Genomic DNA, 141468 nt, shown 5'->3' on the forward strand with positions numbered 1-141468 from the left:
GTCGAAGGGTTCTCGTGTGAGGAGTCATGATAGAATACATGATATATTTTAGGGCCTTAATCATTTGATTAATCTTTTGTTTGAATAAGTCTCTTGACATAATATTAGAAGCCAACGTGATAGATTGATTACAAACTCACAAGTTTAAATCTCAACCACCCCTCATTTTATGTAGAATATTTAGCACCATTTATATAGAGGACATGTGTTGTATTCATATTCCTAGTTGAAACATGAGAAAACGTAATAAATTATATAACATATATTAGAGCTTTAATTAGGGTAAGCTTTTTAAATATATTACTTTTAACACAAAAAATGTGACAATGCAATAATAAGTGTATTGGAAAGAAAACAAATTCTAGAACTGTCTATGGTACTCCATGGTGAATCTTGATGAATCCATGAAAGGCCCACCCTTTTACGCCGACAATAAACAGTTAAAAAAACTACAAATGTTAAATAATAGAATAGAGATGGCTATGTTGCTCTATGGTTGGATGGTTTGATAACATAATCAATTAATTCTTTTTTATATAAAATAAATTCTAAAAGAAGAACAATTATGATTCAGTAGAAAGTGACACTTATCACTTACAAATCACGTTTAAGCCTTTTGTTAATTAGATGGCCCATAATTAGGCTGCAACTAATTTAGTACTTTTGTATACTAGTATTAGATTGCAAGATTAATGGTATTTATGGCACATTAAACTAAACATATTGTACAATGTTTCAATCACTTTATAAGAGATTCAAGATTATTTTTCTAACCTAAAAAAAATTACTCAAAATTAAATCTTATCTTAGTGTATTATTTTTTTCATCAGCGACCAGAGTTCGATCAATTTTCACAAATCACTCCTGTTTTCTTAGTCGCGATCAAAAAAACCTTACTAGTATGATATTAGTTCATTTATTTACTTAGCTTTATCAATTACGTCCCAAGCTAATCTTGATTCAAAAATAAGAAGAGAGAAAAAGAGATTAAGAGAGACAAATTTAGGGTTTTAATTACTGTGTATTTTCATTGCTTGAATGACTAATACATATATATAAGGATTACACTAAGTAAATAAGGAAAGAATACTAAACAGAATAATTACAAAATCAATCACATTATTTTCTCCTCTAATTACGTTATTTTGTTTCATAAATCTGACCGAAAATTCTTACCTTAACTTACCCCAAAACTGACATTAATAGACTGATCATAAAAAATTTTAGGAAAAAGTTGATCTAGAGGACCCCAAAAAATTGCTACACGATGAGGTCCTATATTAAAAGATCACATTATTTTGGTTGAGAAAACATCCCTTTCACTTCAAATTCTTAATGAGACAAAACATACACAGATATTATCTCCATTCTCCTTTTTCAAGTAGTGAACTTCATAGTCATATTATTATCAAGAATTTAAATTAAATAAAATTTACAATATTTAAGTTAGTTCTGAAAATTATAACATAAAAAACAAAAATATGTAAGAAAAAGTGTAATTTACAGTATAATTATGTGTTCTGAATTTGTAGTATTTTTTATTTAAATTTGTCTAAATAAATATATTTCATTTTGATTTCTTGATATGAATACCCGCTTTTATTTTATATATTCTCTCTTAACTTTATAATTTATAAATCCAACTTTTTAATGGTGAGTAATTAATATACCCTCCTCCATAATTAAGAACCTTAGAAAAGGGTCAAATCAAGCAGTATAAACATGGTATTGGTAGTACCCTTCCAATAATAATATTCATAAGAAAGCAACAAATTTGTCAACATAGGCTTAAATTGAATTTAACACAAGTCTCCATCACCCATCCAAGTTAAAGAAATGTCCCAATCATCTTGGGTTGTAGTTTAGACAATAAACAACATTGCAACTTGCTTTCTTATTCTTATATCTTCACATGCAATTATGCAAAACAACTATGAATTCTCTAATTATTATACTCTCTTCGAACCAATTTAGTTGTCCCATTTGCTTGGACACGGTTATTAAGGATGGTGTGAGATTTATTAAAAAGGGTAAATAGTGAAGAGTAAGTAGTGAAGGGTAAGTGGTGAAGGGTAATTGGGTAAATAAGGTATATAGGGGTATATTCGTATTTACGTGTGTGAACTAAGGATATTTAGGTAAAAAAGGATTGACAAAAATAGAAATGTGACAACTAAAATGACTTTGTCAAATAAGGAAATGAGACAACTAAAATGGTTTTAAGGGAATACTACTTAAAATTCATATTGAATTTCTTATATGTTCTATTAAATTTACTACGTTTATTAGAAAATATTATCTCATTATTTATTAAATATTAGTTAATTTACATTCAATAATATCTTTTTATCTCATTTACAAACTACTATATGAAAATGTTAAAAAGTTTCTCTTTACTATAATTTTATAAAGATAATGCAAATGATTTATTATATAGCAATATTTGTAGAAAAGAGAGGAATAAATTACTTGAGTAGTACTCTACAAACAGTCTAAGGAGCAAATACATTTGTGTACCAATTATGACTTACAACTAACAACTACATGATAACATAACAAATGGAAACTATCATGTACTTCTAATTCTAAGTTGCCAAACTTGAAAATGTATAACTCTGAGAAGTACAACTAAAGCAAACATCATCTACTTACCTCTAATAGAAGGTAGAAAATCTATAAAGCCAAACATCATCTCATCCAATCAATTTTCCATAATATAAAAATTAAAATTATATTTTAAATTAAAAATAAAGTAAATTCACTAGAATCGTTAAGATCAAAAATTAGACAAATTTAAAAGAACAAAGAGCAAATATTTAAGGTTAGATAATTTTCATAACGATAAAGATCATAATCAAATTGGATCATTTTTTAGAATACCAATGTATACCCATATGCACCATGATTTTATGACATCAATATGAACAATGGAGCATGGACCATAAAAAATTAAAAACATATGCAATTATGAACTTAATTTTCAAAATAAGTACTTTTTGCCCAGAGCACTACAGGTTCAGTTTTATGCAAACAAAAAGTTTGGTCAAAAATGTTAAGGTTTTTGTTCGCTGTTAGTAACGGCAAACAAAGATTTTGACCATTTTTTACCAAGCTTTTTTGTTCTCTGTTAGTAACAGGGAACAATTACTTGCTTATTCCAATTTAAATTGCTATTTTCTAGGCTAATTAATTGCTTGTTTCAATTTTAATTGCTATTTTCTTGGGCCATGTCAATTCTACAAGACGGCTTATTTGTAGGCTTTTAATTATTAAAAATAATCATAGCTTCTTAATAGTAGGAAAGTCAATTTTAGGCCCTTAATCCCATGCTTATCAGCTTTCCTAATTTTTAGGAAATAAAGTAGGAGGGTTAACTTTAGTTTTTTAATTAAAATAGTTATTAAAAAGCTACGTTTACCTGCCAATTATTTTTACTTATTATACTTTACTATACTTAGTATACTCAAACCTTTTATACCTTTTTACTCTAATTATCCAACAACTAACCCATATATTCTCATTCAAATTAACAATTAAACACTACAGATAAGCAATTAGATTATATAGGATATAAAATATAATTGGGTAACATTTAAATTTCTTCGTTTGTAGCAGGATTGCCTCTAAATTACAAACTGCATATTTCTCGATTTATTAAAAGTGGATACATTAAATCATTATTACAATAATAAAGCAAGTTCAATTTGGCATAATTTTCAAAAAAAAAAAAAACAAAATAAAATAAGAAGAACGAACACAAAAGTGAACTTATTGTCAGTAAAAATAAAAATTACAAATTAATAAATTATGTTTACATAACACAAATGCGTTATTTAACAGTAAAAAATATAAACTCCCAATTTGTAATAACCGATTGATCTCTTTCTAGAGATATTAATATCAATCGACATAGAAATTAGCACAAACCATAATCACGCCTAGCAAGCCTTCAAAGAACTCATACCTACAATATCGAGTTTACATTTTGCTAGCTATTTGAATTTGAAATAAGGGAAAAAATGAGCATAATATATATATATATATATATATATATATATATATATATATATATATATATATATATAATACACGAGCACCTATTGTTACATTCTGCCAACGTATTTGGACGATTGGCATCACAAAAATGACCGACTCTCCCTAACGAAGGAAACAACAAAAATGAGTGAAACAAGAAATACATTAGAACTTTCTAGTTTCAACCTATCCTAACCTTCTTTGCCCACATACCAGCTGCAATTTCTAACTCAGATGGATTTAGAAGTGCTCATATTTGGACCTCTACAAAGAAGAGAATATTGGACAAGTTTCGGGAATTTCCCATGTGCCATATAAACTGAAAACAAAATGATCAGAAATGACGGGGTTACTAGCAATTATATTTCGGACCTTTTGATGATAGAGGAAATGTCACCACCAATATGTACCTTCAATCTATACATTCTTTCACGAGTTCAGCTTCTACACATTCCTCAAATAATCATGGACTCTGTAGCCAACAAGAAGCACAAGCATCCCGATGAAAACATATAGTAAGCAATAGATCGGCACAAAGAAGAAATGACAACAAAGTTGTATAGCTAAAGATAAATAGTCAATTTTGTCAAGACTCTCAATGCATTCCAGGCCCTGTGTGGCTTGATGTCTTTCTAAGCCAGCATTGGGTGCATAGTGCACTAACCAAATAGAATAGTTCAACGCAAATCGCCTGAACTCTATAGCCCCTGAGCAACAAAGCTTGCCTTCGACAATTTACTGATCAATCAAAAAGTAACCAAGTCTTTGTTCCAGTCTGCGAAGTTGGCGATAAGTTTTTTAGATTGAATGAAGAGTCTAGGATAACAAAATATCAGTTCTACTGCACAGACTTGCAAATTTGCTAACCCTCCCTAATTTGCAAAGTAGTTAAAGCAAAGCACTATTTAACCTTTGAAACAATTAGGTGCCTTAGGTGAACATGAGTTTTCTAGTTTGTATAAATACAAACCCGATCCAGTTAGCATTAAGCTCTAAGTAATCATTGTCATAAGTGTATCCTAAAAAAATGACAGATTCCTTCATCCTAGAAGAGCAAGCCTTAGTTTTGTTAGCATAGCATCGCCAAATTCAAAGTCCATGAATTCACTACCCTTTCCTACTGTTCTCCCCTCCTTCCCCCCCCCCCCCCCCCCCCCCCCCTCTTTCATCTTGTTTAATGTTTATATCAAATCCATCGACGAAATTAAGCAAAGAACATTGGATTGACTAAAGTGGATTTCATTCCCCTTCCTTGTAAACCTATTATAATAGAAGGTGAATAAAAAAAGCATTGCAGCACCCGAACTCAAATCATAACGGATAACAAGGTTTATACCACTTCGGGAAAAACGTTTATGCCACTAATAGCATGCACATCTAATTTTAGAAATTTCGAATGTCCAAAAAAATAAGAAACATAGCCTGAATCATACAATACAAAATTATCTGAATGGAATAAAAAATTACCTCAAATAATTGCATAGAAGATGTTGACTTCTTGAATCCCAATACTGAGATAAAAATTGAACAAAATACCAGCAAACGTCTCACCCAGCAACCTTTATTACACCCATCTCATCTAATTTTGAGCTCTTGTGCTGCGAAAAATTCAGTCAAAAACCAATAGGCTCAATACATGAGCATTAGATAACGGGTTTCAGATTCAATAACAGTATCCAAAATTCCAAATTCAGAAAAGGATTCCAATTGACCAAGCACTAAATTAGCACCATAAATATTACCTTACTCTTTTTATGCCTATGAATGTCATTAACATCTTCATCACCATCATGCTTCCTCTTCTGCAATTGAGGTAAGAATAAGTAAGAAAATCAGAGTACAAACGGAAACTAACTTACACTCTTCAGTTTTCAGTCAAAGTTACAAGCTTTTACAGTAACTGTAAATATTTAATAAGATACTCCCTCCGCCCTATTATAGTTGTCATATTGTGGAAATGGAAAAAATCATTGCTGCCAATTCTTTGAGAAGAGAGAAACGAACACAGACCTTATCATGATGCTTCTTTGAATGTTCACCACCAGAATCCAGAAGCCCACTTTTATCCTTCTTCTTGTCCTTGTCCTTTTCCTTGTCTTTATGACGGTGTTTGTGCTTCTTATGGTCTTTGTCCTTCTCTTTGTCCCTGTCCTTATGCTTTTTGTGCTTTTTATCCTTGTCTTTTGAATCAGTTTTAGATTTTCCTGCAATTGTTGGGATCCCCTTCTCTGCCTAAGTGAACATGAGATGCAATGATAATTAGAAAAACCAAATGATAATTTGCAACCTTAAGAGCTGCATATAAGCACTGAGAAGTGGAAATCAGCAGCAATGCCAAATCCTCAATCCCAATACTATGAGGTCAATTACATTAACCAAAACAAATAGGCAAGAAAAATCATTGCCAACAACAATTATATGGTCCTATCTAATGCCGCTAATAACATCAATACTAATCTACAACTAACAAAATCAATTCCAATGACCATTATTCATTCCATCCATTATCATATGCTACTGCAAATCTTGTTTCTTCATGTCATTTTTAACTCCTATCCTCTAGGTCATCTTAAGAGAAACTCTTCCTCTTCTAAACTCCTCAAAGTTCCAACCTTCCATTCTTCTAGCTGATGCATTATTCGGTCTACTTTGAACATGACCAGACCAACATAGACTGTTTTCTCTCATTTTGCTCGCAATATCTGCAACGCCAAGACCATATCTTATGTTTTCATTTCAAACTCTATCCTTTAGGATAATGTCCACTCATCTTTTTAACATAGTATCTCAGTTGCCCCCGTCTTTTGACCCATATAGTAGCGTTGATCTATATCACGTATGTTGAAAGTGCTAAGATGCAGCCGTTCATAACCCTTAAAAAGCACACAACAATTTTGTTGTTACATTATACTATTATAGTCATCAAGATGAAAAGCAGAATAGAAAGAGATGTTTACAAGGTAAGCCAGCTACCATAGAAGCTTCTCCCAGAAGAAAAAAAGAAAAATCTTTCGAAAAATTCAGTTTTGATAGATTTTTCTCTAAAACGAGCAGAACAAAGGTTCAATGACATTTTCAAAGTCACATTTGCCACTGAAAATGATCTATCACAAGTTTCACTTGGAAAATAGGTCTAGCAATTGCTATTTTCCAAAAAAAAAGGAGTCCTAATTTATCTTAAACAAACGAAAACAATATGCAAGCTCTAAATTAAGATCAGATACATAAATATGGAAATGAAACCTATGACATGTAGTAAAAAAGTTCCCCAAAATATTAACCAGAGTTGCATTTATCCATTCCTCTAGCATTCTTTTTCTAGGTATATAGAGAGGGTGTGACAGAAAAAAGTACTCACAGAAGGTAACTCAACAGGGGTTGCTTCCCGTAGATGAAAGGCTTCTCTTAGAGAATCTAAATCAAAAGGTCGTATACGTGTATTTCCATCTACTGTATAAGATGAATTTTGTATTAATTGATCCAACTGCATTCCTTCTCCCTTCCTAATTTCTGTGTCCCCAACTACATTGTGAAGGTAGTGTGTGTCTGCAATTGACACAGGAAGAGACTTCTTGCAAAATAATTCGTAAAGTGCTAACAGTTTATAATGAGTAATCAGATCAACAGCACCTGTAAGCTCTCTTGGACCTGGACCTAAAAATTAAACAAATAAAACATAAGGCAAAAAAAATATAATCACCATGTAAATTAAACATTGGATTGGGTTATAGTATTAACTTTTTTTTTTTGGAAGGGGAGGGGGGGGAGGGAGAAAGTGGGATGAATAAGCATGTGAAAAACCCCAAAATATAGAGTTTACCTCTTCCAAACTTCCTTCCTTCTGAGTCCATTAGTCAACATCTCAGGGGGTGGTGGACCATCCCCTTCAAATGGTACACACAAAAAACCATACCACAATATCAAAAAAAAATCCAATTTAGGGAATTACAAACGCCAATGATAAAAAGTGGAAAGCCAACCTTAGCAAACACTCAATCTAAGGTAGGACACCCTATTCTAAAACTTCATACATCCTATCAAGTGTAGTAAGGAAAATTTTGTAGCATTATTAAGAACTTCACATGTTAATAGAATAACTCTTTAAAATACAACCTGCATCACAATTCTATGGTCCAAGCATAAAAACTTCATGCTCTCATAAAGCCCTTGGTCCTAATAACATAAGTTTCAATTTTTTTTCTTCACACCTTTCATAAATTAATTTTCTCTAGCTCTCTTAATTTTTGCTCCTTATCTGATGGTGGAAAACAAGCATGTGAAAATTAATTAAACAGAACACAGGTCATAGAATACTAAATTCAGTAGGACCATGTACTAATCGTTTACAATATAAGACGATTAAACATTCAATTCACGACCTGGTCCGAAAATTAGTTGAACAGACCATCAATAAAAGACTCTTTAGTGCATTATCTAGTCTCACAAAAGATTTTCTCAACCAACTTAATATTTTGATTCAACAGTAAACCTGTGAGTCAGAAGTGCATTATCTTTGTCTTAAACAAGTAATGTCTCAGCCAACTCCATGATTCAATTCAATTAGGAAAGAAAGGACAAATAGCCCAATCCAAGATAACTATGAATACAACATCTAAACCTTAATATTTCACACCTAGAGGATGAATTAGACTACAGTGACCACGAAGTCACCCTTATGAGTCGCTCAAATGAATCGTTCTTCTCCAAACACCCCTATTAAGTTTGCAGTGTCAATGATCTTTCACACCCACTAATTCATGTCCTCTTTTCCCTTCCATCCAAGTCATCTTTTGTCTACCCATCACGTTTTAAAATTTCTTTGTAAACAAGTATCTCTTCGAGTTGTCATGTATTTGTCCAAAATACCACATTATAATTTCTATAATTTAGTGCTCAATAATTTATCATGATTCTATGAGTACTGTCAATACCACACATTCTTTGCTACGTTCATCTCCCAATCTTGAGCTTTCTTGAGCTTAAAAGTTAAACATCCCAAGACTCCCACCCATATACCAAATAACAAAGTTGAACCATCACAAGTCTTATGAAATTTTCTCTTCAAATTCAGACATATATTGGGGTCACAAATTACTCAAATCCATTTGAGTCATCCAAATTTGATCATGCATTTACATAGTAAATACTTCCATTCTTATAAATGATAAACCCCATAAGTATCCACTGAAAAATTTTCATTTTCTCTAGATTCAGATCAAATAAACAAAACATTCCTTGTATAATTTACGTTATAGACACTCTTAATGTTTATTGACACATTCCTACATATTCTTCATCAAAGTCCATAGGTGCCTAGTCATGAATCGTCTTGGCATTCAAAAAAACCCATAACTATTTTTCTTTACAAGATATTTCTACAATGGTTGTCTCTATAATGGATGGGAGATTCGTTAACCCACTTTCAAAGTTCAAAATATTCACAATCGCCCTTTTCCATACCTATAACTCTTAAATACTTGATATAATATAGCATGTATTCAAAGACATTTGCATTTTACTCTTGGAATGTTAAATAAAAAAATTTCTATCAAAAACAATGATGCAGAAATAATTTTTCCTACATGCTACATCTCCTCTGTTCTCCTATTTCTGTCTTCATTTTTACTGCCACAATTATCCACCTCGTTCATAATTTGAGGATAAAAAACATTTTGAACGAACAAAATGTAGTTTTTGTATCCAGTTGCACCAATTTCAAAATGACCGTCTACATATCTTCTGATCAAGGTCAAACCAAACGTACATCCAACCAAAGCGGTGTGTGTAAGCAAGTTTCACATTGCTTGGAATGATAGAGATTATCCCAAGGTAGGAATTACATGGATAAAAATCGCACTAGGATTTTCAATTCAAACGATGAAAATGATCACCCAAAATGCACATTAAATGATTAAATTAAATCAAAAACCCAGATAATAAAATCCTCCCCATTAGGTTAAACCCTTAAAAGTTAAAACAACAATTATAACTCAAAAATCACCTTACCAAGATAATATCATTGAAATCCTAGCAATTTCATATGCTTCTACCTTGCAATTTATCGAGATATTTGTGATCTATACTAAAAAATAAAATTTAAACAATCTATTTAAATTTAAATTTAAGGCGCCTAATTTTACAAAAAAAAAAAAAAATTAAACACTTAGAAAAGGGGAAGAAAAAGACCCGAGCTTCAACCACTACAGCAACGGATTTCACCATATAAACATCAGCAATTCAATCAAAAGCTAAAAATAGCAAACCACAATTCGAAGGATAAAAAAACTAAAACCTAAAACAACAATTTTAACCCAAAAAACTACGTTAGCTAGATTACACGTACGCAAAACTCCTAACAAATTCCATATACCCAGCAACTAAATATCAAGAAGTTCATGATCTCAAATAAATAATTAAAGCACAAAAATAGTCAACCCAATTTCAAATATAAGGCGCCGAATTTGTACCAAAATAAACTTTTAAAAAAGGGAGAAAAAGAAGTACCTGATTTCTGTTAATCTGTTATTCCGAGGATTGATTTTATTCAGAAATTGGATAATATTAGCTTGAAATTTGAGCTTGAAGGCAGTCTAGAACTCTAGAGAGATGGGAATCGAGTTTTGTGAAGAACGAGTATATGAAGTAGAATGTGTTAGCGTTGTTCCTCTTTGAATGAAAGCAAACAAAAGAAATATACAAAGAGATGCAAAGAGATATACTCCAATAAACAATGGGCAAAGAAAATTTCAAATCCCATAATTATAGATAAAATCTTACTTTTTTAAATAGAGTTAAATATAAAATCTTATTTAGTATCAATTCAGTAGTTTGAATTGATTTTTTTTAATATAAAGAAGTTTTAAAAAATTTATATTGAATATTGTTAAAGTATATTAAATAAAGTCGAAGAATCTTTACACTAAAAAATGATAGATCATCAAAATTCATGTTGAATATTATTAAAACATATTTGAATGTGTTAAATATAGCAACAATGTTATATATATATATATATATATATATATATATATATATATATATATATATATATATATATATATATATATATATATAACAGTATTATATGTAAATTTTTTGCGGCAAATGTATATTTGGATATTTCATTAATAATTCACCCTATTACTTATACATGAAAAATGAATTTGTCTTTTGATTATTTATATATAATCTCATCTATAGGGTTGCCCGCTAAAAATGGACATCAATAATCTTAATAAGTTAGATTTTCATGAATAATCTATAAAAACCAATTTATTTTTCTCGGAGAAGTAATCTATTGAATTATTGATGTCGAATTTTCCTTATTTTTATTATGAACATTTTGAATGCAACTCTTAAAAAATAGAGGAACTATTCATATAAACAGATATGAGCTGTCGTCTTTCTTTCCTCTTCAAATCCCGACTATAGTTTTCTATGAGTAGGATACATTGGTTATAATGATGTTTGATGTGTGAACTATAATCAGTGTTATACAAGTTGGTTTAGTTGGTTTGAATAAGATTTGTAATGTAGATTTCATGAAATTTACAATGTTTCAAAAGTGATGAAATGTTGATAAAAATACTTTTTTTTTTCATAATTTTTTACTACTATTTTTTTCAAAGGATTATGCTTTAAAATTTTTTTGTAAAAACAATAAAATAATTGAAGTAAAACCAACATAACCATTAAACTAATATATATAAAAATTATTTTACCTGAATTATACTAATTTTTCATTAACATTCGAATATTTGATAACCGAGCGGGTGTATTATCAATTTGTCATTGTCTATATTATAATTTCACAAAAGTCTATAATAAATTTAGATTACAAATGTACCAAACTACCCCTATTGCTAACAAAGCTAGAAAGGGTAGAAAGTAAACATCAAAAAGGTATCAACTACCAAAGAAGAATATCCTTTTTTTTAATTAATTTAATCATCCAAAATTTAACTACCTACTTCTACAATATAAACACCTAAAATTATCGTTTCTTGTGAAATCACAATTATTTTTAGACTTCAATGGCTTTCTTTCCAATTGCGATTCTCTCTAATATCCTAATAATTTCCTTACTTGCTTCAAGTGTTAGCTTTAATGGCGTTGATGGGGGACTATTAAGTAGAAAGTACAGAGAATTCGATTACTTTGTCTTAGCTCTTCAATGGCCTGGAACTTACTGTCGTAACACTCACAAGTGTTGCCAAAAGAATGGTTGTTGTAGAAGGTAATTCATTCGATTCTTTCCGATTTTATGATTTTTTTTTTTGTTTTTGTTTACTGGTTTTACTTGTTGATTGAATTGGAATCTTTTATGCATCTGCTTTTTATTACTGGATCATTTTGATTTAAGTATCCGAGATTAGTGAACAATGGTAAAATTTTGTTTTTGATTATAAAAAGGTGTGTATGTTCATCTTAATTGTTTTTCTGTGAGAATTTGTGAAGTTATTGGAAGTAAATTAAACTAGGGCATTCCTTGAAATGTTTCTATTAAGCGAATAGAATTGAATTGATGGCATTTGTTTTTGTTTATTTGGGATTTATTAGCAAAGTAAGCGCTTTTATTTAGTTTCTTTGATCGTATTTAAAACAGGATATTTGGGCAAGATATTGTAGGCCACCATGAGTATTAGGAAGTAAAAACTGGATAGAGAATATCATTTAAAGCTTCTCACTTTAGGATCTGCTTTCCCCAACTTATTTTAAGTTGGATTCATTTATGTATAAATTTAATTCAATTGTGTTCGAGTTAATCAAAAGCTTAAACTTTTGGGTGCTTTGATTTGTTGACATGGTATAATAAACCTAACCTAACCGAAGGTTACAAATTTGAATCTCATTTACATCCACCATTCATTTCAAGTGGAATTTTTAATGTTAGGCATAAAGAGGCTCTGTGTTGCAGCCTGCATCCACATTTCTAGGCTTCTATCGCAAGGTATCTCGTGTGAGGAGGCATGATATAGTATATAAAATATCCTAGGCCACAATCAATAGCATAAGCTTTTGGTTGAGTTGGTTACTTAACAATAAGTTTGGTTTAGTTCTAATAAATGTTGAAACATGAAAACATGCCCTTAATATGACTAGTTGATTTTCTATGAAATTTTGAATTAGTTTAATAGATGGTTAATGTGAGAGTATGATTGTGTATGGGAGATTTCAGAATTGTGAATTTGAGATTAATGTTTTCTTCCCGTACGTCCCTTTTCAATAGAGCCCATAGTTCATAGTTCTTTTATTTGGATTATAATGGATTATATTGAACGACTCATTAAATCATGTGCACTTCATACTTATGTGAAGTTGAGTATGATGCTTGCTACTAAGGGTCAATCGAAATCATCTTCTTTATCATTAACAAGGGTAAGATTGCATACATATGCCCCCTAAACCCATGAAAGTCATGTAATTACATTGGGTAATGAAATCTTTCTTTCCTATCTGTGTGAAGTTTACTTACAAAAACTCATGATCTGTTTTTGTCTTCCTTTTTTTTCAGCAATGGTCCTCCTAAGCACTTCACTATCCGTAAGTACACTACATTTATTATAACAGCAAGGGTTTATATAGAAGTATATATCTACTTTTGTGGCTAAATGTGAAATATGTTTGAATCATTGCCAACCCTGTAGATGGCCTTTGGCCTGACTACAATGATGGAAGCTGGCCGTCATGTTGCACTAAGTCGAATTTTGACATGAACGAGGTAAATTGTTCGCAAATATGTCAATCAAATCCTAGTGCTTTTGATGAGCTTCTTATTTCTTGTGTTTATCAGAGTTTTCTCATCATTTGATGGTAGACTTGACCTAGCAATCTTTTTTTTCTCTTCGAGTTTTCTGTCATCATATGCTGTCTTTCTTCCTTTTCTTAACTTTTCACTTGAAGTTTGTGCAGGGAATTGCTGAACTAGTAAAGAATTGTGGTACAGAGTTATTCTTATTTACTCGTGAATATGTGCACAGTTATTCTAAGTGAAAAAGGACCAGGAAAGTTTAAAAAGTATAAATTGCAATTTGACCCATGCTTACTCCTTAGAGCCGTAGAGTAAAAATGCGGTAATTGTCGTGATCGTGGTAACGGAATGCTGATGCGGTAACGAGAGTGATGCGGTTGTCATATCGGCTAAATATCGGTTGAAACCATAAGATATCACTTGGTGCGCCCCAAAATACCGTTTTTTACACCTTTACAACGCGGGAAAAACTAGTTCGTTTGTTTTGAAAACCTTTACAACGCCACTGATGCGATGCGATGCAGCCTTGTTTTTACTCTATACTTAGAGCAAACCGATTGCTCGTCTGAGCAAGTTAAAATAAGCTTTTAGTGCTCAACATGAATCATTCCGTAAAAAGCTTGTCACAGTCTAACATTGTGTGATTGTAATAATCTTCCGTTGCGTGGTTTATGCCTTGTGCGATATATGTAAAACAAAAAATAATTGTGATGTTTTATGACTTTGCTGTTTCTTCTGGTTTCTAGATTTCAACATTGCGGAATGCACTAGATGAGTATTGGCCATCCCTAAGTTGTGGATCACCTTCAACATGTCATGGACACAAAGGATCTTTTTGGGCACACGAGGTAGGTTGCCACATACCAAGCATAAACCTTTCTGATATCTTTTTACCTAATAATGTTTCTGATTGTGCTTTTTTTTTTTTTTTTTTTTTTTTTTTTTTGGGGTGCCTGATTGCAACTGTCTACAATTTCAGTGGGGTAAGTATCTTTGGCTTTCCTCTATTTTTAAGCTCTTATCATTCAAGAAAAACCTAAATTTTTAATTACATTTTTTTCATTCGAACACTACATCTTGCAGTTAGGTATACTTGTTACTGACCCATTTTTATTGTGAATTTAATAAATATGCTATTACCAATCACTCGCCTTTAAATATCGGCTTTGTAAACAATTTTCTCACCAACCATGGTGCATTGGTGCTGATATATATTATCAGTTTTAATGAATATATCTCTGTGTACATGTGTTAAAAGTAAAGGGAGCTGAAGATTTAGTAAGCTATTTGATTTCATTTACAATAGTTTTCCAAAGCATGGTTTCGTCTCAAACGGATCCTGTTTTTATGCTGGATCCTAATAGAGACTAACGCCTGGGCATTTAGTAAACCGAATAAACTGAATGAATAAAGTTTTCAGCTTGTTTTGTTGGTTTATGAATCCCCTTGCTATCTACTATTCTTATCATTTTTCCTCAACTTTGTGATGCAACACATCACGCAGAAAAGCATGGGACTTGTGCTTCTCCAGTGATACGAGATGAGTATCAATTTTTCCTGACAACACTCAACGTCTACTTCAAATATAATGTCACAGTGAGTGTTTTGGAGGATATATTTACAGATCGTGAAATTTTCTAATTTACTCTTTCATGCAATTGGTTTTTTCACTTCTGGAATTTGATGTAAATTTGTAGGAAGTTCTGAATGAAGCTGGATATGTTCCATCAAACTCTGAAAAGTATCCTCTTGGCGGCATAAAAACTGCTATTGAGAATGCTTTTCATCAATCACCTATGATTATTTGTTCGGGTGATGCTATTGAAGAAGTTCATTTCTGTTTCTACAAAACTTTTGAGGTCAGATCAGATCTTATTAATATTTTCCTGCTCTTACCCTTTTCCAGTTTTACAATATCGAAGTGCGTCATCATGTCAAAGTTGTGTTCATGCATCTCGTCCAAATATAGAATCTATATCCTGAACAATAGAACACTTGGAACATAATGTTTGTTATTTATATTGGGTGTAGTTTGTATTGGATGAACTGTCTCATTTAATCCTTCCGTGCAGATCTAACCTCAAATTTTGATTATATACAGCCTCGAGAATGTGCTAATTATGGCAGCATCAAAGAACAGGTGGATTTGTCAAAACCCTCCTGTCCAAATTATGTTAGCTTGCCAGTTTACAATTCCTTAGGTAAGTTCTTCATCGACATTGGTGTATATAACGAATCTCATTTTATATTAGTATGCAATGAATATATCGTTATGTGCTTTTCATTGAAATTACTTCACGGACATGGTCAACTATTACTGAATGACATAAGATGTCAATTTTAGTGCTTTGCAATTTTATGACGTCACTGCTTCCTCAATGCCAAAACCTCAATTCCGACAATATGAGGTTCAAACGATATGATGTCACAACTTCCACATGGTTAAAGTTTTTGATTAGAAAGACTTGTCGTATTGTCAAATGTGTAACTCGAGTGAACTAAGTTGACTCTCCATGTCACGTCTGCATTCTATTTTAATTGGTTTATCAATTTTCGGCTTTAACTGAAGAGCTTGTTATGCCACAACATGCAGGTCTAAAAAATGTTGAAGCTTTCAAGCCGATTACGATTTGATATCAGAAGCTTAGGCAGATGCCCTGGGTTGCCGCTGAATTGCTGGGACTAACCCCTCCGCGCCTAGAATCTGAAGTATTCAGCTAAATCCTGTGAACCGTAAAAATAAAATCATTGATCATATGATCGTATTGTTCTATCAGAAGTTCATTCGCAGAACGAGATATTTATGATTAAAGCCGTTGGCAGCCCTGCTAGACTGTTTGCATATGCAGTGACTCATTGTTGATAACGAATCCTACTTCTTTATCTGCTCATATTTGTTGTAATTTGAGAAAGATAGCACAATTGATGCAGAAAATAAACAGATAGTCTGATACTCTTCAGATTAATAACCTAAGCAGCAGATCCACAATTGATGGAACACCATTAGAGTTCTGTTTTTGTATTCTACAGTGATTTCCTTTTAACACTATTCATACTATCATATACTCTCTCCTTCCACTCATTTTACTATTTTCTTATTCAAAATCTGTCACATTCAATGAAAATGTAACAAAATTTGTGCAATTTACTCACTCCGTTGATCTCAATTTATATCAATTTCTATTTTGAATTATCAAACGGATTAAGCAAAAGATATTCACCAACTACTTAATAATATTATAATGAAATTTACTTGCTCCTATCTGAAATACTAGCACTCGATTGTAAGCTATTGTGTGGAAACGTCACTATCAGTAGCAAGTATAATAGAACGGAGGAAGTATATAGCGGCACCGCATGCATGTGGTTCTAAGAAGTTGTTTGGTAAATGACTTTTTTATTAACTTTTTGTTTTACTTTTGCCTTATTAATTGGTAAAAAAAACATATTTGGATAGCTTAACAAAACAAATTGCTGCAGCCAGGATTTGAACCTGGATTTTTTAATCGACCAATTACAATTAGCTCCAGTATGCTACTGCAGCTTCTCGTGAAGTGTTTCCTAAATGCTTAACATAACTTGTTGCTTTTCCATCTTCTTCCTATTTTCGCGATCAACGGCGCCTTTCAAAACCCCGACAATCGGCCGAGCTACTGTCGATAATTCATTTGGTACTTTCAATTATTCGTTCTTGTTTTTTTTGATTGCAAATTCTATAATTTTGCTTATTTTCTTGTGGGTGTTTGCCTGAAATATTGTGGTAATTGATTCAAAAAAAAATAAAATATGGTAATTGTTTTCAAGTTAGGGTTTAATGCTTTTTCTGTATTTGTTCATTACGGGTTTATTAATTGATGTAAACTTTATGATTATATTGGTTGGTTGTAAAAATTTAGGGTGAATTTATGTTAATATGAGATTATTTAGGGTTTATGGATTAGTGTAGATTAATCGGTGGAAAATTATCAAAGCTTGAGATGATTTCATTGGTTCTTCTTGATAATTGCCTTGTGTTCATATTTTTTATTTAGGGCTAGAGAATCACTATTCACTACAGTCGAGGAGAGAGGGAATTACCTTCTAGTTCACAAATGTAAAAGGAAAAACCCTATATTCAGAATGGGAATAGAAATTACTGCAGTTTGATTGCTGATTTATCCGTTTCAAGAATACTGTCGTAAGATCCTATCAAAGGATTGGTGCATATGAATTGCATAATGTTGAATTGCATAGTGTTGACTTGTTTCCGAAACTGAGCTACTGGATTTGAGTCTTAACTCTTAAGTTATGATATGTCTTGGTTGAAGTTTAAAAACCCTTCATTTGGATTGTTGTTTAGAGATCAATGAAAAAAGGGTGTTTCATTTGTAGAAAGTGATTGCCTGTTTTTGAACTGTTGATGAGGATGTTACCACATTACTGATGTAAGTTTAGAGAACCAAGTCTTGTTTGATTCGGAATATATTAATCTTACACATTATAGGTTTTTCACTGAATACTGATCATTGCAAAAATGTCGTCATCATCATCTTACTCAGTGTATCCTGCTCATAGAATCTATGATCAGGGTATGAGGAGGGAAGGAATGCGGCAACTCATACCCGTAAAAGAGAGTGCGCCAAAGAGTCCCGCATGGAAAAAAAATGTATTGTTCAAATTTGTGTTCATTTTTATGGGGGTATAATTCATAAAGGGAGTTGGGTTATCTGGCTGTTCTCGAACTTGGGCTTATTTGGAAGTTGATATTGTAGGTTTGAGTCCAAAGGGGTTACAAATATAGCTAATACAAGAGGTTTGAGTATTTAAACATCTAGAAGCTTAGATGATCAATTGGTGGAGATATGACATAGATGAGTGTTGACATAAATTCGAAGGGCTGCCCTTCATTGTCGGAGCGGAGTTTGGTATAGTGTCATAAGATTAGAGTTGATGGGTGGCCGTAAATTAGTGGTTATGGTTATGGCCTATAAAGGTCAATAACTTATGTCCTGCTGATTCTGTCGACGAACTTTCATCATACGTGACAAGATTGTAAATTTACTGCTCGCGCAGAAGTCAGAAGCTTTCTTTTTTCTGGACTGATAGCAAGGCTCGCTTTTCCTTTGTTCCTATGAAGATGTACATTCCTTAACTTGTAACATTCTTTATTTATTTTTTACGTTCATTTAAAAACTGATTATTTGGTTGTGTTTCAGCCAGAAGGCCAATGCTGGACCGCTTACTAATTTTGAAGTGCTCTACTTACTACGATCTAGAGGGGCTTCAAGGGACCCTACTCGAGCTATGTCTTTGATAACGCCATCTGAATTCAAGGTAACTCTTCTGATAGCCATGTCCTTTTCTTTAAAGCTGTTACCGTATTTTTGTTTGTGCAACATGGAAAAGGTTTACCCTAAGATTCCTGTTTTACAATTTCTCGTTCAGGTTTACGATTATTTGGTTGAGAGTGCTGCTTGTAATCAGACTAGAGAACGTGTCAAAAACTTTCTAGAGAAATCAAAAGAATATCAACTAGCAAAAGCTGAGGTGATAAACATCATCAACATCCGGCCAACTTCTGCTGTTGAACTGGTTCCGGTATTCATCTTTTAAATGCTCGTTTTTTAATATCATCCTTTATCAAACTGAAGGCTCGTGTGGGTTTATCTTGGTGTAGGCCTCATCTTAACAAGACAAATTGTTATCGATTATCTTAGCTTTCAATTTTCTCGATGTTTTCTTTATCGGATCTGGTGTCAGATATCTTCTGTCCTCGACAGTGTTTTCTTTCATGGGACTTATTCTCACCTTCCCATTGTCGTTGAAGGCTAGCATAGGCAACCATTTGATGGCTAAAAGCAACCTTTTACAGGTTTCTATGTAGGACCGTAGGTTCAGTGTGTTTACTTAAGGTTTTCCCTTGTAACTATGCAGATCATAGAAGAGCTGGATGAGCGCAAACTGGAAGAGGACTTGGACAAGATGGTGGATATAGTAGTTCAAGTATTTCCACCCCATCCAAATGAGCAAAACGTGGATGAGGAAGCTCCCGAGGGTGGTTCTCCAGAAATGCCTGTCGATGCCAATGCAAAAGAACAAAAAGCTGGCTGATTTTCCCTGATGCCCTGTGCAGATTATTTTGAGGAGTTAGCTTTACGTTTTTCTGAGTTGAAATTAGCTCAAAATAGTGAATGTACGAATTGAAATTAGCTCAAAATATCGTTGAATTTGAGCAAATTCGGTGTGTCTTGTTTTGTTATGTTTCATATTTGTAGCAAATGACTCTGAATATATAAATTTTGATAAAAACCAACTAAAATTTGCTTATATATAACTAACCATAAATTATATCAAATATCAAACTTAATTAACGCATGTTTTCTTTAAACTACTGTAGTAGGCTTTTAAAATCAACCTTAAAAAGAATTTATATTTGCATCTGCATATTCTAGTCTACCTCTTGAACAAGGTTCGATTCTTATTAAATAAAATACAATACTGCTGCAAAAAAATCGGCCCGTTTTTTTGGGTCCCTGCATTAATACTCAAATCGTACAACAAATTTGTACAGAATGTCAGTAAACTTTTCTACTCTCACATTAATCGACACAAATTAATCCTTGCCGGATTCGCCAACGTACAGCATAGCCAGTCCTATCTAGTCTCTTCTGCATTATTCTTCATCATGGAAATATATTTCATACACTTCAGCAAGACTACAGCAGGACTATCATACACTTCTGTTTTTGGAGGACAATATGCCAAATAGCTGTAACTCCAGATGAAATTACATTTCATCAGCAGCAGATATCTTTATACAATGTCAACATACGAGTACGTGTCAGGCAAATACATGAAATACCACACTCCATATGTAAAATATCATGTCACTTCTATGGTAGCAGTTGAAACTCCAAAGTACGCAACTTGATGGATGATTAGCTGAGAAGAGTACCACAACAGTATCAAAACGTATCAACAGCTTAAACATTCAAGATATCATATAGAAAGGGGCAAAGAAGAGAACGGAAAGAAAACAGCAGGGGAGGAGGAAAAGAACAGAGTTCTCTAAGGCGATTAAGAATAAGCTAGATCGGAATGAACAAAGTAAGTAGTTACTATTGAAGGTCAGCCTCTACATAGATCAGAATGTTTTGAAAGAGTCAGCACACTGAGCCGAGCTAAAAATGCCTGCATTCCAGTGTACAAATATAAATAGATTGGAGCAAATACATAATGATGCTTAACTACAAATGACTACTGACTAGTACCTTTCATTCTCGAATATGAGTATTATGTGACATGGTCACAATGACTAAGCCTTGCAGATCATCAAAAATAGGAAAAACATCCGTAAAATGGATTACATAGCATCACTAAAAGTATGCTTCATCCATTCTCTCCAGCAATGCTTTGATAAATGCTCAGGCAGATCAGCCTGAAAAACCACCAGACCAATCCGTTATCATGCCTAGGCTAAAGGCAAAAGGAATAAACAAAAAAGGGCATAAACCATACCAAGCTCCATGGAGTAGAATAACCATCAGTTGAAAGCAGCCACGTCCTTGAACTAGAGTTGAGACTGAATTTATCCGAATCATCAAGGTCGAACAAGTTCTCATCACTGCATTCATCATAATCTTGATCCCTTCTCCTTTTCTTTCTACTCCGTTTCTTGTTTTTGCGTTTAGCTCTAGCTATTGCCCTATCACCAAAGTCCAATTCACTCTCATCTAAAATTCGATCATTTTCTACAAGACCATATACATCAGATTTGCGAAAGCCAATGTTATTGCTAACGAAGAGTTCTTCCCATGATTCAGAAGTATGGCATTCCTCAGACAACCTGTAAAGAAGGCTCCACGAAAGAAGACCATACCATTTCATTGTGTCTAAGGTCTTTGATTTCAACTGGTCTTTGGAAATTAGGGCCAAACTCTTGGCTACTTTTGTACTTGTACAGATCCCTAATGTTAAATCACTAATTTTCACCTTCTCCTCAATTTCCTCACCATTATTAACCATCTGTAGAAGTAGCCTTCCTTTATTAAGCAGTGCATTCAAAAGATATAGTTGGTCCATCGATACTTGATCACCACACTCACAAATCAGAATTTTCAGCCAATAAGATGTATTATCAAACTTCAAAGATTTCTTTCGCTTAGTGAGGAAATCTTGAATCATTTGCACTACAAAATGTAGGTCCCGCTCGTCAAGAATGATTAAAAGGCGTTGGCATAGGTAAGAAAAAGTTTCATCCATAAAATACTGACCGAGAACCTCCCATACTTCTTTGAAGCTATCCTCGTACATTAACTTGAGAAAGAAATCTATGAAGAATTTATTATCAATTGACAAGATCTCACCATCTTTCAGAGACTCTGCAAATTCCTCAGATGACCAGAACTCAGGTATATTCTCTAGGAAATTCTCCACTGTGCGTTGAACATCTAAATCAAGAAAATAATGAGGCTTTGTTGCAACAACTGCTGGCGATTGTCCGTGTTTTCCTTTCCATTCAAGCTCTTCCCAGCATATGTCTCGGTTCACGAAGGCAAACTGAGCCAGTGACTTCGCACCCTTTCCATGTGCCGAATCACCCGCAATAGAAAAGGTTGAAAACCATTGCATGATGCGTGCTGGATGTTCTGCAGTGTTCAAATATTAAGTAGGAATCATAGGCTCATAGCTTTTTAAGTATTAATAATAGCAAAAATATCCAAAAGAACCTCCGTCCTCCATGTCATTTGAATAGTCAAATTACAGCACTGTTAATAGTAAGAGATTGCAGAACTATAACTGCAACAATGAATCATCTAAACGAAAATTCCAACATTAAAGCGGGAAAAAAATCTTTAAGAAGTATAACCCACAAAGCTAACTTACCATCAAAGAACTTTTCAAGCCTGTGACTCTTTTTAGACAATATTAAACCAGCTTGCTGCGGTCTCCTCTCAAAGAACATTTGAAGGACTTGAGCAGCAATATCCAATTTAACAGGCTTAGACCTCAACAACTTCATGAAAAGGTCCTGCCGTTCATGAGAAGTGACTGAACTTAAGCTTGAAATAGACTCACAAAGCCACAATCTAGCCTCTGACCGTCCTTCAGAGGTGATGATTCTCCATATTGTTTTTTCTAACTTGTCGTAAACAGGCATTGTTTGTTCAGCCGAATCAGAATTATCATCACCCCATATAGGTTTCGATAAAAATAATTCAATCATGATTCATGCAAAATGGAAGCAGCCAATGATTTTGATATCTAAGAACTTAATAATACTTCTTCACTAAAATGACAAACGTTGATTATCTGCAACAAAAAATGCACATATTTTTCATATTTTCAGAAGTGATAACCTCTAATATTTCATTATAAAGAATACCATGATACCAAATAATTCTTACATTCTAAAGTCATTCATAGCTCAACTACCATAGAACAAGTTTGAGATGTTTTCCTTTTACAAACAAGAACAGCAAGGAATGCCCCGAAAGCCGAAAGATACCGAAAAAATTTCACGAATCCACGAACACTCTAAAGCTTCCAAGTTCTACCCTTACATACAACAACAAACTCATGGAAAAGCACACCTAACAAGAACTGTACCAAAACAAAATATGAGATTAAAAGGTGCCGTATATATCTGAAACGCCAAACGTTGCGCCGAACGACGTACCGGAACGATCGTATCAGAACGGTACGGAAACAAGAATCAGATCTATAGAAATGAGTGAAAAGCAGAACATGAATTAAAATTTAAAAATGTTTCAACTAGGGCAAATAATAGTGAAGCAGAAATAAGGAAACTTTGAATAATGAAAAATCGAAGGAGTACCTGCTAACTGAAGTTGCTATTGTTTCCAGAAGCAGCAGGGAGAGCACACAGAAAGGGAGACAGAGAAAGAGAAAGCGCAACTGCGCAAGGAGAAAGTCCGACAGACTCCGAGAGCTAGAGGTTCGTTGTTCTCGACTCTTCTCTTAGCTTTTTTTTCTTTAAATTTTAAAAAGTAAAAAGAATCAATGAATTTATTTTTTGATTTTAATTTTATATTTTTAATATTTTTGATTTATTTTATTTTATTTTTTTGTGTGGCAATTAATCTTAAAAATTGGTCATCAATTGGTCAATAATGTTCTTGAGTAAATGATCTTAAAATTCGAATTATTTATGATTAATCAAAAAATTAAAAATATTATAAAAAAATCAATAAAAATTAGATTATTCTTAGTAATTTTTTCAAATAATAATAATAATTAAATGAAGATACCTATAAGTGTTTTAATTATAAATTTTTCAATTCTTTTATAATTTTATTTTGTATTTCTTAAAAAAAACATATATATACACACTATTGTCAAAAAAATTAATTTATTTATTTGTCAAAAAGAAATTTAAAACCCTAGAGCCATTAGGTGTTAAGTTAATCCAAACCAAATGAAAGCACGGTTGGTTGCGTCCACGCAAATTCATAGATTGAACAAGTGGTTGAAGCTTATGATAGGATATGCATTTTTATCCTATAAGAAATTCAATTCGCCTTCTTCCTCTTGTCTTTGAAGATTTTTCCTATTCCGAAACCAAAAGATTAACTATATAGTCTTCGAGTACATTATAATGCAAATAATATCTCATTCTTTTTTACCTTGATAAGGATCAAGGAGAAAGATATGGCTATAGAAATTCCTTTATATACATAGAATCTAAAATTAACCAAAAAGAGTGTTAAAGCATTAATAAATCGATAAATGTAGCAACTTAAAATTTAGTAATCAGAAAATATCAAAACCATAGAGCAAAAACTAAAGATTCCGACAAAAATTAAGATGAAACTCGTCTAAAATAATTTAAACTAATCAAAACAAAGATGTCCTCATTCGTCATCTTCATCTTCTTCATCATCACTGGCTCCAGTTGCAGAGTTGAGAGCATTAAGCCTCTCTATCAACTTGTTTTTCCTCTCCTCATACGTTAATTTCTTCGCATTGAACCTATCAATGGAAACAAATAGAAAATATTCAGAAAATAGGGGATAATGCATTAGACAGCTCTCAATGATGACATAATCTTGAAGAGAATACAGAAGGCTTTATGTTGTCACCTCTTGTGCGTTTTAGGAGCCTCCTTCTCAGTCTTCTTTGCAGTAGGGTCAGCCCGTATAGCCGCATGTACTTTCTTGTACAATGCCTCGAGGCCTTCTGCGTCAATTCCTTTCTTCACAAATTCACTAAAGTGAGACTGGTACTTTTCAGGCTCATCTTCCATCAATGTCTGTCGTAATAAACCAGTGTTGAATTATGAATATAAAAATTTACAACATGACTTCACATGTATATCAGTCATATACAACAACAATGTCACAACCTTAATCCCATTAGTTCTAGTGGCTGTGCACAAGGATAATGTGTAATAAATAAGGCACAAAATACAAACAGATCATTCACCTTCATGTAACCGGCAACATGTCCACCATAGATATATCTGCGGTGAACATCAGCATCAAGTTGCTTGCCGTCCTTGCTGAATCCAGCAAAACGCTTCTCACTGTGAGGGATGTCAAGTCCACCATCCAGAGCACCCTATAGATAAGGCCAGATATATAATTATTAAAATTAAGAACCAACAATATAAATATTGTCATGGAAAAATTTAAATTGGTATGAGGTAATAGACTCATTACATGCTCATTAATACCGGAATCAAGACAAATTAACAAGTTTCTTTAAAAGTATGTGTTCTGTAATTGGACTTGCTTCAAGCATCATGAATAGATATGATAACAGATCAAATGTTGTTTTGATGTATGCATGAGCATCCAAGGGAGCCTACTAGATGCAGGTAATCAACATACCTTCAATGCACCAAAAACACGGTTTCCGGTAGTAGTTCTTACTAGGCCTACATCAAGCAGAGCACGAAAAGGTCTCCTTGTCTCTGCAGGTTCAACAGAGAAGTCTTCTCCAGTTGCCTGCAATAGAAAATCATAAATGACGCAAACTTATTTTGTGATCACATAAATTAAAGTTGTGCATGGTTAATATTTTAAGAATTAAGGGTAAATGCACCACAAAAATTCCAAGCACATATTCATTTTAACAGTTGTGTACAAAGGTGACAGCATTTACATCATTGAAAAAATTATACCTCGACATTTCCTTCATAATCATCATCCATTGAAAGCATTTTCAAGACCCTCCGAGCCAAAAGAAGCCCGGTACAGTAAGCTACACACAGAAAATAAAGGTTACACTAAACCTACAAATATGTCAACGATGATAAGCAGACGAATATATGATACTAACCAGCAGCATAGTTTGTGAGACCCACTTCAAGTCCATAGCGAGGAAGTTCATGGGCATAAGCAGAGGCAAGAACTGAATCACCAGCGATGCTAGCGAATATAATTTGTGCAATTATATCTTTGTTGGTCTAAGAACAGAGTTAAGGACCTTCTGATGAACCAATAAGAGAAACAACACAAACAAAAAGGCACAGTAATGCAATAAATATAGCCAAACATCAATTAAACATGAACATTTGACATATCTACAATCAAGAATCATATCATATGAAATACTCTACAACAGAATGAAATTTCACTAAACACGAATCTCATGAAGAACTCAACCCCAGACACAGAATCATCTTTCACGGAAAAAAGTGAAAACCAAGAAGTTAAGTATTATATGGAGACAGCAATAATTTCTACAACACCACCCCTCCTCCACATCAAATCTTCAAAAACGATTTGATCAATAAAATGTATGAAAATTGTAAACGCAATATTATTATGCAATAAACCATCAATTCAAACAACTTCAAACAATAATTAGAATCCAACAATTCAAAACAATAATGAGTAAAGCAAAACAATTCAAAACCATTTCGATTTGGATTATGTATCAAAAGCAAAGTAAACAACTGATAAGCATAACACACCCAAAAACCAGTGAATGCGAGTAGGAGACCAATGTTCCAGCTCATGATAACGCATAAAATATTACATAAAGAGACCAATGCACTAAAAGCAAACTATAATCACCTAAGAAGCACACTAGCGACAATTCAAAACAAGCAATCAGAATCCAAAAACTCAAATAATAAGATACGAATCGCACAACAAACCGATATTTCGGAGTATTGTACTTGTTCTTGTCCTGATTAATCAGGCGATTCCTGGCCCTGTAGTCAGTCTTACCATCTGCAAACAGCACATTGACATAACACAATTCAATCACTTAATCACAAGATATAAAATCAATAGCTCAAATTTTTTTAAAAAGATTTACTCATAAACAGAAAAATAAAACATACCACGCCTTCTCTTGAACTTAACTTGGAATCTCTTAAAGTAAGCTCTTGTTTTTTGAGCTTTCACGAAAGGCTGTACAAATTAACAATCACCCAACTTGAATCATAGTATTACCATTTAGCTTTTTCCTTATCAAAAGAGATCAAGTAAAATGTATTTAAACAAACAAGATTGTCTCATGATCATAAAAAAAAATACATTTTATCATCAACAGTATAAATTTCGTTATTGATCATAACAAATTCATCAAATTTTCCCGAAATAATAAAACAACATAAAAATTGCACCAATTTTGTTTAATTACACAATGCAATTGACTTTTTCACCACGTCCACATCAACGCAGAAAAGAACATTTTTGTTCAGAACGGTGTAGAAAATTCATCACATTTGTTCCTCAATTGACAAAAATAAAATACAAATTATACAATTTTTTAATATACCCAAAATTAAACTACGGCATTAACTTTTTCACCATGTCCACTTCGATCCAAAAAAACCAAAAATGAGTTTCTTCCCAACCAATAGTTTGAAAACCCGACAATCATAAATCGATTGACCTAACAATTATGAAGAAATATTTGTAGAAACTGTAAAGTGAATGATGAAAAAATGTAATTCAGAAGTAATTTCACACCATTAGCAATTAAATTTAGAATTAAAACAATATTCAATTCAGTCATTAGAAAAATAAATAGGGAAATAGAGCACCTAAAATGCGAAGAGAAGTAGATTTACCATTGTTGGGCGCTTGGAAATGGCAGAGAATAGAGGGAGAGAAAGAGTGAAGCCGAAATTACGGATGTTTTCAAGTACCAAAATTTATAAAACCCTAAGCATTATCATTTGGGCCAATTGGTATGATAGCCCGGCTCTAACGACCGGTTTTGGAAAACCGGGATGGAAAAATTGAAATCAATAACATAAATTATATAAAAAAAATGCACGAAATAAAATAAGTTTTAATTTATTTTAAACATAAGCGTGTAATTCTTAAATTTGTGGTTTGGGTTGTTTGCAGTTACAGATGGAAGAAGCAAAAGAACTGTTCACAGTTAGAACAAGTGTTGACTTATTTGACCTTGTTTGCAGTTTCGCAGTTATTAACTGCGAATATCTACTTTGACTTTTTTTGACCAGCTACTTTTCCTAATTATTGAGTTGATTTTATTTAATATATATGCAATAGAGACATCATCATAAGTTATTACAAGTCAATGTATGTTTCAAGCGGGATGATTCGTCGTCAAAAGTCCGAGCATTCGTAAGTCAAAGCTTGGAGATTATGATAAACTAAATAAACATATATATACAACTAAATATATACAAATGTTTCAAATATATAACTAAATAAACATATATATATATATATATATATATATATATATATATATATATATATATATATATATATATATATATATATATATATATATATATATATTTATATAAACATAGTCAATCCAAATAAAACATATATGTATTTTTGGAAATTACACATAGTTTAACCACAGGTTTGGGAATTACACGCTTATTTTTGGAAATAAGTTGAAAGTTATCTTATTTCGTGCATTTTTTTGATAATTTATCTTATTGATTTCAATTTTTCACCGGGATGTGCCTTTCACTCGGTTAGTCTTATATGAGATGAGCCCATACAATTAGTCAAATTTTCTAGTTAATCACTTTATAATTATAAGTGATTATTCTAGAGTTACAAGTGATCGCTCTGAGACTATAATAAGTGATCATTTCAAAACAGCAACAAATGTACATTAGTTCAGTTCAATAAAGATAATTTCAATGTGAAATAGTCTCATACTCTTGTGGCCCTTCTCTTTGTAAATCTTCATTTAAGAAGGCTTTACTATGATGCTATCATTGTAAGAGATCGTCTCTCGGTAAAAACGGTCTTAAATTAAGAAGCTCATATGTCAATAATTTATATTAGTTAGATTATTCAATCTATCTGTATGAAGCGTTCACAATGATACTATTTCAAACAAAAATTTGTGTTCACTATAAGACGGTCCAAAATTAATTTTAAAAACATCAACTTTCATACTAAAAAATATTTTTAATTGTTTATTGTTTTATATGTCAGTTTAAATATTAAAATTGAGGATATTCCGCATCAACATGTCTCACCATCTCAATTCTCATATAAGAATTGCTCCTCTATATAACAATTTATTATTTAATCTAATAATTATATTTAAAAGTAGTAATAATTGTATAATATTCTTGTATGACATTGATTTATTATTACATTGAGATAAAATATTTTTAAAAGCTATTATCATATAACGAGGAATATTTTGTTTATAAAATATTCCCTTCAAGTCGACTTATTTTGCACGAATACAAAATGTACTTATATTAGTGGAAAAAAGCTATATACCACGAAACATACGCTATGGTTCAATTTATAACGTAGCATTAAAGTATTAGGCAAAATTAGAAAAAAGTACTCTACATGCGCTAATATATTTTGAAATATAAAAAGTTAATATTAATAATCTTATCATGGACACGAAGCAAGTAAGAACCCATTTGTTTATATAAACTTATAAATTAAGATAAAAAAATAAATTAAGAGTGATTGGTTGTAACAACCCGACTTACCGGTTGACTAAATAAAATAGATCATCACAAGGTTTACTTACCCAATGAACTCAAATCTTAATTCATAACTCGTAAAAAGGGTCACGAGGTCTAAAACATCTCTATAGCAATTAATCTTAAACCCAAACATTTATACCAAAGTCTAAAATAATCATACAACTGATGCAAAACCAGGGCTGATTAAGGCCTTGATTATGCAAGGGTTAATGTTTAGCGGAAGCCTTGATTCATTACACACACACAAACAACAAACGATGATGAACAATACACTTAACACACAGGAACAGAGCCAAGAAATCCTTTCTTGGTTTTCTGATGATGATGCCCAGCGTCTGGATCAACGTTCTTATACCTACGATAGATGTACAATGCCTTCGAGGAATTGTACTTACGGTTTCCTTGCAGTGCCAATGATTGTTCCACAATCCTTGAACCCGCAAAGATCAAAGGATACTCGTATACCTTTGATGAAGTCACCGTCAACTTCAAAGAAGGAAAACAGAAACAAGTTTTCTGAAATACCTCTACTTGTATTGAATCAAATGAAATCAAAATGCTTGAACGTTTATTACATGGGGTGAGGCCCTCCTTATATAGAGCACTCAACTACCTTAACGGCTAAAACTAATCACACGCTTAATTAAAGAACACGTGCTAAATACAAAGGCTTACAAGGCGCTCAAACAGAAAACAGAAATAAAAATACTTAGACAAATTTTGACTCAGCAAAACTGTCGAGCAACCCTCCTTCCACTTAGTCTCTAGGATTCTTCGTGGGTTAGAGAGGTCCTGGACCTTTGATGGCTTGGTCCATGTGTAAGGATGACGTCCCAAGTTTGCTCAGGGTCTAGATGGGTCAGGCTTGCACTCAACAGACTCAGCAAGGTATGCTGTTCCCATTTCCAAGTGTATGCTGTTGTTCCTTGTTATTGTCTTGGTTTCCTTGTTCCCAATATAATGTCTTGACATCATGTTTGGTCTTTGGAAAGCATCCTTGACCTGGTTCCGCCCTTCATGTACAATTGGCGTAAATGACAAGTCAGAAACACTGTCTTGTACCTGTAGGTTGTTTGCAAGGTCTTGAACATTTGATACACTTGGCACATTTGTATCAACAACGAACTATAAAAGTCCACAACAGTCAACATAACCAAATCTACTACACACTTACTAAACACACAACACAGACACTAAAACTTATATACATGCTCAAATTCAAAGTATCTTCTAAGAATACTATATTCACCTCTGCAATCCCATCGTTCCTGGCTGATAATGATCTGTAAGCAATCTAAAAGATGAAAACAATAGGAAGTCATATTTAACTGAATGAGTGGAAGCAATCCAAAACAAACTGAAACATGTTAAATCAAATAGAAGGTTTAAAAGCAATATCAGTCTTAGATTTTTGTGTGCACAAGATTGGGAGGAACCCCATAGCTCTACGATTATGTCTCTCTCGGGATGACGGGGACTCAAGGTGAAGTGAGCGTGAAGAGACTTTTATGATTGAGTTTTGAGATATTCTATGTAATAGACTTGTAGAATTTTGTAGAACTAGGTGTTAATACCAAAAATACAAATGAGACAAATAATTGAAATTAAAGAGTATATAATTTAGAATTTATAAGAATTATCAAATTGATAAAAGTTGTAAATAACCAGTAATAAAAATTCCTATAATTTTAACTCCGTTGAAACAAGATAGTAACAAGTTGCTAATTTAGCATTCAAGATTATAATATTAATATAAACCGTTTAAATATTAATTAAGTTTTATTTTATTATTTATATAAAAAGTTATATATATGTTTTTCAGTAAATATTATTTTTTTTAAGAATATAACTATTATAAACGGTTTACATTAAATTTATTATATTATATTATATTTTATAAAAATTATTATAATTTGATAATGATAATCTAATTAGATGCATATATACTAGTATTTGTATATTAGTACAATAAGATCGTGGACAACAAATCTGCCCTCTTTTTTGATGACGTGAATAGTCGTAACTCTTGATTGTTCACAGGCAGATAGCTGCTCATATCCTACACTCAATCTTCAATATGGTAATCCCTTATTCCTTGACAATTACCACTGCATTTTTACTTCCAGTTTTCAATTTTATCCTGCTTATTATCTCATCAATATAGATTTATTTTTGTAAAAGATTTTGTTATTTATTTCATTTTGATGGGTTTGATCCAAAATTTGATTATTAAATTCTTGTTGCAAGAAAAATCACTACATTCTTCATATTATATAGTTATTTTATTAACAATTCAAGCTGAACACTCTCAGTTTTCATTTACGTTCCTCTTTTTCTGAATTAAATTCTTGTTCATCTTTATTATCAATCAAATTGTAGAAATATGATAGTTATTGGCTGAATTCCCTCTTTTTATCTGACTGCTTTAGGTGCATTTGGGTTGGTGATAAATATTGTGGTAATTGATTTAAAGTTTGGGGTTATATATTTTTTATGGATTTGTTTGATTGTTGGTTACTTACAGTTATCTTAATATGAAGTTTGCTGGTAAAGAATCATAGGAAGCAATGTCAACAAACGGAAATGCTAAATGTTAATTCACAATTTTAATCGGTTGTAGCCTTGTAGGTTGAAAATTTCTTCCTTAGAAGAGTAACCTAGAGTTTGGGGAACGAAGTTTTTGAAACGTGAATCTAGAGTTTGAGGAACAAATTTTTCGAAACATTAATCCAGAGTTTTGGGGACGAGTTTTCGAACTAGATTTTGTGGAAGTTTCCGGTTTCTGGTAGCTAGGGTTTTAAGTATAACTGAATGGAGGATTATAACATGGATAGTTTCACCACCATAATGGATCTTCCTGATGATTGCCTTGTATTCATCTTCAAACGGCTTATTAATGAATGTGATCGTGAAGCCTTTGGACTAACCTGTAGTAGGTGGCTAGATATTCGGAACCAAAATCAACTGTCATTGCGTTTTGATTGTTCACTCACCTGTTTCAAAAACCCGCTTTCAAGAGCTCCTCATAGGATCGGTACATATGAATTACATAGAGTATTGAAGCGTTTCCAAAACATACGGTCATTGTCCTTATCTGGGTGCACTGAGCTGCCTGATTCGAGTCTAAAGCTATTAGAATGCCTTGGTTCAAGGCTACGAGCTCTTTATTTGGATTGTTGTTGGCAGATCACTGATGAGGGTCTTAGATTTGTAGCAAGTGGTTGTCAGTTGTTGAAGTTTATCAGCCTCTATCGTTGTGACATTACTGATGTGGGTTTGGAAATCTTGGCTAAGTCTTGTTTGGATTTGGAAGATGTAAATCTTACTCATTGTATGCATATAACTGATCATGGCATAAAGTGCCTTGTTCAAAACTGTATTCATCTTTATGGCATTAGAATCAGTAATTGTGGAGGCATAATGGGAGTGGGATTTCGTGGATGTTCTCAAACGTTTGCTTATTTGGAAGCCGAATCTTGTAGGTTTGAGTCCGAAGGGATTAAAGGTATGGTAAGCGGGGGAGGTCTCGAGTATCTGAACATCTCGAATCTTAATTGGTCGATTCGTGGACATGGGTTATCAACGATTGGTGAAGGGTATGCAAAAAATCTCCGGGTTCTCAACATGAGATTGTGTAGGATGGTTAGGGATGAGAGTATTGCAGTAATAGCAACAGGATGTCCTTCGTTGGTGGAGTGGCATTTGGCATTGTGTCCTGAGATTAGAGTTAACGGATGGGAGTCGATTGCGATGAATTGTCACAATTTGGAAAGACTTCATGTGAATCGATGTCGAAATTTATGCGAGCGTGGATTGTTGGCTCTGAAGAATGGTTGCAGGAAACTCTCTGTATTGTATATAAGTGGATGTCCTCAAATTAGTATCATAGCTCTTGAACTCTTTAGGCTAGCAAGAGGTGATATTATCAAAGAAGAGGAAAGTTTTGAAATTGGTCCCCATTGGGAATGTAGATGGAACCAAAGAATTTTCTTGGAGTAATTAATTAATTATTATGAATTCAATTATGTATTTTTGTATTTCTCCATACCAATAAGACGAGTTTGTCACAATTTCGGTAATCGCCTATTCGGTTACTTCGTTCGTGGAGTGTTCTTGGCTTATGACACACACTAATCATGATTTGGATTTTTACTTGATCAGTAAATAATTTCATTTCATTTTATTGTCCAAATGTTAGACTCTCATTGAAGTTTGAAAGTATGAATGTACACAGCCTTACCCTTATAAAAAAAATTGGTTCTGGTAGAACTTTGATTACAATCATGTGCACTTCTAAAACATTATTTGTAACTTCTTATGAATAAGTACACATAATTTAACCACTTTGTATTGCTTTACTATCCTTAGAATGCTTGACTAGGTATCCTTCAAACAAATGAACCAAAATGTACTCATTCCAAAAAACATAATTGTATTTCACTATTACAGATCAAAACATAATGTAAAGTTGGGTGAATTCCAATTGCATATAATTCATGTTAAGTATAAAGACTTCGAATCTTCAATAATGAGAACATAGAGTCGAGTGTTGTCAACAGACAAAAGGTTGAGCTCGGGTGAACACAAAAACCCCTCCACCTCCAACTGCACGTCCTAATAGCATGTTGTCATCTAAGTAGGAAATATAATACAGTCCCCCAACAGACTGCCTGAAATTACATCAAATCAAGTGCGTAAGTGAAATTTTAAAGAAAATGAAAGGAAGATAATATTTTGAACGTATCAAATGAAGAACCTCTGAGGGCTCGTGCTTGTTACAGGAATCTGCGCTTTGAAGGAACGGATGAACTGTAGAATCTGCAAACAGCCATTCCCCGACATTCAGTAGTATGCTTTGACTATAATGAAATATAGTAAAATAACTCATTGAATCATGTTCACTTATTGATGCAAATTCGGAACAATGGTCTATGAGTGTCTCTGGATTACCTGTAGGCTTAAATATGTTCGTGGTAGCAAGGCAGGAGCTATGACGGCTTGTACCTGCTCGCTTATGGCAATGTCTTGAAAAGTGATCTGCCAAATAAAATCCCGTTTCAGACATCAATAATGGAAGACTAAACTATTTACTGTTGACTTTGGGAAGATATGCGGAACTAGTATACATTACTTCATATTATAAAGTTGAGACTCGAGAACTAACCTCCTTAAACTGAAGGTAGATATTGCGTTTTGAAACCATTGAAAATTTCGCAGAAACTAGCAGGGTAGCACCTTCATTTTCCTAACAGCCAAATTTATGGATTAGTATTTGCTGATATGCGACCGATCTAATAAATATAACAGTTGAAATGAAACTAACTGCTTTGAATACTTCAATTTGAGATCATAATCTAAGTTGCAGAACGTCGTGAAAATGTAAACTAGAAGCAAGTAAAATTCACCTCTAGTAGGTTTCGGATGCTCCATCTGATAATATTCCGAACAACACCACCATCAGGTTGATTACGACATTCAAATTTCTGGAAAATCTGACCCACCTAGCATCACACCAACAGATAACTACCACTGAAAAACAAGAATATGCAAGACAAAAATGTCAATGGTATGACAGTTCAATCGAGGGAAGCTGGAAAATACAAATACAAAAGCCAAAGCTCATGCAATATCTGCGGTGTTGGTACTTGAAGAATTGGAAGTCTATTAGCAGCTTCGAAAAGGACTACGACATCAGGGGCAGAAGTGTACTGAAGACGCCATGTCCCGTCTAGCTTTTCCAAATTAATTGGCTCACCAGCATCATACTTCTCTACAGTTACCTGAATAAGAAATGTTATGATATATTGAATACCCGTCAAACTGACTTGCCAAAGTGACTAATTACTTCAACATCAATCACATAACCAAAATAATTACTAATGAATAACATTCAAAATTATCTCATTTCGAAAAGGAAATACATACCAGTGCCTCTTCAATGGATGATCGTTGGTCGGGAGTTGTTTTGAGTCCCCTTTCAGTTTCTTGAACTGCTCTTAACAAATCATGTTTTTTAGTCTCCGCCTCAAAATACTAGAAACCGAAAAGAATGTAACGAAAATGGAATTAGGCCATACGATCAAGCAAGAAAACAAACATAGACTAATTGCGCGTGTAGAGGAAAACTTTACGAACCAAAGAAGTATAAGTAGCGTTATCCGAGCATTTGCACGATGTTCTCTTAGTGAGGTTTCTTGCAACATTAGGAAATGCAACAATAGGATGTCCTCCATTACGAAATCTCTTTAGAAAGGGACCATAATTTAAAGGTGCTGTAACAAACGCCATACTGCACACCGAAAGATAGATTTTCTCATACAACATAGTACGACAGAACAACTTGAATCAATAAGTACGTAAGGAATATTTTGCTAAATATTCCCCCCGTGTCCCCTCACAACATATCAATATGGTGCCATATTCATAACAATGTGAAAGCCTTATTTCCAACAATACAAAGTCGGTTGATGATCCAAACTAAATCAATATGAGAAATCTTCGCTAACAAAATTTTTGCAGCAATGATCCATGACAAGATAAACATCCAAAAAGGGATAATCCCAATATTCAAACAATAGCCCTTGTAACTAAATTATATTTCACCCATGATCTTGATTAAGTAACTTCTTTATTGAAATTGGATGCCTTGGCACCTTGCTTAATAAGCATTATTAAATTCCTCGTTTTGAATCATGGGTTTTCCCGGTGCTAGGGTTCGATTCTCACTGCCTAAACGAGTCAGAAAAGATTAATTCCCACTCCCCTTGCCCGTAAGGATTTGCTAGCCTACCCTCGAATAAAAAAGACTTCCCTGCTTGATTAAGAAATCTCTTAATAAGCCCAATTTAAGTATTAATTAACTTCCCTACTTGATTAAAAAGTTGCTTAATAAGCATAATTAATGCTAGACTAAGAAGTTGGTAATTGTTAAATCCACCATTATCTGAATGATAAAATACCCACGAACCCAATTGCTTTTTCCTGTTATCCACCATTTAAAGACTTAAAACTTTTGTAATTTCTACACGATAAAACAATTAGCATCTTCATTTATATCTGAAACTGATTCCAATTACCATAATATCAAATGTTTTAAGGAAGCAAAAAGGCAAAGAAAAAAATAGCATGCTGAACAAACAAAATATCCAATATATGTATTAAAGAAACAACAATAAAGGAAATGAAATACAAGAATAGTTCAGAATAACCTTGAGAATGGGATGTTGAAGAACAACCAGTTAGATGAGAATACTCAGAAAATCAGCAACAAACCGGTAATTGTTGAAATTGAGTGGACAAAGAAACAGGAAGGGTGGAAAGGAGTAGAACGAGAGGGGGGAGATAGAGACAAATTGGAGTGGTTGAGACGATAAAAAATATCAATTATTTTTTTATTTGAAAAAATTACATTAATAATTCAATTTTTTATTTAATTATTTTTTATAATTTAACAATATTTCTTCGTAACATATTATATTAGTATCTTGCTAATAATAAATAATAGTAGAATATGCTACGCTAAACTAACATAAAAATTAAATTATAAATACAAACTAAGTATAAATATTAAATTATTATAAAATAATCAACTAAAAATAAATATTAAATTATTTAAAAATAATTTAAATCTTATATTATTCGGATAGAAAAAAATTAAATTATTAATATCAATTTTTCGAATTTATTTTAATTTGTACAAACCAAAAATTAAAACATAGGAGCATAATTTTGAAAAAGCTCAAGTTTAAAGAGTTTTTCAAGAGATGATGAAAATTGGAAGTACCTTGAAAAAATAGCGACACCTCAAAGCCCACAATACCACCATTGACGACGGTTAGTTTTCTTCATCCTCCTCTATTGATTTTGCTTGTGCTTTTTGTTAGGGTTCTAGTTCCTTATACTGCATCTTTTCTTATTCTCATCACCAATTTAAAAGGGATGAAAAGGTTCTGATTTTTGAAATCGGAACGTTGCCGCCGGAGATCTGGTTCTCATTTCTGTACCTTTCAGGTACGAACGTTCCGGAACGCCGTTTGGTGCAGCGTTTGGCGTTTCAGGTAACTATGTATGGGACAAATTAGAAAAAATGTCGTTTCAAACTGCTTATTTTCTTTTTCATATCCAGCCATCTCTATATTTTGTGCATTAAACAAAGTAGTAGACCATGATGCTTAGATGAAATACCCCAATTCTTGGTCTACTTTTTTACTATGTTACTCGGATACAGTTTTGTGTTTAGTTGTCTTCACAACACGGAATTGTGTCCAAGTTATAGTCTTTACCATTTAATATTTTCCATGATTTTGATAGAAAGAATTTTTTTCATGAAATTTGAAGGTGCCCTAATCAAATTTGAATGTTGATTATCCTACATAGGGTAATTGGGTAAGAGATAAGCCAAGCTTTACCAATTTTTTGTTTTTTTTTTTATGGCAATTGCAAAAATAATATTAGTTTGTTGACATCCTTAATCATATCTGGATGATTTGAGTAAAAGGGTATGTTGAACTTGAAAATCATGGAGATGCCATAGATAAGTCCATTTGGAACTTTGATTTTTTAGCTTCTGGCTGAACCTTGATGTTGTTACTTGTAGGGATTAGAACAATATGGATGATCAAAGTGGTATCCCATATTCAACCTCAATCTCTGACCAATCCTTAGATTCATCTATTCAAAAAAAGCACGAAGCAATGATTGCACGCCTATCAAACCGCCACCAAGCTCGTTTTCGTAGTAAAGAGACAGATACTTCTCCGGCCTTTGAGTCGACTGATGCATTCCTTGCTCGCTTCTCTGACCTCAAGCAATCAATTAACACACAAATTGCTGAAATTGATCAAACCCCGGAGTCATTTACCAAAGCAGACCTTGATAATGTCACTGCTTTAATTAGTGACCTCGAGAAGCTGCTTGCAGAAAATTCTTACCACTTGCCTTCCTATGATGTTCGTGCTTCACTCAAGACTATTTCTGACTTGAAAGAGTCCCTTGATCAGGTGTCACTAAAGCTGGTTCCTAGAAAGAAGTTCTCTTTTAAAAGTAAAGCTGTGAAGCAGAACCAGCCAGTTGCCGTAGAAAAGGTCAATGTTGAGAAGTCACAAGTGGTTCCTAGTGATAAACCTCGTATTTTATTGGATACCCCAGGGTTCAAAAACAGAGAGGGTGAGGTTCTGGTGGAGAATTTGAAGGGAAAGGACATGGGGGAATTTACATTGTCTGACCTCGGTTCATGTGAGGTTAGGTTGATAGGGAGGTCGAGGGCACTTTTTATTCATAAATTAAGGAATTGCAAAGTTTATGCGGGGCCTGCTTTGGGTTCGGTGCTGATAGATGATGTTGAAGGTTGCGTTTTTGTGCTGGCATCACATCAGATTAGGATTCACAACGCCAGGAGATGTGATTTTTACTTGAGGGTGCGGAGTCATCCTATAATTGAGGACAGTAGCGAAATGAGGTTTGCTCCCTATTGTTTTCAATACAAGGGGATCGAGGAAGATTTAAGGGAGTCAAGACTTGATGAAGAGACTGGGTATTGGGCAAACGTTGATGATTTTAAGTGGTTGCGTGCTGTTCAGTCTCCTAATTGGTCTGTCATTCCAGAAAATGAACGAATTAGCTTGTTTCATGTTTCAAGTTCTAATAGCTGAGGTTGCTATGATATACTTTATTGTATTTAAAGTTTTTGAGTATTGTATTTTTTTGAGCATGATTTTAATGCTATGTGGAACTAGATTATTGTACTGGCCAGCATTTTGTTTATTAGAACAAAAATTAAAAAATTCCCCTGGTGTCTTTTCTTTGGTCAGTCCTACTACTTCAGTTAACTTGGTTTGCAGATTCTGCTGCAATTTCTTTGCAGATACTGCGTTGATGCAACCGTGTTGGCTGCTGCTGTCAGTCAGGGCTAACTGGCTTGAATTTCAATCGGTTAGTAGTCCTATGCTCTTATCTCTTTTTATTAGTTGTCAGTAATATGTTTCTTAAGTTTTCATGTTCACCCCAGTGATTTGGCAATGAAATCAAGTAAACATTAAGTATTCACTTTTTTGGTTTTGTAACCTTTTTAGAGGAACTAACATTTATGGGTTGCATTCCTTGTTGATTGTGATTATCTTAGAAGTGTGGAGCATGTTGCATTGCTTTTTACCGAACCTGTTTGCTTTGGCATTAAGTCACATTTTCTCCATGTAGATGCTGCTTGGGTTTGTGCATTTTCTATCTGAGTGTCATCCTCATTTAAAATTAAGAGGTCTTGATTGGAAATTATCATTATATAAAGCCAAGAAATATATGTAGAAAACATGCAATACATTCTCAAAACAAATGTTAGGTACAAGTGATCTTTGAGTGCCAAATAAATACTTCCTATCTCAGCACACTAATCTGTAAACCCATAGAACACAATACAGAATTTGCACTGCAACTTCTAGTTTTAAGCCTTACAAAACTATCTTTGTCTACATAATCTGATTTCCAGAACAATAGCTACGATAAGCATGAGTGCAAGAATCACTGCATAGGTACCGTACCAACTGGAACCCTCCATACCCAAACGAATACCATAGAATATGTTTGAGATTGCAAAAATGACCATGATCCTCCCAGCATTATGGTGGTACCAATTCCAGTATTTACGTGGCTTTGATCCTTTTTTTGGTCTAATCAAGACAGCCATTACCTGCAGAAAGTCAAGCATATATACATTTTGGATTCTCATATATTTGTTTGTCCCATAAATTCAACCTTTAAAGATAGATGTACATCTAGATGAAACTTACCTGAAGGCAACCAAGTATGAGAATAAGGATACCAATATTCTTGTGGTGTGTCACTTCAGCTTTTATAAATCCCTCCACCACGAATCCTAAGATGAAGCCAACTAGTCCAAACAGAAAAGCAAAGATCTGGATTGTAGCATGTGAGTAAAACCAAATTGGGTCCCACTGCCTAAAGTATCTAGCAACTATGGCTCCAATTGGCATCAAGATTCCCCATCCGATCATGTTTAGAGCTCCATGGGTCCTTCGTATTCCAGTGTATGGGCTGCTTATTGTGTTACTTCTCCCTAATATAAATAAAAGAACTAAATGATTTCGCGAAATACTTTTATCACTTCATCATTTAAAGATATATAAGATGCTTAGGAAAGAATTTATTACAGGCAATCAGATTGTAGTTGGACTCAGAAGTTCAAGATTGGTCATTTTTCACCTTTTATGTAATAAAAAAAGTCTCTTTTTTTTTTGCCATTTTTCATTTCCCATTTCTGTTTGCTATCGAAGTTGTGGTGATTGGTGAGTTTAATTCATGTTCTTTGGAATACGTGTAGCAAACAGTCCTTTCCCTTTGCTAGAATGGAATTTCTTTTCTGGTCAAGATTGGTATCACTTATCTCATAGGCAGAGTATTCATCTACGGTTACTGTATGTGGGTCAATGCTTTTGTTTGAAGATGCTTATGTGAAGCTTTTCATTGACAAATAAAAAATTGGAGATCATGTTTTAATAAAGAACTGGCTTTTGACATTTTCCAATTTAGATGATGGTTAATTCATTGCTGGCGTCAGTAGATATGCTAGTTAGAGTTGATGGGGAAATCATGTATTTCATAATGCAACTGGAAATGGCTGGGAAAATTATGCTGTACTCTATGAACGTGGCTTCCACCTAATGATCATTATTTTTATTCCTTTCTTTTTCTTTCTGTCTGTCTGCTGTCTGTGTCAGTTTCTGTTTTCATATTTCATTTTCAGGTATTTTTTTGGTATTATTCCCATTCCATTGTTATCTCATTTATCAGTCTCATTCTATATTCAGTTTTTATTTTGTGTGGCGCGATGTGTCATACTGATATGGTACCTGAAGGAACTAAATATTTATCAAGTACAGGAGCTTTAGTGCTCAACAGATAACTAATATGAATGAACTTTACCGGTAGTATAATCCAATGAGGCGCTGTCTTTGTCTCGGTGCTCTTTCAACCTTAACTCATCCTTGGCTGTTGGCAGTTGGCCGTAGGGTCCCACAGCATAAAGAAGCGATTTTTGAGGTTGCTTTGTGTTAAGCTGGAAAGCCAGATATATGCGGTTTGACCGGGTGTACACCGTTGTTGAGTTCAACTTCACATTGAGCTCACCTGCATCTGGTGTCACCTTTTCTGGATTTTTATCTTGCAAATAGTACTGCTTGACCATTGCAGTCCCATTTTGATAGATCCAACCAACCATTGCACTAGACCCAATCATCAGCCCATTGCTTGAGAAACCGAGTGCCAGCCATGAGTTTGTGTTTGGGGCTGACAGTAGGAAACTCCAAAGCTCTGTTCCTGCTTGGACATACTAGAGAATCAGAGAGAAAAATCATGAGACCTTAGCCCAAAGATGACCTTTCTAAGATTTACCACTTGCACAGAATTAAACAGAACACAAAACTATCGTAGCAAACTAAATGTATAAAACCTGGTAAAAACAGGATTGAACCCAAAATTTGATTTTGAAACATTGAGTTTCTAAGTGAAATTATGACCTATGACTGAAATTGCCTGACCTGAAGTCCACATGTTAGACAGTAAGGTAAACCTATGAGACACACAATATAGCAAGTTACTAGGCTGCTGCCATGTTTGTTTTCTTATTGGCAGTTTATGAATTTCAATCCCGGTTCTCGGTCATATTCACCTCCACCCTGAATCTCCCATCTCTAAACTACATTGAAAATTCCAGAAATCTATTCTCAAAGAAATGTGTATTGTTCACTCCACATCATCTGTGGGGTGTTGGGACCGATTGATGAATTAAATACCACCTACGGAGAAGCTAGTTAGCATGGAAACACTAAAGTTTCCTAAACAGATCAGAAACGAGAAACGTAAACTTCAAAATTTGGAAACAGGGAAACGCCTTACCATATTACAAGACTTTAAAATTTTCGTGTTTTCTACCCTTCTTTCTTTATCTTTTCCTACCTGTATTCATCTTCTCTTTATATTCTTCATCGTTAGTTTGTTAATTGTTCTTCCCCTCTTCATATACAAAATTTAAACTTCATAGTTTTCTATTGTTAAGATTGAAAAGTCTAAACTGGTTGGAAATGGGAGTTTGAATTTCAGGAGTATCCGAAAAAACCATTTCTGCAAGGGAAACCGGCACATCCCAGACTTTTCCCATGTCCGTGCTTCCTTGCTGAAAAGCAGGGAAGGATTCCATTCAATAGGAGAGGGGTGTTAAAGTTTAGAAACTTACCCGAAGAACGTAATCTTTGTCCCCCCAGACAGTTTGGCAAAACATGGCAGTGGTGTCAAACTGGACATTATCGTTGAAGTTGATGTTGCTGTTGCATTCTTCTGCATTTTGCGACAGCACCAGCAAACAATGATCTCGAAGGAGGAATATAGCAAAAAAGACGAAAGCTACCCGGTTCATCTCTCTTTCTCTCGCTTTCGCTTTCTCTCTCTTCCCTTGTTATCTAGGAGAAACTTTCTGGTATGTTCTTCCTGTAGATTTGGTTACTTAGAATGAAGGCAATGTGGTAGGTAACTGATAACCCATCACCACAATAGAGACTTGTAAGCGGTTGACTATGTTTGTTGTCGCCCAGTTTATGGTTGTAATGACTTTGTTATAAAATATATCAGCATAATAATATATTTTTGAGAATTGCTAATGATGAAGTAGTGATTAATTATAGTATTAGTCATGCTCTGATACTTAGCATTTAGATATTGATATTCTAATTACCTGTCTTTTTCTGTGTATTTTGCTACACCTACGCGTAATCTTTGTTTTTGTTTAACTCTAATTGACTTTCTCAGTTGCTAAAAAGTTGAGACACGAGACTGGTTCTTATGCTTTCTAAATGGTTGCAGGTTTACAGTTAATGTGATCTTCATTTCAACTGAAGACGGTTGTCTTCATGGAACACTGGAACCATCATCCATAGTCGCCTTATTTTCTACAGAACAGCAGCTACGCAAACCAAAATAGATTAACACCACGTCGTAATTTAATGAATATGGTTCGAGTCATTTATGAGATGGGTCGTTTCTTATTTCGGTTAGTCTGGGTCGAATCATGGTAAAGAAGCAATTTTCTTATCACTAAAAGTTCTTTAAAAAACAATTTATTTTGTTTTTGTAAATACAAAATATAAAGGCTTGAACTAGGCGGAGTTAAGGAATGGTTGAAGTGTGCAACCTTAATCTCATAAATGTTAAAAGTTATTATTAATTTTTGATAGCAAAGACTTACAAATTCGTTGCCTATCATTTAATTAGTCAATTTACTTTAATCTAATCGTAAATTAAAATAATTATAAATCTTCAATTCTATCGAAAACAAATATATATATATGTAATAAAAAAAATTGTTAAACTTTTTTTTTGTATAATTTGCTTTACTTCCAAGATAAATTTTTGACCACAGAAAAGGGCAGCCTTGCATAATGTCTAGAGTACTATATTTTTTATTAAGAGCTTATTACTTTTATCCCAAAAATGTGAGATTTTAGTTTATTCGTATTTTTGTAATATTTTTTACAATTTAATTGTGTATAACTCTAAACATAAACGATACCACAAACGCGTATGTTTGGATTCAATTAAAACAAAACAAGGAAAATATTATATTATAAATGCCAAATCCCTAGAAAATTTCATAATCCAATTGAATGATTCCACCGATATTAAAAGATAAGGTCAAAAGATTCAAATCATGTGAGCATTTAGAGAAAATCTTGGATGTTGGATGACATCATGACATCGAGCAAAGGCAAAGGTAAAGTTAATTCTTAGATCTCATTTTGAGACATTGATTAGGTAAAACTTAAAAGCACTAAGATTCACCATTTTATTATTGGATAAAGAAATTACAGTTGTAAGTTGCAAAAGAATCAGACTTATAATACAATCTCAAATGTGTTACAATGCTGGCATTTAATGTACAACGCGGTTAGATCAAATACAGTCTCGATACAGAACTCGGGTTTTAATCTGCAGCCTCGATCGAGGTGTTCTTCGTGAGCTTCTGCTAGTCTATCTCTTAACAAACTCAAATTAACCTGTCACGCAGAAAACGGGTGGTAAATGAATATGATCCATATCCAAACATGTCATAGTGATACATGAGCTAGATATACATAGAAGTTGCACTATCAAACTTGCAGTCTAGCACAACGTTGAGGAACTTGCCTATTTATAAAAGATAAATCTATTTATTAGTAATTCCGAAAAACCAAAAAGGATTTCTTTCGATCAGGATTACCAAAAAAACAAGGATCCCAAGGTTCATCGACATTACGACCATTAAATTATGTGCCTCCATTGATTGAAAGTATGGTTAGGTCTCAAGGACGCTCTTTTAAGAGAAGCATAATAACCATCTACCTACCTCTCCCCTTTCTTAGAGGGGAGAGGTGCATCCGTGCATGGTTAATTGACCCATTATCGCATGATTCACCATTCTTGTAGCCAGTCATTTATTGAAAAAAAAAAGAATTATTGTCGATTTTAGGCTATTTTAATCGACTTGCAAATTCAAAAGGCGAATTAGTTGACGAATTATGTTATACTAGACTTTGATCATACACATTAACATGGCCTTAGAATTTTGAACTGCCACAGCAAAGCAACATAGATCAAAATACAATATGCTCTACTAGATATGACTAACGGACAAAGCCCTGAAGATGCAAGGGATCTAGACTTGGTTAGATTAAGGCATAGGGGACGACGATCGCGTTATTATTGACAACTACTGAAAGTTGTTTTGACCACCTAAAGGAGAACTATAGTGTGCAGGATGAAACAAGATAAAGACTAAAGACAGAGATGTTTTTGCAAGACCTGATCTCCTCTGTTTAGCTTAAGCTGACAAGAGTTACAAAATATAAGATGGTCATTCTCTTGTAACTCTCCTTTCTTGCAGATTGGGCACCACGTTTTCTCCTTCCATGCCTACAACAAAAGCACAGCAAGGCAAAATAAGGATGAGTAAAAAAGCAACAATTTCATATTGCAAGCATTTTTGTTGATATTTATCTTACATAGAACGACTAAATCATTCAATATTCAAAGGTTCATAAAAGACACACTCCCTCCTATCCCTACTATTTGTTCCATTCAGAATTATACGTTTGTCAATACACTAATTCAATCCTAAATATCTCTAACGACCAATTTGGTATTCAATATTAAATGGTGGGAATATTAAAGGAAATTTAGTGTAATTTTAGTTGGAAAATCACTTAACAAGTTTAAAGGTCATGCTTACTGTACTTCAATCATTTCATTTTCTTCAGAAAATTCATTCCAATGCCTTACCAATTGAAAAGGCGATATTAGATGGTAATGAAAAACTTTTTTATAATCAACTTTTTATTACCATGAGAATAACATAGTATATTTTACACCACAAATCATTCGCAATACCACCAGTATAAAAAAATTTGTAGCATGTCACATAATATACAGATAAAGACTGATAATTGGAATAAGTATGTTTGCATTACGTAGCATGTTGACATGGCTAGCACACAATCTAATAGCATTGAAGTTACGACAAGAAAAAAGAGCAACATTTATTCACTATCAGGGTATCAGACAGTTAAGCACACAACATGCAAAGAATCAATGCCAGACATGCTTCCATATGAGTAGAATCAAGACTCGAGACTGGTAACAAGATGAAAACATTTCCACGGTAAATGAAACGAAGAACATTCCAAGAAGAATTGTTACAAATTATCAACCTTTTTCTCATTTCTTAACTGCAATGATACATGACATGAGCTAACTGAAAGAACTATACTGAAACTAGGGCCATTACAGACCTCAAGAATGATGATTCACTTAACTAATCAATGTCATACCTTCTCATCATTCAACTGCATATACTGAGAAACTGCAAAAGCCAAGTACTCATCTTCTTCATCCTCCAAAACAAAGGATTTCTCTGCTTCTAGAAAAGCCAAACCCAATGTCAGAAACACTAGTAAACCATTTCAATTCAGCTTCCAGAATTATTTTCCCATCTTTATTTTGGGTGCAAAACGAGAGAGGCGAGGGAGAGGGGGAGACAGGTGAAATACAATGATGCCAAAAATGTTCGAAAGCTAGCAATTACTTGCTCCTATTCCTATTGAGACGGGTGGAACTTACCCTTTTTACTCAGCTCTAATCGCATATCCTCGTAAAAGATCCTTTGCATTTCGAGCAAAATTTCTTCACATTCTTCTTCATCAGCAGTGGGTTGGCCATCATATTCCCACAAAATATCATCTTCTCCAGACAAACAGCTTGAAACTTCAGGATTACCAGAACGTTGGGTTTTTATCTTTTTAAATTCATCCCTATAAATATCCTTGAATACTGATTTAATGTATTCCTGAACACAGTTCATGGAACAAAATATGAGTGCATTATATATCTTCTTACCAAGCAATTTTAAGTGAAATTCAGCTAGTACAACTGGAAAATTAAAAGAATCTCTGTAACTATATGTCATATACTCCATTAAAATAAAAAAGCCCTTTTCATGATCTCAGAAACTGTACATAAATGCAAGAATCTCATAAACTGTATGCACAACAAGTCATCAAGTACCACATAAACTCCATTGTATGATTGCCGATTAATTCAAGCATACAAAACTGCAAAAACAAAATCATATAAAAACAATAAACAACCCAATTAATGAACAAACCTTTTGTCCAGAAGATTGATGAATAGCTGATCTAGAATTCCATAGAAGCCGATTTCTATCTTCCTTTACCCTCCTATAACAGCTTTCCTTCAACTATTTTCAATCCAAACAACAAATTCAATAAATGAAAATGGACCTAATCATAAATTATGAATGAAAAAAGGCAGATATTACATTAATCACAATAAATAAAGAAACCCATAATAGAATAAGAGCTAAAATTGAAGGAATTTAATTCACCTTCTGTTTCCAACTACTATGATTAAGGGCATGAATGGTTTTAAGGGGTTGTCTTTCTTGCTTTAATTGCTTCCTTTCCCCCTCCATTTCCAACAAAAGCTACCGCCTTTTTTTCTTCAATAGAATTGTTTAAATCCCAGAATTGATTATTAGTAAGAAATTGGTTAAACAATGACCAAGGTATAACAATGGCGAAACCGGAGGAGTTGATTTAGCGCGGCAGTGTCGGGCAGTCACCCTAGCTTCTTTTGTCGCTTTAATCGCTTATGCTCAAAACGCAGCGTTTGGTTTGAGCATTTTAAAGCTATCAGAGATTAACCGTCATATACTTGTACGAGGTAAGTGGTAACTTGCTTGGAGTCTATCCAATTGATATTACAATTCATAATATTTCTTTCTAAAACATTCTCTTATAAATATGTAATATAGTAATTTTAATACAACAAAGAATTTATAAAAATAAAAAACATATTTTTGATGCAATTAAAATCCATGTAGTTTAAAGTTTACTAATATTATGTCAAACTTTATTAGTATCATATGGGTTTTTGGTGTTGGGACTTATGATATAATATTATTGTTTTGTAATTGGATGTTGATTTATACTATGTTGTATAGTTGTATTCTACTTCATTTAAATGTAGGTTATTTATGCAAAAGAAAATTAATCATTTAAAGTGGAGATTATTTACTATCCACTACTGATAGAGTACTAAAAGTATATTTTGATGTCAATAAGTTGGATAATTTATCCATCGACTAAATACAACAATAATTCATCGTCATTTTAACTATTCAATAAATTCGGTTAAGTTGAAAATACCATATTTTGGTCCTAGCTTTCACTTTTTGAGTAACATATTTCCTCCATCTCACCAAATTTGCTCCATAAGTGTAGCTAGTTGTTAACAAAAACTATACAAAGGCACAATAGAAACTATGAATTTGGATTGTTCATATTTTTTTATTTTTCACAAAGATGGTCATTAAAAACTAAATAAAGACGATTTTGTGGATTAGTTGGAGTGCGATAACCAACTATCTACGGTAAAGGGGCAGTAAACTACAAGTAAATTCCCTTTTGTCATATATCAAAAAAAATTTATATAATTAATGCAACTCACGACTTGTTACGTGACCTTGTGATTGAACTAACATTCATGTATTTCAGTTTGTAGACGAGATACCCTAAAATCGTGAATGATGGGCATCATAACCAAAAAAACCAGTATGATATTGATTTTGAGGTGTCGATAATCAATAAGTTAAAGAAATAAAGTATATAATCCAGTGCTTATAACTCTACGTATAATTATGCAGCTGCGGGCATCCTTAATGTCCTACAACACTCCTTTCTATCAGACTGTATAACCAATTTGCTTCTTTTCCTACAACCAAAGCCAAAATAAAGCACATTTCAGAAACATCAAACTAAGGATCTAACCCACGGAAATGGAGGAAATTCTAGTTCTCCAAGTCACGATGTACTCTCGACTTTTCTACACAGTAGAACTTGGCAAGTGTATTTTCTATTTGCGTTTCACAAAACTTGCCCCGAGTAGAGAGAATTGTAATCTGCGTGTGAATCAGAGTTATGAACAATAACGTGCATAAAGGCACAGTAATCATTCTACATTCATATGTAGATTACTAGGATTGAAACCGGTGCAATACACGGATTTTTAAATACGTTAATATTTTAATGAAATTTTAGATTGCAAACCATACTTCATATTTTTCCTAAAATTCAAAATTGTAATTATGGTAGTCTAACAATATAAATGACTGATTTTAATGATCAATTAATTGAATTTTATGTCATTTTAGTTTTAATAATAATAAATGAAAAAAGGGGCTATTATGCACTTCAAGTAATTTCCTAATTTACATTTATTCCGTAGTATAATTTTTTATGTGGTGTAATTCTAGAATTTTATCAGACACTATATAATGTTCTACACAGTACATTATATATTTCCCATTATAATTTTTAAACAATGCATTTATTTATATAACTGTGTAATTGAAATAATTGTGATTTATTGCATCCATTGATGTATGAGTTTTTTCGAAAATATAAATTTGTAAGTATGGTAAGTGTAAAAAATGCAAATCAGTCAAATTCCCTTAATACTAACCAATGAAAAAAAGACAAATGATATGCTCACAATTAAACTTACTTTTTGCTATTATACAGTAAAATTAATAGAATGTATTTATTCCGTAGTATAATTTTCTACGTGGTGTAATTCTAAAATTTTATCAGACGCTATCTAATGTTCTACATAGTACATTATATATTTTCCATTATAATTTTTGAACAGTACATTTATATACAACTGTGCAATTGGGATAATTGTGATTTATTGCATCAATGTACCAGTTTTTCCAAAACTATAAAATTGTAAATATGATAAGTGTTAAAAATGCAAATCAATCAAATTCCATTAATACTAATCAATGAAAAAAAGACAAATAACATGCTCACAATTAAACTTCCTTTTTGATATTATACAGTAAAATTAATAGAATGTATGATGATTGACAAAGAAATTTATAAGACTATGAATTTGGATTAGATTGAACATTGAAAAACATCAAATTAATTCTTTTCCCACACAGGGATGATCCCTTGAGCCGCCAATCGCTTCTCGACCCAAAAGACAACATGTTTTGGGGTGATTTTTTTCTCATCAATAAGAAATGGTTCCACTGTGCTCACTTCTGAACCATAAGAGGAAATAGAGAATCCCTTTGGACCTGTTCATAACATAACTTGGGTGAGAATTTCACTAATGCTTTAAATTATGTAAAAATGTGCAAATGCTAGGTACTATGGAGTATGGACCTTATTACTCCTCGGATAATCTAGGTTCGAGTCAGTCTAGATTATGGCTTGAGATATTTAATTAAAAATCCTATTAATATTAAATTGTGCAATATATAATGCCAAATTAATAGCCAAATTGGCTCAACATCTTAAGTTCACCTTAAATTATTGTGAATGTCGGCATATAAACGTGGAAACACGAGGTGTACATGTTTCATTAGTGAAAGAGATAACATCCTAAAACCATATGACAATGGGAGAAAGGGCTCCAATGACAACCCCTGTTAAGTTCAGACCTACCATGTTTTAATTATTGAGCCAACAGCTTTAACACCATGCTAAGTTTAGATGGACTTATTATGAATGTCAAAATGTAAACGGGGAAACACAAGGTGCACATGCTTAATAAGTCAAGGAAATACCATTCCAAAATTATATGATACTCCATTGACTTACAAAGTGTGCACTTTATCTTTAATTTATCGATGTGTGATAAACTATCCAACACAACATACTAGGCATCTACAGAGTACTTCAAAAGAATGATGAGTACATAAAGAAACTGAATACAAAACTACCTGTAAGAACTCCATCAGGAAAAAAAGCCCAAAAGAAGTAGGGTTTGCCCTTCTGCATGAATGAACCTTCCAACTGGCCATCAAAAACCCGAAAATTAGAAAGAGTAATTTCACATTTAGCTTCTTAAATCCGGAATTTTGCAATCACGTATAGGATGTAGAAGTTAGACGACTTACTTTATTATCGTTAAACACCAATTCAAGATCGGTAATATCATCTTGAGCTTCGAGAGTTGATTTGAGGGCAGGAATGACATCTTCTTCCATCATCTGAGGTAATGCTTTAGCAGGAGCTTTTGCTGCCGGTTTTGGCTTTGCAGCGGCTGGTTTCGCTTCCGCCTTTTCACTCTTTGTTTTTCCTGCTGCTGGTTTCACATCTGGTTTCGCTTCCGCCTTTTCACTCTTTGTTTTTGCTGCTGCTGGTTTCACATCTGGTTTCGGTTCAGTCTTTTCATCGGTTGCCTCAGGAGAAACTAAAGGAAACGGAGAATTTAATTCAAAATTAAAGTAGCTCAATGAGTTGATTCAGGGAAGATTGAAATGATTACCTGCAGGAGAGGATGATTCTTGAACAGCTGAACAGGCTATAAGTTTACGCGGAGCGCCTGATTTGAGAATCGCAAGCTAAATTAAACCAGTTGCACAATGTCAATTTCTTGCATAATTTAACAATGTTAATGAATTCTCAGAAAACCATTTTCAAATATCCAAATGATGAAGCATTCTGTAACATACTGATTACTGAACAAGACACCAGAAGACAACATGACAATGTCTCCTAATTTTCACAATAAAACTAAATAAGGCATCGGACATGAGATGTAGAGCGTGTTTGGCATAGCTGTTTAGGCTAAAACACTACATTAGAAAAAAATATCGCGCTTTGGTAAGGTATCATTTTAGCAATTTAGTTAGCCTTTAATGGTGTAAATAGTTATCGTCATAACTTTTTAGCATTTTAAAATTAAAAGTAGAGTTAAATTTTCTATATTTGCTTAAATTATATTAAACAGTTATCATAACCACAATTTTTACCGAAGAGTAAAAATTTATAAAACTAATTAGCCAGTTGAATATATCTAACAACTACAATTATACAACTGTAGCCTAAAACTAACTAATTATAACAGCTATTTAGACGGCTAACAACCACCCCACAGCTAGCTTGCGCAGAACAATAAGTTGATAAAGAAAAGGACATGTACCCGAGTAGCATCGGTTGTGCGAGGATTCAGTGAGCAACTACTTGAAACCCAGTTGTTTCCATTAAAATCATAAGAAGCAACTTTGAAAAAAGATATCCTGCAATCTCATCCATTCATAGAACCAAAATATAACTATATCAATAACTTGAAAACTGGAAATTAGAAGTACAAATTAATATACACAAATGAAGAATAATGAACCTTGAAACTCCAACTGGTGCTAATGCCATCTGCACTTGACTTTTTTTTTAGTATGCAGTTCCAAATAAATTTGCTCTTATTAATCACACATAATATTTATTCTCTTTACCAATAAATTATGAATTTTAAGCTTAGACTAATGAATATTCAGTATCAACTGAATAGAGTTATTGAATGGGTATTGAATACAGACTACAGACCAAAAGGCTGATATCCACAGAAACTTTGGTAAATATATGCCACTGAAATTTAAATATAATTTTTGATTAAAATAAATAGAATTTGTCTGTTTTAATCCTCCTTTGAGGATAGAAATAGACCCCACAAATGAGGTCCTAAGTCCTACTCCTATGAGTTATACTTTCTGACTTTTACTACAAGTATAAAAACCAAGATAAGAAAAAAAAAGTTACGTGAAAAGATAAGACAAATATGTGGATATGATAAAAAGATAAGTTAAATATATGGATAAAAAATAAAAAAAATTATCATAACTCGTAAAACTACTAAAAAAGAAAATATAGCAAAACCCGTTCCCTAGGTCTATTTCAAATGGTTCCCCCACATAGGCCACATCTGTTCTTTTGCTGTATTTTGCTTTCAGCAAATGGCTTCTTCCGGCTGAAGGTGACTTGATGAATAGCGCATTTATTAAAAATGTATAAAAACAAATTGCCCAACCATAAGACTTGAACTAGTGACTCTGTGCAATTTTAAGGCTTCTTTAACCGTTAAAACACCAACTTTCCAATAAAATCGAGCCAAACTAAAAAAGGGTCGTGATGGAGAGGGCCAACCGCTTATAGTACACTCTGAAAAAAGAAGTATAATTCTTACTAAGTATGCAAAAACTTTACATCAAAGCTTCTAGTTCACTAGTAAAAACCATGAACCATCCCATCTAATGCCCTCGACTCCTGACAAAGCTTGTTCTCTGGGAAGTTACGACCCACGAGCAAAGCTCAACAGAGCGTAAATTGCTTTAGAATCTCTGTCCCAATGAGGAGATTATACAAAATGTGCTACAAGTTCTAATGCAGCAAAGTAGGGAGTACATTTTATTCAGCTTCTCTTTCTCGATCTTGTTGGCTTAGTGTCTCGAGTTGCAGCACTCGAGCCTTTTTCCTTCAACTCCTGAACCATAGTGTAAACCTACAGCCAAGAAAGGAATAGATCAATGCTTAACCAGGGCCTTTCGGCATATCCACAGAAGAAAAAAGGACAGAGTATTACCTTCCGGACACCAGACGTTAGACCCATGCTTGAAATTTCCTCGAAATTTACACATTTCCAGACGATATTTCCATCATCTGACACACTTCGCAAGAAATTCATCCCACCTACTCGCCAATAGAAATTTCCGGAAGCAGTTAGAAAACGAGCTCCCAAGTATGATAATACAAATAGCCAAACAAAGATGACATAACTCGTACCTTTTACGTGTATTCTCAAGTATTCAATATACATCTTCAGCCGTATGTGACTGAAGATATGGACATACTCTCCAACGTCCTCTCTCACGATCACTTTGCACGTTTTCCCTACATCAAGATTAAAAGATGTTTTTAAGTATTCATCGATTGCTTTCCTTCTAATTTCTGTTTCAAACTCCTGTCCTAATAGCACAGATGGGAATTCCCAAAGCCCAGCTAGTAGGCCTTCATCGGGCCTCTTCACAAGAAGGTAATGACTAGTTCCCTCGCTGCCTTCAACCAAATCCTGGGTTTCTGATAACTCCACAACACAAACCGCGGAAAATTCCTTCCTCTGCTTAGCCTTTACAACTTTTAGTGGATAATCAGTAACAGAGCCGCCTTGGCGAGACAATGATAACGCGTGACATTGAACAGCCACTGGACATTCAGAACAGCTAGGGCTTGTCGGTGTGCATATAACTGCACCAAGCTCCATTAACGCCTGATTGAATTCTCCAGGCCTAGAAGGATCCACTAGTTGACCAGCTAAGCTCCTGGAAAAAAACACTTATATTAGCAGTTAGAGCAAATCTAATGAAAATGGGTTTATCCCGATTCCTTCATAACAAAACTGCCCTACTAATCTAGATAATGAATTGGAGATCAAAAAAACGAATTAGGTAACACTGCAAGAATTCGATAAATCTAGTGAACTACAGCATCAATGTCCTTGTTAATTCATGTTCCGACCACCAGAACTGATATGTTGGTTCATGAACTTCATGTAGCCGAACCAAATCTTTTGGTATAAAGGCTTTGACATTGTTGTTAATGTTCTAGTACACGTGGTTACGACAAACACAAACAATCAAGACGAACATTTTCCAAATCATCACGAGTTATTAAAATGGGATACATCCTCACCAAAATCTCTTTACGGTTGCTGAGTCCTTTGGATTTGCAGATATAGCCTTCAGTCTAGCAAGCACCCTAACCACATTGCCATCTACAACAGGGACAACCTGACATAACAAGCTCAGGTAGTTGAGATAAAAATGAAAACCAATTTCACAAGAGATCGTACACAATCAACTATGTCTGAGTCACAGACCTCATTGAATGCAATAGAGGCTATAGCACCAGCGGTATAATCTCCAATGCCACGGATCTTCCTCAGAGAAGACACTGTTCGAGGGAAACTGCCCCCTTCATTGATCTGTTTCGCTCCCTATGGGTAAAGTTTATTAATAGATTCAAAATATAAACGAAATAGAAGACAGACTTTAACAGTGGAAAAGAACATTGAATGCCGAGTTCACCTCTAACAAAAACCTTGCTCGTCTGTAATATCCCAAGCCAGCCCACATTTCATTCACTTCCTGCAAAAAAGTACTACTTTGTAATATCTGAATGAGGCCTAGCAAACACCAACTTCATGATAGAGTGTAGAACATATCCTGGGCATCAACCATCAACTTAAGCTTTTAGTTGAGTTGGTTTCTTGACAAGGAACCAACTGAACCAAAAAGTTTAAGCTGATGGTTGAGGCCCCAGGATATGTTCTATACTCTTAACACTCCACCCGAACTTGTCAACAGTTTGCACATGAAAAAACTTGCCACATTGCCTCCACCCCAAAATTTAAAATACAACATGATTTTACCAAAATGATCTTAAAAATTTGTCAATCCCAAAATTCGCAAAAGATCTTCGATTTTAAATAGTAACGAAATATATGTTACAGACTCATTAAATTATGTGCAATTCTTATTTATGTGCAGTTGCAAAGGATATTTTCTACAAAGGATCAATCTACAACAAGTTCTTTATCATCATTAATAATGGTAAGATTGCGCATATCCACCCAAATATCGCCTAGGTGTGATCTGAACCATATTGGAATGGTTCAAGGATGACTAGTACAAGAAGCATGGATGAGGAACAAGTTTTTGAGTCATATGCAAGCTTGGGCACTGATTCAACAAGAGAAGAAGGATATACAAAGCCAAAAACAACAGGTCAGCAAACTGTCGAGCAGCCAACCTTGAAGGCCTTGTACAGCTCAGCCAAGAATGATTCTAAGGGTGTAGAAGGTCATTTTGGAATCTTGGCATATAGACCTTCATGTCTTGGCCCAATAACAGTACTACACATCATGGATAACCCACTGAAAGTAGCTGTGAAGGTCACCCACTCAACAGGTACTGCCCAGCAGCCTTTGATCTTGAATGACAACCAGCAGACCTTGCACGAGTTTATTAGAGCAAGCCTATGCACCTTGGGAAGCATGGAAGATGATAATGGAATCTCTACATATGGATCTTCATGTTGTAATCCAAGAGTTCTTTTATCAGACATGAGATGACCTCAAGAAGTAGAGCTGAAGGTCTTTCACTCAACAGCATATGCACAGCAGTATCAGGATGAAGCTGCTGACCAGCAGACCTAGCAAGCTTTGGCTAGATCGTATCTTCCAATCATTTGGGCCTCCAAGGGTAGAAATGGAATCTTTGTACTAGAAACTTGCTACCTCGAACAATCATGGCCATCAACAACCATTTAAAGAGCACAAGAAGATACGTGGAAGGTCACCTGCTCAGCAACCTTTGGTCAGAATGTCAGAGTGTTCTGTTTAGCATGTTTCTCTTGTTTTTAATGTGCACATGTTTTGCACGTGTCTTTTAATGGCCGTTATAATTAGTTATACGTGTCCTTAACTTGTCATTGTACTTTCCCCTTTTCCCAAGTCTATATATAGGCGTCCCTAGCATTGTAAAACACATGTTTCAAGTTTAATAAAAATTCAGAAATTAGATTCATTGGATTGTTCCTTTGTTTTCTTCCTTGAATGTGTATGTACATTCAAAAGGTCTTGAGTAGTGCAAGATCTTCAACCTACTGTAGCTGAGAGTAGTCCTTGGCTATACTTAGGGGATTGTTGGCCTTGGAGGATTAAACTCCTAGTCTTTCAATCCAAGATTCACCCTACAAACTTGTTCTGTTTGTGTGAATCATATCCCTGTCTCATGTGTGTTTTGGGTTTGTTTGGCTATTACATTACGTGGAATTGAAGGCTGGCTTACATCTCTACATTGCATTGAGGAATTCCAACCCAAACACGCATCATGATCTTAGGTAGGAGCCACAACCACTCATTACCAATGTAATGGAATGATGTACTCCATAATTTTACCAGAATCCCTAATGTAATAATCTTGATCAATCACAAACTACATTAGCTGTCTAGTTACTCAAATTTAAGTAACATCTTAGAAAAAATTCAACAATAAGTCATTGTCACTCCAATTTCAAAAGAGATGGCATAACTAAAACTCACAAGAAACCCATTTTCAAGTTAGAACATTCAAGATTCAAACTTGATTAATTATAACTTCAAAGTTCAAACCAATAACTTAATTTCCTAAGTTTACAATCACTAAAAATCCATTAAAATACTCTCCTTTCAACAGAAACACTTGAATAATTGTCTCAACCCTCAAACTAATTTATGCCATAATTTTACAAAAATCCCAACTTTTACTCGCACAATCTCCTTATTCAATTAAAACAAAATTCAACACAATTCAATCATCAATCATTACTACTCCAATTTCATAAAAGATGACCTTTTTCCACACAATCAAACCAAATGACCAAAATAAAAGGAGATGAAAAACAACCTCAAGAGAAGCCATAGAAAGATGATGAATTGAAGGCCATTTCTTCATCCAACGATTATAATAATCAATAACAGTAACAACCCTTGTTTGTTGCAGCATAATTTCAGAAACCCAAACCCCATAAGCCTTTTTCTCTCCTCCATTATCATCATCCTTCAATCTTCTCCAAGGTAAATCTCTCTTATACTCGTCATACCATTCTAATAAAGACACCCTTATTTCTTCAATTTCTTTATTACTAAACTTCAATAAATCTTCTATGTCTGTAACCCCACTATCATCTTCATTTTTTGCACAGTTCAGATGCTTTGTGGGTCGTTTTCTCTTGATGGGGGTGGTGATTAAAGAGGGTTTTGATGAGATATCTGTGCCCTTTTTAGCTCTTCTGGTGGTGGTGGGTTTGGACATGGAAAGGGTTAATGGAGGAATGAGAAGAAGAGAGGACAGAGAAAGTAAAGGAGTTATTTTTGAAGACGAAGATTGTTTTCCCGCTCGAAAAGGGTAGTCTAGTGAAAATTGAAGGGTTCAACATCCTATCGGCTATCTTGACATGAGTAAAGGAGTGGAAGGTTGAAGACTGACAGCATCGATATTTCTTTAACTTTTTTAATTAAATTCAATTTGATTCGACTTTAAAATAAATTTTACATAATATAAAAACTAATGTTTACTCGAGATTCGATTTTGAACTGATTTAAAATACTTGATTTAAAATTGATCTGATGACCCGAATAAACATCTGTCCAAAAATCAGTGAAATCTATTAATATGTGTATACGTAAATATCAAGTAGCTTAATTTTTTAAGGTATTTTTGTAATTAAAGAGCTCTACAGTTAATGTGCTTTCTAGGGTTAATGTTGTAATTAGAATATACCCATACAAAAATATTCATTAATCATTATCAAGAAAATGTTTGGGTTATTCCAAGGTTCATTGTTTTCATCCTTAGGCTTCAACATCTTGACAAGGAAATAAACGTAATTACATCGTATGAATTGAATCGAAAAAAGTTACGCATATTATTTTCCTTATTTTCCTTATTATTATTATTATTATTATTATACATGCTGACATATTCTAACAAGTGAAAATGACCACCTCATTTCCATGTAACATACAATATATCTCAAAAGAAGCTCAATGCATGAAGGCCACGCTACGTACATTGACATAGCCAATACAATCAAGCAATCTCAAACGTCGATTATTCTATTATGGAAGTCCAGCCATTGATTATCCTCATTAATCGGAGTTTTTAAGTGTTACATGGTTGAATCTCATTCCTGTCATGTTCCCTCTGAACAAGGATTGCCATCTGAATTTTAGTAACTGAACCCTCAGTCGATGTCCCTACAGTTGTAGAACCCTCCGTCGATGTCCCTACAGTTGTAGAACCCTCAGTCGATGTCCCTACAGTTGTAGAACCCTCAGTCGATGTCCCTACAGTTGTAGAACCCTCAGTCGATGTCCCTGCAGTTGTAGAACCCTCAGTCGATGACCTTACAGTAATTGAACATTCAGCCGATGTCCCAAAAGTCGTCGAATTCTCAGTCGATGTCCCAACAGTTGTAGAAGTAGATCCATCAACTGCTTCTCTAAACTTTTTCCTCCTCTTTGCCTTCTTGCGCCATCCTAGGATCCCGGCATGTACATGTTCGTTGAATATCGCCTTTTTAAAATTACTTCCCATCTTCGCATTTTCGAGAAAAGAACGAAAATCCCGTTTCAGCATGACATCAACAATTTTACATAAACTCACAGAATTTACGATTAGAGGAACGTTTAGCATTATGTTAAGGTACCTGCGTAACAATGGCATAAAGAGGTAGAGTGCTGTAACTACAAAGGACTTGGATGATAACACTGCAACAAAGGAAAAGAAAAGTCGGTTAGAGGAACTCAACTTAACGAAGTTCTGAAGGAGAAACGAACAGCAAAGAAATAATATTGGCGTTTACCCTATGGCAAGTCTAGGTATAGTATAGCGAACTTGTCCCATTATACAGGAGCTGAAACCATATTGCACCTGAACATTTTTGCGGTGAAGCAAGGAAAATATCGGTTAATTTGATGTCATTTTTCTATCGGTATAAGGCTGGAGAATCCCCTATAGATTAGGGTGAAACAGAAAGTCTTCAATCACTAGGCCAACCCATAAATCTTTTCACGTCAAAATTATAAAAGTATGTAAGACAACGGGAAACAACCATGAAGACGTCAGAAACAAAGCTCACCCATATCCAAAAGAAATAAGAAATCTCAAATGCATTTAGGAATAGGATGAAGTGGATCAAAAACAGAGTGAACTGAGGCCGATTGAACCAGAAATGCTCGTTTGTAGGCTTAATAAGTAGGTCCCCTTCTACGGATTCATGTCTTTCAGCAACTTCAGAAGCAAGCTGAGTTAATACAAGCTCTAGTTTTGTTCCCACGGCAAAGAGAAGCTGAGAACAAATATAAGTTATACATATTAACAATATATACAGATGATATGAAACAGAAATGACGCGCTTAGGTTCCTCTAAGAGCAAATCCATGAAGGCCTAGAAAACAACGTAGGAGACAAGAAGAGGCCGTGTGCATAGCATCAGATTTGGATTATGATGCAGCAAGTTGTAAAAAGGATGCTGCTCAAGTAGGGATTCTTTACAAATCTTTAGCTTCTTTTTATCAACTACTTCATTTCGAATAATTTCATGTGAAGTTGCTGATGATGTTTGATAATTGCTACTAAGACTCAATTGCATTAACAAGGGTTAGGTTGCGTATATCTGACCACATAATTATCATCTTTCCACATTTTCATATTGTGAAAGATTCTAAAAACATGAAGATGTTTGAGTGCATGAAGAAGATACTCACAGCAAAAGGAATAATTATCATCCAGAAGAATGTATGCCATCCTGCAAAAAAGTATGTACTTACGTAAACAAAAGAGGATTTCATGGGATTCAGAGAGATTCAACGGATTAAGATGAGAGGTCCAACGTCCAAAATTTATTCGAATTTAAAAAAAATCAAGATAAATTAACATGATGGTAAAAGCAATGCAAAAAAAAAATCGAAGAGCTTGAAGTTCTCCTCTTTACTTTTACACACTCCATAATCTCGAGTCGAGGGACTCTTTGGCCGCGCTCTCTTTTATGGGTATGAATTGCCGCCTTTTTGTCCTCCTCAAACCCTACTCATAGTTTTCTATGGGCAGGATACACTGAGTATGATGATGATGATAATCTCGAAGGGAAATGCCAGAATAAAGATTTTCATGGGATACAAGGAGTACATATAACAAGAAATTTAAGACAAAAGACTGCGTGAGCGGACTCAAGTAAACGCATACCATCAATATTCAGCAACATGAGGATGAAAAGTACCCAAAGATACCAGCTGCATCACACAAATAAAAATATCACTTTAAATCTAAGAATTGGCCAAAATTGCCATTGGGAAACTTAGCTCATGCAAAAGCTTCCTTGACCTATATTCTCTTTATTTGGAATTTTCTACTTGGTTTTAGTTGGTGCTTATTGTTAGGCCGTGACAATTCGTCACATAATCACCCCATGAGCCCACCCGTGTGGACACACCCACAGGGCACCCATGGGCTCTGGCCCACAAACCCACGGGTCATGAGCGTTGAATTGCATATAACACATGATGAGTTTTACTCTTTCCCAAAACCATATGGTATTAGGAGGATTACCCATCGTATCATAAACAAGTCTACAACCCAATTTTTTAACGATGTGGGATCTTCCTTACATGTGAAGTATTTCCAACACTTATATGAGTTTGAAATGCAGTGGAAGAATTTCTTCTACTATTTCTCATTTAGGATTATTGATAAGGCATTGAAGATTTGTGGTTCACATTAAAACAGCATTGTTAGGGTGAATACTTGTGAAGCTTACCTTATACCAACAACTTGCTTAAAATCATCTTCCAGAGCACGAATCATGTATTTGTGAAAATTAAACTTGGGGTTTCCCCTGCAATGTGTCTGAAAAAAAAAAATCACTGTAATCTAGATTGAATATATGAACGTATACTACAATCACAATAAAAGTTGAACAAATTGCATACCATGATGAAACCCTTGCGTAATGTCAGGTAATCTGCTTTGGTTATTGCTCCATAGAATTGCTTGATGAAGCAACGCTGACAACCAACCAACATGTTTTCCCGTTATTACACTATAAATAGTAACTGTAGGTTCTGATAAGAAAAATAAGACATGGGATTGCTCAACAACTAAAATTTGCCGTGTGCATATATGATAAAAATGATAAACACTACACATACAAGAAAAAGAATCGCTCACGGCTCACCATCCAAATCGAGATATTGGATCTTTTGCCAACACCTGCCGAATGATTACGAATGAAGGCATGCTCATGAACATGGGAGGCTTCAGGCCTTAAAGCTGCACAAACAATATAAAAAGGTTCAACAGTTTACATTAACAGGTAATATGGTACACAAATGCTCCCGAATACCAATTTTGTTTCCTGAAATGAAATTTAAAAGACTTATCACTCATGACATCCTCAATAACAATTCCTATAGTTACCAAAAACAGGCGAACTACCAAGTAATCTCACCGTTTAGTGCATTGAAAACCCATGCACCTTCATAGCTTAAATTCACATTTCATCCCATAGATGATAACTCACTACTTTTTGAAAGGAAAATTTTCCAAACATGGGATGACTAGCACTAACGGAACTTCATATAACAAACCACAAAAATTAAATAAAAATAATAAACGACAAGGGGCGAGAATTATAGGCTGGCCTAGTGTTTGAAAGCTTTCTTTTCCACCCATGTGATAGGGGTTCGATTCTCACCCGCAAGGATTAGTTCCCACTCATTACCTTAGCCTACCCCCGAATCAAAAAAAAAAAAAGAAAGAAATAACAAAGGACACTATTTTTTTGGTTCTTCTTACCCCGATCTGTATCATAGTTTTCCTCAGAAACATCATCTTCCCAGTGCTTCCATGCATGTATCTATCCCAAAGATATTCACAACAACAACAATGCGAAAGCCTTAATGGCAATTCAATAGATATCCCAAGGATATTTTAATAAGAAAACTCAAACTAACTTGAGAACTTGACGGAACATGAATAAGAGAGCATGACATAAGACTAGATACATACTCTTGCCATTCCAAAAACAAGGGTCAAGACAGAGAGAGTGCAATGAACAACTGCTAGAACAAATATAAATATATGCAGATGATGAAGCCCTTCAAGTGATAATAACGGAACTTTACGCTGCATAAAAATGACATAAAATTAGTGTGCTTACATTTGATAAGGTCAATACATAAGCCAAAAGTACAATATCCTCATTAATTAGCACAAATTGTCAAGAGTCAAACTTAGAACATTGGCATAGATTATTAGCACTATAATAAGTAGTCTAATGTGAATAATTATACAACTAAATAGCTAATATACCCATTAAGGTCAAAGCCTACAACTCATCCATGAGCTCACAACAATAAAATTCAACTAAACAGCTGAGCAGTGAGCATCACCTCATTGGCACAGTAAGCAGCCTGAGACTCTGCGGCCTCAGAAAGAAGCCGCCGGAACCCACCAACATGCTCAGTTGTTGATAAACCAGCTGATTTTTCTTTCTCGTCGAGATTACATGGAAGCATATGCCTGATATAAGTCTTAGGAATACACATTTTTGAGATTCCTCCTTGAAATACTGTGAACAATAGGGATATAAATCCCAACAGCATCAATTCTGTCCACCATTTTCACACAAACCCATTTTTCAGAACCCACATTTGATTGAAACAAACTCAAAAATTTAACATACATCAGTTACTAATTGTGGAAACACATAAAATAAAATGGAGGTTCTACTTAAGTAGCTGAATTAAACTTATGAGACTTCTCCCATTTGTACTCACCAACACTATTTTTATTTATTGAAGTTGTAAATGATGTTTGCTACTAAGGGTCAATCTGCAACATGGTTGTTAACACCAAAAAGTGATATTACATACATCCAATCCTGTCAGGAACCAACTCAACCAAAAGCTTAAGTTGATGGTTGAGGCCCCGGTATATGTTATATACTAACACGCCCCCTCACATGAGATTCCTTTGGGCTGGAAGTGTAGATATGACACATGCTCTCCTCATACCAGGTGCTGAATATTCCACTTCAAATGAGGAGCGGTTGAGATTCGAACTAGTAATCTCTTGTTACTTTGGCTCTAATATCATGTCAAGAAACTAACTCAGCCAAAAGTTTAAGTTGATGGTTAAGGCCCCAGAATATCTTATATACTCTAAAGATCCAAACCCGCCTAGTTGGTGTTGAACATTTAGAGTATATAGACCTAGATTTATATATACTACATACTTAGTATAGTAGTGGGACTGAAATAAATATATTATAAGTCTAATTAAATGCCTCAAAGAATTTGGTGAAACATTACTTTGGTTCGTAAGCTTTGCTTGGTGAAATATTACATTGATTCATAAGCTTTGCTTGGTGAAACACTTTTGTTTCAAAAGGAGGTATTGTTTGATGCATAGCTCTATAAATAGAGGTTGCATGCTTAGGGACATTTCATCCCATCTCCATATCATTTCTTATTTCTCTCTTAAGAATACTCTCATTCTTGTTCTTATTTCATGAGATAATATTGAGAGAGTAATTAACTCTCAATATCATCAAAGTTCTTAATTCACCACAACATGCGTATTTACTATTGCAATTTCCTTGTGCTAGGATTTTGTTGTGTAGATTGTATCTCATTGTAAATTTCATTTTATCATCTCAAGCACCTTTGTGGGAAAAATATTATAATAGGAAAGTGCATGAACGTCTTCTACTCTTCAAGTTTCCGAATGACTTCTTTGATTGTCGCAACCATATCTTCATCGTCTCCTTGGCGATTCAACAAGAGCTCGGATTACAAATAGTGTAGATTTATCTTGTAACACATATATGTAATACATCATTATTGTAATAGTTGGGAATAGGTGGGAGCCATTTAATGTTACCGGGTTACGAAATGTTGTTGTCTTCTTATTCATAAACACAAGTCAAAGCAGACAAGCTAAACATCAATTAGTACAACAATTAGCACTAAAAACATAGATTAAGTTGGGAAATTATAATGCTAAAAATGCAAAATCCTAAAAAGAACAACATAACACTAAATTCCTCAGGTTTAAGCTTTTGTCTCACCCATTTTCAAAACCAAAAAATAAGGATTAGAATTCAATACAAACCCATCAAGAAAAAGAGAAATTTACCATCTTTAATTGTCTGTAATGCCTCAAAAAGTGGCTTCTGGTCATTCTTCTTCAAATACTGAAATTTCAATCAAAAAAATCCCCAAACATACTATAAAATTAATTTAATCTGGGCATAAACAAGTTAAAAATAAATAAACACAAGTAATTTACAAGAACAAACCTTTCCAACATAGTGAAGACAACGTTCAACAAGAAGAGAAATAGAGATGATGAAAAAACAAACAAGAGCAACAACCCATGTTGGAGTGTACTCTAAATTCAGCTCTTCAACAACAACTTCTGCCATTAATGGGGATTTCTTACTTGCTTTGTCAATCGACTCTACTTATCATCACAAATTAGAGATCATTGGAGTTTAAGTGTATAGTATAATTTTGCATGATTTTATGAAGGTGAAAAGAAGAAAATAAAGAACAATTTGAGTTGTGTGAGTTGATAAAGATAGCTCAGCATTGACTTTATTAATGTAATAAAAGATTCCTTTGATTTATACATTTGTTTTTGAAATTTTGTAAATTATAAGAATGAGATCATGGCTTGTGAGTTGTGATTTCTATTATTTGAAAATCATAAAAAAGACTGGTGTTTTTGATTTTTGACCATGAATTTGGAGCATGTGGTAGTGGCAGTAGTATAGTATACATGAAATACATGTATACAAGTATTTCCCCACGTTGTGGAATTAGCTTTTTTTAGTTAAAATTGATTCTTTCTCCTAATAGTCTCATTTGACTTTTGATATTGTTCATCAATCACTCTTAACTTGTATTTTATTTTTAATTTATAAGTTATAACATAATCAAGTGAGATTTTGTTTGATTCGTTTCAATGCAAAAATCAGTATTATCAACTTTTTATAATTTGTAATTATGCGTAATCAGAGATATTAACGATATTACATTTGCAAATGTGTCCAGTTAAATGGGACTATATATTAGGCTAAATAAGAGGGAGTACTGCATAAGAGAATTTACATGAAACTACATAAGAATAAACAAGAAGTAGATAAAAATATTGATTGTCGTGCATGAAATTTATTTCACTTCTGTATTTTTTTCTTCCATATCGTTGTTTGATATAATTTTTAATGAGAATTTTGAAATGATGTAATTTTCATGTATAATTGCACATGATACAACTTTTTTTTAGATGCAAGATTGATATATTTTCTTTGACATCGCAAAGATCTTCATCAATAAATCATTTTTAATTGCAAAATCAATATCATCTATCTGTTCCTGTAAATTTACACCATATGATAAAAAAAAACTCTCATGTATTCTAGTTATATGATGCAAACTCAAAGCGAGATAATAGTAGAAAAAATTGTACAAAATCTCTCCAATGGAAGTTTTATTTTGAACTTGAATAAAAAAAAATTAAAAAAAATTAAACGACAGTGAAAATTAGAGTTTGAAAGAATAATAGAAATGGAGAGAGAAATAGAGGATTGAGATTATTTTACATGATTATAATTTTGTTATTCATATTCCTACATATATATTTAAGTAGAGGTGAAAATAATATTTTCTAGAAGTATTTAAAATTAAATTTCTATCACAAAAATATACAGAGTAATTTTTATCTACAATTATTAAATCAACCAAGATTCTCAATACCAATAGACCAATACACATAGTTGGCACTTCACTTCACTCTCCTTTGATCTTTGATTAATCACTATTGTTCTTTTCTTAGTATTTTCGGTGGTTTCTTTTTTTCATCCTATTTACTCTTTTACGGTTTTCAATGTAAATTTTAATTTTTAATATCTCTAAATACACATAGTAAAAAATTATAAAAAGTACATAATAAAAGAGTATACATTAAGACGAATTTAACAAGATCTCACATGGATATATTTTATCTTCTAAATGTGTCAAAAACGTTAATTAAATTTTTCTCTCCTTAAGGTGAAATATTCCAAATGAAAAGATTATTTAGAGAACAGAGGGAGTAGTATCAATTGGTATTTGCCTTAAAGACATTATCAACTCAAAAAGAAAAAGAGATGTTCCGTAAATATTTTTTAATGGTTTTTTACTTTGGCTTTATGGTAAGTTATAAAGTCGATAAATACATTTGGTAAATAATTTTTGGTTTTTTGGTTTATTTTTTCTTTGTTATATAAATAATAATAATTAATATTTAAATTTATTAAATATCGTCCTAAATAATTAGCTTATTAGTTACCTTAAAGCAATTAAAAACAACCAACATTTTCAATTGATTAAATAAGCCTACTAATAAATCAACAATTATTTGTTAAACACCTCAGAATCGATGGATCGCACATGGTACTTTATTACTTGGGGTTATTTTTTGTACAACACCATAGATTGATCTTATTTAGTTGGCTCAACAATAGTAAATTACATTTGTATAATTGTATCATAATTTTTTTCCTGAAAACAAATTTAAGAAATGACTCAACATAAAAAGTATAAATACTCAAAATTATTGGATGGATGAGAAAATTATAGTACAATGGTATTCAAATGCAGGTACCAAGCACATTATTTACCCAAAAATTTGTAAAATGTCAAAAAACAAACATAATTTGGCAAACTTATTCTATACATTGAAGTAAAATTACATTTTATTGCACAAACCCACATTTGGGACAAATACAGTCCTCTAAAAGAGCAAATGCACCTTTATAAGACATATAAATTGCAGCTGCAGGCTGCGGTAGATCCCTCATCCCTCATCCGAGATGATCAAGGCGTAAAAAATTATGGTAATGTTATCGAGATTATTTCTGCATTACTTCCTATAGCCAATATTATAACTAGTGAAAACAACCGCCTCATTTCCGAAAGCCATATAAATTAACCAAACTACATCTCGAAAAGAGGGTAATGCAGGAGGCTATACACTTCTCGATAGCTGCACGAAAAACTAACCAGTGATTTACTCAAGTGTTACTTGGCTGAATCTCGTTCCCCTCATTTTCCTTCTGAACAAGGTTTGCCATCTGAATTCTCGTAGTAGCACCCTCAGACGATGTCCCGACAATAGCAGAGCCATTAACTGAAGAAGAACCCTCGGTGGATCTCCCAACGGCTTTACTGCTAAATGCTCCTCTTAAAGCTTTCTTCTTCTTTACCTTCTCGCGCCACCCTAGGATGCCCGCTTGTACATGTTCATCAAATATCGCCTTTTTAAAATTACTTCCCATCTTCATATCGTTTTCAAGAAAAGAACCAAATCAAGCCTTTGCATGAAAATAATAGTGACATCATCATATCATACTCAATATAACCCGCCCATAGAACCTATGTTCAGGGTATGTGGTTATGCACAATGTTGGAAGACGGCAGACCATACCTTTATCAAAAGAGATAAAAGAGATTGCAGCACATACATACAAAATTGTAGGGATGATATACGGTACCTGAGTAACAATGGCGTACAGAGGTAAAGTGCTGTAACTACAAAGAACTTGGATGATAGCACTGCAAAAACGAAAGAATCGAAAATTCACAAAAGGGAACACAAGCTGAGACAAGGTCAAAATTTAAATGGGTCGGGTCAGGCGAAAACGGGCCGGGCGGTTCAAATACGACCCACTTGACCCGTTTTTTTAAAGTTCATAAAATAGTTTTTTTATTATACTTTATGGCCCGTTAATGACCCTACCCATTATTAACCTAACTCGCAAATGACCCATTAAAATGTGACCCGACCTTTGACCCGTTAGGTCGACCCGCCCCGTGGAACACCTCTAGTTCTAAAGCAAGAATGAGCAGAGAATTCATAATATTAGATTTTACCCTATGATGAGTCTAGGTATAATATAGCGCACTTCTCCCATTATACAAGAATCAAAACCATATTGCACCTGCAATTTTCGTAAGGAAGGTGAAGTGAGTAAAATTTCACGTCGAATTATGAACATGAAATGATGCAGTAGTAAGACACAGAATGGAAACCAATTAAGATTTCAAAGCAAATTTGCTTACCCATATCCAAAAGAAATAAGCAATCTCAAATGCGTTTTGGAAAAGAATGAAATGGATCAAGAAGAGAGTGATTTGAGGCCGATTAAACCAGAAATGCTCATCAGACGGTTTAACCACAAGGTCACCTTCTATGGCTATATGTTTTTCAGCAACTTCATGAGCAAGCTTTGTTATGACATGCTCCAGTTTCGTTCCCACGGCAAGGAGAAGCTGAGAACAATACAGAACCAGAGATTAACGAACAATATCTCGACAATATATTACAACATTTCATCACCCAATGCTCTTAAACGGCTTTCAAGAGTCAGATGTATGCAAATGCAACCTTACCCTTGTAAAAACAAACAGGTTATTTTCGATTGACTTCGCATAAATAGTAAGTGCACGTGATATGTAAAATCAAAAAATCTGGTGCATGAGATGTAACTTGCCGATAGGACATTTAATTGCATATAGGAAGAAGATACTCACAACGAAAGGAATAAATGCTATCCAGAAGTATGTATGCCATCCTATAAAAAATACATACAAATGATGATAAGTAGGAGGAATAAATGTTCTTTTCACCCCCAAAAAGAAAATAAATGGCACAAAAGATAAGTTGAAATAAGCGTAGATAAGTTTAGATATGACCCAAGAATTTTAGATAAGGAAAATAAGGCGAAACAAATGAAGTCCAAGTGCAATATTAAAATGTGTTCCTCTGTCCCTTTGAGTTTGAAACTGAAAGTCACAATTAAGGGGACATGTCATTTTTAGTAGCAAACTCAAAAGGACAAAAGAAGTATAAAGTTGCTCAGAAACTAATGGTGAGTGGGTTGTTGTCATCTAAACATGCATTTGCCATAAGTTGATTGTCCGCGTTTAGCTATCCACGTTTTTCATTCTACTTTATACTAATCGTAGTCTCCAAGAAAATTGTCGATTTAAAGGTTAAACACTACATAAGCCAACTCAAGTAAATACATACCATCAATATTCAGCAACAAGAAGATGATCACAAATACCCAAAGATACCAGCTGCATCACACAAATTAGAATATCAATCAATAAATCTAAAAAACTATTCAAAAATCCCATTTTTTAGCTTGAATCAACACTATATATGCTACTTGCCTTATACCAACAACCACCTTAAAATCATCTTCCAGCGCACGAATCATGTACTTGTGAAAATTAAACTTGCGATTTCCTTTGCAATGTGTCTGAAATTAAATCACGGCAATCTTAAATTAAACATATGACAGGTATACATAGACCACAACATACGTCAGCAGGCCGAAAACAGAATAAATGTTTGACAAATTGCTTACCGTGATAAAACCCAGGCGTATTGTAAGGTAATCTGCTTTAGTCACTGCTCCATAAAATTGTTTGATGAAGGAATGCTGAAAAACAAACAGCACACTCGTAAATGAATAAAACAAGGGATCTCTCAGCAACTGAAATCCACTTCGACAAATGTGTGCTAATGGCAGAGAAGTCAAGAGTTTCAAAACAAAAAGGCTAAACGTCAAACGAATATTACATAACCGCTTATGATCTTATTGGACTGATTAATCTTTGCCAATCCTCTTTAGTAAGTTGTCGTTATGATTAGCTTGAACCACTGTCACATGATTCACTAATCACCTTGCAAATCGCAAATCAAAATAAGCAAATTATGGTTGATTTTGGGCTATTTTAGGGTCATTTTGAGCGAATCACGAATTCAAAAATTAACAGTGTATTATTTACATTGACTTGAATGCCCATCATTCAAGCAAAAAGAAAATCACTCACCATCCAACGCAAGATAGAAGATTTTTCACCAACACCCACAAAGTGATCACGAATAAAGGCATGGTCATGAACATGGGTGACGGCGGGCTTTAAAGCTGCACAAAAAGAAACAAAAAGGGTCACAATTCCGATCAATGATTGATATGATACACACTCTTCCAGACACCAAACATTTTTATGCAAAAAACAGTACTTAACAACTAATCTCACCACTAGGGGTGTTCAATGGGTCGGGCCCCCATTTTGAGCCTTATCCGGCCCATATTTTGAAGGGCTATGTAAGGACCAGGCCGAAAATGGGCTCTACAATATTTAAAATAAAATGGGCTATAAAGGGCTCAATAAGTGTCGGAAACGGACTTTTATAAATAGTATAATTAATGGATAATTTAAATAATACAAATGACAATATCAATGGGATTATTAATATTTTTGAATTTAATAATTATCAATGATAATTTAATTGTTATAAATTGATAAATGGGTATTAAAATAATTTTTGGTAATAAAAATGAGCGGGATTGGGCCAGGCCGAGCTTTCAAAGCACAGCCCATTTATAGCCTATATTAAATTTAAAGGGCCTTTATCCAATCTGAACCATATTTAAAACCCAGCCCTTTGAACACCCCTATTCACCACCCAATCCTAGTATAGCCCATGCCCCTTCACAACTCAATTTCCATAGAAAACAAGTAAACAAGATCCTTTTTAAAATGAAAAATTACCAAACAAGGGTGGCTAGCCCTCATGGAAGTACATAATACAAAGGGAAATCAAGGAAATAGGATAGGGTATTTTTGTTCTGCTACTTCTTACCCTGATCGGTATCGTAGTTTTCTTTAGCAATAGCATCTTCCCAGTGCTTCCATTGGTGTATCTATCCCAAAAAGATTAGAATTTGAAAAGTGCAAACCAACTTAATTACTCGACGGAAGCATAAAATAAGGCTGGATACATACTCTTGCTCCACCAAAAACAACAGTCAAGACAGAGAAACTACAATGAACAACTGCTAGAACAAAGATGAAGATATGCAGATGATGAAGCCCTTCGATTGATAAAAAGGGGACTTTATTCTGCAAAAATTATGACAAATGATTAGTGTACTACACGAGCAAACACGTTCACTAAATTTTGCACAAATTTGGTAGTGCTCATATTGTCAATCACAATTGTTTTCTTTACATATAACAACAAGATACTTTTTCCGAAACATTGTAACTTGTAAGTTGTAACTTGTTTACTTGTAACCCAACCACACCCACTTTTTCCCGATAACATCCCCGCCTTCGTAGTCTTTGTTTGCTTAAGTCATGTTAATTATATTTGAGAGTTGAAACAAATTAAAATGTGCATTAGACGGTGTACTTAAGGGAATAGGGATATAAACATGCTCAACCACTCGTTGAACTGCAAAGGAACTAAAAACTCCTTGTTTACCAACAAGCTTAACAGAGCACAAATATCGCACAACATAGAGTAAAAACAAGGTCGCATTGTATCGCATCAGCCTCGTTGCAAAGGTTTTCAAAATAAACGAACTGATATTTCCCGCGTTGTAAGGGTGTAAAAAAACCGCGTTTTCGGCCGTATCAAGTGAAATATCATGTTTTCGACCGATATTTAACCGCATCACTCCTGTTACCGCAATTGTAATTGTTACTTCATTTTTACACTATGTTGCACAATATCAAAACCCTTCGGTTTAAAAATCCTGATCGCTTTACAGGTACTTCTTACAACTTTATAATACAAAAATTTAGAAAACACAATAATGATAAAATTCCTCAAAAGAGAACATGTTTCTTGTTTTCTTGACAAGTATAAAATTGAATAAATTCCAAAAGAAGAACAATAAACAAATGTACCACCAACATTATAAAATCTAATTAGTAAGCATACATAAACTTCAATCATATAATAGTACAAACAATTTAATAAACATGGAATGTCGTGTTAGCCAAAGAAAATGGCATAGATTGTGGGCTTTATGGCAAACAATGTAAAGTTGATAATCCATATCTAAACAACAATAAACTTCCATTGAAGAGTTAAACAATACCTTCTTGGCACAATAAGCAGCTTGAGACCCCGCGGCCTCAGAAAGAAGCCGCCTGAACCCACCAATATGTTCAGTCGTCGATAAACCAGTAGATTCTTCTTTATCCTTAAGGCTACATGGAAGCATATGCCTAACAAATTTCTCAGGAATACACATTTTGGATATTGCCCCTTGCAATACTGTTAGCAGTAAGGATATAAATCCCAATAACATCAATTCTGTCCAACACCATTTAACACAACCCCATCAAAACCCATAAATTAGTTGTAAGAATTAATCATAAAGATCCAAATTTTCACTTATTTATTCTCAAAATTACAAAGTAAACATTAAGTAGTACAAAAATTAACATTGAAAACAATTTAAACAATCAAATAAACTGGAAAATGAAATAAAATGCAAAATATTGATAAAAAGACAAACATAATTAAAACTTCTATCACCCAATTTCACAAACAATAAGTGAGAACAAGAAAGCAAAATTCAATACAAACCCATTAACAACAACCATTTCAAAACATTAGTCCCAAAAGATTATGTCGACTACATAAATCAATTGATTGATCAGTTCCAATGATCGTCCATCTAAATTTTTCTTCTTTTAATTCATTTTCATAAAACATATGCCATCTAACAAAATATTTTCCTAAGTCAATTCATGAACCCCACCAACTATTTACAAAAAAGTTAATAACTATAAGAAAAAAGGATAAATAATTACCTTCTTTAACTTTTTGTAATGCCTCAAAAAGTGGTTTTTGATCTTTCCTCTTCAAATACTGAAATTTCAACCAACAAAACAAAGTAAAATGTAATTTGTGCATAATCAAAAACCTAAACTGAAAAAAAAAAATTTGTTAAATTTTATCTTAAAATTTGAAAATAAGAAGAAACCTTGCCACCATAGTGAAGACAACGTTCAACAAAAAGAGAAATGGCTATGATGATAAAACAAACAACAGCAACAACCCATGTTGGAGTGAACTCTAAACTTAATTCTTCTCCACCATTTTCTTCCCCATTTGCCATTTTGAGATATTGATTGATTTTACAGGAAATTACTCAAAATTTCTGTTCTTGTTCTTCTGTTTTTGGGTATTTAGCCCTTTTTACAGAAAATCGCCACAGATTTGTTTCTTCTTTTGGTAGTGGAATTAATTTAGTGAAGTCATAAAAAGATTATCAAACACGGAATTTACACAAGTGAGAATTTTCAGCAAAAGAAAACCAAACACCGACTAGATAACTTCATTTGATTGACAAATTAATTAATTTAAGTTAATGTGTTAGAAAAAATGGGACAAAAACTGTTGCAGGAAACTGACAGAAATGTGAAGAGTTTTCTCTTATTGCATTGTCAATTTGTCATGACATGACCTTGATCTTTTTTTAATGCAAGTTTACTTGGAAGTTTATTTTTCATTTAATAAATCTCAATCCTTAAATATCCTCACCTTTTTTATTTTATCGTCAACCTTAATGAAATTACGAATTTGCCTCTGAATTTTTAAAAAATTATAATTTTGCCACTGGACTTAAAATTACCTATATATACCACAATATCACTAAAAATTTTCTTATCACACTAAAAAAACAAACTTATAAAAGCAAATTTTTGGAGCAAAAACTAAGAAGTTCAATCTGCAAACAATTAATCGAGATAATTTTTTATCGAATCTTATTATTTTAAATTTTATAAAAAAAAAAATCGAAGTGAGTCGCACAGATCTGGGCGACCAGACCCCGGTTCAGTCGCACGTTTCCTAGATCTGTGCGACTGAATTTTTTTTTCCGTTTTTTTTATGAATAATTACTATTTTTAATTATATTATTATTGTTATTATTATTATTATTACTGTTATTATTATTATTATTATTATTAATATTGTTATTATTGTTGTGATTGTTATTATTTTTATTATTAAATTTTTATTTTTGTTTTGATTATTAATTTATTATTTTAAATAGGCTTGTTATAATTGTTATTATTATTATTATTATTAACTTTTTTTATATTCTTTTGAATATTATTTTTATTATTATTGTTGGTGATGTTGTTGTTGTTGTTATTGTTAATGTTATTAAAATTTCCTTTAATTTTATTTTTAATTATTGTTTTTGTTATTAGTGTTATGATTATTATTATTATTATTGTTTGTGTCATTATTGTTATGATTATTATTAATGTTATTTTTTTTGTTAATATTGTTATTATTATTATGATTATTGTGAATTTAGAAAATTAATTACAATAATATTATTAATAATCGTAATAATAAATATGTTGTAACATTATATTTGTTGGTAATGATTAGTTAAATTTTGTTGTTGCTAATTAATTATTGTTTTTTTTTCATGTGGTTAATTTAACGTAACGTTTGTTTATGTTCATTTATTATTAATATTTACTTAAATTATCAAAAATTGTAGTAAATGGCTGGTAATCAAGGAAAAGGAAAGAGTTTTTTTAAACACTTGTTGAGAGGTAATAGTTTTAGACCTACCTTACTCAGAGGGGACCCGCATAAGAGGGGGGTAACGAGTTCTGCTAGGAGAGCTAGGCAGGAAGAGGCTGCCAGACACAGTATTGCCCAAAGGTCGAGTGCGCTGAACCTAGTGCGAACCCCTCTTGATGACCAGGCTAGCAGCATCCAGAGTAGTTGGGGGGTTTCTAGTGATGATGATAATGATGCTGATGATGTTGAATACGAAGCTCCTGATTTTTGCCCAGTGGACTGGACTATTGTCCGGGGGCGCGACGGGAGATTCGCACGTGGCGGCCCTAGTTCTTCAGCCGCATCTGAGTGCGCAGGACGTAGTTTCGTCGATAATGAGCCACCACGGGAGAGCAGGCGCTCACAGTCCGCTGGCACGGACTGGTTAGTCACATCACGACTGATCCCTAGCTATGGCGGGCACATAGCTAAACTTATTTTCGACGGCACCGAGCGTACACCTCCGGTTCTGGAATTTCATAGTAGGAAGAGGCCGTTGGAGGCCATCATCGGACTGAGGGATATGTCCGATGCGCTGTACGATGTTCTATCTGCTACTTCCCTCGGCCGACTACCGTACATTATGCACCAGCACATCGACTGTGCTTTGATATCGGCGTTCGTGGAGAGGAGGCAGCCGGATACGAACACCTCCCACATGCCATGGGGGAAATGACGATTATGTTGCACGACGTGCAACGCATATTGGGCATTGCTATTGAAGGTTCTCTGCCGGCTGAGTCTTCTAAGGCGGAGTGGCAGGTCGGTATCACCAATCTGTTCGGGGAGCCTATGTCTGAGCTTCGGCGTAGAGGTGTATTCACCAGCGGCTGCGTGAACTTTGTTGAACTGATGCAGCTGTGTTATAGATCCCAGGCCATGGATACCCAGACGACAACCTACTACATGGTTGTCGGCTCTACCTTGCTGGCGGATAAGACCAGAACCGGCATGCGACCTCACCCGATACTTGCCGTGAACTTCGATCAGGATGAGATCACCTGGGGTGCGGGGACCTTAGCCTACTTGTATTGGCAACTCGGAATGGCATCTAGGGCTGGTTGCAAGACCATTGCGGGTTGCCTCACATTGCTCCAAACATGGATCTATGAGTACTTTCCCGCTTTTCGCCCTCATCCTCGCCGAGGAGACATGCCAAACAAGACTAGGGCGAAGATGTGGTCAACGAAGAAACCATGTCGTGAGGTAGACAGGTTGAGGGACTGTCGTAGCGTACTTGACTCCATGACGAAAACTCAGGTATTGTACATCACATCACACTTTGTTATGCATGTGTTTTTTATTTTACCTTATTTTTATTTGTGAACTTGGCTGTATGCAGGTGGAATGGACTCCGTACATTTCTGCTCCTAGGGCGTTGCTGAATGAGCACCCACGCACCCCCTTCATCGGGGGTATCACTTGCTTTGATATCGTCGAGGTGTATTTGCCAGAGCGGACAGTGCGACAGGTCGGCTTCGTGCAGGCTATTCCCCCCCCGGCCCCCCCTCCTATAAGACCAACGAAGGCTGTGCGATCGGCACACGATACCTATTCCGTGTGTAACACCCCGTAATTTATTGGGTTTAAAAATAAATAAAATATAATAAAATAAAGTATAACAAAATAAAATAAATAAGTAATATTGAATTATATTATTTTACATGGTTAATTATAAGAAACGAAGTAAGTTTAATTTAACGGTAACACGTTTTATCGCATACGTTGTTATCGCGTAATATTTCTTTTCTGTTTTAACAAAAAAAATAGAGAATTATATAATTAATTAATTGATTGAAAAAAAAATAAAAGGCTAGGGGAGGTGAAGGGTGGCCGGTTGTGTGGAGGAATAGGAGGAGTCTTGTTTACTCCTTTCATAAGTGTGTATTATGGCACATTGAGTTCATTCCTTAATTGCATATTAATCCTTGTGAACACCATTTGAATTATTCACCCTTCTAAGTTCCCAAGTGAACAAAGAAAATCTAGAAAAAAATTCTCTCCTTTGTGCTCTTTTGGTTCGGCATTTCCAAAGAAAAAAAAATTGTTCTCTTGTTTTTCCATTCAATCTTTTGATCAAAGGGGTAAGTTTAATTGAATTGCTAGTTATAGATTTTATATACAAGGTTTTCTAAGATGAATTATATTTTATGTATGATGATATTGATATCCTATGACTTTGAGGAGGATTGAGTATATTTTTATGTAATTTTCTTTAACAATACTATAATAAACCTTAATTTTGTTAAAAGGATTAAGTTATGTTTCTTGAATTATATTCTTTAACAAAGTTTAAATTTGTTATAAGAATTGAGTTTATGTTGATATTTAAATAAATTTCTTTTATGGTTTAAATTTCTCTAACTAAATTTCAATTTAAATTTAGATGGTATGGATCAAGTAATGTAGTCATCCGAGAATTTGTAAACCCTTTAGTAAAATTTGATTTTTTTTTGCTTGAGGGATTGTGTTTATATATATGTGTCTTGATTTAAAAGGGTGATTTGGTTTTGTAATTCTCTATAAAATTTGATTTGTTAAGAGAATTAAGTATTTAATTTAGTTATCATAATTTATGAAATTTCAAGTCTCTTGAAGGATTTTGTGAATGTGACATTGCTAGAAATATTTTGGTCATGAGATTTAAAAGAAAAAGGATTGATAATGTATATATAAAATAATAATAATAATGAATTTAAAATATATATATATATATATATATATATATATATATATATATATATATATATATATATATATATATGTATTTGGGCAGCAGCTGTTCAGCCTCGTTAAAGGTTCCGACCCGGAAACGTTAGTCGTTTTTCCGTTGTTTTATGCACCGTTGCGTTAAAAACTCGTTAAACGCTTAAAATAATTAAAAATAGTAAATAGATGTTAGAAATCATGAAATTTGGTACCCAAGGTAATTGACGCGTTCCGAACGCAATGGCGAAGTCGGATTTTTCATGTGAATTTTCTAATCTGTCCGAAATGACCCTTAAAGTTTCTGGTCAGAATTTGAAATTTGGAACCATTAGGAATTGGATGTAAACAATTAAAAATTATCAAGTCTTAGTGATATTTTAGAGTATGGAGTGGATTAAATGTGTAAACACGTCCTAATACGTTATCGTTTTGTGTGTGTGTTATTTAGGACCTCGATTCATAAGAGGGCGAAATTTCGGTCGTGCTTGAACATTGTTGTTTGCAGCACTTAAAGGTACACGCTTAGACCATACTGTTTATGTGGTTGTGCAAGTAGTGTTGTTTCATTTCTAATCGAGGCATTGTAATCACATAAGGATTAGACACTTCAAATAATTTGAAAGAAATTAATTGGAAATTGAGAATTTATGTGTTTGTCACCCAAATGGGGTTGATGTTTGGTTATATTATGTTTACCCAAAGGGGTTAACGTATTAGTTTAGATTATTACAATTATTGTTTCCATGGCAGTTTTGAATCATTACGGTCACCATGGGGGTATGCATACTTTAGCCTTTGACGACCCGAACAGGACGTATGCATACTTTAGCCTTTGACGACCCGAACAAGACGGGCAACGTCTTAGGTCGGTGGTTGCCTTGGGATTAGCTCTCCCAAGTGTATTCCTCGAAAAAGATTTGGATTTATACTTGAACGACCCGAACAGGACGAGCAACGTTACGAGTTGGAATTATCTAATAATGAATGGTTTATACTTGAACGACTCGAACAGGACGGGCAACGTTACAAGTTGGGATTAATTAATAATAAATGTATTAGAGCCTATGCATGCTAGGATGAACATTTTGCTTGTATTCAACCTGATTGATATTTGTATAAAGTCTTTGACGTGTATTGGTTTGTTTCTTTGGAATCTACTGTGTGTTGTCATACGACGACTAGTAGGTTGATTGCAGGTGGGGTATGGAGTGAGGTCTCGACTTAGAACCCGTAATCATCAAGACTATGCTATTATCTTTTTGTATAAGATTAAGAGTAGAAAGAAACTCTGTACTTAAGTAACAGGAGATAGTGTAGTTTTCTTTTCGCTTCCGCTTATTTCAATTAGTTTGTTTAGAGGCCTTTAGGCTCTCGAGTTGTACGTAAGAGATTCCGCTGACTTATTATCTTTCACGCTGGTACTGCTTTCTGTTTTATCTATATTTCTTTATCGACGGAACGTTGATGGTCCTAGAGAATAGTTTTCTCTGGAGTCCAAAGAGTGAACCGGAATTTGTATTTTCATATGGATTTCCGGGTCACTTATACCGGACCGTTACACCGTGACATTTGCTTCTTCGGATGTGTACTTGGAGGCGTGGAGTAGGTTCCCCTATAGTGCCCGCATTGGTGAGCAGACACTTCGTCGGGCATTTGTTCCACCAGATGCTGAACCTAGTTAAGTTGACCGGTTCAGAGTGTGCTCGCACCCGTTCTTAGTCCCTGGCGAAGGACCGACTGCCGGTCCTGGTCCATCCCAGAGCAGAGCTGAATACGTAAGTGTTTTAAATTTATTTGTTTTCTGTTATGTCTTTGTGTTATTTGGATGTTGTTTTATATTTTGTTAACACCGTTTTTCCTTTTATTTTTTTCAGTTTCTCAATGAATGGCCCAGTCGATTCGCTCCATTGGCGAGACTACCTCCTGTCGCAGAAATGAACCCTCGAGAACGACATGCGTTGGATGTATACCTTAATGATTGTAAAGATTTATTTGCCGAATGGCAAGCATTTAAGGGGCACGGCTCTTCATAGTCTGTATTAAAACTAATTTACATTAATGCGTTTATTGATTTACTTCAACGCTTTTTACTTAAATTTAATTCATGTTTACATCAATGCTTTTATTAATTTGAATCGTTACTATACACAAAGAATTTAATGTACATCTTCTATGGTAATCACTATACACAATGTATAACAATGGACTATCTACAAATTGAATCTCGTGTATAATTTCTATAATACAACGGAATAATGATTTATACAGCACGTAAAACTATGGACTATCTAATAAAAAAACTAATATTAATAATAATAATAATAATAATAATAATAATAATAATAATAATAATAATAATAATAATAATAGCAATAATAATAATAGTAATAATAATAATAATAATAATAATAATAACAGTAGTAGTAATAATAATAATAATAATAATAATAATAATAATAATAATAATAATAATAATAATAATAATAGTAATAATAATAGTAATAATAATAATAATAATAATAATAATAATAATAATAATAATAATAATAATAATAATAAAATACAAATAAAAAAATTAATAATAATAACAACAAATAAAAAAATAATAATGTATATATATATATATATATATATATATATATATATATATATATATATATATATATATATATATATATATATATATATATATATATATATATAATCGCACAAAATTGGGCGACTAGACCATGGTTCAGTCGCACAAAACTGGGCAACTGGACCATGGTTCAGTTGCACAAAACTGTGCAACTGGATCATGGTTCAGTCGTCCATTTTTGTGCGACTGAACCATGGTCCAGTTGCCCAATTTTGTGCGATTGAACCATGGTTCAGTCCATCAGTTTTGTGCGACTTTTGTTTTTTTATAAAAAATTACACCGATTCAAATCGAAAAATTTACGTACCGGATTCGATTCATAGTCGCTTTTGTTAGCCATAGTTAATCGATTACAAGTAACAACTTGTTTAAAACCGATGAACGTTTTTAGAGAGTTTTTAGAGAGATAGTACCGTGATTGAATTCGTACATCATACAAAAACACGTCTAAAAATTCAATATATATAGAGTTGCGATAAAAATCTTCGGGATTAAACTGTTAATAGTGTTATTAAGTGTGATTTACATTTGTTAATTAAGTTTTAAGTCCAATGGCAATTTTGTAATTTTTTAAACTTCAGGGGCAAATTCATAATTTTGAGGGAGTGGCGATAAAATGAAAATAGGTGGCGGTGTTTAATAACTCCCTTAACAAATTCTTTTAAAAAAAGTTAAATTAGTTAAATATTATCTTTCACAATTCCTCATCTATCATTTTTCTCTATTATTTTTCTCAATTTTTATAATTAACAACAATGCTCCAAATAATGTCATATTTTCCTAGTTAAAGAATAAAAACCAGTAAAATTAAATTCAATTCAATCAAATTAAGTTCATTTTAGTTAATACAAGTCCACTTTAATAAATTTAGTTTTAAATTCGATAAAAACAAGTTAAAGTTATACTCCTAATTAGGTGAACCAACAAACTACTTTGTATTATTGATTTCATTTGAATTTAATTCAACTTTAACAAGTATTAAGAACATTAATAACTTTGGTTAAATTTAATTCAACGCTAATAAGCATATACCTAATTTTTTCCAATATTATTTATTTATTTATTTCAAATCACCGCAAATAAATTCATTTTAGATTAATATGTGATAACTTCAATTGATTTCATTTTTTGATCCAAGAAAACATTTCCTATACACAAATATATTAAAATCATTGTTTTTTCTTAATCATTATATCAATAAATAAAGTAATAATTTATTACTTGTTTTTCTTAGGGTACATATAAACATTTTTTGTCCAATAATTAGTAAATCAAACATTTATCAATTAATTTTTGAAATAATTACCCTGAATAATACGAACTTTCACTGATTTCCCAATAATAAATACGAACTTTCAATTAACCATGAATAATACGAAGTTTAACATGTGTTTTCCCCTGGTATACTAATTTACCTGTAACCGGCTAAATGTGCTGAGCTCTTTTTTTATTTTTTATTTTTGGATAAAATTAAGGAAAAGAAATTGAAAAACACAGTACCATCTTCCTCACGCATTAGCTGCTTCTCCCTCTTCACAAACATTCACTGATTTCACTGTTTCTCTCTCGTTCTCACGCATCAGCTGCTGGAATTCTTCTCATTCATGATTAGTTTATTCTTCTCAATTGCATTATTTATCCCTAAATTTTGTTAAAATTCCAAAAATTAGGGTTTGTATCCATTTAGTCGAAAATGGATGAAATTTGTGTCCATTTACTTGAAAATGGATGGAGTTTTGTTTTTCATTTTCTCAATCCATACATGATTATTGTTTGATGTTAATTAAAAACGTTTGTTCACTCGAAAATGGATGTAATTTAGTGTTTTTTGCTTGTTTTAGGCTAATTTGAATGATTCAATTACTTTGAAGTTTTGGTATGGTGGGGTATTAAAAAAAGGAGTTGTGGGGTTTGAGTATGTGTATGGGATATGTAAAACCATCTCCATAGACCTAGATAAGATGTCATTTTTTGAGTTAGAAGGAATTGTAAAGAAGGATCTTGGGGTAAAACATGAGTTTTGTCTTTGTATCATCTACCTAATGCTGTTAGCTTTTTGGAATGGTTAAAGAGAGTTACCGATGATATTTGTGTTGGGAAAATGTCTAAAATAGATGTTGAAAATAGAGCATTATTTGTGTATGTAGTTAATGATAAGGATAATGAGATGTTGATTCTAGAAATATCAAAAAGTGGTACTAAAGATAATGAAGTTTGGTCCAATGTTGGGAATAGGAAAAAGTTGACCCCTAAGAGAGCATCTAAGGCAAAAGAATCCCTTAGTGAAAGTTGCATACCACTTGAATATGATTTTTCTGAAGACGAGCCAGATTTTGGTAATAGTGTTAGTGATGAAGATGCATCTGAGGAGGATGATTCACAAGATCTTGATTATGAGCTATCGTATGAGGAGGAAGATGAAGATGAAATTTCGGAGGAGCTTGTGCAAAGTCAAGATTTTTCATTGTCATTCGAAGAACTAGAGCAAGTGGGTGATTCTGTTTTGAAATTGGGTGAGTGTAGTAACACACAGGGTTTCTCTGAGTATGAAAATCGTGATGATGAAGCTGATGATTCAACTACTGGAGTTCATGATCGGACCGATTTTAGGAAGTTCAAATGGATTGTTGGGAAGCTTTTAGCACCCCACTTGAATTTGGAGGCGGTAAGGAAATATGCAATTCATCAAGGAAGAAATGTAAAATTTTATTTGAGTGACAAGTCTAAATTGAATAAGCTTGGTGTTAGGTGTATTGATGGTTGTCACTTTAAGCTCTACGCTAGTTGGGATAAAACACGAGCTTCCTTTATTGTGAAGAAAGTTAATGGTGATCACACTTGTCAAAACATGGATTCTAATCGTCAATTCAAAGCTTCTTGGTGTGCAGATCAGTTGCTTGATTTATTCAAGTCAAGGCCACACATTCCTTTTGCAGAACTAGTTGATATTGTTAGGAAACAATTTCGAATTATCATTAGTAGGGGCTTTGCGTACAAGATTAAGTATGTTGCACATAGGAGGTTACATGGATCTATGAAACAACATTATCAGAAGCTCATGAGCTATGTTGGGGTTTTAGAACGAAGTAACTCTAATAGCCACTTCGTTGTTGTTACTGATCCAAGCACAAATCCACCCACATTTCAGAGGTTTTTTGTTTGCTTTGAAGGGGTTAAAGATGGTTGGGCTGGTGGGAGTAAGACAAAACATTCTTGGGAGGAATGCTGTTAAGTGCAGTAGAGAGAGACCCTAACGAGCAAATGTATTCATTGTCTTGGCCTGTTGTTGAGGGTGAAAACAATGAATCATGGCAATGGTTCATTTCTAAATTGAAGAAGTGTATGCCTCATGATAATGGTAAAGAGTGGATAGTAATATCAGATGAACACCAGGTATACTGATTTATACTCATTTAGCTACTAATTTATACTATTTATACTCATTTAGCTACTGTTTTATACTATGCTGTGTGCCTCATTTAGTTACTGATTTACACTCATTTAGTTGTTGTGCTGCTGTTGTGTATACATCCATTTAGTTGATTACTGTGTATACATCCATTTAGCTGCTGTGTATACTCATTTATATACTCAAAATGATCATTTAAGTGCTCTGCTGTGTCCATTTAGCTACTGTACTGAGTTATATGCTGTTGCTGTGTATACAACCTAGTACAAATTTAGTATTTATATGCTGGATTAGCTACTGTACTCATTTATATGCTGGATTAGCTATTGTACTCATTTATATGCTGGATTAGCTGTGTGTATACTGATTTATATGCTGGATTAGCTATGTGTATACTGATTTATATGCTGGGTTAGCCACTGCACGTATTTATATGCTGGATCAGCTGTGTGTATACTCATTTATATGCTGGATTAGCTGTGTGTATACTCATTTATATGTTGGATTAGCTACTGTACTCATTTATATGCTGGATTAGCTGTGTGTATACTCATTTATATGCTGGATTAGCTGTGTGTATACTCATTTAGCTACTGGATTAGCTTTAGTATTTATATGCTGGATTAGCTGTGTGTATACTCATTTATATGCTGTTGTGTATACTCATCTATTGTACAGAGCATTTTGAGGGCAGTCCAGCTGGAGCTTCCAAAAGCAGAACATAGGCATTGTGCTAGGCACATCTACGCAAATTGGAACAAGTCATTCAAAGGAGAAGAGAGGAAATTATTGTTTTGGAGATGTGTCAAAGCATACAACTTGGCTGATTTTGAGGAAGCAATTAATGAGATGGAGAACGTAAATCCGGTTGCTGTTGATGCCTTTAAGAAATGTGGTCCACACTTGTTTTGTAGATCTTTTGTCAAACTATAAGAAAAGTGTGATGTTATTTTGAGCAATATGGTAGAAACTTTTAACAATTACATTATGAATGCTAGATCCTATCACTTAATAGATATGCTTGAATAAATTAAATCAATGCTAATGAAGAGGATGGTTGATAAAAAGGAAGAGGCATTGACGAAGTGGAAGGGTTTGTTATGTCCAAAAGTACAAAAAACGTTAGATTTAGAGAAGCAAGAAGTAGCTAAGTGCACTGTCATTCCTTCAACATCAACTCGTTTCCAAGTAGCCCATTATATGGATGTTTTAGAGGTTGATATTGAAAATAGAACTTGTACTTGCAGGAAATGAGATTTAAGAGGGATTCCATGTTGTCATGGAGTTGCATCTATTTTTTACTTGCAGAAGGAGGCTGAGTCATATGTTGATCAGTGCTACACTAGAGAGGCTTATTTGAGAGACTATGAAAGAAACATCAATCCTTGTATTGGCGAGAGGCATTGGTCTAAAATTGACAAACCGATCGATCCTCCTCCAATTAAGATTGGTCCTGGTAGACCACGAAAAAACAGAATCAAGGATTCGCATGAAGATCCTAAAAATCCAGGACAACTCTCAAGACACGACGTTCAAATGACATGTGGCATTTGCAATAAGGTTGGACATAACGAAAGGAAGTGTTCGGAAAAGGGTAAAGCGATTAAGCAACCACCTCCATTGAAGAGAAGTAGAGGAAGACTGAAAAAGATTGTTGATGTAGCAACCAACACACCAGAGTTATCCCATCACAACATGTCTGCACAACCTAGTTCTTTAGGTAAAGGCAACAGGATAATTAGAACAGGGGAAGGGAGTAGAGGGGGTAGGACCGGTAGTGCAAGCGGAAGGAGTGGTGTCACTGCTGCTAAAAGGGAAAAGCCTAAGAATAACCCTACTGAAATAGTATCAACCCAAGCATCGATAACAAAGAATTGATGTTGCAAGACTAAGTGTCATTTTGCATACCATTATGGTGTAATCTATGGCTTAGAACATTGTTCAAATATTGTATTTTGGAAAACATTTTAGCACTTTTGTGTGTAAGGAATGCTTATGTATGTAAAGGCGATTCTTGAAAACATTTTTTATTGTGCTGTTGGAAAACATTTTGGAAAATATTGCTATAAGATATATGGATTGAGGCTATAATTCTTGAATCGAAGAAGCTTTGTTACACTTTTTCATTACATTGGATTTTCAATACATGAAATTCCATTACATGATCAAATTCTTATACTTAGCTTAACATAAATAAGAATACTACAAATAAAACCCATGATGCAACAAGTACAAAACTTAATGCATTTTGTGCATTTACATATTCAACAACTTTCAATTTCAACATAGCTTCACTTTCTTTCAACTTTGCATTCTTAGCCTTCAATTTCCTTATTTTGTCAATCAACATAGCTTTCTCTTCTTCCAAACAAGAAGAAATTTCACTTGAATACTCTACATCTTTCTCCTACTTAAAAAATTTGCAATCTTGTGCCTATATTTCAAATCAAATCATGAAACCCTAATTGATAAAGAAATTAAAAATTAACATAAAACAAAATAAAGCTATTGAAAAAAATAAACTTACTGGCCAAAATGCACATCCATAAAACCTCTCACCAACCCTTGTTCCTTTTTTGAATACTTGTAATTTAGCATGAACACCATGTTTACATAAAGGAATTCCTTTTGCAATTGATATACTAGATTGAGATGATGACGAAGGAGAATACATGTTAAATATCAAATTACTTTAGAAGTTAAAATGAAAATGGAAAAAAAAATTGAGAAGTTGGAAGAAGTAATTAAAATGGAAGAGTAAAGTGAGGAAATGAAGGAGATGAAGCATGCTGTCCAATATAAACCAATGAAACTGATGAAGGAAATGAAGAAATGACCGTTTCTCCCGGTTATAAACCGGTCAGGTATGCCAGCGGAAAACACATGTTAAACTTCGTATTATTCATGGTTAATTGAAAGTTCGTATTATTCAGGGTAATTTTTCCTTAATTTTTCTCAAAATATACTTTAGAAATGATTTAAAATGATTTTTTTAAATAGATCATCAAGATATTGTGAATTTATTTTTTTTTGAGTTTTTTTAAATATAAGGGGAATATTATTTGAGAACAAGACAAAAGGTTTCATGAAAACGGATTGAAAGATTAAAGATGAATACTAGCAGAACGATAGAGTCAAGTTGGAGTATTCTTATTCTTATGTCATAAATGTTTGCATTCAATATATTGAGGTCCTTTTCATGATTCATGTAATGACAGTGATTTTCATTCATTCAAACAATCAAACCCATAAACATTGCATGAGATCGTCTCACTGTGAGACAGATTTATACAAAACATTTTAGGACTCTTTATTAATTTTATTATCTACAAATTCATAAACTCGTTTTATCTCTTCTAAATGTGCTTATTCGAATCATCAGTTGATTCTTTGTTCATGTGTTTTCAACCAGTTCAAATTAGATCTTGTTTTCATTGATTTTAGTTACATAATTGTAAATCCATTCTTATGTAAGGTTAAAGTTTGGTTCAATTATAAGGTCGAATAAATATTGTATGATCGAGCCTGTGTTTAGATAGTTATATAATTGTAAATCCATTCTTAAGTCAGGTTAAACTCATTTCTTGATCTTACTTGATATACCAACTATGTACACATTTCTAAAGAGATGTCAATCCATTATGACATATCAAATAGTCTCTATGTCCCATACATTTTGCTACAAGTACAAATATGATGAAACTAAGAAAATAGAGAAAATGGGATAGAAAAAGATGTAATTTATGGTGAAATAAAAAAAATATAAATTAAATATGCATGTGAAATTTATAGAAATAATGAATTATTATTAAAAATAGAATTGTAATAGAACTTATAAAATAGACTAAACACAAAAATATAGCAAACTATTGCTAACTTACTATGAAATATTCATATAAGTGGGATTTCATTTGATTTATTTAATACATACATGATAATAAGTAATGTTTTTTTTACTTGATAAGTATCAAAATTGATGTATTCAGGAGTAAATCCAATATATCAAATATATGGACTATAATTGTATGTAAATAAAATGATTTTGCTGAATACTAAAACTAATATCAATTCAACTTATTTTATGAATAAAATTTGATCAACTAATCATAAACACTCTACTTAATTATGATCAATGAAATTTAATTTGCATTTAAGTCTATGTTTGAGAAAATCTCTTTGCTGATTATACATAGAGAAAACATGTTAGATATATAATGAGATGTATATATTGGATCATGGAGTCGAACTTCTCGTGACCTCTATGTAGCCTCTTCCTTGCTTGTACTCACCAGCAAGGCGCAATATTTCAGTTAAAAAAAGTAATGTCAATAATTTACAAAATATACTGTTGAGGGGAGTTAAAACCTAATCTAACAAAGGGTGACATACCTTGTAGTAGTACAAAAGTGATGTTAAGTAATCACTTTGTATATAGTATCTACTGATCGACTACCACCTATCAACTACTCATAATGTATAACGGTTTTCATAAGGTGCAAAATTGAATCCGTTTGTTATCATCAATGAGATTGTGTATCTGGTCAAAGCACCCACATGATTACGCAACTACGAGATCACAACCACTGTCCATATGAGACGGTCTCACCATGAAACGTTCTCCATATATAGATTGAATCGCCCAACTATACAATTGTATATTAGCATATAGACTCCGTATTTTAGGTTCTCTTGCCTAACTATACAATTATTTATTAGCATATAGAGTCTATATTTTGAGGTTGTCTCATCTAAAGATGGACGATTACAAAAATAGCTAACTGACATTATACTATGGATCTAATAAAAAAAACACCCGTTTTCTCAGTTTTGATTGCAGATAAGTGGGCTCGTATTGGGCCGGTTTCAAAAAATCATAGCATCAGTAGATCCATGAATTTCCAAATCCATGAATTTCCAAATCCATGATTTCACCATCACCCAACAAAGATTTGGAGAAGAACATACACCAAGGGTATAGCAACTACCAACACAAGAAATTCAGTCACAAAACACAACTCAACACTTTTTTTCCACTGATTACTGCTCAGAATCCTTAAAAAGGTATCAGCTTTGTCTGAAGTTTATTGTTTTATAGTTGGGTTTTTTTATATAAATTCATGACTCCATCATTGATAAATAGGTTGAGTTTTGAAAAGGAAAAAAAGCAATCTTTTTGATCTGCACATACATGTTTAATTGTTTTTACTAAAGGGTTTTGGTATTTATATGTAACAATTAGTAAATGTTTGAGATTTTTGTAATGAATTTAGTGATGAAATTGACAAGTTTGATCCTTACATGAAATGATGTAGGGTATATAAAGAGAGAGAAGAAAATATGGAGGTTGGGTTTCTGGGTTTGGGAATAATGGGCAAAGCTATGGCAATGAATCTACTGCGAAATGGTTTCAAGGTTACTGTTTGGAATAGGACTCTTTCAAAGGTACTGTTTCATTATTTCTATCTGCTGGGAATATTGCTAAATTTTATTTATAATTATATATTATGATTTTGGGGCTATCACACAAATGCACATTCATTTTATTGATTTATTGAGTTTTAGATTCCTGATTTTGTTTTTTGAAGGTTTATTTTTGTCAAAATGTGGTAGGATTTTAATGAAGAATGAAGGGTATTACAGTTCACTTGTCTGGATGACTTGCACAGAAAAAGTTAAGCATGTACAAATGTAGAGAAAAACCCTAATCAATGAAGATTTGCCCTTCTGGGTGTCGTTGTGTTGCGTTTAGTGGGTACAGGTTAGGCTGAGGGGAGTGAGAATTGAACCCAACCCAGGTTCCTCGTTGGGAATGTGGTATATGCTCTACCTGAAACAAGACATGATTGTCACGTCTGACCAGTTCTAATTACCAACCCAACAGTCTTGCATATGATTGTCTTGGGATGTATATGAAGACTATTAGCTAGGTAGTAGCTTGTAATGCTGGATCAAAGGACCGGGTTTTTTACTAAGTTCTGCGTATTTGTGGTCTATTTGCAATCTGTATTCATTTGGAAATCAATGGAGGCAGGAAAATATATGATCATAGTAGGTTGTGAGAGTAGAAATGTATTTATGAGAGTTTTATGAGTTTAAATATCTGTTTACTATTTCATGCTTTATCATGTGCCTATCAATGCAAGTATACAGCATTTATGAGGGTATTCCAGTGCAGCCTAGCTACAAATTATTCTATTGGTTTTACAGCATGACCTATATTTTCATTTTTCTCCTCCATGTCTAATTGCACCAAAAAGTATTTCAGAAATAAACTTTTTGCCTTCAAGACTGCAGCTTTTCTGGTGGCATAACAAAAAGTTAGTTGCTAATGAATCTCGGTAATGTTGTCGTAGATTAGATGTAATGTACTTTTGCAGGACAAGCGATCTCGACTCAATTTTTGGAAACCTTTTTGCTGATATCACTATATCAAGGACAAGCTTTGGTAGTTCGTCTATTCATTAGAAATTCTCTTATTTGCGTTTGGAACTGAATCAGTTTCGTGCTCTATTGAATCTTTATTTTTATATTCTGAATTTTAAATAACATAATTACATTTCATTGACCCAATGCCACTAATGAGTGGTGGGGCCAGAATTAGATGTATGTAGCTGTATCCTTGTAACATAGAGGTTGTTTGAGATCATTTGATATCGCTTTACTCCATTTTAATAAAAAACCAAAGAACCATGAATCTTTGGCTGCATTTGAAATGGAGGTATATTCTGAATTGTGTATCATGTAAGATCTTTGTAGTCAAATCTTTTCACATGTCTTGTGCAACAAAATCCTCTACCTTATCATACAAGAGCTTCTTGAGTATTGTTCGGCTAATGATGATTGCATCCTGTCAACGAAACATTACAAGAATCATAACAAAATTTTGTAGAACATAACATGTACCTTCAAGGCTATACTTAATACCATCTAATCCGCTTTCTGTTCACTTTTGGCCTTGCAGTACTTGCTGCTTAAAGTTCCTGAAGATCTCAATCTTATTTGATAGTCCTTCAATTTTTGTATCTTGATGGATTATATATGTAACCATACTTTTTGGTTGTTTATTTTTTAGTGTGATGAACTTGTTAAACATGGAGCTACCGTTGGAGAGACGCCAGCTGCTGTAGTTAGGAAGTGCAAGTATACGATCGCGATGTTGTCGGACCCTTCAGCTGCCACATCGGTTGGTAAATCAAAGCTGAATGCCTGTCAAATCTTATTTTTTCCCTTTCTTATCTAACCTTAGCTTCTTGATATTTAGGTTGCTTTCGACAAAAATGGAGTCCTTGAAGCAATATGCAATGGAAAAGGTTATATTGATATGTCAACTGTAGATGCAGAAACGTCCATAAAGATCAATGAGGTTTGAACTGCATTTTAGCGCAGGCTCATAAGTCATAATACCATCTCTATGTTTTTTTCCTGACCTAATGGATCCTAGTCCTTGTTGCTTAGTTGCATTGCGTATATTAAAGTTCCTGAAATTTCATCTCGATTCAGTTGATTTCATTGATACTTTATTTACCTGTCTGCATGAACTATGTCATTTAGCGTTATTCATTTTTGCTTCAGTAGTTTTCCTTTCTGAAAACCTCTAATTGATGATATGCAGGGAGTTGCATCCAAGGGCGGGCGTTTTCTGGAAGCTCCAGTTTCTGGTAGCAAAAAGCCAGCTGAAGATGGTCAATTGATTATCCTTGCTGCAGGAGAGAAGGTAATAGATGAGTTCTTTGTCATATATCTACCATGTTACCACCACATTCACCTAATTGACTCCCATTCTCAATTTGATTGGGCATTAAGGGCTCTTCCTTTCAACGATCCTTAAGTTGCTGTATTGTGAAAATCTGCTTCATGAGTCCTGAATCCTGATTCTTATCTTGATGATAATGGTACATATGATCAAAGCCTTATTATGACTTACTTGCATACATTCTATTCCCTCGATCCATTTTGTGTTTGCCCCATTTCGCTTCCCATGTGAGAGCTTTTTCCATTTGTGGGGGTCTGGGGGCAAAAGTCAAAAGGATGGAGGTAATAGTATTATTGGTTGTATTTATATAATACAAAGAGTTAAAATTGCTGAATTTGGTGGATGGTTGCTTTGCATCATCATATTGCTTCATATTTTGTTCTCTGTTTTTTTGTGTCTATTTAGTTGATATTGTTGTTGGGATGTAGGGCCTCTATGATGAAGCAATTCCAATATTTGATGTATTGGGGAAGAAGTCTTTCTTCTTGGGACAAGTTGGAAACGGGGCTAAAATGAAGCTTGTGGTCAACATGATAATGGGAAGGTCACACCTATCTACTATTTTTGTCAATTTCTTACATTTGCATTTTCACTTTGTGAAGAATATTAAGGACAGACACTGTATAATTTTGTGCTTATTGTGGACTACATGCTTTTAATTTTCATTGTTTTCTTCTATCCTTATATAATCTAGGCAATATCAATTTTACTTTGAAAGGCTTCATCTTGTTCTAATACTGTAGCCAGCAATGTACATCAAAATACTTCAGTTGAATATAGTTTCTCATTTGAAAATAGTTTCTCTATTGGTATTATATAATGTTGTAATTATAATATAATAACAAGGTTAGGGTTGTGTAGATTTGGGACCTTCAGAACCCTGCTTCTTAGGGATACAAAGTCTTTTACTCAAATAGCTATTTCACAAATTCTGTATTGAAATCCAAATATCGCAATTGTGTTTCCCGTTGTAACTTTTCTTATCTCCTAAACCCATATGCTTTTCTCTCCTAACATCCTGTATAAGTTAGGGACTTAGAAGAGACTCTAGTATTGAGGATTAAAGAGTTGAGTTGCTGCCAAAAGGGGTGAGTCTTGATTTTGTTGATGAAGGGGTCAGGGGAGTATCAAAGCACTGCTCACTAAATAGTCATATAAATAAACAAAAATATAATGTTTTGGAATTATGGTAAAAAGCATGGGATCCAAAAAAGACCTGGATCCATGCTAGGTTTCTAAATGGGGTTATATGACTATATCATATATGAACTTCACTTTGATCGACAAAACATTTTGTAAACACTCCCAATCTTGTTTCAGGATATGTACAATGTTTTCGAATCAAATATGCAGTTTGTTGTGGTAATGACATGGAATGAAAATGAGGCTGTTACGTTATATAACGGCTGCTTTATAAAGATTTTGAGCCAACCGAACCGTAAAACCGCATTACATAACCTATGATTTATTAAATATAGAGTAAGAACCATTATAAGTTGTTATGTAAACATATTAGCCATTATTACCTTTTTTTTTAAGTGTATTAGGTTCTAAAAAGCCTATTATAAGCTTTAATTTAAATATATATGCTCTAGAATCCTGAATTACTAGGATAAAATGATATTTTTTCAAGTTAAAATTCACATAGCAATGTCCACAAAACGAGTTGTAACACCGTGAGGTGCCGCATCCACGACATTGCGACCGACCATTACTGCAATTATGATGACATCCAAATTTTTTTTTCTATGTGTGATGGACTAATGATTGCCCTTATGTCCTATCTAAGAAAGCCTTAGAGATTCAATTGTGTTGTGTTAGTGATTATTAATGCTTGCATGAAACAGTCCAAGATATGTCAGGTATAGGCCAAACTCAAGTCGGGTTAACAATTAACACAATTCAAGTCCAAATCAATTACCCGATTGTTTAATTCCAGTTTGAGTTGGTTTGAGTTCGGTTATTATGGGCAAGTTTGACTTTAGGTCGAGTCATATCTGATACGTGATTCAGATTAAATTTGCGTTTGATGATGTTGGGTTTTAGTAAAGTTCATGTCAGCTAGGTCAATTGTTGGTCAGCTTGATGTAGAGTCATTCGGATCATCGGGCTATGTGAGATAAATATTGGGTCCAAAATTGTGTTTGGTCAATCACAAGTTGGTGCAAGTCAGGTTTGATTATTTCTTTTTTCTGGGTTGATCTCGGTTACAAGTCTGAGTGGACCCGAAGTAGTCAAGAATGTGTCAAGTCACAAAACTAAATTAAGCTGAGCTCGAGTAGGTTATGGGTCACCTCAAAGTCAACCTCCAAATTAAGTGCAGATCAGAATTGGACTTTGCAGGCTTCCGGGTAGTTTCACTCTCTTTGAAGATATTTCTTGAGCCAAGAGACTCTTTGACCACACTCTTATCTATGGGTATGAGTTGCCGTCTTTCTTCCCTCCCCGACCCTAATCATAGTTTCCTATAAGCGGGATATATTGGGTATGATGATGATGACTTTTTTATCGTCCTGCTTATCGTTGTTTATCATTAGAGCTATATGTTTGTGCTGCTCTTTGACTGTTTCGAACTACTGAAAAGTAATACTACTTTGACATTTATTTGACACTTTTTTTATAACATAAAAAGATGTTGTCCTTAACTAAAAAAAGTTGGAATAAACTGACTGATGTTTTGTCCTTCTATAGTATGATGAATGCATTTTCGGAAGGGCTGGAATTGGCTGACAGTAGTGGACTTGACCCTCATACGCTTCTCGATGTGTTGGTAAGATCTTTATGTGACATATTTTTTAGTTTGTTGGTTTGGATCGAAAGTAAAACTATTTTCTTCTAGGATTTGGGAGCCATGGCTAATCCAATGTTCAAACTGAAAGGACCTTCAATGCTTCAAAGTAAATACACCCCTGCGTTTCCTCTCAAGCATCAACAGAAGGATATGAGATTGGCACTTGCCCTTGGAGATGAAAATGCTGTTTCAATGCCAGTAGCAGCTGCCGCAAATGAGGTGAAAATCCCTCTATTCTATCAAACTACCTTGCATATTCCCCCTTTTCTGACAGGAAGAGCTTAGGAAGATACTATACTTGAACCGATAAAATCAATGACCTTATTTGCTAATCTAAACTTTCTTAAGACCCTATAAGCACTCGAATCCATGACCTTAAGTTACTAAGGTGGGAGTTTTACCAACTGGCCTAGTGTCAATAATTCGCTAATCTCCTTGTGAATCGCGAATCGAAAACAGTGAATTATGGTCTGTTTTGGGCTATTCTTGGACACATTTGAGCGAATCGTGAATTCAAAAAGCAAATTAGCTATCGAATCATGTTACACTGCACTGGCCAAACCCATGATACACTATAAGCTATCATATGCCCATTGTTAAAATCGCTATTCGGATCGTTAGTGGAATCGGAATCAAGTAGGATCGTAGGTGGGATCGTTAGAATCGGCTAAGATCGATAGGATCATTGGTATGATTGTTCAAAACTACTAATTTGATTTTTTTGCTAGTATCTTTGTTCTTTTTTGCTTACTATGGTTTATTATTATATCCTTGTGTGTATGTGCTCTATATATATTATGTGTAGTCTATATCCTATATATATTTTGTCATTTTGTTATGAATAGAGAAAAAAACAGCATTAAAAAAGTAAGATGTGTATGTATTTTAAAATTAAAACAAAATCTTAAAAAAATGTGTTGGGATTTTGTGACTCCAACCGAATCTAATGTCGGTCTAAGATGAATCAAGTGTGGGTCAAAAAGGCTAGATGCGCGGGCTGCAGAGATCTACGCGGGGTGCGCATGTGCGGGGTGCGGAGTATTACGTGGGGCGCAGAGAAGCTTCTGTCTTGGAATAGCCTGGAGCGTGTGCCGTGAAGATCTACGCGTGGCGCGCTTGCGCGGAGTTTATGCGGTTTTGCGGTTTCTGCACACGTTTTTGGCAGTTACTTTGTTTAAGGGCCAGTTACTTTGTAATGTTAACCCAAATTTCTTTTTATTAAGTGGCATACTATATAAACCTCTCTTATAATTAGAATTAGGATATGCAATACAAAACACAAAGTGAGGAAAACTAAGAGAGAAAAAGCTTAGAGAGCCATTGTTGTCTCGTTCATCTTGTAATCTCCCGGTTTATACTGAAAAGTTCATTCTCGGTGTCGGTGGATGTAGCTATCACATTGATAGTGAACCACGTTAATTTCTCGGTGTGATTTTCTTTATTGTTTGTTTGAATCTTTATTGCTTTCCGTTATTTTTTTCGATCTTTACTTCCGCTGTCGCACAACAATTAATATCAAGAGCTTAGGTTTAGTCCTAGAAAGAGTTTTTTGAGGGAAACAATGATAGGAGATTCTACAATAAGGATTGAGAAATTTAATCGGAAGAATGGCTTTGGGCTATTTTGATTAAGATGAAGGCGTTATTAAAGCAGTTACAGATTTGGCGTCCGTTAGATCTCAAAGGGTGCGACATCTACGTCGGGATCTGGAGACGGAAGGACTGATGAACAGTTAGTAATGATGGAAGAGAAGGCTCATTCTACCATCTTACTAAGTCTTGGTAATCATATCATCACGGAGGTTGCTGATCAGGAGACGGTCGCAAAATTATGTTTAAAATTGGAGTCACTATACATGACAAAATCTTTAACCAACAGATTGCTACTAAAACAACGATTGTTTAGCCTCAAGATGCAGTCAGGTACGCCATTAAGGGATCATCTAGAAGATCTTAATTCTATTTTACTAGATTTGCGTAATTTAGAAGTTAAGATAGATGATGAGGATGCAGCGTTAATATTGCTTGTTTCTCTACCGAATAGTTATGAGAACTTTATGGAGTTTTTTGTGGTTGGCAAAGACTCGTTGACCCTAGAAGAAGTGAAGACAACACTTTATACTAGGGAGTTGCGTTAAGAGGCGACATGTGATAATGAGAATTATGGCAGTGGGTTAGTTAGGTCGAGTAGAAATTCTAGAAAAAAAGGAGTCTAACAATAGTAACGGTGCTAGGTCGGATACTTGTAATAGTAGAGATGGGTCTAGCAACACTAGGACCATAATATGTTATTATTGTCAGGAACCAGGACATTTTAGGTCTAAATGTCCAGAATTAAAGAATAAATCTCAGGCCACAGTAGTCGAAAGTAAACAGAATAAGAGCTATGATTCGAAGAAAGATTTAGCATTGATTAGTTGTGTTGAATCTAGTGATTTGGTTCATAGCTGGATTCTTGATTTTGGTAGTCCGTTTCATATGAGTCCTCGTCAGGATTGGTTTGATACTTATGAGTCTTGTTTTGGTGCTTCAGTTACGATTGCTAACGGTAGTCCATGTGAAGTAGTAGGTATTGATTCCATGAGACTTCGGACTAGTGATGGGAGAAGGGTTACTTTGACTAAGGAGAGACCTGTTCCTGCATTGGGGAAGACTTTGATATCGCTTGGGACTTTAGATGATTTGGGGCTCAAGGGTGAGTTTAGCAATGGGGAAGGGAGTGTCTTTAAGGGTTCAGATTTGATACTTAGGGGTATCAAGGTGAAGTCCCTATATGTCTTTCAGGGTGTTATGCTGCTTAACTCTGCTGTTAGTGCTTCTACTTGTCACCAAGAGATGACAGTTTGGGATAGGCATTGTCATGTGGGTGAGAGTAGAGGGCTGAAATTGTCCATTGAGAACTGTCTTACATGTGTCAAGGATGCTTACCTTGAGGAAGACAAGCATTGGGTGTTTGGGTTTAAACACGGGTGTGAACTTAGCATTGAAGCTCATGACCACTTGTATGGTAAGATGGTTAGTTGGCTACATTTGGATAGTTCGTTTTGTGGATTTGTTATGTTCTGTGTTTTAGGTATTTTGTGGCATCATACTTATGGGATAACACCATTGCAGAACGGTGTTACAGGAATAGTGAATGGGATCTTGTTAGGGAGAGTCTTATGCATACTATCTAGTACTTGGTTGTTGAGTAGATATTGGATTAGTTTGTTCAATCGGGGTTTACACACGGGATTAGTGGTGACCAGTATGTGTGGTTTCAGTAGGTATCGTGCTATCTCATGTTTAGAGCCTTGTTAGGGCTTTGGTGTGTTGTGTATTTTGCAGCAGCTGATTATGGTGATAGTGGTACCGAGTTTGAGGTAGAGTATGAGGTTAACCCCTTATCCATCTCAGTTCGACCCCATATTGATGTTTTTGATGCTGGCCCAGGTATCTCTCTGACTGTGATTTCTAGTGCTATCTTTATCTCTATGGACAGTTTAAAGGAGTCAGTACAGGGAACATATCGCCGATCTAAAGGGTTTCAAGAAAAGCCTACATGTGTTATCGAGAAGTCTAATAGGTTGGCTGGAGGGAGTGTTGTTTTGGTTGCTATAAGTGTGATAGGTTATGCATTGAGCCTTGTGGTTTTGGCAAGGTTGGTAGCCGTTTTTGTAGAGTTACTTGAATCTCCAACTTATGAGCATATTGTAGAGTATAGTGGATGGGTGCAGTGGCTTGCTATGACTTTACGTATGAACAGAGTATTAGAACTGTTGTATAGAATGGTGGTGTTACTTAGCTTAATTATATCACCTCATTTTGAGGCTGAGTTGGTCAACATGTCTAGAATTACGGTTCGGTGTTTGAAGTATGCTGTGATGTGTACTTGTTTTGCGCATGCCAGAAGTGTCATTTACAGGTTTGTGATTCAACCTGGGTGGGGGCACTGGCAGGTAGATATTTTTTCTCTCTACGGTTTGCATGGATCAGTTGTTGTGTTTCTTATGTACAGGATGTTAGGTGCTTAGTTACATCGATTGAAGCTTGGGTTGTGTTCGCTGAGTTTGATTGTGTCTTGATCTCGGTGATGGTTCTTTGTGATCAACCATGGTTGGCTTTTGTGTACTACGATTGTGTGTTTATTGATCAGGTATTTGATGTTCAGGAGAAGTACGGTGTGGTCAGATTTCATTCGGAATACACGTACATGAAGATAAAGGTAAAGAAAGTAGGATGTTCTGACAGTCCTAGTAGATTCTTACTATGCTGGATTCATTAGCATAGGCCATTAGGGGCAGTTTGAGGGAGCTAACAGGGGGAGGTGTGCACAACCTCAAGGTGGAGCTTGCCTCGTGGACTCATGATGCATGTGGAGCATTATGAGTGGCTTGTGATGCTAGTTGAGCATTATGAGTGGTTATACTTAGAAACGAGTATGTAATGGGTCTTACTTGAAGACTTATCGAGATGGGTCTTGGTTGGAGACTTGTCGAGATGTATGATTTATGTTTGAGCCTTGCATCGGGTTTTGGCTTGACAAAGGTTTTGTTTCACTATGGTTTGATGAGGTAGCGGTTGACTACGGGTTCTCGTCAAGGTGGAGATTGTTGGGATTTTGTGACTCGAACTGAGTTTAATATCGGTCTAAGATGAATCAAGTATGGGTCAAAAAGGCTAGATGCACGGGGTGCGGAGATCTACGCAGGGCGCGGATGCGTGGGGTGCGGAGTATTACGCGGGGCGCAGAGAAGCTTTTGTCTTGGAATAGCCTGGAGCGTGCCGCGAAGATCTACGCGTGGCGCGCTTGCGCGGGGCGGGGAGTTTATGCGGTTTTGCGATTTTTGTAATTTCTTCACGTGTTTTTGGCAGTTACTTTGTTTAAGAGCCGGTTACTTTGTAATGTTAACCCTAATTTTTTTGTTAAACCCCTCTTATAATTAGAATTAGGGTATGTAATGCAAAACACAAAGTGAGGAAAATTAAGAGAGAAAAAGCTTGGAGAGCCATTGTTGTGGCTTCTCGTTCATCTTGTAATCTCCTGGTTTATAGTGAAAAGTTCATTCTCGGTACCGGTGGATGTAGCTATCACATTGATAGTGAACTACGTTAATTTTTCGGTATGATTTTTTTAATTGTTTTTTTGAATCTTTATTGCTTTCGGTTATTGTCTTCGATCTTGGTTTCCGTTGTCACACAACGAAATCTATGGGTTATTATTGCTTTTTTACATTGATAATGATCAAATAATAAACATAGACATAATACAAATTGTTAATTCTGCAAATTTGTAGGATCGTTCGATTCTAAGATCCCACCAGATGATTTCGATCCTACGTAAAATTCCGATCCCGACAACTTTGCATATACCAATACTGAGTTTTACCAACTGGCCAAACCTGGGGCTAACTATTATGCATCGTGCAACCATGTACAAAAGGGTAGGCTAGAGATAGAAGTGAACTTGCGTTTATCTTCCCAAGTCTACACATTTTTGTATCTGAAGAGAAAGGAACATGGATACCTCCACCTCTCTCGTCTTTTCCTTAATCCATTTCTAATTAGGGAAATAAATACCTCATCATTCGTTCCATTCCATTCAAATTTTTCTCGACAAACAAAGTGCAGAAGAGGATGCGTGCGATCTCTATATTTTGTTAGTTGAGAAGCCTATTTGTAAGTCGCTGATGTCTTTTCCGTAGAGCGATTAACTGAATATTGCTGGAAATAAGCTTCATTCTCATTTGTTGTCGGCTTAAACTTAGAGTACATACTAGAAATATTTCTTTGATCAGATATGAAATACTACCTTGAATCACTAAACGTAGACACATTCCACGATCCGGGAACGTCCGACCCCAATAATCACGAAACACGACCCACATTGCTCATGGTGACGTCCCGATGTAGAAGACCTTTTTTTAAAATGGTATTTTGACCTTCATTTGCAAACTAAAGAAAAGAAAGAGGAAAAACTTAGATGAAACCTAGAAAACTAAAGAAAATCCACTTAAAAACAATTTCTTTAATCAAAAAAATCAACTTAATTTAATTTTGTTTTCAAATATAATATATCATGTACCCAATCGTTTCCGAGTCAATCTAGGTTACGTTCATGGTTCCCGTTCCCCTTTCGAAACTGAATGTCATTCCAGGTAACAATGACCCTAATCGTACATGGACAGTAAATCATTACCCTTCGGTAGAGATTAATCAATCATCTTCGAATGGAGTAGAAAATTTCATCTACTATCCAAATTTGATGCTTATTAATTACATTCACTTAGCATTTAAGCTATTAATTCTTAACGCAGGCGTTCAAGAAGGCAAGAAGCATGGGGCTTGGAGACGAAGACTTTTCAGCCGTTCATGAAGCCGTGAAGTGTCCTAAACATACTTGAACACGCAAATCACAAACGTGTACTATCTAGGGCTGGTATATTTCAGTGTGATCTTTCCGCCTTACATGTATTGCCCTCAACAGTAGCATAACAAGGACAGATTCTAGAATAATACAAGCCTTATCAATTAGTGGTTCTATAATTCCCTTATATTTCAGATTTCCTGTCTTTATCTAATGTGTTTCTTCTGGGCTCAAAAACTTACGCGTATGTGTGGTTGATCAGCTAAAACAGACATAAAACATCGTATGCTGCATGATGTCCTAAGAACATTCAACATATGTGCATTAGTTGCTAGAATCCATACATGGACGTATGCTATACAGTGTCGAGACAGGTCTAGACCCGGTATATACACAATACCAAGTGTAACAACTTAGTAAGTGTGGTTGATCAACTATCACAGATTCACAGACAGGAAACTGGATGATGTCTAATGAACATTCAACATCATATAAATTTTCTGCCTGATACTATAAATTGACGAAAAGACGGTTGAGATAGGTCTAGATAATGTGTACATATTACTTAATACTCACTCCTATTCTGGTTAAATGTCCTATTTATTTTTTGGCACTATTTACCAGTCAGTTTTAGTTTGATTAATATTTAACCTTTTATAAATTTTAACCGAACACAATTAAACATATTTAGGATTGAAATAGTGTATTGACAAGTGTACAAAACCAAATAAGGCATTTTTTTTTAGCAAAAGTAGAGTTATATATACTTAAAAATATACTTCTATTGGTGCATAGTTTTTGTTAAACATGGAAGAACTGTGGGTTGATCATTTGGTTTAGTAGTTGAAGGTTTTTTCTTCTCCTTGTTATAACTTTGATTCTCACCACTTATCAAAATTAATTCCTCCCCTTGTCTGTGGGGATAGGAGAAACTCATTCTTAAATAAACATGGTAACCCATTATCTATTTTGTTACTCATCATCATCAACCCAATATTCCGCTTGAAAATAGGGTCTAGAAGAGGAAAGGTGATGGACAATTCATATATGTACTCCTTATAAAGAGAGGACTGGAGGAATGTAATCAATTTAACCCTATGTTGTTAATGTGGCTGATAAATCCCGGGCAATCAGCTGTCTATGTAGGTGAAACATACACTGAAATCTAAATGGAATGGTCCATATCCAAATGAATGTCTCAAAAATTATTCATCTTAAGGAGACATGTCATCATTTGATATTCACATGGTGAATGGGTACATTTTAGCCCCACGACTGTGCTTGTGCTATCATGTTGGATGTCCCAGTTCAACCAGTGATTGGTGATTAGCACACCAAATTTCTGTTAATAGTACATTCTATTTGCTGGGTCTAGGATCATGCATCTTTCTGCCATACATGTCATGTCTCTTTTGAAATTACTACATTATTATAAAATTTCTCACTCTGATTCGGGTGATGTTGAAGCATTTTACACAAAATAAGTCGACTTACATAACATTTCACTTCCAAGAAAAGAAGTTCAAGAGATCACACCCTAATAAACACAAATCATTTGAATAAAAACGCAATTTGCCAAGGGTTTGAAGAAAAAAAAAAAAAGAAAAGAAAAAGATGTGTATAATATATACTGAAATGCAGCTATTGAAGAACCTTAAATAAAGATATTCAAAATAAATGAAGTTCCAGAATGGAGTACATTTTTAAGGGGAAACACCAAGTAAAAAGGAGATCATGATAGCCAGTCTCAAATCAAACCTCCTGAAAGTTTTACAGTGCAAAAGGCAGGCAATTCACTCTTTTAAGATACCCAGGAAACACACCAGTTTATAAAAGGAGGGTAATAATCGACTCGAAAAAAAGGAAGAAACGAAGAAAAACCTCAATCCCTCTCTCTTAGTTACACTGCAAACCTTCCAATATAACAGGCCGACCCCGAAAAAAAGACCGAAATCTAGCACTGTTGGTACGCAGAATCCCGAGAGCTACAATACCTGAGCTTACTCTAATCAACTGTACATCCAAACAGAAAAAATTACTAGCAAAACGAGCTAATTTCAAAATTCTGCTGATCAAGCATGGCCACTAACTTCAAAGGAGCTCGGCCCTCTTCTTTCTTCAGTAGAGAAGACCATTACCATTGCCGCAGATGCCATTCAGAGAACCATTTATATGATCCTTACGAACTACTCCATTCAACAATCCATTGTCATGGTATTCTGGAAATGTACCATTCGCTAAACCATTCGCATGCTCTGGATGAACGCCGTTTATAGACCCATTAACAAGCTTTCGACAGCTTCCCTTTGTCATCCCATTAGCATAAACTGGATGAATGCCATTTTTCAATACACCATTAGCATGCTCCTTGTGTGTGCTGCTCACCGAACCATTGCCATGGTTTTTGTGTACTCCGTTGACAGAGCCATTACCATAACTGTGACCATTGGCGAGGTCCTTGGGTTTATGCTGCGCAGGTATTGTTGGCTGGGGACTGCACTTAGGAGTTTCTCTTTGCAACATAATATGTACAAGGTTCGGGTTTTCAAGAAAAACATTCAACTGTCCAGTTGCTGCAGCTATTAGACCTATTTGCAATCAATGAATAGAATTAGATTAAGTTCACCTAGTGAAACATTAATCTACACTCACATTCCAAGGTTTTTCGTGAACTTTGAAAAAGATATTCCGGCCAAGATAAATGAAAGTTAACATAACATCAACAAATAAACTGTTTCACCAAGTGACACCAAATAGATAAAATAATACACACCTACAAATAGAGGGGAAGGTTTTACTGGTCTTGACTTGAATTCAGGATGGAATTGAGCTCCAACATAGAAAGGATGATCAGGTAGCTCAATAATCTATTGCACATGATCGACAAATGAAAAAAAAAAAATCAAATTAGTACACGAATCATCAGAAAATTTTTAGAAGTAATATTCCGGAAGCCAAAATGCCAACCTCCATTCGCTGGCCAGTTTCATCTTTTCCGGTGAATGACATGCCAAAACTCTCCAGCAGCGCAATCTTATCAGGGTTCACCTATTAAACATAATTATGTTCAGGGAAAAATTAGTTTACTACATTCACTAAAACAGGTAAGTAATTAGTACATACAACCCTTATTTTATGTAAAAAATTAAATTGTTGCGTATTTATTACAAACCTCATATCTATGCCGATGTCTTTCATCAACAAAGCTTGCATTGCCGTATCTAAATTAGGGGAAAAGACAATACGAGAGTTAAACATTTGATATATACATCGGCTGTAAGTTTTTAGCCAGACATGAACACTTTCTTACAGCTTTGCACTCTTGCAGTCCTTCACTTGGAAGAAAGTCCTCCTTGAACCAAGCCGCATAGTGCCTCCCATATGAGTTTTTGATCCCTATTATGTTTCATAAATAACATTTTCAGCCGAGAGAATTGATACAATTTCCACACAACAATTAATATAGACAATCATAATATATACCTCTGGCATGAATATAACAAAAGGATTCTTAGTTTTTTGGGTTTCTGTATCAAATTCTGTGCTGTTTGCATCTTGTATTCCAAGAACTGAACGAGCAAACTCGATAACAGCAATCTGCATTCCCAAACAAATGCCGAGATATGGAATTTTATTTTCTCGGGCATACTTTGCTGCAAGAATTTTCCCTTCCACACCTCGGTCGCCAAATCCTCCAGGAACTAGAATCCCATCTGCACCCTGATTTATAAAGGGAACGAAGGATTAACAACACAAATTAGTTCATTTACAAATTCTGAATACTAGATGATACGTTGCTTTAGTAGCCAATTGCCACTGTTCTTGAACAAATTCTGAAAGATAGAAAATAATGTAAATGGGAACACTTTTTAGCTGGAAAATTAACACTGGATTTATATAGTGATCACATACAAGGATAAAAATAGACATGCTCAGAGGTAATAGAAAAACACAAACCTTAAGCAAATTCCATGCAGATTTGTAGCTTTCGAGATTCTACAACAAGAAAAAAGAATGAACAAACATGAGAATACAGCAAAAGAGCAAAAAAAAATCTGGGAATTCGGAAGACTATGAAAATAAATGAAAAGCAGAAAGTGCAGGTTGTCATCACCTCTTCCTTGGTTGAATCTTCAAGATCACTAGCTGGAACCCAGTCTAGAATCAATTTACGATGACATGCAACCGAAGCGTGCAAGAGAGCCTGATAACACACCAAAAACAGCACTATTACTAACCAGATACCATAAACAAGAATAACTTCACTATTAACTCCTTGTGTACTGCTATGACTTGCAAAGCAAAACAATGACCGGCTTTATTGACCAATCCTTCTAACTTATACTTTAATGCGCCTGTAAGCCAGCCATTATACAGAGGTTCTAGAGCTTAATGTTCCATCATACTGCGCAAAAAATCTCGACAAGATAGTCAACATAGGCAATAATGCTTTACTTGATGATGAGTGCTTAACAACCCACACTGCTTACGGTCACTGTGAATCCTCTCATCACAGAAAAATGAAACTCTGATTTTCTTATAATCAATCAATATACCAAATAGCTTTCACAAAAACATTGTCGGAGATTCCATTACCATCTTATCAAAGTGGCCTACATAAGAGGAAGGAAGCTTCATTGCGACTCTAAGGTGGCAATCAAATCCAAACAAATTGTCAAAGCAGATATTGGAGACTAACTCGTTCACAAAAACCAACCATCAATATAGCATGCATGCACGAGTCAAAATAATCTTTCAACGGCATCTTGAAAGAGTCAAAAAATTTCATCTCATATTTTGTAAGTGAAATAAGTAAAACTCAAATACCTTCAACACAGAGAGATAAGAATCTGAAAGTCCTGTGTACTTTCCGACCATAGCAATCCTCACCTAATGATTGTCGACAAAAAATAAGTAGAGGCTAAAGGTTGCTCAACTGAATGCAAAAAATGATCAAAAAGCTAAAAAAAAAGTATCATGTCAAAAGGAACCTACAGGAACATGCAACATGCTACAGAGTCCAGCTCTTCGAGTCCATTCATCTAGTACAGGCTCCTTTGCAACCCTGCAATGTGAGAAAGTCAGATGTGGTTTGCAAATAACAATGAAACAAGAAAATAGAAGATATTATATGGGTAGTAGACAAACCCGTAAAGATTGAGAACTTTTAATATAGCTTCATGAGCTTTCTGATCCTGATGGAAACAAAAATGATTCCCCATGAGCAATGTCATAGAAAAAAGGCAAAATAGACAGTTTCTTTATGAACCTAAACACTTACTCTAAGAAGCAGTGGAATGTGCCAAATGTTGGGGACGTCAAATAAAGTTATAATATTCTCATTCTGAAACAATGACATATCTTAGGTGAGAATTTGAAACAATAAATACAAATTGACATAAAGGTGCAGAACTACAATTATAAGAAGTATTTGCTATTAAAATTACCGGAACATGGCAAAATTGTGACAGTTTGGCCTTCACATTATCGTCAAGAGGCTGTACAGTAAAGGTGAATATTATAGCAAGGCATCAACTAAAAAAGTGTTTCTGTGGTGAATGAAGAACAAATTTAGATAGATACCATTGTGCTGCGGCAAGCCAAAATATCTGGTGTTAAACCAAGGCCTCGTAGCCCCCGGACACTGTGTTGTGTTGGTTTTGTCTTCTGTTAAAAGCAACAGTAACCTTATTAAATAAATAAACCAGGTACATGTCTAAACACCACCACATTTCAGATCGTAATTCAGTTGAACAGGAACATAGTATTGCAAACAATTTGATTGAATTACCTGTTCCCCAACAACATTAAGAACTGGTACCAGACTAACATGGATGAGGCAAAAGTTCCCAGAACCTGTTTAGAAGAAAAGTTTTAAGTCATTCTTCTTAGCACAAATACATCATTTTCTTTCATATGATGCTTCTAAGCGGACGTACCGACGCGATATGAGAATTGTCCAAGCGCCTCGATAAATGGCATAGACTCAATATCCCCTACATTACAAACACAATTTTCAGACCATTTTAGAGGCATAATGTTTTGGACATTATAAAACTTAAGGGCATATTCAATTAAGTACCTATAGTTCCACCCAATTCGATCACACAAACATCAGGAGGGCCCTCTAGTCCATCCACTGGTGTATGTGCAACACGTTCTATCCAAGCTTGGATTTCATCGGTTATATGCGGGACAACCTATCAAGCACAAAGAAAATAATTTAGAGGACTATCTAGAGTCAAAAGTAGCAGTAGAAATCTTGGACTAGAAAGGAAAATGACCTGAACAGTTTTGCCCAAATAATCTCCCCTTCTCTCTTTATCAATTACAGTCTGTCACGTACACCAAAAGAAAGACAAAAAAATCATCAACATCAACAACCTATATAGTCAAGTGGGCTACTCCATCTTTGGGATTGAAAGGTTGTTTAAAAAGTTAGGAAACACGTAAGCCAGTGTTCAGTAAATAAGGCTTGCCTGGTATATTTTCCCAGTTGTAATATTATTATCGCGCGTCAGCTTGATGTCTAAGAACCTCTCATAGTTACCAAGATCTAGGTCCACCTGTGAAACAACCCTTATATGTTCAGTACTATGAAATATGGAATTGGACAACATTCTTTTTTTGAAAGATAAAAGTATGTTCAAATAATTCAAGCCCAGAAAAAAGGCAATAAAACTTTTCAAAATTAGTTCATGAATACTTGAAGATCACAAGCTGAATAGCACATCAATATCTTTCAGCTCTAACCCAAAATCATATACAACTGTAATGCTCATGAAGGTAGCAACTTGCTAACCAGGCCCCACGCTGATACTGGCAAGAATAAGGAATTGATTTTGCAGCTAGAGTAAACAAGAAAAGCATGCACATTTGAATACACAATCTAAATCTTCCATTTCTTTCCCCCCCTTTTGACTTCTAGAAAAAGATGGATTTTGTGCCGAAAGAATCTTCATTAACAATTTCTAATTGCTATCCTAGGTTGTTCCACACAATAACCTTATCTCTTTTTCTCTATCATGTGCTCATCTACCCCTCTATCCTTTTGAATTTGCTAAATATGCAAATTTATGCATGAGGTTTTCAAGTGTAGTGTAGCAAATTTAAAGGGGCATAGGGAGTATTTTAACTAAACAAATACAATAAAATTTCCATTAGTAAGCGAATTTCATCATACAAAGGATTAAACATCCCATCTAAAACTTAGTAGGAAAATAAAACTACCAACATCATTTTCTAAGATGCTTATCCTTTACAACTACCTTCACTGCCGCCAAGATATACAAAACAAAATCAAATTGCTAGTAGTGAAAAAGAAAATTAGTCAACATCAACAGTGACCTCATAAACTTTATTATTCAAATCTTGAAGAAACTGATTCCCAAACAAAATTGGATTTTTTTTGATAAACATTAACTAAACTACTAAAGGTTAGTGAGTAATATTACCTCCCCCCCATCATCCAAAACAAACACTTCACCATGCTCAAAGGGTGACATAGTTCCAGCATCTGTATTCAAGTAAGGATCTGCAACATCACAATAACAAGTACATAAAAAAAACATTAATTAAAGAGAAATGAAAAGGCCATGGTAAATAAAATTCTAAAAAATCCCTCAAAAATTCCCCTTTTCTCAAACTTTTGTGAACATCTAATTCATAAAACAGAGAAGAATTTAAATTACAGTTTTTTGCATTTTTGAGTGAACTTCCAATCTTTATCCCAGATAAGAAAGTAAAACAATTTAATAAAGCAAAATACCAGATTCATTTCTCAATACACACAAACCGAAATGGTGCAATGTCGAAAAGAAAATGCATCTTTTGTCTATAGAAGATCCAATCATTTCATCAAAAAGAAACTCTGGGCAACAATAACTCAACCGAAAAACAATAACCTACATCAAAATCAAAATCCCCCTAATTCACCCATAAACCCTAAATTTGAATCAAATCTCAAAAACTCACGTCGTACAAATCTATAAATACCTATTTTAATGGAAGTTACACGAAGACCGCAAGTTTTAAGAAGTACACCGATACTACTAGCAGTAACACCTTTTCCCAAGCCACTTACAACACCACCAGTTACCAAAACATACTTCATTTTTCCCAAAAGTTTTGATTATTACACCAAAATCTAAGCTTTTTTTATTGTAATTTTCACCTTCCCCTGTTTTTTCTTGGTAATATAAATATTAATGTACGTTAATTCCAATTGATTGTAAGAAATAAATGTTGTGCAAAGAGTATGAATAAGATTTGGTAGAGCAGAGAGAGAAAAGGAAAGGAGATTATGTTTTGTTTAGAGAGAGAAAATTTGAGAAGATTTCATATTGCTCGAGTTCTGGTTATGACGGCCCAACCCGTTTTTATAATACCCAGTTACCCACTGCCTTCTTATTTGAGTTTTTTTTTTTTTAACTCATAAACCCTAGTCCCTAGTCTAAAATATAATATTTTCTTTTTTCTCAAAAAAAAAGTGTATATATATTTATTTATTTAATTTTTGGAGGGGGATTTTTTTTTTCTTGTAATGCGCTCCTTTTCCCGCCTCTGCACACCCTGTCCCTTTTATAGAGGTTGAAACCTTTTTTTTTATGTCACACTCGCGTTAAAGGTGTTTGGTTGATGGCTTTTTTTTAGTATTTTTAGTTGATTTTGACTTTTGACTTGTTGATTAATTAAATACTTAAAAAAGTAAAGGAATTGATAAATGACTTTTGATCTAGCTAAAAAGCTGACTTTTAAATTAAAATAAAAAACTAATCTAGTTAGCTTTTTAAGTTGACTTTTGGCTTAATGATCTACTTTTTCTATAACGAACAGTCAACAGCTAATATCAAAATTTACCAAACATCTTCATAAATATTTGGCTTTTTCAACTTGCTTAAATGCTAATAAAAACAATCAACATTTCTAACTGGTCAAACAAGTCAATTATAAATACCAACAGCCAATAGCCAATTGTCAAACACCCTCAAAGACGATATTTTGGATGTCTTAGCTATGCATTTATATGTATTTCCTTTATTCTAAAATACATTTACTGATGTACGTTTAACTTTTCATACAATTCTAAAAATTAATTATAAATAAAGGATGATGAATTAATGATGCAATATTTCTAAGTTGCATATTCTTCACTGTCTTATAGAAGTATATAATTAACATTCAACCAATTGAATTCCTCCATTTTTCTAGTCCAACATCTTTATTATTTTGTACATTTATTATTGTATGATATAATATGATGATTGTTTGGCAAAACTAGAGCTTATGGCAGTTGGAATACAAGTTGTAATGTTATAAAACCAGCTATCGACACTCCTAAACAATACTTAAACTGTTACTTCAGTGAATAGTGATATTATTTATAATATTAAATTTTCCATCACTAGATTAATCACGATTCTTAAAAGTTCTTTTAAAATTTGGGGTGCATTATTTATTTATCTATCTTTGTGATTTTACTACAATTCTTTATTTATTTATTAAAATTGGCTTAAAAGAAATAAAAAAAGGTGGGAACTTTATTCATTGGATAGTTTGTTTTGTTACATCTTTGAAATTTGTTTTTGATGCTGTTTTTTGAATACTTGATTGATTATCACTTCAAGGCTTATGATAATGATAATGTTTTGATATGATAATGATAATTTATGTTTTTTAGGATATAAATGGTAATTGGTAAAAAACATGTGAATATCATGTTTATCAATAATTAAGTAATATATTATTGCAAAAAAATAATTATATTGTTTGAAATACTAAATATAATATAATTATATAAGCTAATTAAACATCCACACTTGCACATGCATGTATCATTATTCAAGTAAGGTTTTAACACTCAAAAAGTTCATTTTATTGTTTGTTTTAGACTTATTTTTTTCAAAAATAGGTGAAAGTGCTAATATAAATAGTTTTTAGTTTAAAGTATAGTCTTTGGTAGAGGCTGATTCAAAACAAAAACAAATAATATTAATAACGTATTAAGTATTGTTTTTAAAAAATGTTGATGATAAGGCTTGAACCTAAGATAATATTGTCATATTTTTACTTACCTAACTTATACACTTATTAATATATTTAGAGAATATTTTTAAAGACAATATATCAGTTGAGAATATTAAATAAGGCTGCATCGGTGACTATTCTTTGATGAAATCTTGTTATTGGTTATTTGAAATTTACATTAGTAGGTGTTATGACATGTTAGAGGAACAATTTAAAAAGTTAATAAAGAGTATGATTTAATTAATGTTATTGATCATAAATTTTGGAAGTGCAGGTATTGCTCAGATCATTGAGCTTATAATGAGCCAAACCTGACACGAGTAGTGGGATAGATTCCCAGTTGATACTTGAGCTATGATTTGACTCTTGTGTATCTCTTTGCAGTTACTTCCCGTTTTATGTCCTTAATTAAATATAATTTATAAGGAGTGAATCATGGTTTCTTTAATTAAAAGTAATTAGGTAGCAAGTGGAAGAAGCCGAAAATTTAGCAATGGGTAGTTGCTCTATTAATGAAGCTTTATTACTATAACACTGTCTCTCTAATCACTCTAATTACTAATTAGTGCATTGTGTAATCATGGAACTCAAGCCTAATGCCTAATGCCTTACTTCCTCTTTCTCTTTTGTTTGACAAGCATATATAATTTATGAGCAATCTACGACGAACAAAGAATAATAAATATTTTACGTTGAAGTAAAAAAAAATATGTAAATGCATTGAAAAAGATAAAATAAATCTGAATTAAACCTGTATAAGCCATTAATATATAAAACGAGTTAATCTTTAAGCTAGTCAATCAGTATATTTAGAACTAATTCATTTATAGTATTATTTGATTTTTTGTTGTAAATACAAGTAAGTAACTCTAAACTAAAATTATAAAACCGAGGTCTAAAAGATAAGATGTATCCAATGTTATAAAACCAATATATAAAAACAAAAAAACTATAAATGAGTTAAGCGGATTGAAATTATATTGTCATATTTTGTAACTAATTAAGTGATCAGAATTGTGATTTTTAACCTGATTAAGTAATTAGGTTAGGTTCAATTTAAAGAGATGCTAACTTATTTATATTTAACTCGTACAAGAATTTGGCCCAACATAATCTGTTAGGTACGCTTAAATATTTCTTCTCTTTTCTAAGTGTTCCGTATAATCAAAATTAGAAAGAGTGGTAAACTTGTATAGTGGACTTGAGAGTTGAGTATGATTAGACTCCACCCTATAAGGACTAAGGAGTATATCATTTTTCATAAATGTTATCATGATTTTAGAACAGACGATCCCAATGTAATTTGGTAGTTACGTTGTTAAAACATCTATTCACTAACTTAATTAAGAGTTCGCGTGAGCAACATTAGACTTTATTTAATTTCTCATGAATGGTCTTGAAAGGATCGGAACTCTGACAAAGTCACATCAGGACCAGGTGGCCTACTCTCGACTCATCGTATGTTGTATTTTTACGTTATTATATCGCAGAACGATCAACTAAAGTTTAGCAGTGAAAGTAGTAAAAATAAACATAAGATTTCTCGTTTGAACCTTTATATAAGATATGAGTTTAATATTTAGTTATGATTTAATAGACTTTTTTTTTAATAATAATTTTCTTGTTAAAAATATTGCAATTTTAACTTATTTTTATATCCTAATTTGATCTGAACTTGTTAAATATATTTCAATTTGTATTGTAGCCAAAGATGTGAACTTGTTATAATTTAACTATATTTATTTCGCAATGATTATATATTTAACTATTGACTCGAAAAAATCTACTGATGAAAACAAAAGACTCAAAATACACTATATATGCAAGAATAGCAAGACAAATATTGATGTAAGATATTAGTGCACAAACCTTTGACTTAGTAATTAAAGCAAAACTTTCTATAATAATTATTGATTAATATATACGACAAATGGTTGTAGAAGTATAATTATGATCCATAAAACGTATACATACAGACACTTATTTTAATTGTTGTTTTTGTTTGATATATGTCTACTCAAAATGAGATTCCAAGCCATTAATAGTATCCACTAAAATACTAGATTAATATTATAAATACTTTCCAATTTGTTTTGATGGACTTTGCTTCTTTTTTTTAAAACTTTAGCTAAGTAAATACTAGAAGACTTAAAAAAAAAAAAAACAATACTATGTTAAATGAAGCTAAGAGAGATTAAGTTTGTATAATGAACCAAATGCAACAAATTCATTTAGACAAGCTAATAAAATATAAGATATCCTTAAAATCTTAATAATTAAACATCAACTTATATTTTCAATTAAGTTTGTTATATCTTAACACAATATCAGGAACTCAAATCAAAATGCAAGTTCGAATTTATTTAATTGTTAAGTAAAATATTTAGTTTCAGATATATTACAAACTATTGTATGAGACAGTCTTATCAAGATATCAAAAGATACGCTTTAATATAAATTAAATAGCTATTTAATATATATTAATTATGAGAATATAAATTTTTTTATTGGTAAACCATATTTTATTTCACAAAAGTAACTCTACTCTCTACATAAAATAGAAAACCTGGTACTAATTAAATACTAAGTTTTGATCCAACCAAACAGATTCCTGTGTAAAAAAGCGTGATATATGATATAACGTATGAAGTAATTAGTAGTAATGCTGTCCACAGGAGGTAGGTGGACAAGTAACAAATAAGGTGGTTCAGTACGTAGTAGTTTTGATAGGCCCACAGCAAAGAGACCCGACCATGGAGGCGTATTGTCTACAGTATTTGATATATTCCACCCATTTAGTAACTCGTATTTTGGGGGAATTGCCACATGGGACTGCACATGGGATATTTACTTACTCCTACTAATAAAGAAATGATATCCATATAATATAGCAAATTCAAAAAGTCAAATAAAGTAATTAATAAAAATGTAAATTATCTAGAAAAAGTAATTATTATTATCATATAATTTAGTGCATTTTATTTATGAGAAAACTATGACTAGAATTTAAAGAGAGAAAAAGATGACAACTTATACAAAATGATATATTTTTTTTATCTAAGATAGGAATTTGAGTCGTTGTTCAACATTTTCCTTACATTTTGTTCCTATTTTTACACCTATTTAATTAGATACATCTAAATATTTTAAAAAAAATTTACTATATTAAATACATCTAAATCTAATTATCTATTACTCTTACTACTTAATTTGAGATGAAATGAAGAAAGGTAAGTATTTTTTGTGTCAATTAAAGCACAACAAGATGTTGGACAAAACATTGACATAAACATCCACAAACAATTTAATTAACTATATTAGGTTAAGCAATAAATAAATTTACACGTAATTGAGTTTATTTAGTTTAGAATTTCTTTGAATTGGAGGATACAAAATGGAATCCTCATGTGCATCCATAAAACAAATTTGTAGTTGGTAGCAAATAAATCACAAGACATATCATATGGTCAAAATTATTAGTCATGAAATAAAATATAAATATATCATGTGGAGCCTAGATATAATGAACAAATGAAAAATAAAAGAATATAATCGTCAACACCTAATTATGACTCCTAAATAAGGGTTGATAAATGTCACCCTTTTGTGAGAAGAATTTAAATAAATAAATAAATAAATAAATTCTATTTTATCCAAAGAAAGTAATATGTACAAAGTGTAAGATTTTAAAAAATTTATTTTAATTTAAAGATCTCGTAAACAAACATAATAGAGTGTTCATTAATTAAGATACAGATTAATTTTAAATGGTAAAAATAAATTAATTTGAAAATAAAATTAACAAAATAATAATTATAATACCTAATGTAATATAAATATTATTTTTGTAGGGATTTTATTACTTAACCCTGAATAAAAAAATAATAGTGAGAATTACTTCGTAAACAAGAGAAAGAGAGATAGTTTAAACTCAAGTTTTAAAATCTGAAAATGTAGATTATATCAATACAAATCAAATTAGAAAATCTTACAAATTTAATCAAAAGCAATATTGCCAAGTTTACTTTTAATTATAGGTTAAATTTTGAAAAAAAAAAGGATTAAATGAAATTTAATTTCATTTATTGTTTGATAATGTAATATTTGCTCCAACTGAGACGAATAAATAGTGAAAAAAAAACATATAATATTTTTAAGGAAATGATTCATTATATTATCCACTTTCCGAAAGGGTTGATAAAATATAGTGGTGAATGGTCAAATTTTTATATAAAAAGATTGGATAACAAAAGATGACCAAACTCTTTTCTATTTTTTTACGTGGTAAAGAAAACCAACCTAACGGCCAACTAATTAACTAACACTCACATAGAATCACCTCATTGTGGTCCCAAACTTTTCCAATTAAATTCAACGTTCAAATAGGGTAATTCTTTGAAATTTCATTTTCTTTTTGAAAAACACTCTAAATTAAGTAAACGTAATATTTTATTAAATTATTTATTGGGTAAGATACGAGATTAATCAATTAAGTTGCAGATGTAATTAGAAACTTTGATCTGCTGATAAATTAATTAAGTTGTAGATGTAATTAGAAACTTTGATCTGCCGATAAAGCTTTATAGACATGATAATTTAAATTAAGAAAATATCATATTTATAATTTACTCTTTTCAAGTCGATATAATTGGTTGTCCTTTTATTCTATAGACGTAATAAGTAATAACTAACTAATATATAGTAAATATCAAGAAACTTGTATGAGACCGTCCCAATGTGAGACGGGCCCATACAAGCAATCCATTTAAATATTTTAGAAAAAAATTAATTAAGTAAATTGAAATGTAATTGAATATGACATACTTGATAATTGTTTCTTTTATTTTTAAAAAACATTAAGAGGGTATTTGGTAAACGGCTGATAGCTACCAACTAATAGCAGATTAGACTTGACCAGTTAATTTTATTAACTGGTTTGACCAACTGATTGTAACCTTGTTGCTATGAACAAAAAGACATTAGCATTGATTGGTGAGACGGTCTTAATGAGTAATTTTTCCATAGTAATTCATATTAATTATTAGTGAAAAACATAGATTGATTATTTGATTAGCATCTATAATTGTTCCTTTATTCAATGATTTGTTAGTATATAATCTAGCATCTTTTATAAATAAATCCAAGCATGAATTGTAGCAGGCTCGAGAACATGGCAAACTGTTTGAAGCCATGTAAGTTTATGAACCGTGATTGAGGCCTAAGAAAAGGTTAAGTGGAAGAGTCAAACTCTATAGAAATTAATGATAATATCCATCATTACCCAACACTAATTAATTTAATTAATTCATAATTGTTTGTCATTACGTGAAGTTTACAAAATAATTAATGGCTTAATATGGACCTCTTTCGCACATGCATGGTCCATGACGTTTGGCCTGATTTAAGCCAAGGATTTGCAATATAATTATGATTATTATCATGTTCACGCACTAACAAAGGCGGCATGTACATACATAAATTTTGGGATAATGCATAGATAATAGTGACTCTCGAAAGTCAGGTCTCGCTTTAGTGGCGGTAAATATCATATTCTTTTAGTGAGATTTGAGTTTCTTTCTTATTGACCTTCTCTTCCGGGCCAATTACTATGTAATTAAATAAAAATAATATTTTTGACTTCAGCCTCCATAAAATTACACTGTTTTAACATCGTACTCCATCTATTTCAATTTATTAGTGCAGGTCGTAATTTTATGCTTATTTTGATAAGTGATCAATTTTATGACCTAGGACAATTATTATTTGCTAACATAGTAGATTTTGATTAATTAATTTTAGGTTAGCTATCTTTTGAATAGTTAATGGTAGCTCCATAATGTAGGGAATAAATACTCCCTTTCCTTTATGATTATCCACTATTGATTTTTAGGCAAAAATTTGGAGGAAAATCCTTATTTAATATAAAACATTATTTATAAGACAAAATAAAAGATTCATCTATGTTTTGAAAAGATAAATGAGAAAAATAAATAAAGATATACTAATTATTACTCATTATAAATATGGTAACACATGTCTTACAATAACCTTACTTTGTATTGATTAATTAAATGCTAACATAGATTACTTAAACATAGAGTACAATGAGTATGTGGATAGTTTTGGAAAAATTTATGTTAAAAAAAGAAAATGATTCTAAAGTGGACAAACCTATGAAACTACCCGTTTTAGTAATGTGGACAAACAAAAAGAAACGAAAAGAGTATCATTTTTTTGAAAAGGATTTTTGAGTCTGTTTCTTCCTTTTAATTGTTTGCCCTGCAACACAAAACACAAATTATTGGGTGCAACGGCCGCATGTATACGACTAATGTTAAAACTAGACTTACCTTCTAAGAAGCCTAACTACCTCTTTCATTCCCTTTCCTTATTATACATGTTTTTTTTTTTAAAAAAAAAACAATTCATTTCCTCCGTTCAATTTGCTTGGAATTGAATCTAGGGGGCCAGAGGAGGAGGGAGAACATACTCCTAATGTTCTAAATCAACACGAACATGGGACAATCAAGAACATAACCACATATGAAGTTAGAGTAGCTTTCCATATGGGAAAGGCAAAGCTATCGGCTCTGACAATATTCCGATCGAGGCATGGAGGTGTTTAGGAGAAAGAAGGTATTCAATGGTTAACTAACCTTTTTAATGTTATATGGAGGTCACACAGAATGCTTGAAGAATGGAGCAGGAGTACACTTATTCCTGTGTATAAAAACAAAGGTGACGCACAAGCTTGTCGGAACTATAGAGGGATTAAGCTTCTCAACCACACAATGAAATTGTGGGAAAAAGTGATAGAGAAGAGAATCAGACAAGAGGCGGTGATTAGGGAACACCAATTTGGTTTTATGCCAAGGAGATCAACCACTGAGGCTATACATTTTCTTAGAAGACTAATGGAAAAATATAGGGAGAAGAAAAAGGATTTGCATATGGTGTTTATAGATCTAGAGAAGGCTTATGATAACATACCGGGATATATTATCCGGGAGAGCTTGGAGAAAAAAGGAATCTCGCAGAGCTATATTGAGTTTATACGAGACATGTATGATGGAACAACAACTAACATACAGACACCCGTTGGGATTACAAGGTCCTTTCCAGTTAGAGTAGGTTTGCATCAGGGATCGGGACTAAGCCCTTTCCTTTTTGCAGTCATCATAGATGAGCTTTCCAAGTCTATCTGGGAAACTGTGCCATGGTGCATGTTATTTGCCGACGATATAGTGTTGGTCGCAGAATCTAGCGATGAGGCGAATACCAAATTAGATGAGTGGAGGGAGGTATTAGAAAGTAAACGGCTCCGTATTAGTCGTAAAAAAACAGAATATTTGAGATGCAATTTCAGTGCAAAGAGCAAGATGATAGCCAAGAAGTGACCATTGAAGGAGATGTAGTTACTAAGACGACCAAGTTCAAGTATTTAGGATTTGTTATCTAGAGTAGTGGGGAGAATGTAACACACTGTATACGAGCAGGTTGGCTTAAATGGCGAGCAGCCACCAGAGTGTTATATGATAAGAAGTTCCTGGCTAGACTGAAAGTTAAATTCTACAAAGTTGCCATTAGGTCAGCATTTTTGTATGGGTCAGAGTGTTAGCACATAAAGAAGATCCATGAACAAAAGATGAAAGTAGCAGGGATGCAAATGGTGTGGTGGATGTGCGGTAAAACGATGATGGATAAGATCAAAAATCAGGAGTTCAGAGAAAAGCTAGGGGTTGCTCCATTATCTGCTAACATGCGCGAAAATAGACTAAGATGGCTTGGTCATGTGCAAAGAAAGCCAATGGAGGCTCCCATCAAAAGGATATAAACTATTATAGTGGAGGGTAAGAGGAGTCGAGGAAGACCTAAGAAAACGTGGGTTGAGCAGATGAAGGACGACTTGAGTGAACTGCACCTCTCCGAGGACCTAATTAGGGATAGAAATAGTTGGAGACGCTAGATTCACATTATTGAACAAGTATTTGAGGTTGGCATGTAACACTATCCATTGTTGGTAAAGGTGTTTAAAGTCATTTGTTGAGGAAAAACCTAAAAGAGTTAAGAGTTGTATTTAGTGTTGTGAAAGTTTATTTATTAAATTGCATGTTATTTAAGTTTTATGTGTTATATGTCCTTAAATGGGTCTTTTATGTCTTGAAATTAACATTTTAAACCTTTAAATTGTTATTTTAAGGCTTGAAGTTGGCCATTTAAGGTTTAGATTTGACATTTTATGATTTGGAAAAGACATTAAATCTAAATTTTAAAATACACCATTTAAGGCTTTAACTAGGCCTTTAAATCTTGGAGTTGTTATTTTAAGGCGTTGAATTGGGCTTCTATTATTTAAGTAAGCAAGTTTAGTACTGTTGAAGCTTGATTGTCTTGAAATTGTCATTTTAAGGCTTAGAAATGACCATCTAAGGCTTGGATATTGTGAGTTTTATAGTAGATATTAAACTCAAGCTCTAGAAAGACCTTTTAAGTCTTGAAATTAGTTTCTTAAGCTTTAGAATTTTCATTTTAAGGCTAGGAATTGGCCATTCAAGGCTTAAATTTGACATTTAAAAGTTTAGAGTAAATGATAACCTCCAACTACCCTTATCCCTCGTCAGGCCTTTGGAGAGGTTTAGCTCCCGCAAGTCGATTTTTATCTGTTCGTCCCAAGTTCTTCTAGGTCTTCCGCGACTCCTCTTACCCTCTACTATAATACTTTCTACTGTCCTCACAGGGGCGGCAAGAGCTTTTCTCTGCACATGTCCAAACCATCTCAATCTATTTTCGCGCATTTTTCCTGAAATAGGGCTACTCCTAGTTTGTCTCTAAACTCTTGATTCCTAATTTTATCCATCAATGTGTGCCCACACATCCACCTCAGCATACGCATTTCTATAACTTCCATCTTATGTTCAAAAGACTTCTTAACAAGCTAGCATTCGGTCCCATATAGCAGAGCAGGTCTAATAGTCGCCCGGTAGAAGTTTCCTTTTAACCTGCTTGGAAAATTCCTATCACATAGTACCGCGGTGGCTGCACACCACTTGATCCAACCCGCCTGTATGCGATGGTTTACATCTTCGTCAATCTTCAATCTCTTTGAATGATCGATCCCAAATACTTGTACTTGGTCGTACATTTAACAATTGCCTCTCTAATGGAGACCTCTGGTTCCCCTACCGGTGTTGTCCCACTAAAGTCACATCGCAAATGCTCAATCTTTGTACGACTAATGCGCAACCCTTTACCTTCTAAAGCTTCCCTCCACTCATCTAATTTATTACTAACCTCCTCACTAGTTTCTGCTACCAGCACTATGTCGTCCACGAAAAGCATGTACCACGGTACCGTCTCCCAATAGATTGTGAAATCTCTTCCATTAGTGATAGTAAAAATGAACGGGCTTAGAGCCGATCCCTGATGTAGCCCAACTTTAACCGGGAAAAGGCTCTGCCCAACTTTAACCGGGAAAAGGCTCTGTTATCCCCACCAGTGTTTGGATGTTGGTCGACACTCTGTCATACATATCCCGTATTGTCTCAATGTACACTGAAGAAATACCTCTAGCCTTGAGGCTATCCCAGATGACGTCTTGTGGTATGCTATTATACGCTTTCTCCAAGTCAATGAACACCATATGTAAATCCTTCTTTCGCTCACTATATTCTATAAGGCTACATATAATATATATGTATAAATTATATATAGCCTTATAGAATATAGTATGGACCCAATATAAAAAGATGTGTGTTAAATTATTTTCAATTTTTGATTATTTATGTAAGATGACCAAGATTATGTGCATAATCCTAGCATATTCTTCAAAAATACTTTTTAAAAAGGCATTTAGTGTTTATATAAATGTCTGAGATCTAGATTCTAAACGTTTGCTCATCTACTCTCCAAAAAGAAATGATTTATTCCACGTACATCTTATATCTTAAAATAGAAACAATGCAACAATCAGATAACATATAACATCATCCAAATAAAAATCATAAAAAAATTGTAGCGATTTATCAAATGCGAATCACCAATAAATCAATTAATAAAATATATTAATGCAGAAACGACTTGGGACACTTGTTACGTTCTTATTAAAATTTTTTTCTTTTTTTTCTATTGTTGACATGGAAACTTTTGATGATTGACTTGATATTTAAGGAAATAATTAACTCAAAAAAATATAATATTTTTTGATTTATTATAAATATATTTCCTGATAATTTTTTTAATCTCAAATCTAGAATAAAATTAAAGTTTGCTTCATTAAGAAGTAATCCAACCATAAAACACAAAAATAAAATAATTTAATTTTCTATATTCATATACACAATTTTAAGTCTTAAGCTTAAAATTTATATCATATTTTATATTCAGTTTATGTATTTTATTATTCTTTTAAAAATGTTTTACAATTATACATGGTAAAAATCTACAAATTAGATTAAAGTATAATAAATTGATAAAAATTCTAAAATATTTCAATGATGGGATCATAGAAAAAAGTATAATTTTTTTTTATAATAAACAAAGTATTCTAGCAAACATGATTCAAAAGTTATAACATCTATTCTATACAATATACTAATAAAGAAACGATTAAGACACATGCCGATTTTACAATAAAAATCTTTCCTCTCTTTTCATGTATTTATTAGGCAAATATATTATAGCATATCATGTCATATCTTTTGATTAGATTTGTTTAATTGATTAGTTACAAATGATTTTAAAATACACCTTATTTACTAATTTTTTACAATATACAATCACTTTAGTTATATAGTATCTTTTAATTACAATGAATGATGATCAAATAAGATATTAATATTTTATGTAAAAAATTAACTTTCATTAAAATAATTTTGTGAAAAATTAATAAAAGAAAATAATTTTGAAATAGTTTTTCATAGATAATCTTATAGGAGTATATTACTACATGACTATAATAAAAAAATTGTACAAATTAAATAGATTACATATTAATTATTTAAGTAAATAATTAGGATAAGATATCAGTAAAATAAATTTCAAATAATAATTTTATCACCTATGTTTGACAAGTTTATAACACATAAATAAAAGTTTAAGTTATATGTTAATTATTATAGTAAAAATGTGTTCTTGAGGCTGAAAACTTATTTTTAAGGTTTTACAAAGACAATGAATATAAATTATTTTTTGTATTATTTTTATATGATGAAATTTGCTATTATTTTATGTAATTATTTATAATCTATATTGTTTAGTGCATAATATTATAATTATGTTTTATATAGTACTCCCTTCGTTCTTTTTTGATCTTTCACATTACTATAACGGGTAGTTTCAAAAGTTCTTCCACTTTAAAAAATTTCTATCTTTAGAAAGTTTTTATCCCATTTTTACCCCTTAAAACCCCCCCTTTTCTTTTAATGTACCCATTTTCTTTTATTTATAATTATTTTCTCTCTCATACTTTCAATACAAGCATTACTTCACACTACTATTTAATTAAAATAATACCCATCACTACAACCTCATACTTCCAATACAATCATTACTTCACACTACTATTTAATTAAAATAATACCCACTACAACCCAAAGATTCTATCTTCCTTAATATGTGTGAAAAATCCAAAGTGGAAGATCAAAAAAGAACGGAGTGAGTAGTATAATAGTAATATATATCTCAAACTGATAGTAATATTTTTATAGTTTTTAAACATAATTATCAATAATTTTTAATAATTTTATTTGTCTCAATTATCAATAATTACTATAAGTATTATATGTTTTAATATTTTTGTATAATAAAATATTTATTCACTTTGATAATGATAATATCATAACAAATTAACATATACAAACATTTAATAATTAAGATTATGTTTTAAATGAATTAATTTTGTAAAATAATATCATTATTCATATAAGTAAATATTTATAGCATCTGTGTTTTACACGGAAATCTATTTAGTTAGATGACAAAATTGATGATTCAAAAATAAAAATCAGTCTAAAATTATGTAATTTTAAGCAAATTTTCCAATAATAGATAACAAAGGTGATTACAATAATGAGAAAAATTCATAACATTAGATAATAAAATTGATGATTCAAAAATAAAAAAGACCAAAATACAAAGATTTCTTCATGAATTATTTAATTAATTTTTACCATTGTTAAAATTGCCATTTAATAACACATATATAAAGACAAATTCCTAGTAAAATAGTGAAATATTTCTAGCAAACTTTTATTTGAATCTATCAAACTATATTGTGATTGAAAAACTCATAAATTTGTTATGATGATCATATTTACACATTTCTTTCATCAGATTGATATTGTCTTATTATCTTACTACAGTCTACTACTAAACAAAAATTAAAATTTGCTAATAACCATATTTTTACAAAAACTAATACGATAAAGGTAAATTATTTAAAAATATAATAAATCTTTGTTGATAATTCATTCCCATTGATAAAAGCCCAAACGAAAAATTCCATTCAAAATTTTGAATTGACTATATGTGATGTGGCTTTGGAATCATCAGGTCTTTTGGTAAGAGTATTAGTTAGGACCCAAGTGTTTCAACCTTAAAGGCCATCAAATTAATTAATTTTATTTTTATGTTAAGATGTCTCAAAAATTCCAAAAAGAATCAACCGAAAGGAAAAGATCAAAGAAGAAATGGAAGTAAAGAATATAAACTTTTCCTTAAAGAAAAGTACTCTTTTTACTTGTTTTTCAATTTGGCGGAAATTGAAAGAAAGAATTGAAATTAGGTATATTTGTAATTGTAAGGATTAAAAAGTTGGTCTTTCATCCAATGGAATTTGAGGTTTCAACGACCAACCTACCATGCACACGTACATCAAGTGATTAACACACATGTTACCCTCAAGAACTTGCTTTTGTGTACTTTTTTTTGGTTTATTATACTCACATACATGACTAAAATCATTTTTAATAATGAATTTTGTAACATATAATAAAAAATGACATTTAGTTGATTCTACATATGTATACAAATAGACTATTTAGTCTACTCTTTACTAAGATTTTGAATTCACCAAGTAAATCTGAAAAAAAAAAAAGAATTAAGTAGTTAATATAGGAGAGTGTCATTTAGGTTTAAAATTCAGATTAAACATATTCAAACACTTGTACGTGTGTCATTATATTGTGCTTTGACTTGAAATTTTAACGTAAAATTTCAATAATATAACTAATATTCAAACCACTTATTTCGACCCAATTTAATTTTTGTTAGTATTTTATGCATGTTTTTGGAGAAAGGATAAATCGTGGGGTATGGCGCGTTAACAAAGTAACAAGTTGTACAATATCCAACATCAACCAACGTGGTGCTGACTTGGTTGTTCACATGCGGGTTGCGAATGAAGTACATTGATAGTTTATGACATACAAATCTTTTATTTTCATGCAAGTAATATAATTACCTACCCTACTATACTACTCCTACTCCTAGGCCCTAGCCATTGCTAAGAGAAGAATATACTTTGGATAAATATTGAGTGACCAAGTTTAAATTGTTTTTTTAGAGAGAATCCAGTTTTATTTTAGTTATAAAAAATAAATATTATTTTTATAAGAAATAATATAGATTAATTTTTATTTAATTTTTTTTTTTTTAATTTATCCAGTAAATCAAAAAAAATATTTACTTGTTTACTATAATAAATATTTTGACAAATTTATTGACTCCAAATCTTAAAATATTTAAAAATTCTAAATCAACATTTCTTTTAATGAGTAAGGGCATGGGGAAGAGGGAATTTTCACCCGCCGCACCCATGTTGTCATCTCTAATTATATTGTTTTCTAAATTATTATCATTAATTATTATAAAAAATAGAAAAAATTTATGTATTAACAACATGTTTATATAGAAATAATGTTATGAACTTATAATAAGGTATAGAGATCAGATATTTAAAATGCGTAGTTTTCCGAAGTATAGTAATGTGTGTTATCTTGTCATGGAACATGCATCGTTAAAGAATGTTAGTCCCTCTGTTCTTTAAATAAGTTTTTATTTATCATTTTAAGGTGTTTTATTTGTTGTTTTTATAGAGAATTTTTTAATTTATTTTACAAATTTTGGACAAAAATAACCTTATTTATACTCACTTTAATATTTTTAGGGAAATTTCACATAGTAGCATTTAGTTTTCATGAAACGCTAATGGTAGCACTTTTGTAAAATTTTTCCACGTGATAGCATCCAGTTTATGCACTATCTAACTGTCGTAGCATTTTCTATTAAATTCTTGTTAATTTCTGTTTAATTCATCATTTTGTAAGATTTTTCCACACGGTAGCATCCAGTTTTTGCTTTCAAATGTTTAATTAACCATTTTAATGTTTAATTCATCGATTAATTTATCAACGCTAAGTAGATATGTATTAGTGCTTAGAATGCACCTTTTGAACTATTAAATGCTTTTTTGAATTATTTATTAGTGTTTGTAATGCACCTTTTGAACTTTATAATGTCATTAATTTTGAATGAAAATAAAATTGTTACAACATTTAAGAGCATTGATAAATTAATCGGTGAATTAAACGTTAAGATGGTGAATTAAACATTTGAGATCAAAAACTGGATGCTACCATGTGGAAAATCTTACAAAATGATGAATTAATCAGAAACTAACAAGAATTTAACAGAAAATGCTACGGCGATTAGATCGTATATAAACTGAATGCTACCATGTGGAAAAATCTTACAAAAGTGCTACCACTTGCATTTCATGAAAACTAGATGCTACCATGTGGAATTTTCCATATTTTTATAATGCTTATGTACCCTACATATATCTTTCACTAACTTCAATTTAACATTTTAATATTCCTTATAGTCTCTACATGTTTTCCACTAACTTTATATAACTAATTTTTTTATTAGTTGTGGTACTTATATTTATTCCACTAACTTTCTTTTAATATTTTTTAATGCTTGTGGTCCCTACTTTTCTCCAATCAAATTTATTATTCAATTAAATAATATATTTACTATCTAAAATATTCTATTTTTCTTAATTCCCATAAATATTTCTTTTAAGAACTTCATTAGAAAACGGAGGAAGTATTTTATTATAAATAACAATTTTTACACCATTGATTTTATGGGGCAAAATTAAAGAAAAAAAAAGCATCTCAAGCAAACTCTTTCCCTTTGACTTAGTGACTTTTTGCAACTAATGAAGTTTCACTAACAATATGTTATCGTCAATATCAAATTTACAAGAAAATAGGTAATAATATTTTCCAGTAATTGGAAACCAACACAATAGTCACTTATACCTACACCTTATGTCATTTATGTTTTGTTTATTGTTATAGAGTTTATGCATGAATGCTTTCATGCTTTTATATCTCTTTCTTGTTTTCCTTTGCTTTTTTTTTCATGTTTTTTTTGAGCCGAGAAACTATATTATGAACGCATTATGTTTTATGATTATGAAATTTATTCTCTTCCATTCCTCTGTTTAGACCATAATTATAATTTTTATAAACATAATACAATATATATGATGATGAAACAAACATAATAATGCACACTATTTTATCGTATACTAATATAAGTTCACACAAAATCAATTTAAATTATTTCAAATTCTTATAAGTAGAATACACTGAATATGATAGATAATAAAATTTGTTCAAATGAAAATATCACTTTTGACTTATAGAGAAAACCCTCCTAACCAGCAAGAAGGAGATGGATGCATTAAGGTAGGTAAGTTTAGAGGGAAATTAGCCTAGTCAGCCATGATTGGAGACATAAATATAATGTGTTGGAGGTGATTGTATGCTGCATCAGCTCTGATGTTGCAACTTAATTACTGCTTATCTTCTGCCAACACCATTGACTCAATTACTTTCCTTTGTAGGATTCTCTTAGATTTTCCTCCTCTTTAGTTTGTTGACTAATTATATCATGGCCCATTCCTGTACTTTTAAGAAGTTACTCTAAAAGTCTCCTCATTTTGTATTATTTAGGTGAAAAAAAATGCTTACTTCTTTTGTCTTATAATACTTGTAATATTAGTTTTTTTATGCGGTTTAATGTACTAATTCAATTTTTATATAATAAAAAATTATAAAAATTTGATATTAATAATCTTTACATCGGGAGGAATCAAACAAGATTCTACTTGATTACGTTTTAACTTATAGTTTAAAAATTAATTATAAATTAAAAGAGATAAGAGAATAATGTAAGTATTTCCAATATTATAACTTGTAATTAAATTGAATAAAAGAAAGTATATTGAAACACAGAAAGTATATTATGCGTGTGTTTATTCATACACTTTTGGTGTAAAGTTCCCATCTCCTCCTGATAATATGGCTAGATTTCCTACGATTGGATAACATTTCTAGGGTTTGGAGCCTAATAATGGCAAGAATCATCTTTGTGAGCTTCTTTACTACTACAATGTTCTTTTAGAAATACTTTAAGCCTTCCCTGATACTTCCTCCGTCCTATATTTCTTGCGACAATTGTATGGACACACATATTAAGAAAAAATGATTGACCTACAATATAGTTAATTATTTACTTTATAGAGTATTGTATTTTATTATTGTTAATTGAAAAAGAAAAAGAAAAAATAGTTTGTTGGGAATAGTTAAAGATTAAATAATAATAAGTATAAAAGTTAAAGAGGTATAGAGTAGGATAAAAATAGGGGTAGGTAGAACTTTAAATGATTGTTTTATTATTAAAAACGGAAATGTAGCAAGTAATATTAAATTGCCAAAAATAAAAAATGTAGGGGGTATTACGGAATGGAGAAAGTATTTTTCTTATTGGAATATTTATCTTAATGAGAGAAAAATTCGATTAATGTTAGATAATATTTAGAAGATAAAATATTCTATGAAAGATCTCGTTAGATTTGTCTTAATATATAGTACTTTTTTATTATATATTTTTTACAATATTTATTATGTGTATTTAGAGATATTGAGGTTTAAAATTTATTTTGAAAACTGTGCAAAAAGTAAACGAGAAGAACAAGAAAAATCAAAGGGAGTAGTAAAGAAAATGTTAGTGTTTTAAGGAAAATTTAAATATTTGGCAATAAATAAAGAGAAAATAAATTTAGTAGGTGAAATTAAAAATTAAAAAAATTAAAACATATTAGCTTGTCTTGTGTGAGAGCGTCTCACCTTAATACATGCCCATATAATTAGTCCGTTTCTTTAAATGATTACTTTAAAATTGTAGATGATTATTTTAAGACAATAAAAAGTGATCATTTTAAAACCGTAATTGTACATTAGACTAGCCCAATGAGATAGTCGTACAATGAGACTGTCACATTTGAAAATTTATGTTTATGTAATAAATTATTATGAGATTTCACAATTGTAAAAACTAAATAATTAATTTAAAATCAAGATTTAACACATTAATAAAAATTTTAAAAATTTCAATTTCAAACATAAGAGGTCGATAATTAATCAAAATAATCAACATAACAGTTCGGTTTTTCCATCTAATGATTTTCGTACATCCAATATGGTGACTTTGATGTAGAAGACGTACAATGATATTAAAATCATAACTGTCTTATTTAGACTAATACTAGTATTAGACTATCATTTTGGACCATAAATACGTAGATTGCATTAATATTTTATTTTTAATTAGTAATTTTTAATAAACTAAACAAAACAAGTCAAAAACATTATGCATGCAAATTATATATATGCATAGATAATAATATTCACAACATTTCTATGAGTATTGCTTTCAAAGATGACAAACTATATATGAACAGTTCGGATAAGGTTAGGTGAATTTGGCTCCATATCTTGTTTTTATGAGTTATAGTTTCCGTATATTCCTACATATTCCCAAAAAATTACTAATTAAATTACAATACAAACTACAAGAACATGTAAATTTGAATTTTTTATAATAAATAACATTACTAATAATTATAATAATATAACATAAAGATAATAATAATAAACTTAAATATGCTAAAATATTTAGTACATACTCTTTATTATTCATTCATATTCAAAGCTTGAAAATTGTAACTCAAATTATTTAGTACCTACTCTTTGACTTCATGTAAAAATTGTAATTAGTTTACTCTAAATTGATAAAAAAAAATTCATTTATTTTAAAATTATGACTATTGAATATTTTAAACATTTGTGTCTATGTAAAAGAAATCAGAGAAAGATGATATATAAGAGATATTGATAGTAATTATTACTGAATATGTTGAATCAGATCGTGAAATCATTGAATTGTGTTTTAATCTTACCATTTAAAATTTTATTTCAATTGAAAGAGTAAGATCTTACCGATTTACGGTCCTGATCGCTCATTGAGTTTTGATCATAAAAATTGTTGGGTCATAGACTAGAATCGTGATATTAATAACAGTTGTCTGTTGTTAACTCTGATGTACATGTTCGTATGAATATTTTTCAATAAATTAATTTCAATTTCAAAAATAAGTAAAATGAGTCATAGGTTAGTCACTTTGTCAAGCCGGTGATTGAAAGTTTTTTTTTTTTTTTTTGCACTTGTCAGTTGTCACTACCTACATGAAGGATGAATTCCTTGTTCGTTGCATGTAGAATTTTTCTAGCATTCCCCATTAAAGGAATTTTTTTAAATTCTTTCTCTCAAGGGTAAGTTATTAAATTTAAAAAAAAGAATTAAAAAAAGAAAATGATGAATACAATAATAGTAAGGGAAATTATTAATGGTACCCTGAGTTTTAACACTTTATCAATGGTACCCTTAAGTTTTGTTTTTATTATCAATGGTGCTCTCCTATTATTGAGCGTTTTACAACCGTAACCTTTTTTAACTTTTTCCTTCCAAAATTGTTAAAAAACTTTAACTTTCTTTTATGTTTTGAATTGAAAAATAAGAGAAAAAAAAGTTAACAGTGGAAGGAAAAAGTTTAAAAAAGTTACATTTGTAAAACGCTCAATAGTACGAGGATACCATTGATAATAAAAAATACTTATGGGTACCATTGATAAAATGTCAAAGCTCAGGGGTACCATTAATAATTTTTCTAATAGTAATAATATATTATGACGAAAATCTTAGTCAATCACAATTATTTGTAAATAACTATAAAAAGACAAAAATAAAACTAATAAGAAAATCAAATAAAAAAAGATTATAAAAATGACGGACTTGCATTTATCTATTCCCTCCTATTTTTCCTACTAATCCTATTTACTTTTGGGTTATTATTCACTTATTACTCTTAATATATATTTTGTTCTTAATGTATAAGTTAAAACATAGTTAAGTTGGATTTTGTTTGATTGTCTAAATGTAAGGATTATTAATATCAAATTTTTATAATTTTTAATTAAACATAATCAAAGATATTACGAGTTAAAATATTATCTCAACAAATATGCAAAAAAGTAAATGAGACTAATAAGTTGAGTAGGAGAGAATATTTTATTTACTCAAAGAAGCTCTTTTATTATGTGAACTTGTGAAGAATGTGATTATATTGGAATCATGCCTGTGTCCTGATGCTCCAACGATACTTTTCAGATTAGTCAGATTCTGTTATTGATTTCCTTTTTTATCCTAATAAGTAGTCCCAATCCTTAAAGTTCGCCACCCCTTTTCATTTTTTCGCCACCCTCTCCCCCCTAAAATTACGTATTTGCCCCTGTAGTTTAAAAAATTACAAAAATGCCACTCCTTACAAATTTCTTATTTATAATAATAATAATAATAATAATAATAATAATAATAATAATAACAACAATAATAAAATTAAATAATAATAATAAATAAAATTAATAATAATAATAACAGTAATAATAATAATAATAATAATAATAATAATAATAATAATAATAATAATAATAATAATAATAAAAACAATAATAAAATTAAATAATAATACTTATTATTCAAAAAAAAAAAAAAAAAAAGTTGAGTCGCCCAAAATTGGGCGACTGAACCATGGTCGAGTCGCCCAGATCTGGGCGACTGGACCATGGTGGAGTCGCCCAAAATTGGGCGACTGAACCATGGTCCAGTCGCCCAATTTTGGGCAACTCAATTTTATTTTTTTTTTTCTTTTTGGAAAATAATAATAATAATAATAATAATAATAATATTAATACTAATAATAATAATTTATAGATTAATGTGGTCTATTAGCTCAGTTGGTTAGAGCACTGTACTAATAACATGAAGGTCACAGGTTCGAGACCTGAACAAGCCATTATTTAATAATTATTAATTTTTTATTATAAATATGATAAAAAAGTAATAATTATTAAATAATGGCTTGTGCAGATCTCGAACTTGTGACCTTAACGTTAATAGTACAACGCTCTAACCAACTGAGCTAATAGACCACATTAATCTATAAATTATTATTATTAGTATTAATATTATTATTATTATTATTATTATTATTATTATTTTCCAAAAAAGAAAAAAAAAAAAAAATTGAGTCGCCCAAAATTGGGCGACTCAATTTTTTTTTTTTTTTGAATAATAATTATTATTATTTAATTTTATTATTGTTGTTTTTATTATTATTATTATTATTATTATTATTATTATTATTATTATTATTATTATTATAAATAAAAAATTTGAAATGAGTGGCTAAATTGTAATTTTTAAAAAATCAGGGGCAAATTCGTGATTTCATTTGGAGGGGGGGTGGCGAAAAAATGAAAAGGGTGGCGAAGTTTAGCAACACCCGTAGTAGTCCTTTCAATTCCCCATTAATATTTCATTTAATATTCTATTTGCATTATACACCCTATTTAATGTAGTTATTTAATTCTTAATATTTCTAATTGTATATAATTAAAAATTATAAAAAGCTAAGATAAATAATACTCGCATTGATACGAATCAAATAAAATCCCACTTTAACTATATTTTAACTTATAGATTAATAATAAAATACAAATTAAGAATAAGAAATAAATAGTATTTAAAAAGTAAATGGGACATTAGTAGTGAATTAGAGAGATTAACTACTAATTAGTCGTAGTGAGCTAAACGACACAAATAAAATAAATATTATTTTTCAAAAGTACATTTGGCGTAATATTCACAATAATATAACCATGCCTTATTATTTCTATTTATGGAAAAAAGCAAATAATTACAATCATATTTCATAATCATCTTTTGATCTAATTTGTTTTGGCATCCCATCTCATGTACTGATAGAACGAGAGTTTGGCATGCTTAGCCTAATAAATGCCTCATAGTATTTACTATATATTAAGGTTGAAATTAATTTTTTTTTCTAATTTATCAATTATTTGATTATTTTAATTTATGAAAAATTTTCAAAATTTACTTAATAAAAATTATTTTTGTCAAATACTGCTGAATAATGTTTATTTTTCAAAAATTACTGAATCAAAAAGTTTCTATGTTAAAGACAATCGGTAGCTTTTATAAGTCTTTAATCGCTGATTTTTTTTTTTTTGGAAAAATTATTTTCAAATTACTGAATGAAAAAGTTTCTTTGTTAAAAACTGACAATAGCTTTAAGCCTTTAATAGATGATTTTTTATGGGTAAAACTATTTTCAAATATTGTCTTTCGCAAAGATAATTTTTATTAGGTATTATTTGCCAAAATAAATTATTTGAATGATGGTTTTAATAAAAAATTTTAACGGCCAATGGATGTCGAAACTATTATCTGGTAATTTTTCAGAAGGAACATCATTATTATCGCCGTCATCGTATCAAATGTTTCCGTTAATAGGAAAACTATATGATTAGAGTTTGGGGAAGAAAGGAAAACGACAACTCATATCTATAAAAGAGGGTGGGTTATTTTTTTTTCAAAAGGAACATTTTTATTAATTAATAGTTTTTTGACAATAAAAAAGTTTTATTAGGTAGTTTTGACCAAAAATAAATAAATTTTTTTAAATAGTACTCCCTTCAATTCTTTTTGGTTGTCCTATTTAGTTTTTTGACACCATTCATTAATCACTCTTAATTTGTATTTTATTCTTAATTTAGACGTCAAAATATAGTCATGAGGGAACTTGTTTGATTCGTCTCAATGTAAATTTTATTAATATCAAATTTTATAAAATTTAATTATGCACAATTAGAGATATTTAGAATTTAATTAGTGCATTGGATAATGTGCCAAAATTAAATGAGAGAACCGAAAAAAATTGGAGAGAATAATTGAAAATTTTCCCTTAAACTTAAAATAATCTATTAAAAATGAATATTCTTTGATAGTTAGACACGGGACTCGATAAGATGGGAAGTTGTCAACAAGATTTTCCACCAAGAAATAGAAGTTGAATCCAAAAATGACTTCATGGATCATGCATGAAGGAGTATAAGACAAAGCTATAGCAAGGAAGTTAAAATATTGTACTCGTATCTCTTACTCAAATTATATACATACTATATACTCATAATATATGAGAGAGCTTTTTTTCTTGGGTTATAAAGTATGTTGAATGAAGGAAAATTTAGATTAGGATCACATTTATGACCTTAATTAGAAAAGTGATATTTATTTTAATTGAGATAAAATTTAATTTCTGATAGTTTTTCTCTAAAATATTAATAGGATGGAAAAATATATAAGAATGTGAGAATATTTAAATATTTGGCTGCACTCATATTTTTGTTACATTTATCCTTTTAGTGATTTAAAAATTTAATTAGAGTGGAAAATTCAGTCTTATTTCTATTTTAACCATGTATTATTCTTTTTGTGTAAGGTAGAATAATGTCGTTTGGTTGATCGACCAAATCGATTGTGCCAAGTCATGAACAAAGAATTCAAAGGGGTCAGAAGAGATATACACTTTATTATTGATAATAATTTTATGAACATAAACTAAATTTTCACAAATTAAGAGAGCATGAAACATATCCGGACACCTCAACTAAAAAATCTAAACCGATGGTTGAAGTTTTAAAATATGTTACATACATAAATACTCCCTGCGTTTCCTAATGTTCTTCACATTTAGAATATTCTATTTTGGACAGAGAAATTTGATTAATATTTTAAAAACATATATAGATGATAAATATATATATATATGGGGGAGACTCAAAGGGGATATGGTCACAACCATGTCAAGCAAGATAAGTTTATTGGGTTCCCAAGTCAGTTAGAGGATGCGAATAAAATGTGGGTGAACATGGCAAAAACCATTAAAACAGCGGCAAAAGAGACCTTAGGGGTGTCGTCGGGTAAACCAAAAGTGTTCAAAGAGTCGTGGTGGTGGAACGATGAGGTGGAAAAGAAGATAAGGGATAAAAACAACAGATTTAAGGATCTTATGGCATGCACGAAAAATAAGGATCGAATAGAAAAAAGAGTGAGCTATCACTAGTGGAAAAAACCTCGTTTGCTGCGGTTTTGGCCCCCAGCAATAGTGATAGCAGCAAATGTCCTACTTTAAATGCTGCGGTTCAAAACCGCAGCAAATAAGGGCATTAGTTGCTGCGGTCATGGGCTAAAACCGCAGCAAATAATGGGTGTTATTTGCTGCGGTCAGGGGGAAAAACCGCAGCAATAAGTGTGTCATTATTTGCTGCAGTCAGGCTTAAAACCGCAGCAAGAAGTCTCTTTTTTTTTTTTTTTTTTTTCTTTTTCCGTTTAATCCTTATAATAATGCAATAATATTACAATGTAATAACAGTGATTAATCCAATGATAATCACAGATAATCAACATTAATCTCTTTGTAATAATAAACTCTCGCTCGTATATATATATAATATAATATGTACGTACATATATATATATATATATATATATATATACATTAAATAAACTATAAAAAATAATCAATAGTAATTACAATTTATCAAGGACAAATATTAGCAAGATAATCTTGTCTTTTAATTCGCGCATCTCTTCACTTCTCAAAGCGCGTGTTTCCCTCGGAATGTCGTTTAAAACCTATATTATAATATTAAAATAAAAGCTATATATTAATATAGAAACATTAGATTTTACCAATAATATATTTAATTAAGAACGTAACAAATACTTACGGCATCTATATTTTCGACTCCAAATTCCTTCACGGAATTTATAATATCGTCCATAAACTTCAGCGCGTAGTAGCCGCAGTCAACGGAAGAAGGAGGCTGTTGAAAGCACTAAGAGAAAATAGAAGTTAGTGTCAAAAACGGTTAAAAACGCATAAAATCGCAACTTAACACATAAATTCTAGAATATGACTATGATTTTCAAATCTAACAACTTCTACACAATAATATATACCAAATAGTGTTGTGTGCCAAGTTTCGTGCAAAACAAACAAAGTTTGAGCTACTTTACGCGCGGAATTGACAAAAACGCTTAAAAACGCATAAAATCGCAACTTAACTTCTAATTTCTAGCATATGACTATTATTATCAATTCTAACCATTTCAACACAATAATATATGCCAAATAGTGTTGTGTGCCAAGTTTCGTGCATAACAAACCAAGTTTGAGTACTTTACGCGCGAAATTGACAAAAACGCTTAAAAACGCATAAAATCGCAACATAACTTCTAATTTCTAGCATATGACTATTATTATCAATTATAACCACTTCAACACAATAATATATGCCAAATAGTGTTGTGTGCCAAGTTTCGTGCATAACAAACCATGTTTGACCTACTTTACGCGCGAAATTGACAAAAACGCTTAAAAACGCATAAAATCGCAACTTAACTTCTAATTTCTAGCATATGACTATTATTATCAATTCTAACCATTTCAACACAATAATATATGCCAAATAGTGTTGTGTGCCAAGTTTCGTGCATAACAAACCATGTTTGACCTACTTTACGCGCGAAATTGACAAATAAAAACGCGAAATTGACAGCATCAAACTAGTGACCAGACCACCTTGCACGACACGTGGAGACCAAACCTATGCATCCAGGACCTAGGCTAAAGTGGAAATGGAATCTTGGTACTTGGATCTAGCTATCAAGGTCCTAAAACCATTCTAACAATCCCCGTGGACTCCTAGAAGCTGAGCCGAAGGAGGGCTGGTCGACAGTTTGCTAGATCAGAATTTTGTTTAAGTGTTTGTGGTTGTTTCGTGTTCTTTTCATGATTATTTGACCAAACCTATACAAAACCCATAAAATCGAATTTGTGTACCTTTCTTGCTATCCATTTTGGAAATGTGGCTCTGGATGTAGATCCCATTTGTCCATGCACTCTTTTCATTGCGCTGAAACGCATGGGAAAAGTAATACCATTTATATATATATATATAACACTTAATTAAATCAAATTGGTAAAATAATTAATATCACGTACGCATTCAACAATGCTTTGAATCTTGTGTTGCGAGGTAGGCTGTTAGGTTTTTGTAATGAGTCGAAGACGTGCACGGTGTTCGTTAAAGGATATATGATCAAAAGTATCCAATGCAAACTACAAACACAAATTTAAAATCAACAAATTAGAGATTAGGTGACTTTAAAAATCAAAAGATAAGTTCAATTTCAAAAATAAAACTTACTCTTCCCAATATGGAGCCAGAATGAATGTGTGTTTACATGCAAGGGAATTAGTCAAAGCAGTCTCAATGTATGCTCTGACGACATCTGGATCATTTCTACATTTACTACCCGAAATCGTCTCCGGACAAAACCATCCAATTTTTATTGGAGGTTCGCAAGAATTTACCTCCTCGTAAACCGCACTAAACTCACAAATAAGAGAATTTTGTTAGTAATTCGGTCATTAAAACAATTAAACAACAATGCCTAACTTGTAAGATAATGAACATCACCTCATGTAGACATGGAAAAGAGCTACGTTCAGCATCTCTCCTCTCAAAAATTGCCCGATGTCACTAGGACCAATAATTACATACGGGTCTTCTGAAAAGCAGTAGTGCTCCTTCAGCAGGGGCAACATGATTGGGTCCTCCTCACTTATGCGAGATGCACAATAATGCAACCATTTGCAATCTTGAGAGAGATCTTTTAGCTCCTCATCAGTCAAAATTGGAGTGCTTGGCATCGACTTTGACCCAGTCGACACCTTTGCTGATGAACCGACCTCTCTACAAGATCCCTTTGGACTCTTTTGCTATTTCAATTTATAAATAAAAATTAAATTAGTGTGAGCATGCAATTAAAAAATAAAAATAAATAAGGTACAAATGATTCTTACCGTGTTAGTGAATCGGACCCAAGCATATGGCCATGTGACGAAACTACCTAGGGCGTCTGATAGTTTCTCAAGGCTCCATGCTGGCATTGGAATTGGGAGTGAGAAATCTTCAAACCCCTTTACAATAGTCTCCACGGCCACACTGATGTGGCCACTTGTAACAGGCACTGAATGCACTGTTTGGCCCTCTTTATTTGGCTGTGCCATACCATATGCAACCTCAGTTAAGTCGCCATCACTAGCAACACCTAACTGAGGCAGCAAAAGAGAACAAGGAGTCGCCTCCTGAAAATTGTGTCGTTTAGTATAATAAGCATCATAATAAAATTTTAATTACGCGTTGCAATTTAAATTAATAAGTGCTTATATATTTAAAAACTATGTACCTGTAGCACTGGCACCGGAGTTGGCTCCGGATTTTGAGCAACGAGGGTATTAGTAAAGAGCTGGGGTGCTACGGGGGTAATGGGCTCGGGTGTTGGCTCGACCAAAGCGTCAGAATCCCCATGTTGACTTCCCTGATCCTCGACAATCAGGTTTGCCAAGTCCACAATGGGTGCACCCATCTTTTGCAACACGGTGGCCAACTTCGCGAGAACGTCCTTCGTAATCTCCGCTCGGAGGGTTGCTGCTTCTTCCCGTAGTGCCGTTCGGGATTGAGTAGCAACACACTCTTTGCCGAATGCCTTCTGTAACCCCACGCGGACGCCTCCTTTTCCGACTACCCGCCCACTGTGGTCTTTCCCTAAGACCATATGCAATGCGTCAACATTGCCTTTTGGGGTGAACTCCCCCGTAGCTTCTTTTTCCTTCCAGCCCATCTGTTCAAATAAAAAGTGACATATATAGTAATTAGTATAAGTACATCAAAGCCAAAAAATACAAATGAAGAATATACTTAATAATTTCAAAACTCACCACAGCAACAGCAACCTTCTTCGTTCCTGGATCATTAATGGTAAATTTACCACTTGCATCTCGGGAATGAAGCCCGCAATACCAATCACGCACCCGATCTCCAGCAAGAGTATGTACGGATGCGGAGGTAGTCGTAGATGAGGGTGTGGATGAACTTTGATTGGGGTATAAACCCGCATCCACCCACTCTTTTCGGACCTCATCGTACGTTTTCTGGCCTAAGCGATGGTAAAACTTTCTTTTGCTTGCAGAATCTGAAGATTTACCACGCTTTTCCTAATTAATCAATAGAAATCGAATGTCATGTATTAGTTTAATGACTGAATCAAAAGAAGTAAATTCAAATTGGTAAACTATAATATAATATGAAATACTTACAACTTCTATGGGAGTTGTTCTTTTGGCAACAAAGGCCTCCCAATCCCTATTCGATATGTGACCCCATATTTTGTAGGGCATCTTTGAAGGTGCTTGCTCTCCACCTTCGTTTCCCGTTTTGACCTTTTTGGTCGTACGGGCACGGGTCTTCGTAATCCAGCCAGTTACTAGCTTGGATTTGAAATCTCTGAATCTTTCAGCAACAGCTGAAAGAAACACATTCTTCTTGTCCTCATCGCTCTCGATGTGGAAAAGATTCTACAAAAAAATTTATATTTGTTACTGTCAATTAAATTAATTTTAAAATGAAACTAAATGAGTAAAAATAGTAAAGTTGCTTACCACAGTATCATTCCATAGAGAGTTTTTCAAACCCTCTGGAACCTCGTTCCATGTGTGCAATATGGAAATCTTGCGGATACATAGGCCCACTTGTTTTCCATATTGCCTACGCCATTTTCCGCAGGGTTGACCCAATGCATTGTATTCCAAATGCATTGGTTCCGTGACTTTGAGGTTTTTCGTTGGACCTCGCCCTTTTCTTTTCTTACTGGTAGTGGGAGCATCCATTGGTGGGGCGTCTTCAGTCTCAAAATCATTGTCTAGAGGTGGAGCGTCTTCAGCCATACGCTCGAATCTCACAATTTGGTCCTCTTCACTGTCGTAACTACGATGCTCATTATCCGAGGTCTCAATCTCGGGGACAATTTCGTCTCTGAATAGATGCATTATATATCAGTACCTGAAAGAGTATGAATAGAAATATATTAGAACATAAGCTAAGTAATATTAAGAATATGACTATGATTTACAATTCTAATACGTACGTTCAACACAATAATATATAACAAATAAGTGTTCTGTGCAAAGTTTCATGCAAAACAAACCAAGTGCCAAAAAAACTTTTAAAAGCTTTAAATTCATACCTTGTGAATCACTTAATTCAAATGTATTCCTTCCGTGTGATCTACACGCATATAACCAACATCTACATCATCTACATCATCTTGATCCACTGATATTGGATTGATAAAGGGAGGGGAGTCTTCAAAAGCTTCATATTCTTCCTCATCCTCAACATCACCTATACCAAGAATGCTTCTTTTTCCCGGTACAACAATAGACCATTTTTTATCAGACGGGTCTACAATGTAGAATACTTGCTTGGCTTGTGTGGCTAGTATGAATGGCTCCTCACTATCACGCAAACGAGCTAAGTCTACAAGAGTGAATCCACAAGGGTCGTCATTTTTTATGCATCGTCGATTATTATCTACCCACTTACATTTGAAAAGACCAATATTGAAAGTAGAGTAGTCAAGCTCCCATATTTCATGTACCCGCCCGTAGTATACCAATTTAGCATCAACCGGCGCTTGATCCTTCGCACTCGCGTAAAATGTAGATGACGCCAAAATAGAAACCCCACTATTCTATAGATACGATGACTTCTTGTCTTGACCCTCAGTCCAAAATGTGAAGCCATTGACATCGTAACCCTCATATTTGTTGACATCATCACGAGGACCAAAAGCTAACCACTTAACAATTTCGGATACACCCTTGAGTTCTTCGCATATTACTAGATTATGAAACCAATTAATAAACGTCTTGTTATGCAACTGCATCAATGCCCTATCCCCTTTAGAAGGATGTTTTGCGCGCAATATATCAAAATGCTCACTCAAAAAAGGATGAACTTCCGGAATATGATGCAACACATACAAGTGTGCTTGTAGAAGGCTTTCTCGAGGAGGTGTGACCGATTTGGAGCCAATTGTTCCTTTTCTCTCAAGCCTTCCTTCATGTCTAGAGGTGGGAAGTCCAATAGGCTTTGCCATGGCCAAATACTCGGCTATAAAGTTGCTAATCTCATCGCTCACAGTGCCTTGAATCATAATCCCCTCGGGTTGTGCTGGATTCCTCACCTTGTTTTGTAAAACACCCATGTGTCTTTCAAAAGGATAACACCACCTTAAAAAAACTGGACCCAAAAGTTTGATCTCACGAACGAGATGGACAATAAGATGAACCATTATGTCAAAGAAAGAAGGTGGAAAATACATCTCAAACTTGCATAAAGTTACAATCACGTCGAGTTGAAGTGCATCAAGTTTAAAGGGATCAAGAACTTTACTACAAATTGTGTTGAAGAACGAACATAGCTCGGTAATAGCATATCTCACATGTTTTGGCAGTATTCCACGGATTGCAATTGGTAAGAACACTTGCATCATTACATGGCAATCGTGAGATTTCATGCTTCCCAACTTCAGCTCACCATTTAGGCTAACAAATCTCTTCATGTTGGATGAGTACCCAGGCGGAACCTTAATGCCATACAAACACTCACAAAATGTCCGCTTCTCTGCTTTGGACAATTTGTAGCAAGCTGGAGGCAAATAAACTTTGTCATTAAGCATCTTCTTCTTATTGTCACCAACTTCATCATCAGCTCTATTTCTTTTCTTACTCACCTTAACATGTGCCCACAACTCCGGACGAAGACCCTTACATTCAAACCAATCTCGCACGGCCCTAACATCTTTTGTCTTACCCGAAATGTTCATGAGAGTCCCGAGTATGGCATCGCATACATTTTTCTCTATATGCATAACGTCAAGACAATGCCTAACCTGTAGATCTCTCCAATATGGAAGCTTCCAAAAGATTGATTCTTTTTTCCATAATCGGCCTTCACCTCCTTGCACTTGCCCCGTTTTACCAAATACAGTCTCAACTCCCTTAACCTGTTCATAAACCTCATAACCGGTCAACGGTCGACGAGCTACACGGTCCTCAACCTCCCCATTGAACAACTTCTTCTTCTTACGATATTGGTGGTCTCGTGGGAGGAACTTTCGATGGTGCATGAATACGTGTTTGCACTTAGGAATCCACGTGGATTCCATGTCATCGATACATATCGGGCATGCTTTCTTCCCTTTGTTCTTATACCCCGATAAGTTGCCATATGCCGAAAAATCATTAACGGTGCATAAAAGCATTGCACGCAAGGTGAACTCCTCATTAGCATATGCATCAAACACTGAAACGCCTTCATCCCACATCTTTCTCAAATCCTCAACGAGAGGTGCAAGATACACATCTATGTCATTGCCAGGTTGTTTAGGACCCGAGATAAGAA

The 141468-nt window shown here is 33.1% G+C and overlaps 16 protein-coding genes across 32 annotated transcripts; 5 read left to right on the top strand and 11 right to left on the bottom strand.

The window, feature by feature from the left end:
• Positions 1 to 3196: 3196 nt before the first annotated feature.
• Positions 3197 to 10759, bottom strand: LOC130798477 (mediator of RNA polymerase II transcription subunit 19a-like). 2 transcript variants are annotated; one of them, XM_057661477.1, is made up of 8 exons: positions 10540 to 10759; positions 7856 to 7919; positions 7394 to 7689; positions 6046 to 6267; positions 5778 to 5837; positions 5503 to 5633; positions 4446 to 4507; positions 3197 to 4354 (listed from the first exon to the last, which is right to left on the bottom strand). In XM_057661477.1, the coding sequence occupies exons 2-6, from the start codon at positions 7884 to 7886 to the stop codon at positions 5583 to 5585; spliced, it is 660 nt and encodes a 219-aa protein (XP_057517460.1). In that variant the 5' UTR covers positions 7887 to 7919; positions 10540 to 10759; the 3' UTR covers positions 3197 to 4354; positions 4446 to 4507; positions 5503 to 5582. The 2 variants fall into 2 exon arrangements, with proteins under 2 accessions (XP_057517460.1, XP_057517461.1); XM_057661478.1 differs by having other exon boundaries at positions 4446 to 4810.
• A 1309-nt stretch (positions 10760 to 12068) lies between these two features.
• On the top strand, positions 12069 to 14834 carry LOC130798217 (ribonuclease 2-like). Its single transcript, XM_057661107.1, has 6 exons — positions 12069 to 12271; positions 13550 to 13578; positions 13829 to 13848; positions 13948 to 14007; positions 14533 to 14634; positions 14766 to 14834. The coding sequence occupies exons 1-6, from the start codon at positions 12069 to 12071 to the stop codon at positions 14832 to 14834; spliced, it is 483 nt and encodes a 160-aa protein (XP_057517090.1).
• A 39-nt stretch (positions 14835 to 14873) lies between these two features.
• On the top strand, positions 14874 to 20092 carry LOC130798479 (DNA-directed RNA polymerase III subunit rpc9-like). Of its 3 annotated transcripts, XM_057661487.1 has the most exons (8): positions 14874 to 15382; positions 15484 to 15645; positions 15888 to 15987; positions 16380 to 17457; positions 18839 to 18904; positions 18982 to 19099; positions 19211 to 19363; positions 19700 to 20092. In XM_057661487.1, exons 5-8 carry the CDS (start codon positions 18897 to 18899, stop codon positions 19874 to 19876), a joined length of 456 nt encoding a protein of 151 aa, XP_057517470.1. In that variant the 5' UTR covers positions 14874 to 15382; positions 15484 to 15645; positions 15888 to 15987; positions 16380 to 17457; positions 18839 to 18896; the 3' UTR covers positions 19877 to 20092. The 3 variants fall into 3 exon arrangements, 2 of the variants coding, with proteins under 2 accessions (XP_057517470.1, XP_057517471.1); XR_009039058.1 differs by lacking the exons at positions 18839 to 18904; positions 18982 to 19099; positions 19211 to 19363; positions 19700 to 20092 and adding an exon at positions 18270 to 18284; XM_057661488.1 differs by lacking the exons at positions 14874 to 15382; positions 15484 to 15645; positions 15888 to 15987 and having other exon boundaries at positions 17253 to 17457; positions 17818 to 18904.
• Positions 20093 to 20130: 38 nt separating this feature from the next.
• Positions 20131 to 23768, bottom strand: LOC130798478 (uncharacterized). Of its 7 annotated transcripts, XM_057661485.1 has the most exons (8): positions 23604 to 23768; positions 23445 to 23486; positions 23173 to 23368; positions 22652 to 23077; positions 21284 to 22413; positions 21037 to 21203; positions 20885 to 20956; positions 20131 to 20707 (listed from the first exon to the last, which is right to left on the bottom strand). In XM_057661485.1, the coding sequence occupies exons 4-6, from the start codon at positions 22989 to 22991 to the stop codon at positions 21129 to 21131; spliced, it is 1545 nt and encodes a 514-aa protein (XP_057517468.1). In that variant the 5' UTR covers positions 22992 to 23077; positions 23173 to 23368; positions 23445 to 23486; positions 23604 to 23768; the 3' UTR covers positions 20131 to 20707; positions 20885 to 20956; positions 21037 to 21128. The 7 variants fall into 7 exon arrangements, with proteins under 7 accessions (XP_057517468.1, XP_057517466.1, XP_057517464.1 ...); XM_057661483.1 differs by lacking the exon at positions 23445 to 23486; XM_057661481.1 differs by having other exon boundaries at positions 20131 to 20956.
• Positions 23769 to 24472: 704 nt separating this feature from the next.
• LOC130798480 (60S ribosomal protein L5-like) lies at positions 24473 to 27962 on the bottom strand. Its single transcript, XM_057661489.1, has 9 exons — positions 27816 to 27962; positions 27081 to 27150; positions 26876 to 26967; positions 26069 to 26195; positions 25911 to 25990; positions 25618 to 25734; positions 25211 to 25345; positions 24868 to 25037; positions 24473 to 24757 (listed from the first exon to the last, which is right to left on the bottom strand). The coding sequence occupies exons 1-9, from the start codon at positions 27816 to 27818 to the stop codon at positions 24640 to 24642; spliced, it is 912 nt and encodes a 303-aa protein (XP_057517472.1). The 5' UTR covers positions 27819 to 27962; the 3' UTR covers positions 24473 to 24639.
• A 3707-nt stretch (positions 27963 to 31669) lies between these two features.
• Positions 31670 to 33775, top strand: LOC130798482 (F-box/LRR-repeat protein 12). 4 transcript variants are annotated; one of them, XM_057661491.1, is made up of 2 exons: positions 31670 to 31779; positions 32224 to 33775. In XM_057661491.1, the coding sequence occupies exon 2, from the start codon at positions 32511 to 32513 to the stop codon at positions 33696 to 33698; it is 1188 nt and encodes a 395-aa protein (XP_057517474.1). In that variant the 5' UTR covers positions 31670 to 31779; positions 32224 to 32510; the 3' UTR covers positions 33699 to 33775. The 4 variants fall into 4 exon arrangements, with proteins under 4 accessions (XP_057517474.1, XP_057517475.1, XP_057517476.1 ...); XM_057661492.1 differs by having other exon boundaries at positions 31678 to 31779; positions 32320 to 33775; XM_057661493.1 differs by having other exon boundaries at positions 31687 to 31779; positions 32328 to 33775.
• A 250-nt stretch (positions 33776 to 34025) lies between these two features.
• Positions 34026 to 37068, bottom strand: LOC130798483 (probable plastid-lipid-associated protein 10, chloroplastic). Its single transcript, XM_057661495.1, has 9 exons — positions 36908 to 37068; positions 35835 to 35988; positions 35625 to 35732; positions 35345 to 35479; positions 35105 to 35200; positions 34864 to 34944; positions 34650 to 34736; positions 34456 to 34517; positions 34026 to 34369 (listed from the first exon to the last, which is right to left on the bottom strand). Exons 2-9 carry the CDS (start codon positions 35985 to 35987, stop codon positions 34252 to 34254), a joined length of 840 nt encoding a protein of 279 aa, XP_057517478.1. The 5' UTR covers position 35988; positions 36908 to 37068; the 3' UTR covers positions 34026 to 34251.
• A 324-nt stretch (positions 37069 to 37392) lies between these two features.
• On the top strand, positions 37393 to 39440 carry LOC130798485 (tubulin-folding cofactor C). Of its 3 annotated transcripts, none has more exons than XM_057661497.1 (3): positions 37393 to 37532; positions 37710 to 37756; positions 38296 to 39440. In XM_057661497.1, the coding sequence occupies exon 3, from the start codon at positions 38309 to 38311 to the stop codon at positions 39347 to 39349; it is 1041 nt and encodes a 346-aa protein (XP_057517480.1). In that variant the 5' UTR covers positions 37393 to 37532; positions 37710 to 37756; positions 38296 to 38308; the 3' UTR covers positions 39350 to 39440. The 3 variants fall into 3 exon arrangements, with proteins under 3 accessions (XP_057517480.1, XP_057517482.1, XP_057517481.1); XM_057661498.1 differs by having other exon boundaries at positions 37414 to 37532; positions 37636 to 37756; XM_057661499.1 differs by lacking the exon at positions 37710 to 37756 and having other exon boundaries at positions 37403 to 37532.
• A 491-nt stretch (positions 39441 to 39931) lies between these two features.
• LOC130798484 (cytochrome b561 and DOMON domain-containing protein At3g07570-like) lies at positions 39932 to 43322 on the bottom strand. Its single transcript, XM_057661496.1, has 4 exons — positions 42943 to 43322; positions 41634 to 42039; positions 40481 to 40767; positions 39932 to 40380 (listed from the first exon to the last, which is right to left on the bottom strand). Exons 1-4 carry the CDS (start codon positions 43120 to 43122, stop codon positions 40150 to 40152), a joined length of 1104 nt encoding a protein of 367 aa, XP_057517479.1. The 5' UTR covers positions 43123 to 43322; the 3' UTR covers positions 39932 to 40149.
• Positions 43323 to 44326: 1004 nt separating this feature from the next.
• LOC130798486 (uncharacterized) lies at positions 44327 to 48002 on the bottom strand. The gene is made up of 6 exons (XM_057661500.1): positions 47638 to 48002; positions 47398 to 47490; positions 46854 to 47079; positions 46565 to 46653; positions 45540 to 45650; positions 44327 to 44755 (listed from the first exon to the last, which is right to left on the bottom strand). The coding sequence occupies exons 1-6, from the start codon at positions 47722 to 47724 to the stop codon at positions 44594 to 44596; spliced, it is 768 nt and encodes a 255-aa protein (XP_057517483.1). The 5' UTR covers positions 47725 to 48002; the 3' UTR covers positions 44327 to 44593.
• Positions 48003 to 50118: 2116 nt separating this feature from the next.
• LOC130798490 (uncharacterized) lies at positions 50119 to 52771 on the bottom strand. The gene is made up of 6 exons (XM_057661504.1): positions 52452 to 52771; positions 52251 to 52347; positions 51594 to 51669; positions 51223 to 51518; positions 51046 to 51118; positions 50119 to 50397 (listed from the first exon to the last, which is right to left on the bottom strand). Exons 1-6 carry the CDS (start codon positions 52478 to 52480, stop codon positions 50240 to 50242), a joined length of 729 nt encoding a protein of 242 aa, XP_057517487.1. The 5' UTR covers positions 52481 to 52771; the 3' UTR covers positions 50119 to 50239.
• A 152-nt stretch (positions 52772 to 52923) lies between these two features.
• LOC130798488 (adenine DNA glycosylase) lies at positions 52924 to 58112 on the bottom strand. Of its 2 annotated transcripts, none has more exons than XM_057661502.1 (7): positions 57547 to 58112; positions 55186 to 55245; positions 54978 to 55094; positions 54791 to 54888; positions 53885 to 54420; positions 53685 to 53791; positions 52924 to 53603 (listed from the first exon to the last, which is right to left on the bottom strand). In XM_057661502.1, exons 1-7 carry the CDS (start codon positions 57952 to 57954, stop codon positions 53514 to 53516), a joined length of 1416 nt encoding a protein of 471 aa, XP_057517485.1. In that variant the 5' UTR covers positions 57955 to 58112; the 3' UTR covers positions 52924 to 53513. The 2 variants fall into 2 exon arrangements, with proteins under 2 accessions (XP_057517485.1, XP_057517486.1); XM_057661503.1 differs by having other exon boundaries at positions 54978 to 55082; positions 57547 to 58106.
• A 365-nt stretch (positions 58113 to 58477) lies between these two features.
• Positions 58478 to 65440, bottom strand: LOC130798487 (MLO-like protein 1). The gene is made up of 14 exons (XM_057661501.1): positions 65003 to 65440; positions 64840 to 64897; positions 63093 to 63310; positions 62710 to 62826; positions 62497 to 62557; positions 61877 to 61971; positions 61632 to 61706; positions 61460 to 61548; positions 60889 to 60935; positions 60411 to 60451; positions 59783 to 59992; positions 59507 to 59574; positions 59351 to 59411; positions 58478 to 59238 (listed from the first exon to the last, which is right to left on the bottom strand). Exons 1-14 carry the CDS (start codon positions 65126 to 65128, stop codon positions 58804 to 58806), a joined length of 1701 nt encoding a protein of 566 aa, XP_057517484.1. The 5' UTR covers positions 65129 to 65440; the 3' UTR covers positions 58478 to 58803.
• A 1842-nt stretch (positions 65441 to 67282) lies between these two features.
• LOC130798491 (MLO-like protein 1) lies at positions 67283 to 73971 on the bottom strand. The gene is made up of 14 exons (XM_057661505.1): positions 73547 to 73971; positions 73374 to 73431; positions 72653 to 72870; positions 71550 to 71666; positions 71407 to 71467; positions 70590 to 70684; positions 70121 to 70195; positions 69924 to 70012; positions 69778 to 69827; positions 69279 to 69319; positions 68808 to 69017; positions 68619 to 68686; positions 68240 to 68300; positions 67283 to 68023 (listed from the first exon to the last, which is right to left on the bottom strand). Exons 1-14 carry the CDS (start codon positions 73679 to 73681, stop codon positions 67760 to 67762), a joined length of 1542 nt encoding a protein of 513 aa, XP_057517488.1. The 5' UTR covers positions 73682 to 73971; the 3' UTR covers positions 67283 to 67759.
• A 14754-nt stretch (positions 73972 to 88725) lies between these two features.
• Positions 88726 to 101006, top strand: LOC130798493 (glyoxylate/succinic semialdehyde reductase 1-like). Its single transcript, XM_057661509.1, has 9 exons — positions 88726 to 88964; positions 89216 to 89345; positions 90976 to 91086; positions 91165 to 91266; positions 91516 to 91617; positions 92085 to 92200; positions 94348 to 94426; positions 94496 to 94666; positions 100743 to 101006. Exons 2-9 carry the CDS (start codon positions 89241 to 89243, stop codon positions 100827 to 100829), a joined length of 873 nt encoding a protein of 290 aa, XP_057517492.1. The 5' UTR covers positions 88726 to 88964; positions 89216 to 89240; the 3' UTR covers positions 100830 to 101006.
• Positions 101007 to 102457: 1451 nt separating this feature from the next.
• LOC130798492 (uncharacterized) lies at positions 102458 to 109263 on the bottom strand. 2 transcript variants are annotated; one of them, XM_057661507.1, is made up of 21 exons: positions 108788 to 109263; positions 108247 to 108326; positions 107272 to 107358; positions 107077 to 107127; positions 106875 to 106992; positions 106732 to 106788; positions 106584 to 106648; positions 106376 to 106459; positions 106240 to 106290; positions 106074 to 106136; positions 105941 to 105987; positions 105788 to 105857; positions 105620 to 105682; positions 104907 to 104996; positions 104750 to 104788; positions 104276 to 104512; positions 104103 to 104188; positions 103965 to 104013; positions 103760 to 103840; positions 103566 to 103659; positions 102458 to 103380 (listed from the first exon to the last, which is right to left on the bottom strand). In XM_057661507.1, exons 1-21 carry the CDS (start codon positions 108903 to 108905, stop codon positions 102911 to 102913), a joined length of 2100 nt encoding a protein of 699 aa, XP_057517490.1. In that variant the 5' UTR covers positions 108906 to 109263; the 3' UTR covers positions 102458 to 102910. The 2 variants fall into 2 exon arrangements, with proteins under 2 accessions (XP_057517490.1, XP_057517491.1); XM_057661508.1 differs by lacking the exons at positions 108247 to 108326; positions 108788 to 109263 and adding an exon at positions 107499 to 107540.
• Between the last annotated feature and the right edge of the window lie 32205 nt (positions 109264 to 141468).

The sequence above is a fragment of the Amaranthus tricolor genome, chromosome 13 (assembly GCF_026212465.1).
Source record: "Amaranthus tricolor cultivar Red isolate AtriRed21 chromosome 13, ASM2621246v1, whole genome shotgun sequence".
NCBI lineage: Eukaryota > Viridiplantae > Streptophyta > Magnoliopsida > Caryophyllales > Amaranthaceae > Amaranthus > Amaranthus tricolor.

Excerpts from the sequence above, each read along its gene's own strand:
- LOC130798477 (XM_057661477.1), bottom strand. The coding sequence starts at position 7,886 with ATGGACTCAGAAGGAAGGAAGTTTGGAAGAG. Across the intron at positions 7,690-7,855 it reads AGGAAGGAAGTTTGGAAGAG|GTCCAGGTCCAAGAGAGCTT; the intron begins GTAAACTCTATA and ends TTTAATTTTTAG. Across the intron at positions 6,268-7,393 it reads CCCCTGTTGAGTTACCTTCT|GCAGAGAAGGGGATCCCAAC; the intron begins GTGAGTACTTTT and ends ATGTTCACTTAG.
- LOC130798482 (XM_057661491.1), top strand. The coding sequence starts at position 32,511 with ATGGAGGATTATAACATGGATAGTTTCACCACCATAATGGATCTTCCT.
- LOC130798488 (XM_057661502.1), bottom strand. The coding sequence starts at position 57,954 with ATGTCCAAACCCACCACCACCAGAAGAGCTAAAAAGGGCACAGATATC. Across the intron at positions 55,246-57,546 it reads TTTCTATGGCTTCTCTTGAG|GAAGTGAATGAAATGTGGGC; the intron begins GTTGTTTTTCAT and ends ACTTTTTTGCAG. Across the intron at positions 53,792-53,884 it reads CTTGAGAATACACGTAAAAG|GTGGGATGAATTTCTTGCGA; the intron begins GTACGAGTTATG and ends ATTGGCGAGTAG.
- LOC130798490 (XM_057661504.1), bottom strand. The coding sequence starts at position 52,480 with ATGGCATTAGCACCAGTTGGAGTTTCAAG. Across the intron at positions 52,348-52,451 it reads GCACCAGTTGGAGTTTCAAG|GATATCTTTTTTCAAAGTTG; the intron begins GTTCATTATTCT and ends ATGAGATTGCAG. Across the intron at positions 51,670-52,250 it reads GCACAACCGATGCTACTCGG|CTTGCGATTCTCAAATCAGG; the intron begins GTACATGTCCTT and ends GGTTTAATTTAG.
- LOC130798217 (XM_057661107.1), top strand. The coding sequence starts at position 12,069 with ATGGCTTTCTTTCCAATTGCGATTCTCTCTAATATCCTAATAATTTCC. Across the intron at positions 12,272-13,549 it reads AAGAATGGTTGTTGTAGAAG|CAATGGTCCTCCTAAGCACT; the intron begins GTAATTCATTCG and ends CTTTTTTTTCAG. Across the intron at positions 14,635-14,765 it reads GATCTTTTTGGGCACACGAG|TGGGGTAAGTATCTTTGGCT; the intron begins GTAGGTTGCCAC and ends CTACAATTTCAG.
- LOC130798484 (XM_057661496.1), bottom strand. The coding sequence starts at position 43,122 with ATGAACCGGGTAGCTTTCGTCTTTTTTGCTATATTCCTCCTTCGAGAT. Across the intron at positions 42,040-42,942 it reads ACAAAGATTACGTTCTTCGG|TATGTCCAAGCAGGAACAGA; the intron begins GTAAGTTTCTAA and ends CTGATTCTCTAG. Across the intron at positions 40,768-41,633 it reads CTCATTGGATTATACTACCG|GGAGAAGTAACACAATAAGC; the intron begins GTAAAGTTCATT and ends TATTTATATTAG.
- LOC130798480 (XM_057661489.1), bottom strand. Across the intron at positions 25,991-26,068 it reads TCTCACAAACTATGCTGCTG|CTTACTGTACCGGGCTTCTT; the intron begins GTTAGTATCATA and ends TTCTGTGTGTAG. Across the intron at positions 25,346-25,617 it reads GTGTTTTTGGTGCATTGAAG|GGTGCTCTGGATGGTGGACT; the intron begins GTATGTTGATTA and ends CCTTATCTATAG.
- LOC130798479 (XM_057661487.1), top strand. Across the intron at positions 19,100-19,210 it reads TAACGCCATCTGAATTCAAG|GTTTACGATTATTTGGTTGA; the intron begins GTAACTCTTCTG and ends TTTCTCGTTCAG. Across the intron at positions 19,364-19,699 it reads CTGCTGTTGAACTGGTTCCG|ATCATAGAAGAGCTGGATGA; the intron begins GTATTCATCTTT and ends GTAACTATGCAG.
- LOC130798483 (XM_057661495.1), bottom strand. The coding sequence starts at position 35,987 with ATGGCGTTTGTTACAGCACCTTTAAATTATGGTCCCTTTCTAAAGAGA. Across the intron at positions 35,480-35,624 it reads CATCCATTGAAGAGGCACTG|GTAACTGTAGAGAAGTATGA; the intron begins GTATGTATTTCC and ends TTTCTTATTCAG. Across the intron at positions 35,201-35,344 it reads ATAGACTTCCAATTCTTCAA|GTGGGTCAGATTTTCCAGAA; the intron begins GTACCAACACCG and ends GTGTGATGCTAG.
- LOC130798486 (XM_057661500.1), bottom strand. The coding sequence starts at position 47,724 with ATGGAGGGGGAAAGGAAGCAATTAAAGCAAGAAAGACAACCCCTTAAA. Across the intron at positions 47,491-47,637 it reads ATAGTAGTTGGAAACAGAAG|TTGAAGGAAAGCTGTTATAG; the intron begins GTGAATTAAATT and ends GATTGAAAATAG. Across the intron at positions 44,756-45,539 it reads AGCTAAACAGAGGAGATCAG|GTTAATTTGAGTTTGTTAAG; the intron begins GTCTTGCAAAAA and ends TCTGCGTGACAG.
- LOC130798487 (XM_057661501.1), bottom strand. The coding sequence starts at position 65,128 with ATGGCAGAAGTTGTTGTTGAAGAGCTGAATTTAGAGTACACTCCAACA. Across the intron at positions 64,898-65,002 it reads GTCTTCACTATGTTGGAAAG|TATTTGAAGAAGAATGACCA; the intron begins GTTTGTTCTTGT and ends TTGAAATTTCAG. Across the intron at positions 61,549-61,631 it reads TACGCAAGGGTTTCATCATG|ACACATTGCAGGGGAAACCC; the intron begins GTATGCAATTTG and ends TTTTTTTTTCAG.
- LOC130798493 (XM_057661509.1), top strand. The coding sequence starts at position 89,241 with ATGGAGGTTGGGTTTCTGGGTTTGGGAATAATGGGCAAAGCTATGGCA. Across the intron at positions 91,087-91,164 it reads ACCCTTCAGCTGCCACATCG|GTTGCTTTCGACAAAAATGG; the intron begins GTTGGTAAATCA and ends CTTGATATTTAG. Across the intron at positions 91,618-92,084 it reads TCCTTGCTGCAGGAGAGAAG|GGCCTCTATGATGAAGCAAT; the intron begins GTAATAGATGAG and ends GTTGGGATGTAG.
- LOC130798478 (XM_057661483.1), bottom strand. The coding sequence starts at position 22,991 with ATGATTGAATTATTTTTATCGAAACCTATATGGGGTGATGATAATTCT. Across the intron at positions 22,414-22,651 it reads GCTTGAAAAGTTCTTTGATG|AACATCCAGCACGCATCATG; the intron begins GTAAGTTAGCTT and ends TGAACACTGCAG. Across the intron at positions 21,204-21,283 it reads ATTCTACTCCATGGAGCTTG|GCTGATCTGCCTGAGCATTT; the intron begins GTATGGTTTATG and ends GTGGTTTTTCAG.
- LOC130798491 (XM_057661505.1), bottom strand. The coding sequence starts at position 73,681 with ATGGCAAATGGGGAAGAAAATGGTGGAGAAGAATTAAGTTTAGAGTTC. Across the intron at positions 69,018-69,278 it reads TAGCATTTATTCCTTTCGTT|CTTCTCCTTGCCGTGGGAAC; the intron begins GTGAGTATCTTC and ends TATTGTTCTCAG. Across the intron at positions 68,687-68,807 it reads CTTATTTCTTTTGGATATGG|GTGCAATATGGTTTTGATTC; the intron begins GTAAGCAAATTT and ends CGAAAATTGCAG.
- LOC130798492 (XM_057661507.1), bottom strand. The coding sequence starts at position 108,905 with ATGAAGTATGTTTTGGTAACTGGTGGTGTTGTAAGTGGCTTGGGAAAA. Across the intron at positions 108,327-108,787 it reads TGTAACTTCCATTAAAATAG|ATCCTTACTTGAATACAGAT; the intron begins GTATTTATAGAT and ends GTGATGTTGCAG. Across the intron at positions 106,291-106,375 it reads TGGCTTGCCGCAGCACAATG|CCTCTTGACGATAATGTGAA; the intron begins GTATCTATCTAA and ends TTTACTGTACAG.
- LOC130798485 (XM_057661497.1), top strand. The coding sequence starts at position 38,309 with ATGGATGATCAAAGTGGTATCCCATATTCAACCTCAATCTCTGACCAA.